The sequence below is a fragment of the Stenella coeruleoalba genome (assembly GCF_951394435.1).
Source record: "Stenella coeruleoalba genome assembly, chromosome: 1".
NCBI classification, from domain to species: Eukaryota; Metazoa; Chordata; class Mammalia; order Artiodactyla; family Delphinidae; genus Stenella; species Stenella coeruleoalba.
Genome location: NC_137169.1, coordinates 31,122,622 through 31,266,457, shown reverse-complemented (window position 1 = coordinate 31,266,457; position 143,836 = coordinate 31,122,622). Strand labels below are relative to the sequence as shown.

The following is a 143,836-nucleotide window of genomic DNA, read 5'->3' as shown; positions in this document are numbered from 1 at the left end:
AAATGAATAATAAAAACAGTAGCCAATATTTATTGAGAGATATTTGGATGCAAGTTTTACATATGTTTACTCTGTTAATGCTCACAATAGCTCTATGAGGTACATTGTATTATTATGCTCTGTGGTAGGCTAAACCATGGCCCCCAAAGATATCCACTCCCTAATCCCTAAACCTATGTATATGGCAAAGGGTAAATATTACCTGTTATATACAAAAGAATTTGCTGGTCTTATCCCTGTGAAGTGAATTATATCTCAAACAAGCTGTTATAAAAACTTATTAATACATGGGATTTCCCTGGCTGTCCAGTGGTTAAGACTCCTTGCTTCCACTTCAGGGATCACGGGTTCGATTCCTGGTCCAGGGAACTAAGATCCCACATGCCAACACGGCATGGCCAAAACAAACAAACAAAAAACTTATTAATACATAGTAGAATTGCTATGGAAGATAATTCTGATTTCACCTTGAAGGTGGATCTGTGGCTGCCAACAGTTCCAGAGTCACATAATCACAGTATTTTAACCAGAAAGGAAAGGAGCATCTTTCTCCCAACTCTGCTTTGAAAAATCTCAGGGAAAATGCTGATTCACCTGTTTTGGGTTATGCTCACATTCCTGTGTCCCAGGGACTCACAGGTCTGTGATCAGAAGTGAGGGAGGAGTCTGGGAGGACAAAAAACAGGATTCCACTGCATTAGGGAATACATGCAGAATTAATTGCAGAAATTGCCTAGAGAAGTTTGGCAGAATCCGAGGGGGAATATTGCAGCTTGAATATCAAGAGTCTGCCACCAAGGAGCAGCAAGCGCACAGTTAGATCAGGCAAGTTTGTTTGCTTTGAGGAGTCTCAGTAGAGACGCACGATTTAAGGAATTAATTAAAGCTGTAGCCATTGTCTTAATAGCTTACAGGGCTGTAAGGTAAATTCAGAACCAACAGTCTGGCCAGCAAAGAACTTGGAACAATGTAGAGGAAGAAGTTCGAAGCTATAAAAACCATACACACGCAGGGATAGATAGATAGATAGATAGATACACAAACTGATTAGAGTAGTTGTTTTTCAGAAATGTGCTTGAGGGACACACTCATTTTTTTGTTTCCATTTTTTGTGTTTTTTAAATATTTTGCAATATTTTATAAGAAGTAAAGTTTTTTTAAAAAAAACAAAAACTGTGTGAAAAAGAAATGGAGCTCTCTTTATTGTCAGACTGTCCTTATCTTCTCCAGGACTCTTCACTCTCACTGGCTATTAAAAGTAGATTAGGACTTCCCTGGTGGCGCACTGGTTAAGAATCCGCCTGCCAGTGCAGGGGATACAGGTTTGAGCCCTGGTCCAGGAAGATCCCACATGCCGCAGAGCAACTAAACCCATGTGCCACAACTGCTGAGCCTGTGCTCTAGAGCCCGTGAGCCACAACTACTGAGCCCATGTGCCACAGCTACTGAAGCGCGCGTGCCTAGAGCCCGTGCTCTGCAACAAGAGAAGCCACCGCAATGAGAAGCCCGCGCACTGCAACGAAGAGTAGCCCCCGCTCGACGCAACCAGAGAAAACCTGTGCACAGCCATAAATAAATAAATAAATAAATTTATTTAAAATTTTAAAAAATTAAAAAAATATAGATTAGAAAAGAAGTGTGTATTTTATACTCCACACTCATAAAACAAAAAGGGAGAGCACAGCAATGAAGACTCAACGCAGCCATAAATAAATAAATAAATAAATTTATTTAAAAATTTAAAAAATTAAAAAAAAGATTAGAAAAAAAGTGTGTATTTTATACTCCACACACGTAAAACAAAAAGGGAGAGGTATACATTCACACACCCTTAGATAATCTTTGGAACGATAAACAGGAAACTGGTAGAAGTCATTGATTCTTGTGAGGAAAACTTCAGGATTGGAGGATAGAGGAGGGTACTTTTCATTGCGTACTGTTGACAATGTTTAAATTGTTTTACTATGTGAATGTATTGCCTATTAAAAGTAATTTTTAGGGACTTCCCTGGTGGTGCAGTGGTTAAGACTCCGTACTCCCAATGCAGGGGGCCCAGGTTCGACTCCTCGTCCAGGAACTAGATCCCACATGCATGCTGCAACTAAGAGTTCACATGCCACAACTATGGAGCCCACCTGCAACCAAATAAAGACCTGATGCAACTAAATAAATATTTTAAAAAATAATAATTTTTATTTTTTAATTGAAGTATAGTTAATTTACAATGTTGTATTAGTTTCAGGTGTACAGCAAAGTAATTCAGCTATTATATGTGTGTGTGTGTGTGTGTTCTTTTTCAGATTCTTTTCCATTATATGTTATTACAAGATACTGAGTAGAGTTCCCTATGCTATACAGTGGGCCCTTATTGTTTACCTATTTTATATACAGTAGTGTGTATATGTTAATCCCAAACTCCTCATTTATCTTCCCCTACCCCCACTAACCATAAGTTTGTTTCCTGTCTGTGATTCTGTTTCTGTGTTGTAATAAGTTCATTTGTATCATTTGTTTTAGATTCCACATATAAGGGATATCAGATGATATTTGTCTTTCTCTGTCTGACTTACTTCCCTTAGTATGATAATATCTAGGTCCATTTATGTAGCTGCAAATGAGATTATTTCATTCTTTTTTATGGCTGAGTAATATTCCATTGTATATATATATACCACATCTTCTTTATCCATTCATCTGTTGATGGACATCTAGGTTACTTCCATGACTTGGCTATTGTAAATAGTGCTTCTGTGAACATAGGGGTGCATGTATCTTTTCGAATCATAGTTTTGTCTGGGTATATGTCCAGGAGTGGGATTGCTGGATCATATGGTAACTCTATTTTTAGTTTTTTTAAGGAATCTCCATACTGTTTTCCACAGTGGCTGCACCAATTTACATTCCCACCAACATTGTAGGAGGGTTCTCTTTTCTCCACACCCCCTCCAGCATTTGTTATTTGTAGACTTTTTAATAATGGCCATTCCAACTGGTGTGAGGTGATATCTCATTGTAGTTTTGATTTGCATTTCTCTAATAATTAGTGATATTAAGCATCTTCTCATAAAATTAATTTTTTAAAAAAGTAGCATTCAGAGATTGAATAAAGGTGGAATGGTACTATCTGAGGCAGAGAGGGTAGATAGCTATCTCCACATATGTGCCAGTCCCCTCCTACCCTGCCTCCCTATACTGCAGAAGCTGGAAAGCTAAAACTACATTTCCAAACCTCCTTGCAGCTGGATGTGTTTTTGTTTTGTTTTGTTTTGTTTTTTGCGGTACGCGGGTCTCTCACTGTTGTGGCCTCTCCCGTTGTGGAGCACAGGCTCCGGACGCGCAGGCTCAGCGGCCATGGCTCACGGGCCCAGCCGCTCCGCAGCATGTGGGATCTTCCCGGACCGGGGCACGAACCCGTGTCCCCTGTGTCGGCAGGCGGACTCTCAACCACTGCGCCACCGGGGAAGCGCTGGATGTGTTTTAAATTCCCTTATGCGTGACTAAGGGGCTTGTTGAATCTGGAACTGAGTTAAGTGGGGGAGAAGTGAGGCAGCATGTGAGGATTTAAGGTGTCATCACTCTGGCAGTGGCTTCCTCTTCCCCAGATCTTGGCTAAGGTGTTGGGTTCTCAGAACCAATAGTTGGGAAAACAACTTCCTAATTCCCCGGTTTTCTGATGTGGCAGAGATAACAGTTTTCTTGGTGAAAACTGTGCCTGACTTAAATCAACCCTCATTCAATAACCAGCTCTGAGCATAGATCATTATAGTTTGTGAGTCTTGTTTGTAGCAGTCTCTGTGAGGTATATGGGGCCAGTCTCAAGTTGATGTCCCTAACAGGGGCGGTCTTGAAGGTTAAGGGTGTAGTGGACACTTGACATTTCTTTAGGGCCCTCAGCATTGGAACCCCCTGTCCTGCATTTGGGGAATTCTCTTGGTTATGAAGCTAATCTATAGGGCCTGTCATCCTCTACAAAAGCTGAAGTGCTAGGAACTTCCTTTCCACATCCCTTGCAGCTAGAGCATCAGCATGTGGACAACGTTCTGCCAGTCCAACACACCTGCCTCAAAGCTGGCTAGAAAAATTTGTTTCAGGAAGATCACTTCCTGGAAAAGCAGTGGCTGCAGAGGTAGTGGTCAGTCCAGTGCTGAACACTGATTGTATCATCGGCACAGTCTTCATGTCCAGAGTTCTGCAGCCATGGCAGTGGTGTCCTTATCACCAGACCAGTTCTGCACCTCAATATTAGCTGTTTCTCATTGTGTGGCCTAGAATATGAGTCTTCTCTTCAGCTCTCCCACTGATTCTATGAGCTATTTAATATCCTTTTAACAAATTTCTTTTCTGCTTAAAACACCCAGAATTCGTTTCTGTTGTTTGAAATTAAGAATCTAGATGGATACAAATAAAGAAGACAAATCCTCCCACTTAGGTAGGGCTTTTGCCAGCAAGATTTGCAGTTTAAGGAACACACTTTGCCTTAACACAAGTATGGTAATAAGTGGTAGTATGTATTCACCTGTGCTGTCATGTATCTTGCTTATATTAGTCAGGCTTCTTTGGAGAAGAATAGATACATCAAATTGGTTCATACAGTTAGGGAGGCTGAGAAGTCCCACAATCTGCTGTCTACAAGCTGGAGACCCAGGAAAGCTGGTGATGGTGATGTAATTCAGTCCAAGTCCAAAGGCCTGAGAACCGGGGGAGCTGATTGTTTAAATCTCAGTCTGAGGGCCAGAGAAGACAAGATGAGATGTCCCAACTCAAGCAAGTAGGAAGCAAAAGAGGATGAATTCCTCCTTCTTCTACTTTTTGTTGCTCTATTCAGGCCGTCAATGGATTGGATGATGCCCATTCACATTTGGGAGGGCAAACCACCTTACTGAGTCCGCGGATACAAATGCTAATCTCATACAGAAAATCCCATCCATTCTTACAGACACATGCAGAAATAATATTTAATCTGGGCACCCCTTAGCCAGTCAAGTTGACACATAAAATTGACCATCACATACTGTATTGATAAGGATTCTTTTGGTTGTAAAAAACCCCGAAAAACTCAATACAAACCATATTAGGCAAAATGGGAAAAATATTTTGGGCTCATCAAATCTGTTGCCTTGAGGAGAGTTAGGAATACAGGTGGGCTGCAGGACTCCGTTCCTATTTTGTTTCTGTTTTTTTGTTTTGTTTTGCTTTTTTTTTTAGCACATTGGCTTCATTTTCTCTCATTGGTAACTGGCTTTCTCTACATGGCAGGAATGTGACTAGCAGGTCCTAATTTTTTCAATGTACAACTTCCACCCCTGGAGAAGGATGAATGTTATCAATTCAAGCCTGAAAAATCCTGGAGAAGGAGTTTAATTGGCCTGACTAGAATGAAATGCCCTCCTCAGACCAATCAACTGTGGCCAGGAGGGATGTGATTATGTATAAATATGTATCTCCCATGGGAGTCATATGAATTGTGAAAAGGGAGGAGTTAGTGTCCAAAACAAAGGAAAAGTGCTAGATGTGCAATACCACAGGTATTTATTATGGTCCACCTGACAATCTCATACACACATATGTATAGGCACACGCACGTGCTCTTTCTTCCCACACATACTTTTCCAAAAATTCCCTATGTAATACAATGCAATTAAACCATATACAACTTCGAGCACATTCACATCCAAAATTACACCTAGTTATTGAATCCATCTCTGAGTACAGAATCTCTAGGTGATGTCTAATCTCAATCAGATTCATATCTTACAACTTATGGCCAAAATGATACATTTAACTATAAGCAATACACTATGTATAAAACAGTACAGGAAAAACAGCATGACCTTGTTGTGGGCTGAATTATAGTCTTCAAAAATTCATATGTTGAAGACCTAATCCTCTGTACTTCAGAATGTGGTTGTATTTGGATAGTGTCTAAAGAGGTAATTAAGTTAGAAGACATTATTGGGGTGGGCCCTAATTCAGTAAGACTGGTGGGCTTACAAGAAGAGGAAATTTGGACACAGACATATACAGAGGGAATATACGGGGAGAAGATGGCCATCTATAAGCCAAGGAGAGAACCTCAGAAAAAAATAACTCTGCCAACACCTTGATCTTGGACTGTAACCTCCACAACTGTGAGAAAATAAACTTGCTGTTCAAGCCATCCAGTCAGTAGTACTTTGTTATGGCAGCCCTGGCAAATTAGTGCAGTCATCAATTAAAACTCTCATTTTAAAAAGGGGAGGGCTTCCCTGGTGGCACAGTGGTTAAGAATCCGCCTGCCAATGCAGGGGACATGGGTTCGAGCTCGAAACTGCATCGCCTGCATTGGCAGGCGGATTCTTAACCACTGCTACAGCATGGAAGTCTGAATTTCCTTAAGCCTTAAATTAGCTGGTTGCCATTTAACTTCATGGAGGGGGCGGATTCTATTATCATCAACTATTTTGTTTGTCCCTTGCTCCATAACAAATGCTCCTAAAATTTGGTGAATTAAAACAACCACCATAGCTATTTATTTCTCACAATTCTGTGAGGTGACTGTGCTCAGCTGGACAGCTCTTCTCTCCTTTATGATATTAGCTGGGGCTTCATTAATGCCAGGTTCAAACGGGCTGGAACATCGGAAGATGGCTCCCTCGTCTCACTGGCAGTTGACTGGGAGCTCAACAATTGGAGCTGTTGACCAGAGTTCCTCCGTCATCCTTCACATGGCCTCTCCACAATCTTGAGAGCATGCCAGCTGGGTTCCAAGAAGTATTCCAAGTACCGGAAGTAGATGTTGGAGATCTCGTAACCCCTGCATCAAAAGTTAAAAGCATCAATCCCCCCACATTATTTTAGTCAAAGCAAATTACAGGGCCAGCCCAAATTCAAGGAGAGAGGAAATAGATTTACCTCTCAATGGAAACAGTGACAAAGAATTTGTAGCCGTCTTTAATCCACCACAGCAACCAATGCTTCTTACGTAAAACATGATCTGAAAACCCTTGATCAATACTTTGCTAAGGAGAAGCAGGATCTGGTGCCAGATTATCTGGATTCTGCCACCCACCAGCTAGAATCACTTAATCTTCTATGTTTTAGGATTTATGAATAAACATATATGTAAAACCTCTTAGGACAGTGTCTGGCACAAAATCTGTACTCTGTAAGTGCTTGGGATTGTTATTAAGGAGGAACCTAAATGATCTTTAAATGAAAGAAACATCAAATAATTAGGCTTATGGTATGGAAAACCTTCTTTTTTTTTTTTTTTCTGTACGCGGGCCTCTCACTGTTGTGGCCTCTCCCGTTGCGGAGCACAGGCTCCGGACGCGCAGGCTCAGCGGCCATGGCTCACGGGCCCAGCCGCTCCGCGGCATGTGGGATCTTCCCGAACCGGGGCACGAACCCGTGTCCCCTGCGTCGGCAGGCGGACTCTCAACCACTGCGCCACCAGGGAAGCCTTGGAAAACCTTCTTTTTCACACTAAATTTCAAGTTTATTCAGATGAGATAAAATCTGTGGAATTAAGGTAATAAGGTGGGTGAGAATCAGAGTAATCAGTCAGAGTAATCTAAATGTTCTGCAACCAAATTGTCCTTAGTTCTTTACTTACCTTTAAATAGTTAAGCAAATGATCTAAATGGGGAAATATTATCAGGTCTCGTCCAGAAAAAATTTATAGTAATCATTGCAATTGACCTTGATCTACACTTGGTTGTTTTTGTTTGTTTGTTTGTTTTTGTTTTTTAACACATTCACAAAATCTCCTACAAGGAAGGATTATTAGGCTTAATTTGCTTGAGGACTCTGAGATGCTGATAAGCTTTAAATTCCTGGGTAGCTGCTTCTTCTTTTTTTTTTTTAATGTATCTTTATTGGAATATAATTGCTTTACAATGTTGTGTTAATTTCTGTTGTACAACGAAGTGAATCAGCTATAAGTATACATATATCCCCATATCCCCTCCCTCTTGAAGCTCCCTCCCATCCTCCCTATCCAACCCCCGTAGGTCTTCACAAAGCATCGAGCTGATCTCCCTGTGCTATGCGGCTGCTTCTCACTAGCCATCCATTTTACATTTGGTAGTGTATATATGTCAGTGCTACTCTCTCACTTTGTCCAGGCTTCCCCTTCCACCCCCTGTGTCCTCAATTCCATTCTCTATATCTCTGTTTTTATTCCAACCCTGCCACTAGGTTCATCAGTACCGTTTTTTTTAGATTCCATATATGTGCATTAGCATATGGTATTTATTTTTCTCTTTCTGAGTTTCTTTACTCTGTATGATAGACTCTAGGTCCATCTACCTCATTACAAATAACTCAATTTCGTTCCTTTTTATGGCCTAGTAATATTCCATTGTATATATGTGCCACATCTTCTTTATCCATTCATTTGTTGATGGACATTTAGGTTACTTCCATGTCCTGGCAATTGTAAACAGTGCTGCGATGAATATTGTGGTATGTGTATCTTTTTGAATTGTGGTTTTCTCAGGGTATGCCCAGTAGTGGGACTGCTGGGTCATATGGTAGTTCTCTTTTTAGTTTTTTAAGGAACCTCCATACTGTTCTCCATAGTGGCTGTATCAATTTATATTCCCACCAACAGTGCAAGCGGGTTCCGTTTTCTCCACCCCCTCTCCAGCATTTATTGTTTATAGATTTTTTGATGATGGCCATTCTGATTGGTGTGAGGTGAGATCTCATTGTGGTTTTGATTTGCATTTCTCTAATGATTAGTGATGTTGAGCATCTTTTCATTTGTTTGTTGGCAATCTGTATGTCTTCTTTGGAGAAATGTCTATTTAGGTCTTCCACCCATTTTTGTATTGGGTTGTTTGTTGTTTTGATATTGAGCTGCATGAGTTGCTTATGTTTTGGAGATTAATCCTTTGTCAGTTGCTTCGTTTGCAAATATTTTCTCGCATTCTGAGGGTTGTCTTTTCAACTTGTTTATGGTTTCCTTTGCTGTGCAAAAGCTTTTAAGTTTCATTAGGTCCCATTTGTTTATTTTTGTTTTTATTTCCATTTCTCTAGGAGGTGGGTCAAAAAGGATCTTGCTGTGATTTATGTCAGAGAGTGTTCTGCCTATGTTTTCCTCTAAGAGTTTGATGGTGTCTGGCCTTACATTTAGGTCTTTAATACATTTTGAGTTTATTTTTGTGTATGGTTTTAGGAAATGTTCTAATTTAATTCTTTTACATGTAGCTTTCCAGTTTTCCCAGCTCCACCTATTGAAGAAGCTGTCTTTTCTCCACTGTATATTCTTGCCTCCTTTGTCAAAGATGGTGACCATAGGTACATGGGTTTATCTCTGGGCTTTCTATCCTGTTCCATTGATCTATATTTCTGTTTTTGTGCCAGTACCATACTGTTTTGATTACTGTAGCTTTGTAGTATAGTCTGAAGTCAGGAAGCCTGATTCCTCCATCTCCTTTTTACTTTCTCCAGGTTACTTTGGCTTCCTGAGATACTCCTACCATGCTTTGTTTTGCATGTAACTTGCATACCATAAGTCTAGTAAAATTATTTTTGTTTTGCTCTGTTTTGGTTTTTATTTCTTCAACCACAAACTTGAAAGACATGGTGCACATTTGCCCAAAGGTAGAATGACAGAACCCATTTTGTTTATGAATAATCTGCTAATAGAAAATGGGAGCAGAGCCTCCCTTCAAGGTACGATCAAGACAGAGTTTCAAGGAATGCTTGAACGATAGTAATTTGTCAAGAAAATTCAACAGACCTTCATTAACTCTCAATATTTTTAATTCTTTCTTTTTTTTTTTGGCTGTGTTGGGTCTTCGTTGCTGTGCGTGGGCTTCCTCTAGCTGCGGTGAGTGGGGGCTGCTCTTCGTTGCAGTGCGCAGGCTTCTCATTGCGGTGGCTTCTCTTGTTGTGGAGCATGGGCTCTAGGTGCCCAGGCTTCAGTAGGTGTGCCACATGGGCTCAGTAGTTGTGGTTCATGGGCTGTAGAGCGCAGGCTCAGTAGTTGTGGTGCACGGGCTTAGTTGCTTCGTGGCATGTGGGATCTTCCTGGACCAGGACTTGGAACCCATGTCCTCTGCATTGGCAGGCAGATTCTTAACCATTGTGCCACCAGGGAAGCCCAGACATATTTTATCATGTAAAAATTAAACTTTTTAAAAAAATAAATTTATTTATTGTATTTATTTATATTTTTTGGCTGCATTGGGTCTTCATTGCTGTGCATGGGCTTTTCTCTAGTTGTGGTGAGTAGGGGCCACTCTTCGTTGTGGTGTGCGGGCTTCTCAGTGTGGTGGCTTCTCTTGTTGCGGAGCACAGGCTATAGGCATGAGGGATTCAGTAGTTGTGGCAATGGGCTCAGTAGTTGTGACTCGCAGGCTCTAGAGCACAGGCTCATTAGTTGTGGCACAAGGGCTTAGCTGCTCCGCGGCATATGGGATCTTCCCGGACCAGGACTCGAAAATGTGTCCCCTGCATTGGCAGGTGGATTCTTAACCACTGCACCACCAAGGAAGCCCTTAAGCTCTTGTATGCTTAAAAAGTTGTAAACAGATTAATTGATGAGAAATAGGTTAGAAAAATACATATTTTCAATTTTGGGCTTATGCATAGGGAATTAATATTTATAATATAAATATCTCACTAACTGATAAGAAAAGAAAAGAATAATCCACTTAAAATGAGCAAAAGACAGGAAGAGATAATTCACAGAGGTGCAAATCTTAATGACCTACAGCCATTTGAAAAGATGTTCAAACTGACATGTTAGAGAAATGTAAATTAAAGTTCAATGAAATACTACTTTAGACCCATTGGACCAGTAAATAGTAAAAAGATCAATAGCACCTATTACTGGAGGGGTTTTGAGGAAAAAGTAACCCTCATATACTGCTGTCGTAAACATAAATTTTTTTAGTTCTTTTTGGAAAGCCGCCTGGCAGCATCTTCTATGATTAAAAATATGCAACCATCGATCCAACTCCTGCAAAATCTATTCTATACCAATAAAAGCACTCATATATAAAGACAAATGTGTAATAATGGGTATGTTCATTTGCTTGGACTGCTATAACGAAATACCACAGACTGGGTGACTTAAACAACAGAAATGTATTTTCTCACAGTTTTGGAGGGTGGAAGTGCCAAGATCAAGGTGCTGGCAGGTTTGGTTTCTCCTGAAGCCTCTCTTTGTTTGGCTTGTATTTGACTACCTTCTAGCTGTGTCCTCACATGGCCTTTCTTGTGCACTGCACCCCTGCTGTCACTTCCTCTACTTGTAAGGACACCAGTCCATTGGATTAGGGCCCCACCCCTATGACCTTGCTTAACCTGAATTACCTCTTTAAAGATCCCATCTACAAATAAAGTCACATTGGGGTTAGGACTTCAACATATGAGTTTTGGGATGGGACACAATTCAGTCCATAACAAGATGTTTACAATGAATTTGTTCATGGTGATAAAATACTAAAAATAAAAAGAATGTTTATCAAGCATAAGAAGTAATATTAAAAGTCTTTTTGTAGCTGCTAATGTGTTTTGTCCCCCCATCCCAACTCTTCCTTCTACATCAGAATGGCCACTATCTTGATTTTTTTCATTTTTTCCTACTTATCTTTATAGTTATTTTTTAAAATTGATTTTTATTGGAGTATAGTTGATTTGTGGTGTCGTGCTAGTTTCTGCTGTACAGCAATGTGAATCAGTTATAAATATACATATATCAACTCTTTTTTAGATTCTTTTCCCATACAGGTCATTACAAGGTATTGAGTAGAGTTCCCTGTGCTATACAGTAGGTTCTTATTAATTATCTATTTTATATCTAATAGTGTGTATATGTCAATCCCAATCTCCCAATTTATCCCTCCTGCTCACCCGCTTCCCACTTGGTAACCATAAGTTTGTTTTCTACATCTGTGACTCTATTTCTGTTTTGTAAATAGGTTCATTTGTACCTTTTTTTTAACTTCTATTTTTAAATTTTATTTATTTATTTATTTATTTATTTATTTGGCTGTGTCGGGTCTTAGCTGTGACACACAGGATCTTTGTTGCGGCCTGCGGGATCTTTCCTTGCAGTGTGCAGGCTTCTCTAGTTGTGGTGTACGGGCTTCTCTTTAGTTGTGGCGTGCGGGCTCCAGAGCGCACGGGCTCAGTAGCTGCAGCATGCAGGCTTAGTTCTCCTGTGGCATGTGGGATCTTAGTTCCCCGGCCAGGGATCAAACCTGCATCCCCTGCATTGGAAGGTGGATTCTTAATCATGGGACCACCAGGGAAGTCCCTGTATCATTTTTTTTTAGATTCCACTTATAAGCAATAGCATATGATTTTAGTCCTTTTCTGTCTGACTTACTTTGCTCAGTATGACAATCTCTAGGGCCATCCATGTCATGTAGTTGTTTTATAAATAAAAATAACTAAAAAATATATATGTATATGAATGTATAGTTGACTCGTGAAAAACTCAGGTTTGAACTTCCAGGATCCACTTACACAGATACGGAAGGCTGACTAAGTTATATGCTGATTAACCCCTTCCTTGTTCAAGAGTCAGCTGTAGATATAGATATTTGTGTATGTATAAATATGTGTGTATATATAAAATCTAAACAGTATTTTGGAAAATATTATTAGATTTGTCCTAGGTACTTTATAGTTTTCAAAAATATAGTTAATGATATATTCTTAAAATATTATAATGATATCATTTAAAGGTCTTTATATTATGTTAATTGCTGGTATGTAGCAACTGAATTGGCTTTTGAATATTGATCATAAAGCTGATACATTTCCTAAATTATTAATTCAAATAAATTGCTTGTAGTTTTTTTTGGGGGGGGGTTTCTATATAAGTAAGCATATTACCTGCATGTAATTTGTTTTGTTTTTTACTTTCCAATTCTTCAAAAAAAAAAAAGAGTTTTCTTTTTTTACTTTTTCTTTTTCTTTGCCCATGCATGCCATGCAGTTTGCAGGATCTTAGTTCCCCAACCAGGGATTGAACCCAGGACCAGCAGTGAAAGCACTGGGTCCTAACCACTGGACCACCAAGGGATTCCCCTTTTTCTTTTTTTAATGTACAGTCTATCACCTCCAGCATAATATTGAGTAGAAATGGTGATGATGGGCATTCTTGCCTTATTTCTGATTCTAAAGAAAAAATTATTTTAATATTCCACTATTTGTAGTAGTGGGCCCCTAAGATGGCCCTCAAGGGTCATTACCACTTAATATTCACACCCTTGAGTAGTTTCCTCCCTCAGTGAATCAGGGCTGGTTTCTATGGTGGTAGAAGTGATGATGTGTGACTTTGACGCTAGATGATAAAGGGCATTGTGGCTTCCACCTAAGTACATTGGATTGTTTGCTTTGGGGTAAGTCAGCCATCATGTTGTATGAACTCAAGCAGACCTGTGCAGGGGTCCACAAGGAGAGGAATGAAGGCTTCCTGCTAACAGCCTGCACCAACTTGCCGACAATATGAGTGAGACACCTTAAAGTTCATCCTCTAGCCCCAGTCAGGCCTTTGGATGACTGCCACCTCATTAGAGTTTCTGAGCCAGGACCATCCAACCAAGATGCTCTTGAATTTCTATCCCACGGAAAGTATGAGATAATAAATGTCTGTTGCTAAAACTAAATCACTAAGTTTGGGGGTAATCATTTATATCGCAATAGATATTTAATGCACTATTTAAATATATTATTTCTCTGTAAGTGCTACTTTTGCTGCATGCCAAAAATTGTGGCCTGTAATAGTTTGGTTTCAAGTGTATTCTTTTTTCTTTAATTTATTTTTTATTGAAGTATAGTCAATTTACAATATTGTGAAGTATTTTCTAATTTCCATGATGATTTCTTTTTGACCATTGGTCATTTGGAAATATGTATTTTAAATTTCCAGATATATTTTTTGTTTTGTTTTTATTTATCTTTTGGGGGTTTTTCTTAAATGTTTTATTCTGGTAAAATATACATACCATGAAATTTGCCATTTGAAGCATTTTTAAATGTACAATTCAGTGGCATTAATTATATTCACAATGTTGTAAAACCATCATCACTATCTATTTCCAAAACTTTTTCATCACCCCAAACAGAAGCTCTATAACCAATAAGCAATAACTCCATGTCTTCCCCACCCCTCAGCCCCACCCCTGGTAACCTCTATTCTATTTTCTGTCTCTATGAATTTTCCTTTTCTAGATATTTCATTTAAGTCGATTTTTTGTTATTAATCTGTAGCTTAGTTATATTGTGGTAAGAAAATGTGATTTGTATGATATGATTTCTCTGAAATGTTTTGAGACTTGCTTTATTACTTAATATAAGTCATTTTTATAAATATTTTTATGTTCCTGGAATGATAGGTACAGTGTTCTATTTAAGTCCATTAGATCAAGCTTGCTAATTATGTTACTTAAGTTGTTTGAATAAGTGTAGGGATATAAGAAGTTAATAAATGTGTTATTATAGTAAGATATTTTAACATACTCCTCACAATCATTAATATGTAAATATTCAATTAAATTTATCAAAACTAATCAAACAGACTTGAAAAGGAATCCAATAAAATGTACAGAAAGAAAAAATGTAATAACCGACATTAGAAATCCATTGTATGGGTTAAATCACAGATTAAAAATGAAAGAAAGATTTAGTGAATTAGAAGTTGTGCGTGAAGAAGTTACGCAGAATACAACACAGAAACCAAGAGAGAGAAAATATAAAACAGAAGTTTAAAGACAACGAGTGGACAGTAAGAAGATCCAATGTCCATCTAATCAGAGTTGCATCCAGAAGGAGATAACAGAGACTGAAGGAGAGATGCTCTTCAAAAAGGTCATTGTAAGAATATTCCAGAACTGATAAATAATATCAACTCATAATCGGGAATCCAAATGAATACAGAGTAAATAAATAGAAAATCATAATAGTGAAACTTTAAAACATCAAAAACGAAGAGAAGACTTAAGAAGCAATGAGAGTCCACTGAGATGTACACTTAAAGATGGTTATAATGGTAAATTTTATGTTATGTATATTTTATCACAAAAAAGTTCTGAGAAACTTACAAAGATCAGCAGCTCTAAATTAAAACCTTCAGCAATCTCTGTAACTCGTGGCATGGTGAACTTCAATACTGTGATCTCAGCCAGGCAGCAGGCCCCATATATTAATCCTTCCATTTACCCTGCTGTTGGTTTTCTGGCAGTTCAAGGGTTCTTAAATTTCTCTAGTGAAATTAAACAAGGGAAAATATCGAGGATTTTTAGAATCTCTTGTTATTTGCCCAGACTTATTGTCATTACTATTTACTTTTTCTTGGTTGTACTTTTCATTCCCTCTTTAATTTATTTCAACATATTAAACATAATAAAATTATAGTTTATAGCTGATAATAGCAGTATCTGTGATTTTTTTTTTTTTTTGCGGTACGTGGGCCTCTCACTGTTGTGGCCTCTCCTGTTGCGGAGCACAGGCTCCGGACGCGCAGGCTCAGCAGCCATGGCTCACAGGCCTAGCCCCTCCGTGGCATGTGGGATCTTCCCAGACCGGGGCACGAACCCGTGTCCCCTGCATCGGCAGGCGGACTCTCAACCACTGTGCCACCAGGGAAGCCCATATCTGTGATCTTTATGGGTATAATTCTCTAGTTGGTTGCTTCTGCTTGTAGGCATTTGTTTCTTTGTGTAGTTAGAGACTTTTTAAAAAAATTGTGAGTCATGCTGAAACTTTGTGGGAAAATGTTTGAGGCTTGGATTTAATGATATTCTTCAAGAGGAAGTTTGGGTTTGCTTCTGCCAGATATCTGTCTGTCCTACCAATCCAGAAACACTTTAAATTTTCATCTTGGAGTGTTTTGGGTCACACAGCTGAAGTGAGTATGTCCCTAGGTAAATATATATGAGTGGAGGTATGGGATAGAGAATTCTTGGGATAGAGAATTCTCAGGAGAGAGAGTTTTTTGTTTGTTTATTTTTTACTTTACGCTGATCCAAGTTAAGATAGACCTGCATCCCCACCACTCCCCGTTTTTGGTTTTTGTTTTTAGTTTACCCACTGCCCACGAGGATATTAGTGGTTAGGGGATTGGAGAGGTTCAGCCTTATCCTCTGATTTTACTTTCTGCTCTCCTTAGACTCAGGCTTCCTTACCTCCATAACCCATGAAAACACAGATGCTGGATCACTAGGAATCTGTATATGCCACTGGGGCAAATACGATTCTCACAATTGCTTACTCCTGTTTTCTCTTAGGGATTCCTCACATCCAGTCAAGGTCAGTCATGCATTAAAAAAGATTTCTTTACATCTTGTCTAGTTTTTGTTTGTTTGTTTATTTTTGTTTTGTTTTGTTTTAAAGTTCTGCTCGATTGGGTTTTCTGTGAATGGTATGTCTTTTTTCATAAACAAATATCTTTTTAACAACTTATTTTTCCTTTAGGCATAGAATGCTAAAAACCATAAGGAAGGGACTTCCCTGGCCGTTCAGTGGTTAAGACTTCGCCTTCTAATGCAGAGGGTGCGGGTTTGATCCCTGGTCTGGGAGCTAAGATCCCACCACATGACTCGTGGCCAAAACACCAAAATGTAAAACAGAAGCAATATTGTAACAAATTCAATAAAGACTTTAAAAATGGTCCACCTCAAGACAAAAACACAAAACAAAACCATAAGGAAAGCTAATTTATTGGGAGGCTTATGTTTGCAGTTCATCTGACACACTGAGGAAAGAACTCAGCATTTGGGGAACATGCTCCACGCAATCTGGAAGAATACAATGAGTAACTTGTTGCAGCCTACTTTTTTTTGTTTGTTTGTTTATTTTTGTTTGTTTGCGGTACACTGGCCTCTCACTGTCGTGGCCTCTCCCGTTGTGGAGCACAGGCTCCGGACGTGCAGGCTCAGCGGCCACGGCTCACGGGCCCAGCCGCTCCGCGGCATGTGGGATCTTCCCGGACCGGGGCACGAACCCGCGTCCCCTGCATCGGCAGGTGGACTCTCAACCACTGAGCCACCAGGGAAGCCCGTGTTGCAGCCTACTTTAAATTGTTTCCTGTTAGAGCTGACACACTAGGGCCTCAGAGCTGTCCAGGTGGTCACTCTGCATACCTCTAGTGACTCTCCTGTACTTTTACCACTCACTATGGATCAGACAAGTAGCTTGGTGGCCAGAAGCCACAGAGACATGTCCTGACACCTGCTAGTGGCTGAGGGAGCCTTCACCTGGAAAAGGTGGGAACCTCATTTATGTTGCCCAGTTTGAAAGTTCAACAAACATTCATTGTTTCATACTTTGTGTCAGATTCGGGGCATAATTGCATGGATACAAAGATGAAACAGTGAAGGTTACTGTTCTTGAAGAACTCATAATCTCAGGGCATGCCCTTTAGCAGGGAAAGAGAAAGACACACACTCAGGTACTTTAAATACATTGTGGTAGGTGTTATGATGTGTGTGAGATAATAGAACGTATGTATTGGTCTCTGCACCCAGTTGCTGGCACAGAGCTGCTAAAACCCTTGTAATTTCCTAAGTGGTAAGAGCATCTTTCTTTCTAATGGGGTGACTCTGAGTGGGCTCCTGGATGGGGACTGGTCACCAGAAGGACTAAGCCATGATTAGAAGCTTGGAATTTTCAGCCCTACCTCCCCACCCCCACTTCTCTAGTAAGGGTAGAGGGATTGCAAATGGAGTTGATAATTGATCATGCCTACATAAGTGAGCCTCTTTAAAATGCCAATAGCACGGTGTTCTGAGAGCTTTCAGGTTGGTGAATACATCCGTGTACTGGGAGAGTATGCACCCTAACTCCATGGAGGCAGAAGCTCCTGCTGATGGGACCCTCCCAGACCTCGTCTTATATGTCCTCACCTGCCTGTTCATCTGTATCCTTTATCATATTTTTTAACAAACTGGTAAATATAAGTGTTTCCCTGAGTTCTGTGATCCACTCTAGCAAATTAATCAAACCCTAGTAGGGGAACGTGGGAACCTCCAATTTGTAACCAAGTGGATAGAAGTTTTGGGTAAAAATGTAAAATGGATGGCTAGTGGGAAGCTGCTGCATAGCACAGGGAGATCAGCTTGAAGCTTTGTGACCACCTAGAGGGGTGGGATAGGGAGGGTGGGAGGGAGACGCAAGAGGGAGGGGATACGGGGATATATGTATACATATAGCTGATTCACTTTGTTGTACAGCAGAAACTAACACAACAATGTAAAGCAATTATCCAATAAATATATATTAAAAAAAAGTTGTGGGTAACCTGGGGACCCACTACTTGGGACTGGCTGATATCTGAAGTGGGGATAGTCTCGTGGGACTGAGCCCTTCACCTGTGAGATCTGACACTCTCTTCAGGGCGATAGTGTCAGAACTGAGTTAAATTGTAGGACACCCAGCTGGTGTCACAGAAAATTGCTTGGTGGTCACACATTTGATGACCAGAAGTGTCAGGAGAGAAGTGTTCTGTATGAGCAGAAAAGGAGACACACAGGGGGAAAGACTGGAATTTTCTACATACACTGTGGCAAGCTCAGAGTTCCAAGAAAATATTTCTTTACCCCGCATCTCCACACAAGGAGCTCTCTGCAGCTCCCAGGTTAACTTCTTTTAGTTACAGCTATAAGAAGAGACAGAGTAGAGTCTCTCTTCCCCTATGGCCAATTTTTAGGAAAAGGAAACGAACTGGCCCAGCCTGAGTCAAATGTCCTCCTTCTGTGGTCCAGTCACTGAGACCAATGCTGGGCATGGATTACATATATGACCGCCAAAGTCTGGAGGGATGGTGTGGGGAGGAGCTGGGTGTGGTGAGCTGGAAAGATACTTGGCCCTTGTCTTCCTGTAGCACCCAAACCCGAATCAGTCCTACCACCCTACTATGTTCCTTGCCAGAGCAGCTAATAGCTGTAGGAGGGGGGAAAAAAGCCACACAAACAGTTGTAGAAATTTCAAATGCAAAATCTAAATGGGAAAAGATACTTTTTTTTTTTTTTTTTTTTGCTGTGAGGCTTGTGGGATCTTAGTTGCCTGTTCAGGGATCAAACCCAGGCCCCTGAAGAGGAAGCACAGAGTCCTAACCACTGTACCGCAAGGGAATTCCCAGGGAAAAGATATTCTAGGTCTCATGATGTTGGTTGGGTGAGGAGGGATGGTGCTAGGTGTGGTGCTTTACAAAGAAGGCTGGTTCACTGACCCCAGAGGGCCATGGTCTTTATATACAATGGAATGCTACTCAGCCATAAAAAATAATGAAATAATGCCATTTGCAGCAACATGACCTACAGATTATCAACTAAGTGTGGTAAGTCAGAAAGAGAAAGACAGGACTTCCCTGGTGGTGCAGTGGTTAAGAATCCGCCTGCCAATGCAGGGGACACGGGTTCGAGCCCTGGTCTGGGAAGATTCCCACATGCTGCGGAGCAACTAAGCCCATGCACCACAACTACTGAGCCTGTGCTCTAGAGCCCGCGAGCCACAACTACTGAGGCCGCATGTCACAACTACTGAAGCCTGCGTGCCTAGAGCCCGTGCTCTGCAACAAGAGAAGCCATTGCAATGAGAATCCCGTTCACCTCAACAAAGAGTAGCCCCTGCTCGCTGCAACTAGAGAAAGTCTGCGCACAGCAACAAAGACCCAACACAGCCAAAAATAAAAATAAAAATAAATAAATAAATTTGTAAAAAAAAGAAAGAAAAAGACAAATACCATATGATATCACTTATATGTGGAATCTAAAATATGACACAAATGAACTTATTTACAAAACAGAAACAGACCCACAGACAAAGAGAACAGACTTGCAGTTGTCAAAGGAGAGGGTGGTGGGGGAGGAATGGGATTGGGAGTTTGGGATTAGCAGATGCAAAGTATTTTATATAGGATGGATAAACAACAAGGTCCTACTGTATAGCACAGGGAACTATATTCAATATCCTGTGATAAACCATAATGGAAAAGAATATGAAAAAGTATAGATGTATAGCCGAATCAGTTTGCTGTACAACAGAAATTAACACAGCATTGTAAGTCAACTATACTTCAATAAAATAAATTTTTAAAAGTGGGGGTACGACCCTGGCGCTCACCACAGTCCAAGGTCAGGCTCTGAATTTTTCAAGCTTGGATACATGACCTTGTCAATATTTCAGAACTGAAGTGATTTGTAGGTACCGATCCACATGAATGAGATCGTAAGCAACCAGTGTACAAACCCTGAATGAGAATTTATTAATTTACAAAATGTATTTAAGGGTATATCAGCCCTCCCCAGATCTGTTTTTCAAATGCTTTTTGGAACCCCAACTCAATGCCGAACCCTGTACTGGCTGCTGGGGACACAGAGATACATTAGATACAGGCTTTGCTCTCTGAGAGCTCCCTAACTTACGTGTGGGTTGGGTGTGGGCAGACACCTTTGCTCTCTGAAATCACACAGGTTGGGAAGCCAAATCACAATCAGGAAGCCGCTTGTTGAGGGTGAAGGAAGAACAAGGGGGGTTGGTTGGAGGGTTGGACTGTTCAGTGAGTGATGTCTTTGGCAGCCTGGGTCCTGCTTTACTTGGTGGGGAGAACTGGGTACTGGAGTTGACCAGGCACAGCCACTGTCCCTGTGCAGTTCTGCGACCCAGCGCTGCCACTGTTGGCCTCAGACGCTCTTTGCACTTTTATGGCTTCCCTCGGTCCTTTTGAGCAGGACCTTCTTTCTATAGACGGTTCCCATCTTATGGGAAAACTCCCTCCAGTCCTGGGAGCCTATGGTGTTGGTGGCATTCCCCATGAGTCTTGTCCATTTCGCAATGATCTTAATGTCCTATCACTCAGGGCAGTATCTGCTTTCCCTGGTTTCTCACTCCCTGAGGGCCCCTCACTCTTGCCTCTTTGTTAATCTGTGTCATTCTGATTGGGTTCTCACCACCCCCTCTGTGAGCCTCTACATTACTTTGGTCATGTTTCCCTCGTCCTAACCGTTTTTTCAAACATTTGACAATTTCCTTCAATCTTTGATTGAACTTCTTTCCCTGTAACTCCGAACGGGTGACCTTGCCACCTACTTTAGTTAGAAAATAGGGATGGGGTGCAACTCCCTTAAGCTCCTGACAAAAGGCTCTAGTGCTTTGAGGCATCTCCAGGTGCCACCCCTCCCCCTTTCAGCCTACTTGCTCTGTTCCTTCCAGTTCTCATCTGCTTTTATGGCCTTCCTGCTCAATCCCTATAGTGGACAGGATGCCTGGTGCTATAGACTGAATTGTGTTCCCTCTCCCTCCACTTCATGTGTTGAAGCCCTAAGCCCCCCGTGTGATGGTGTTTGCCATGGAGCCTCTGGGGGGTAATTAGGTTATGAGAGTGGAGCCCTCATGATGGGATTAGAGCCCTTCTAGGAAGAGACAACAGAGAGCTTGCTTCCTCTCTCTGCTTTCCACCATGTGAGGATATGGCGAGAAGGTGGCCATCTGCAAACCAGGAAGAGGGCTCTCACCAGACACTGATCTGCCAGCACCTTGGTCTTGGTCTTCCCAGCATCCAGAACTGTGAAAAATGAATGTTTGTTGTTTAAGCCACCCAGTCTATAGTATTTTGTTATAGCAGCTCGAACTGACTCAAACCCTTGGTTCTCACTACTGGCCTTTCCTCTTTCTTTCCCCTGCTCCATGCTCTGCATGTCCCTTGGTGTTTCCCAGAGTTCTGTCCTAGATTTCCTTTTCTCCTTTCTCTGGTTTCTCTCCCTGAGTGATCTCACCCAATCCCAGGGCTGCAGTTGCTATTTCTGTGCAACTCCTAAATATCTTTTTTCCAGCTGTTTGCTTCCCCTCTGTGAGATACTAGAAAATACATATATTGGTCTCTGTCCCCGGTTCCTGGCACAGAACTCCTAAAACTCTTGTAATTTCCTAAGTGATAAGAGCGCTGCAAGCATCTTTTTGTTGTAATATTTGGTCTTTGACTCTGTCTCTGACACAGGGCTCTTAAATCGCTTGTAAACTCCTAAGTCCAGATAAGAGCACAAGGAGCATCTTTTGTTGTAACAAGGCCACTCTGTGGGCTCCTGCATGGGGCTGGTCACTAGGAAAACCAAGCCAGTATTAGAATATTGGAATTTTCAACCCGGCTCCCTCCACTCCTTTAGAGAGGATAGAGGGGCTGGAAATGGAGTTAATAATCGATCATGCCTACCTGAGGAAGCCTCCATAAAATTCCAATATCAGGGGGTCCGGGGATCTTCCAGGTTGGTAAACACATCCACCTAGCGGCAGGGTGGTACATCCCAACTCCACGGGGACAGAAACTCCTGTGCTTGGGACCCTCCCAGACCTCGCCCTATATATCTCAGGAAGGGAACACGAGAACCTCTGATTCGTAGCTAAATTGGACAGAAGTTGTGGGTGAGCTGGGGACCTACTTCTTGCAATTGGCTTCTGAAGTGGAGGGCAGTCTGAGCCCTTCATCTGTGGGATCTGACACTCTCTTCAGGTAGGTCATGTCAGAACTGAGATAAATTGTAGGCCACCCAGCTGCTGTCGCAGAATTGTTTGGTGTGGGGAAAACCCACACATCTGGTGTCAGAAGTGTTGTGTGGTAGTCGTATGTGAGTAACGGAGAAACGCAGGAGGGAAGACTTTTTTTTCTCCTTAGTTGCCCTTCCACCATCCATTCTCTCTACCCGGCTCTGCCTTGCTCTGTGTCTTGGGACGCTGACCCCTGTGGATGGCATCAATAAGCTCTCTTGCCCTCCGGCTTCTTGTCGAGTTGAGCCAGTGAGAAGAATTAGGAAATAGGAATGCGGGGAAAAGAAAGAAGCCCTCCTGCTGAGCTCTTTCCCCAGAGAGCTAAGAACGCCGGGCAGGAGACCCAGGAGGGTAGGACTTGGAAGAGGATTGGAGTTCAGGGCCTCGGCCAACAAGAAAGAGCTAAGGGGCGGTCACAGGCTCTCTGGCTCAGACCCAGGCAGGCGGAGCGAGAGGACTCATTCATCCAGGGCCAGCCCAGGGCTGAGACTGCCGAGCTGGCTGGACCGGCCCAGGCCGTCTCAGGGCTGGGAGGGGATTTCCTCGGGCTCCCTCCCCCGGGGGCTGGGCCGGAGGGAACCTGTGCGGAGGATTTTAATTTGGGGAGGAACCTAGGAGTGCCTGGCAGGGCGGGAACTTCAGGGCAGCTGAGGCAGTCCCTTGTCCTGGAACACGGGGGGAGCAGTCTGTCCTGCCTGGAACGGCCCTTGGCCTCCCCGAGGTAAGCTGCGAGAGCTGGTAGCTGGTGGACTGGGTCCCTCTGTCTGGCGGGTGGGGGGAGAGCCCGAGGCCCAGAGCCAAACGTGGGGTGCTCCCTTGGCAGCCTCCTTCCGCAGTAGCCTTCATGAGTGGCCGCTTGGGATCCTGCTACTTTCATTTTAAAAGTTGGCAGCACGGGGCTTCCCTGGTGGCGGAGTGGTTGAGAGTCCGCCTGCCGATGCAGCGGACACGGGTTCGTGCCCCGGTCCGGGAGGATCCCACATGCCGCGGAGCGGCTGGGCCCGTGAGCCATGGCCGCTGAGCCTGCGCTTCCGGAGCCTGTGCTCCGCAACGGGAGAGGCCACAGCGTGAGAGGCCCGCGTACCGCAAAAAAAAAAAAAAAGTTGGCAGCAGGTTGGGCCAGCAGTCAGGGGGCTGGCTCTGACTCATCCCCCTCCCCCATGGCCGGAGGGCCAGGTAATGCCATTGCCCCTCCCAGCGCTGGTCAATCACTGGCCTTCTTTCTCTTCCTTCATCCCATTCTCCTCAGTGACTTGCCTCCCAGTTTTTTCCTCCCTCCGGCTGAGCCAGATCCTAGTCCTGTGCTGCCCGACCTCTGCCCCAGAGACCACAGCCAGGGGAGACATCTCTGGCTTCTTCCTGCACAGCAAGTCTCCAAGGTTATTTGTTTCCTCCTTTCTGGTACAGGTGTCTGAGCGATTCTGTTCACTCCTTCATCTGTTACTATTCATTTGTTTATTCATCGTTCTTTGAGCAAGTGGCTGGATTCTCTCTGGTGGGTAGGGCTGGGGTTGGGTAGGGGTGGGGTTAGTTTGGGGTGGGACACACAATTTCCGCTGTTCCTGGGAATAAGAAAACTGAAATTTATTTCACAAATGTGTAGTGATCATTTATAATCTGGTGGCCAGCGTGGCAGAGTGGAAACTCATTTTGGAGTCACAGACACACTTGGATTTATATCCCACCTCTTCCTGAGCCTCAGTTTCCGTATCTCTAAATAGTATTGTTATGAAGATGACATGAGACATACATGTCAAGCACCAAGCCGAGTGCCAGGCACACAGTGGGGCCTCAAGAAACAGCTCTACTCTTTCCTTCTTCTTTGGCCCCCTGCCTGCCATGCCCCTCCCTAACTGCCACCTTCTCTATCTTGTAAAGATGTGTCGACACCCATGGCCTTGAAGGCACTTGGGCAGACCTGGAAACACTGAGCTGGGAGTGAAGGAGGTGGTGAAGGGAGGGGCTGAATAGGGAAAGCACCTCCTGCGGGGTTTGAGGTAAGAACACCGACCAGGGCTGGAACCTCTAGTTGGAAGGAAAGGAAGGCTCTCCTGCTGTGTTTCTGAATTTGCATACTCACACCGAGCCAAAGATAGGAACTACCAGTTCCTAAAACCAACTCTGCCTGGCCTCAAGTAACAGGCTTTTAAATGCGTAATCTCGTTGAATCATAACCCTGTTACATTATTAACAGCCCCATTTTACAGAGGAGGAAATGGAGATACAAACAGACAAAGGGATTTGCCTAAGGTCACATGGCTAATAAGTAGTGCAACCAGAATTCAAATGTGGCTCAGACTCTAGACTCTATGGGCTTTGTTTAACTCCTTGCTGTCCTTCAAGCTTCTGTGTACCAGAAAGAACAAAAGGGCATCAGCATTCCCCCAACTTCCTAGACACTGGCTTCTCACTTCCTCTACATCTCCTGCTCTGGGCTGCTTCATCCAAGTGGGAAAGAGCACACTCCTTCCCTGATTCGTTTATTAATTCACTCATTCATATTTCATTCATTTAGTCAAGTGCTCTGTTAGTCCCAAGAGGGCAGGGGCCATGTCTGTGTTCACAGTTTATAACAAGCACCCTATGTATCCCTGATAGAGAAATGGTCAATGAATCCTTTGTGAGTAAATGAATTCAACAAACGTTAATTGATGCATTCTGTGGGCTCCATAATAGGGATTCAAAGATGAAGAATCCCTATTAAGAATCTATCTTCAGGGCTTTCACAGCCTTGTGGAGGAGACAGTGATAATGCAAAGAAGACAACTGTAACTTAGACAGGAGCAGAGGTTGCTGAGGGGACCAGGAGGGGCATTTAATTTTACCATGTCTGCTTTGTTCGCTACTGCATCCAGTGCCTAGCACCACGGCATGCGCATGGTAGATGCTTAATAAGGCTTTGCAGAGGAGGTTTAGGACAGTCTTGGAGAGAGCGTTAGGACTTTGCCAGAACAAATTAGAGAGAGAAGATGTTCTAGCAGAGGGAGATGCTCCTGAAAAGGCCTAGTGGAGGGTGGGAGCTGGAATTGCAAGGGGATTAGTAAGGCTGAAACTAGTGGTTACCAGTGGGGAGGGGGAGGGGGAGGGGGAGGGGAGGGGGAGGGGAGGGGAGGGGGAGGGGGAGGGGGAGGGGGAGGGGAGGGGGAGGGGAGGGGGAGGGGAGGGGGAGGGGAAGGGGAGGGGAGGGGGAGGGGAAGGGCAAGATAGGGGTAGGAGATTGAGAGGTTCAGGCTACTCTGAAAAATAAGCTGCAAGGATATATTGTATAGCACAGGGAATATAGCCAATATTTTATAATAACTTTAAATGGATATAATCTATAAAAATTTTGAATCACTATGTTGTACACCTGAAACTAACATAATATTGTAAGTCAGCTATACCTCAATAAAAAATTAATTAATTAAAGGCAACAAGAAAAAAAATGAAGGTGGATTCTCTCATAGACAAAATTATTCTGGTTTGACTCACTGGCTTGACAGTGAGGACTGGTTTTGACAGTTGGATTGTATGGTAGACATTTTCCATAAACTGAACAGGCTAATTCTGTAGCTCCAAGGCTTGGATGAAGGTATATCTAAAGCGTGTCTCTAATAAAGACGATGCCAGAAAATTCTGTCTTGGAACCAATTTTAATTTGTGAGAAATAATTTTAGTTGTTGACTTAAAAATGTATGAGAGTGACATAGCTTGTCCAAAATTCTTATGGGGATTCATGAGCAAAAAACATGAAGACTGCACGTGTATGGCATAAATAACATCACCGGGCCAGGCATGTCATGGTGGGGATCCTGATGAGGTGAGGTGAGTGGCTTGCCTGGAGGTAAGCGGGGGTGGGGGGGGTGGGGGGCAGAAGCGGAGCAAGAACCAGGGTTTTCTGAGTGTGGTAATTGTAGTGCTCTTTCTATGACCCCAAACTTCCTCCTTCCTTCCTTCTTCCACTTACTTGATGGTTTATTCAGCAAACACTTAGTAAGCACCTTTAGATGGAGTAAAAAAAAGAAACATTTCCTACCTTCCTGGAGCTTACAGACAACAAATAAACAAACCAGATATTTTTAGATAGTGGTAAGCACTAGAAGTGAGTTAGCAGCGGGATATGATAGCGAATGTGGGGTGGGCGGAGGTTGGCCTGCCACTTCAGAGAGGCCCGAAAAGGAGCTAGCCTTGAGGCAGGAGAGAGCTTGGTGTGTGCCTGAGACAGGAAGACGCCCCATGGCTGCAGCACAGAGATGTTGGGGGAGTGGTAGAAGGCTACAAAGAAGACAGGAGCTAGGTCACGCAGCATTTATCAGCCATAGTAAGGATCCTGTATTTATCTTGAAGACAATGGGAAACCGCTGAAGGATTTTTTTTTTTTTTTTTCTCGGTACGCGGGCCTCTCACTGTTGCGGCCTCTCCCGTTGCGGAGCACAGGCTCCGGACGCGCAGGCTCAGCGGCCATGGCTCACGGGCCCAGCCGCTCCGTGGCATGTAGGATCTTCCCGGACTGGGGCACGAACCCGCGTCCCCTGCATCGGCAGGCGGACTCTCAACCACTGCGCCACCAGGGAAGCCCCCACTGAAGGATTTTTAAGCAGAGAGTTGATGTACTCTGATTTATGGTTTGGTTTTGTTTTGGAAGGGGGGCAGGAGCAGAGATGGAGACTAACTGGGAGGCTCTTGCAGGTGAGACACCTGCAGTCTACTCTGCTGAGGGGTATGAAGATGAACAGTGTTAACGGGAAGGCAGAATGGTCTGGGATGTCATGTCTTCTAGTTCTCCTGAGGAGTGCTGGTAGCTATTGCTGTATAACAAATCACCATGAAACGTAGCAGCTTCCAACAACAACCATTTGATTTTGTCATGATTCTGTGGGTCTGGAATTTGAGTTCAGCTGAGCAGTTCTGCTGCATGTGGTGTCAGCTGGGGTCATTCCCTTGGCGGCTGAGCTGGGCTGGAAGGTCCAAGAAGGCTTCACTCATAGGTCTGGCACCTTGGTGCTCTTCTATGTGGCCTCTCTCTCCATGTGAGTAGCTTGGGCTTCCTCAAGCATGGTGGCCTCAGTGTAGGTTGACCTTCTTATATGGTGTCAGGCTTCAAAGAGGGAGTATTCTAAGAAGAACAAAAGTGGGACTGCAGATCTCTTTAGGCCTGGCCTTGGGAGGGACCCAGCACTACCTCTGCTGTGCAATATCAGTCAAAACCAGTCACAGGACTGGCCCAGATTCAAAGTGGGGAAACAAACCCACCTTTGAGTGGAGGAATGGCAAGTAATATGCTCCATCTCTAATCTGCCACACTGGGCTTCTGGAAACTGAATAACCACAACTACCCTGATGATGTTGACCCACTTTTAAGTCTAAACCACAGTTTAGTAGTCTCGCCCTCTTACCTGCGGTTTTGCTTTCCCCTGGTTTCACTTATCTGAGGTAACCTTGGTTTGAAAATATTAAATGGAAAATTCCAGAAATGAACAATTCAAAAGTTTTAAATTGTGCATTGTTCTGAACAGCTTGATGAAATCTCGAGCTGTCCTGCTCCATCTGGCCCAGGACGTGAATCATCTCTTTGTCCAGTGTCTCCTGCCTGTTCACCTAGTAGCAGTCTCGGTTATCAGTTGAGGTATCGCAGCGCTTATGCTGAAGTCACCCTTATTTACTTAATAATGGCCCCAAAGCGCAAGAGTAGTAATGCTGACAGTTTGGATATGCCACAGAGAAGCCATAAAGTGCTTCCCTTAAGTGAAAAGGTGAAAGTTCTTGACTTAATAAGGAAAGAAAAATGGGGACTTCCTTGGCAGTCCAGTGGTTAGGACTCTGTGCTTCCATTGCAGGGGCACGAGTTCGATCCCTGGTAGGGGAGCTAAGGTCCCACAGGCTGCGTGGAGTGGCCAAAAAAGTAAATAAGGAAAGAAAAAAAATCGTATGCTGAGGTTGCTAAGATCTATGGTAAAAATGAATCTTCTGTCTGTGAAATTGTGAAGAAGGAAAAAGAACTTCGTGCTAGTTTTGCTGTCTGACCTCAAACTGCAACGGTTATGGCCACAGAGCATGAAAAGGGCTTAATTAAGATGGAAAAGGCATTAAACTTGTACAATAAGGTATTTGGAGAGAGACTGCATTCACATAACTTTTATTACAGTGTATTGTTTTAATTATTCTATTTTATTATTAGTTATTATTGTTAATGTCTAATTTATAAATTAAACTTTATCATAGGTATGTACCTGTAGGAAAAAAAACATTGTATGTCTAGGATTTGGTGCTATCCGCAGTTTCAGGCATCCACTGAGGGTCTTGGAATGTATCTCTGTGGATAAGGGGGGACTACTGTATACTGTGTTGGAACAATTTACAGTCTTTATTCCGCACTGGATAGAGAGGGCCTGGGGAACAGGAAGTGGTTTTGTTTTTGTTTTTTTCTTTGTGTTTCCAAAGCCTAACCTATACAAGGCATTCAGGGTATGTTGTCCAACGAAGTCACACATCACATAAGATTCATTGGTTATCAAACCATAGTGTATATGAGCATCCCTTGGGAAGCTGTTAAAGAGACAGGCAGATTCCTGGGCAAGACCCCAGCCCAGAATCCAAATCTCTAGGGCAGGGGGTTTGAGTCTTGGCTGCACATTAAAAACTCCCAGTGCCCAGGCCCTAGCTCCAGAGGCCCTAATTCCACTAATCGGGGTGAGCTCAGATATCAACACTGTTTTACAGTCTCCTCAGACAGTTCTGATGTGTATCCAGGGTTAAGAACTACTGCCCTAGGATTAGAACCAGCCATCTTCACCTGACTTCTCCAGATGATTCTGAGGTAGATGGTGACCAGCTGTCCTTGGTGTGCCCAGGACTATCCTGATGTTAGCACCCTAAGTCCCATATCCCAAGAAATCCCTAGTCCTGTGCAGATCAGCACAGTTGGTCATTATCAGTGGACCGTTGTAGATGAGGCAGTGAAAGCCTTTTTGAAAAATACCTGGAAATATCTAATGAAAGCAATGATTCTGCCTCCTTACTTAAGGCACTGAAATAGTATCATAATGTTATCAAACAGAGCCAACTCCTTGAATTAAGGAGGGTTGTTGCAGAGCACTGCGCTCTGGTGGGCTAGGACATTAACCTAGTTAAATAGTGTGTCTGTCTTTGGGAATTCTTCCAGACTCTATTCCTTAGTGTACATGAGGCAGCTTTGAAAGCCTGACCACAATCAATAAGGATGATGTGTTGAGGATAGTATGAGATACAAGATGAAGTTTTTGTCTCTACACCAGTTATTATTATATTATATTATTAATAACATGTTATTATTACTATTATTCATATTATAATAGAGTACACAAATATATGTAATATCTTAAATAGCTCTGTGGGGTGGCAGTGGGGTATAGTAGAGCAGATCAGGATCTAGCCTCAGAAGAATGGGATTTTGCTCTGGCTTTGCTATGACTAGGTGTGCAATCATGGGTTCCTCTTTTTGCTTTAGTCGTTCATCTGTAAAATGGGAATAAAATGGCGTCTTCTTCACAAGGCAGCTGGGAGGCTTCATCAAAATAACATGAGTGGGGGCTTCCCTGGTGGCGCAGTGGTTGGGCGTCCGCCTGCCGATGCAGGGGACGCGTGTTCGTGCCCCGGTCCGGGAGGATCCTACATGCTGCGGAGTGGCTAGGCCCGTGAGCCATGGCCGCTGAGCCTGTGCGTCCGGAGCCTGTGCTCCGCAACGAGAGAGGCCACAACAGTGAGAGGCCCGCGTACAGAAAAAAACCAAAAACAAACAGACAAAAAAACATGAGTGGGACTTCCCTGGCGGTCCAGTGGTTAAGACTTCACTTTCCAACGCAGGAGGTACGGGTTCGATCCCTGGTCAGAGAGCTAGGATCCCACATGCCTCGTGGCCAAAAAAACCAAAACATAAAACAGAAGCAATATTGTAACAAATTCGATAAAGACTTTAAAAATGGTCCATATCAAAAAGAAAAATCTTAAAAAACAAACAAACAAACAAGTGATGGGAATTCCCTGGCAGTCCAGTGGTTAGGACTCAGCACTTTCACTGCCGTAGGCCCAAGTTCCATCCCTGGTCGGGGAACTAAGATCCCGCAAGCTGCATGGTATGGCCGAAAATTAAAAAAACAAACAAAAAACAAACCAACCAACAAACAAATCCCCACAAGTGAAAGTGGTTCTGTGGGTTGGGAAGGGGAGGTATCGTGATTGTCTTTGAATGGGAGAGGCACAAAGAAGTTATTCCACTGAGAGGCCTTGTACGTGACCAAGGTCCTGGTGCCCTGCTGCGCGCAGCCGCAGCCACAGCTGTTGGACTGCCTACCTCAGCTGCCCTCACAATTGAGGGCAAGTGTGCTTTGCTTCAGGAAGAAGGAAAACTTCTGGAAAAGGTGGTTTGTGAAGGCATTTTTTTTCTTTTTTTGTTTTAAAATCCTTTGCCTATTTGTTTCAAGTGTATCCTCAGAGATGTAGCAAAAAGAAAACAACCACAACCACAAACCTATAAGTTTGAAAAGCTGGTTCTTAATTTCTGGAGCTAAAAAAGCACTTTTTCAGGCTATAACCACAGAGCGATTGCTGCAGGCCTCTGGGATGGGGCATAATAATGGTTTGCAGTGTGATGAAGGAGGCTGTTAGTTTCTGTGGTCCCTAGGCCAAAGTGGCCTCTCCAATTTCCAGGTTGCCTAGCAACACCACCAAAAGTCTCCCCATTAGGCCCAGCTGGGCAGCAATTGGGTACACCCAGCCTAGTCTGTCGCCCAGCCTCCTGGGCACCCTGGCCACATCAAGGCTGGACTTGTCCTCTGCAAGGGCCTTCCTGGTACCGATGAGTGGGTGGCCAGCTGTTTAAAAAAAACACAATTCAAATGTTTGAACCCTACTTGTTTGAATGCAGCTGGGAAACAGCACAAGTGAATGATCAAAAGCGTCTTCTGCCAAAGAGGAGTTGTCCTAAGATTGGTGCCCTTGGCAGCGCTCTCCTGGGTGAGGTGAAGAAGGGAAGTTGAGCCTAACTTAGTCCTTGGGTTCTCAGAGAATCAAATCCTTTTCCTTTCCTGGATGCCTGTCTCCATCTTGATTCCCTGTGGCAGGAATGGGAGTGGTGGGGATTCCCAGCCCTGCCTGCCAGTTCTTCTGTAGCTCCCATCTGGGAACTCTCAGCGTCTAGTCTGGGCCTGTTTGGGGAGATGGAAGAAGAGGGAGGTTAGGGAAGAGGGAAGGATGGGATGAAAATAATCAAAATAAATATGCACACTTCTTGAACACTTGTTACCTAGAGATCACAGGGCAGAGCAACACACGGGGTCTTTGGAGTCAGACACCTTCAAAGGCTCCTGTCCTAGCCTCCTCCTCACTAGCTGTATGACCTTGAGCAAGTTACTCTGGAAGCCTGAGTTTCCTTATCCATAAAATGGGGATGTTATTATCCCACCTTACAAGGTTGTTGTAAGCAGCAATGAAGAGAGTGCTCGCAAAGTGTTTAGCATAGAACCTGGCACACAGTAGGTGCTCACTATTATGGCAACTCTTTCATTTGATTCTTACAATAATTCTGTAAGATATTGAGCGAAGTAGAACTCGGGTCTTCACAGTGCCAAGCACAAGGACTGGTGCTCCTCAAAGACAGGTGACAGTCCCTTTTGTAACCCCTACGGCATGGTGGCTCTGCAGGTCTCTGACAACTCAGGGATGGCAGAATGATGATGGCGGGGGGGGGGGGGGCATGTGCAGAGGAAAAGTGTGAGGGAAAGTACTTTTCAGTTTAAAGTAACACAAAACTCTTAGTTAACGTGGTGTACGTGGAATTCCTCTCTCCTTCCCTTCTTCCTTCCAGTATTCTTTTAAATAAACTTCATATTTTGTAACAATTTTAGATTTACATAAAAGTTGCAGAGAGTTTGTTTCCCTTTTACTCAGATACTTTTCTGAACACCTGTGCACCAGGAACTTTCTGGGCATGAGGAATACAGCAATAAAACTGTGTCTACCTTCCAAAGATCACAGAGATTGTGAGATGGAGTGGACCTTGGAGAGCCTTGTCTGTGGTTCTCAAAGGTGCTGAGGCCTCCCCTTCACTGGTATAAGTGTCAGAAATTTACTAAATCTATTAAATTAGTTTCTTCAGGACTGGGGCCCAGGAATCTGTATAAAAGCAAATATTGAAAAACAAATGCCTGAGGGGATTCCAAGGCATAGCCAGTGTGGGGAACCGCTGGTCTAGTCCAGAGTGTTCCCTGTGCAGGTGAGAGGACTGTGGCTCAGAGTTGGGAAGGGACTTGCTCCAGGTCACACAGCCAGGAAGTGGCAGAGTGAGACTGAAAAACAGATCCCCTAGTTCTGCGTCTCCCAGACACAGAACAAGAAATGAGTTTAGCTTGCAACAGGAAGACCCCAGATAGAGTTTAGAAGAGTTCCTTGGCTCTTCAGGTGTAGTAGTTAGGGTCTTGGTTGCAAGGGATTCTGATTCTGATTCTGACCAGTAAATGAATTTTATTGAATGCCCATTGGGTAGTAAAATTTAAAAAATCTATTTCGCTCATCGTACTCACACTTCTGGCACCAAATGTGTGGGTTTTCCACACCGTGCAATTCTGACACTGGCTACCCCACAGATTAAGGGCTCAGTCCCATAAGACTGCTCCCTACTTCAGATGCCAACTGCAAGCCTGGGCTTCCAATGCTTCCGACCAAATGGCTATAAATTGGGGGTTTCTGTGACCTCCCCCCGCTTGTGTTCTATAATTTGCCAGAATAGCTCACAGAACTCAGGAGAGGGCATTACCTACTATTATCAGTTTAGTAGAAAGATTACAACGCAGGAGCAGCCAAATGGAAGAGGGGCGTAGGGCAAGGGGAAGGGATGCAAAGCTTCCGCACCCTCTCTGGGTGCAGCACCTTGATCTGTCCTCCAACCTGGAAGCTCTCCAAACCCATTTGTTTAGGGTTTTTATGGAGGTTCCATCACATAGGGATGATTGATTAAATTATTGACCCCAGGTCATTAAACTCAATCTCGAGCCCTTTTCCCTATCCCACAAGTGGGGACTGAAAGTTCCAACCCTCTAAACACATGGTTGTTTCCTCTGGTAACCAGGTCCCACCCTCTAAGAATCACTTCATTAGCATAAACTCAGGTACAGTTGAAAAAAACTTACTATGAATAACAAAAGATACTCCTCTCACCTCTATCACTCAGGAAATTCCAAGGGTTTTAGATCGGTGCCTGGAACCGGGGATGAAGACCAAATATGTATTTCTTAGTATATCATAATATCATGGTAGATTACAAAATCACTGGAAGGAAGCAACGTTTGGGAAATAAGCAGAAACACACGGAGACCAGGCACCTACAAGTACACCAAAATCACAGAGCCAGGTAGGCAAAGACAGCCCCCTTGTCGCTGCTGCATGCTCTTCACTTCAGCCTACATCAAAGACACAGATGGCATTGGATTCTGGGTGCCACACTGACTCCAATGGCAAGGCTGGATGGACACCAGATACCGCTGCCACCGCTTTAACGTACACTGCTGTAAGAATCTTCCCCATCCCCAGCTCCAGTCCCCCAAATTCTAAGCAAATGCAGCTGATTGTTCAAGCCTAGGTCACATACCTGAGCTCTAGCCACCTAAGGACCTGGAAAAGTGAGTACTGAGCATTTTTAGCTTTTGTACTGGGAAGTGGTCCCTGCTGCCCACCCAGATTCATGAGATGAGGAATTCGCCGAGAAAAACCGACAAATGACCATTACATGTGTTATCAAAAGAATACAGTGGAAGCGTTATAGAACCAAACCTGGGTTGACTCGCCTATACGCTAAAGTCAATCTACTGACACCAGGTTTTGGTGAAGGAAAGTGCAGTGTTTACTGCAGGGCACCAAGCAAGGAGTCCAGGGCAGCAAGTGCTCAAAACACCTGAATTCCCCGATGAGTTTCAGCAAAGCATTTTTTTTTTTTTTTTTTTTTTTGCGGTACGCGGGCCTCTCACTGTTGTGGCCTCTCCCGTTGCGGAGCACAGGCTCCGGACGCACAGGCTCAGCGGCCATGGCTCACGGGCCCAGCCGCTCCGCGGCATGTGGGATCTTCCCGGACCGGGGCACGAACTCGTGCCTCGGCAGGCGGTCTCCCAACCACTGCGCCACCAGGGAAGCCCAGCAAAGCATTTTTTAAAGGCAAGGTGAGGGAGGCGTGACCCAAGGTATGTGATCTGCTGGTCTACAATTCTCTGATGGTGAGGTAACAGGGTGGTATCACAGGAGTTAACATTATCAATCCTTAGGCTCCAGTAGGCCTGGGGACTATGCGGTCACGATCGTCAGGTAGTTACGTCTTCCATTTGGTGGATGGTTTAGCATCTGCAAAACAACTCAGGAAATGTGCATCAGATACTATTATCTAGGTACTTCAGAGAGGAGCTAAAGCAGAGGATATGAGGGAGAGGTCTGTCCCGGGAAGGCCCCATAGGGTCCTGTTTGGTTATGGAAGTCATTGACTTAAAATTTTCTGGCTATAATTTATAACAATTTTGGGAGACACTATGTGGTATTGAAACTGCTAGATGGCATTTCAGGGGGCTCTGAGGACCTCCAATCCTTTATGTCTCAGCGCATTAAGAATTCAGCGAGAGGCAAAGTGATAGATAAGAAGTGATTTATTAGAATAGGACGCTTGTGATGCTTACCATCGGGTGGGTGAGAAGGTGCCGGAAGAACTTAGTGAGCTACAGTTTCATAATCAAAGGAAAAGTGGGGAGGGGGAAAAGACCATCTTCCTCATTTTTGAGTAGACGTCACACTTCCATCATCAGCTCCTCCTCTATGTTGGGGCGGGGAGTTTTCTTGTCCCTACGTGGTCAAGCCAGGACTGTCATGGCACTATGGAAAAATTATTTCAGGTCTCAGTACAATGAGGGTCTTTCACTTTGAAATGTCACCCTTCCATAAATTATTGTTTTTTTTATGTGTGCAGAGAGCATGTCCTAAGGGTCGTTAACTTACTGAGCTCACTGGACAGGATGTGGGTCTCATGCCACCATTGTGTTATTGTTTTGGGGCATGTCTCATGCTTCTGTAGCATGGTTTCGCTGCTAAGCAAGCTTGCTTGGTTTTATGGTTAAGCAAACCTGCTTTCTTGAGTGATCATTAACTTACAGGGGTCTCCCATAATTTTTTCTTTACTTACAGTCCTCTGGTGGAAATAACTATTTATCTACTTTGTCCCTTTTCTCTGTCCATATCAGTATATAGTGAATGAGGGCACCTAAAAGGTCTTTGGAAAAATCCCTTGGCAATGTCGAGTCTCCTGGGTAAATCTTTTTTTTGGCCACACCACGTGGCATGCAGGATCTTAGTTCCCCCACGAGGGACCGAACCCACACCCCCTGCGGTGGAAGAGCAGAGTCTTAACCATTGGACTGCCAGGGGAGTCCTAAATCTTCTTATGGAAATCTCTTCTTCTACAGATTTTTCTTTTTTTTTTTTTTTTTCAGATTTTTCTTTTTTAAAGGCAGATGATTGTTCTGGATAAATGAGCACAGCCTGCTCTTTCCAATCCTTGGCCAACACACTGGCTACATGACTCGTAACACGAGCAATGCTTATACCAGGTAGGGTCAGGAAGTAGGAAAGTTCTTTCCACTTTTCCTCTTCTTAAGAATAATTGGTAACTTGAAGGGAAGGTCTTTGGTTCCTGAACATCTCCATTTTTAACCAGAAGGCTATGAGTCTTTTCTACTCTTCCAACATTCTTTTTAACAATCCACCCCCAGTTGTTCCCTAAGGGTAAGATGAGAACATTTCACAGCAGGGCCACCCACTTTTGATCTGAATGTGTGTGTGTGTGTGTGTGTGTGTGTGTGTGTGTGTGTGTGTGTGTACGTGTGTATTTCAACAAAGAGTTGGCAGGCACTTGCTGCAGATAAGAGGTAGGAGGTGAGGCATAATATCAAGTCAACATTAAAGAAAGCTCAAGAAACCTGCATGATCTTTGCTTAATGAGTAGGAAAGCACAGTCAGTGTAGGAAACAATTTCACTCAATGAGTAACACTGTGATGAGAGTGACCAAGTAAATAATTTGATAGCTGTGGAGGTTTTTATATCTCTGTGAGACTGTAATGTGTTGTAATCATTGCTGGCTTGTTTTTGAGGCTCTTGTGCTGTCAGACTGAGCCTCTGAAAATTCTGGTAATCTAGAAAATTCAGATATTCTATCCCAACTATGACCTATAGAACCCATGGAGCATACAGGCCACACCTACACAATTAATGACATGATCTTAGATTAGACTTGCTTTGTGAGGCCCTAGGGAGGGAAACCTTGGACCCAGGAGCAGAAGGGCTGGTGAGCAGATTTCAGCACAGTGTAAGGATGAACTACCTAAGAAGTAGAACTATCAGAAAATACAACAAGCCAATTAAAGTACATTCAGGTTCTTCGTAATTTTTCACTACTCTGAATAGTTCTGCACTGGACATCTTTGAAAGATAGCCTTGAGTACTCGCTCAAATACATTTGTAGCATAGATTTCTAGGAGTAGAAAGGTTCTGTTGAAAGGTATATGCGTTTCATATTTTATAGATACTGCCCAATTGCCTCGTGAAAAGGCTGCATCAATTTATACCTCTTAAACTGCACCCATTTCCACACAGCCTTGTAAGTATGAATCAGTCTATTTCATTGTTGTCAATCTGGTCAGTAATGTTTCCAATGTGGTGAACTGTGCTCAGAAACTCAGGTGTGGATGCAGAAGATAAACAGGAATGGCAGGGACGGGGAATGTCAGACTAGAAGCAGCACCCGTGAGCATCAAGCAAGATGCTGGAGATGAGATGAACCAGAGAGGGGCCTCTGTCCTCAAGGAACAGGCACCCAGACAGGTACAGAAGTCAGAGTGTGACAGTGTCTGACCGAGAAGAGAGGTCAAAACAAAATGCCACCATCACTACCAACATGTTCATCTGTTTCTGGAATCTACAGTAGGTAGGACTAGATGTTGGATCCCTTTACTGCACGTGCCAAGGAAGAAAGCAGACACACAGTGCGTCTTAGCTAAACTGAATGGGTCAGATACCTTTGCAGCACAGGAAACGTATTTCACTAAAATATCTAAAATGATGGCCTTGAAGTTGTAACATTTCTGGAAATTTTGAAATCTGGAAAAAAGAAAAATTGCGGGGAAATGTAATCCTTGTTTCTCTAGCTCCTTTTATAGATATAAAGTTGTGTTATTCACAATGTGGAACTTTCCTCATGAAATGATCATGTATGATATTTAAATTTACAATAGGGCTTATTAACACAATGTTAATCACTCCTAATTGAACTTTTTTTTTTTTTTTTTTTTTGCTGTGCGCGGGCCTCTCACTGTTGTGGCCTCTCCCGTTGTGGAGCACAGGTTCTGGACGCGCAGGCTCAGCGGCCATGGCTCACGGGCCCAGCCGCTCCACGGCATATGGGATCTTCCCGGACCGGGGCACGAACCTGTGTCCCCTGAATCGGCAGGCGGACTCTCAACCACTGCGCCACCAGGGAAGCCCTGAACTTATTTTTTAAAATGCCTTAATATTTGTGTTTAAGAGCTGCTGATCTTAAATCCATACTCGTTTTGCCATTTATGAGACATGAAAGAAACTATAAATAATCATCAATATGCAACGAAAATTAATAAAATAGTTATCTCTACAGACTTAATGTCTGACCCTGGGAGGCTGGGTGAATGGGAGGTAAGAAGCCTTTATTTTCAGCAAAGTTACTGGGGAAAAATAAATAAAAGGGGAATTCTCTTCTTCCCTAAATTTGTTGGATATAACCTATTGTAATGTGGGACCTTGCCTAATGGAATACATTTGAAAATGAATTGTGACCTGATTCCTAGTAACTTGCAGTGTGAAAATAGACCCCAGACTCGGCCCCATCCCTTCCATCTGTCCATCCATCCATCCACATACCCACTCATCCATCCATCCATAACCAGTAATAACTAGTAATTATGCAGTGTTTACCATGTGCCAGAAACTGTTCTCAGTGCTTTACATGCATTGTCTCAAATAATTTCCCCCATAACGCTATGAGGTAAGTGCTATCATGATCCCGACTTTCAAATGGGATCTGAAGATCTTCCAATAAATTAAACATAGAATTACCATATGACCCAGCGATTCCACTCTTAGGTATATACGCAAAAGAATTGAAAACAGGTATTCAAATAAAAACTTGTATGGGAATGTTCATAGCAGCTCTATTCACAGTAGCCAAAAGGTGGAAACGATCCAAATGCCCTTCAACAGATGAATGGATAAACAATATGGTTTTGTTTGTATATCTGTCTATACAATGCAGTATTATTCAGCCATAAAAAGGAATGACGTACTGATACATGCTACAACACAGATGAACCTTGAAGACTTTTCTAAGTAAAAGAAGCCAGACTCAAAAGGCCACGTAGTTTATGATTCCATTTATATGAAATATCTAAAATAGGTAAATCCATAGAGACAGAAAGTACATTAGTGGGTGCCGGTGGCTGGAGGGAGGGGGCAATGGGGAGTGACTGCTCAATGGGTATGGGGGTTTTGTCTGGGGTGATGAAAAAGTTCTGGAACTACATAGTCGTGATGGTTGCACAACACTGCAAATGTATTTAACGTTACCGGATTGTACACTTTTAAATGGTTAATTTTATGTTTATTTTACCACAATTCTTAAAAAATGTAATTTGAGGCTCAGAGAATTTAAGTGACTTACTTAAGGTTACTTTACAGCCGATAGGTTGTAGAGCTGTGTTTTAATCCCAGTCATCTGGCTCTATGGCTCATGACTTTAAAAAAAAAATTCCAGTGAAAAACTTTATTTTGGGCCATGTAGGAAGTTTAGATACACTGGACTGAGCTGAAAATATCAGTAGCATTGGATACCGTTGATTAAGCCCATGCTGGTGACAAACAGTATGTTCTATCTAGTCTTCACAGTGACCTTGAAAAGTTAATATTATTTAGTTTGTGTGTGTTTGTGTGTGTGGTAAAATATACATGACATAAAATTTACCCTTTTTACCGTTTTTAAGTGTACAATTCATGGCATTCACTGCATTTACACTGTTATCCATCTCCAGAAATTTTTCATCTTCCCAAACTGAAACTCTGTATAGTACCGATGAAACATATAACTCCCCATTCCCCCTGTTCCCCCGCCATTCTATGGCTCATGGTCCCAGGTCCAGGGCTATTGTCTGGGGTTGCACATAAAAATAAGACATGACCACTTTCCAGGTCTGTCTAGCCTGTGTACCTGCCCTCTAGTGACCTTGACACTGTGTCTTTCTCCACCACGTTAGAGAAGTCCAGTTGCAGGACGACAGAGTCGTTGAAGTGTGCACAGGATCCTCTGTGGCCTGTGGCTGGGGAGCGGGAGAAGGAAGCCAGGCGATGGAATATGGTTGGGATGAAAGGCAGGGATGAAGGAATTACAACAGGAAGCTCTGTTAGGAAGGGTGAAGATAAGAATTGGGAAGATACTGCTTGTCTTCTTTCTTCCCGGATTGTTCGGAGGAGTACGTGAGAATTTGCATGAGGATGTGCTTTGAAGAGACTGGGGTGCTCTGCACACTTCCTTAGGACTCACGTCATGACTGAAGTGGACCTGTTTTAAGGGCATAACTCAGCAGAGCAGTTTTAGTGGGGGATGCAGATGATAAGATGTTTAGTGGATACAAACTCCTCCTTCAAGACACTAGGCCACAAGGGGAGGGAAGAAATAGTACAGTGCTTGAGACTTTAGGGTCCAGCAAAGGTCTCACAGATATGACTTTGTTTTTATTATATCTTATTTTTTTTAAGTTTAAGGTGTACAGCATAATGATTTGACTTACATACATCACGAAATGATTACCACAGTAGGTTTAGTGAACATCTATCATCTCATATAGACAAAACTTCAAAGAAATAGAAAGAATCGTTTTTCCTTGTGATGAGAACTCTTGGGATTTACCATCTTAACAACTTTCATTTATAATGTACAGCAGTGTTCATTATCTTTATCATGTTGTACATTACACCCCTAGTACTGTTATCTTATAACTAGGAGTTTGTACCCTTTGACTACCTTCATCTAATTCCCCCTCCCACTCACCCCTTTGGTAGCCACAAATCTGATCTCTTTTTTTATGAGTTTGTTTTCGAAGCATAATTGACCTACAACACTGTTAGTTCCTGGTGTACAACACAGTGATTCGTTATTTCTGTACATTTCAAAATGATCACCATGAAAAGTCTAGTTGTCATCTGTCACCATACAAAGCTATTACATAATTATTGACTGTATTCCCCACACTGTACATTTCATATCTGTGACATTTATTTTGTAACGGAAAGTTTGTACCTCTTAATCTCCCACCTTTTTCTCACCTCCTCCCACCACCACCACTCTGGCAACCACCTGTTTGTTCTCTGTATCTATGACTCTGTTTCTGTTTGGTTGTGTTGTTCATTTGTTTTGTTTTTTATTTTACTTTTTAATTTTTATTTATTTATTTTGCTTGTGCTGGGTCTTAGTTGTGGCATGAGGGATCTTTAGTTGCGGCATGTGGACTCTTAGCTGTGGCATGCATGTGGGATCTAGTTCCCCAACCAGGGACTGAACCTGGGTCTGCTGCACTGGGAGCTTGGAGTCTTACCCACTGGACCACCAGGGAAGTCCCTGTTTTGATTTTTAGATTACACATATAAGTGAGATCATACAGTATTTGTCTTTCTCTGTCTGATTCATTTCTTTTAGCATAATACCCTCTAGGTCCATCCATGTTGCTGCAAATGGCAAGATTTCATTCTTTTTCATGGCTGAGAAATATTCCTCTGTGTGTGTGTATGCACACACACACACCACACCTTCTCTATCCATTCATCTACTGATGGGCACTTAGGTTGCTTCCATATCTTGGCTGTTGTATATGATGCTGCAACAAACATAGGGGGGCATATATCTGTTCTAGTGTTTTCGTTCTCTCTGGATAAATGCCCAGAAGTGGAATTGCTGGTTCATATGGTAGTTCTATGTTTAATTTTTTGAGGAACCTCCATACTGTTTTCCATAGTGGCTGCACCAATTTACATTTCTACCAACAGTGCATGAGGGTTCTCTTCTCCACATTCTGGCCAACACTTGTTATGTTGACTTTTTGATAACAGCCATTCTGAAAGGTATGAAGTGATTTGCAATTGTGGTTTTCTTGGTGGGTGGGGGGGCGCACCTCACGGTTTGTGGGATCTTAGTTCCCATACCAGGGATTGAACCCTCGGCCACGTCAGTGAAAGTGTGGAGTCCTAACCACTGGACTGCCAGGAAATTTTCCTCATTGTGGTTTTGATTGCCTTTCCCTGATGATTAGTGGTGTTGAGCATCTTTTCATGTGCCTGTTGACCATCTGTATGTCTTCTTTGGAAAAATGTCTATTCAGGTCCTCTGGCCATTTATCTTTTCTTTTCTTTTCTTTTTTGAATTTTATTTTATTTATTTTTTTATACAGCACATTCTTATTAGTCATCCATTTTATACACATTAGTGTATATACGTCAATCCCAGTCTCCCAATTCATCCCACCACCACCACCCCCAGCCCCGCTTTACCCCCTTGGTGTCCATATGTTTGTTCTCTACATCTGTGTTTCTATTTCTGCCCTGCAAACCAGTTCATCTGTACCATTTTTCTAGGTTCCATGTATATGAGTTAATATACGATATTTGTTTTTCTCTTTCTGACTTACTTCACGCTGTATGACAGTCTCTAGATCCATCCACGTCTCTACAAATGACCCAATTTCATTCCTTTTTATGGCTGAGTAATATTCCATTGCATATATGTACCACATCTTCTTTATCCATTCATCTGTTGATGGGCATTTAGGTTGTTTCCATGACCTGGCTATTGTAAATAGTGCTGAAATGAACATTGGGGTGCATGTGTCTTTTTGAATTATGGTTTTACCTGGGTATATGCCCAGTAGTGGGATTGCTGGGTCATATGGTAATTCTGTTTTTAGTTTAAGGATCCTCCATACTGTTCTCCATAGTGGCTGTATCAATTTACATTCCCACCAACAGCGCAAGAGGGTTCCCTTTTCTCCACACCCTCTCCATCATTTGTTGTTTGTAGATTTTCTTATGATGCCCATTCTAACTGGTGTGAGGTGATACCTCATCATAGTTTTGATTTGCATTTCTCTAATGATTAGTGATGTTGAGCATTTCTTCATGTGTTTGTTGGCCATCTGTATGTCTTCTTTGGAGAAATGTCTATTTAGGTCTTCTGCCCATTTTTGGATTGGGTTTTTGTTTTTGTAATATTGAGCTGCATGAGCTGTTTATATATTTTGGAGATTAATCCTTTGTTGATTTTGTTTGCAAATATTTTCTCCCATTTGAGGGTTGTCTTTTCATCTTGTTTATGGTTTCCTTTGCTGTGCAAAAGCTTTTAATTTTCATTAGGTCCCATTTGTTTATACTTCCATTTCTCTAGGAGGTGGATCAAAAAGGATCTTGCTGTGATTTATGTTATAGAGTGTTCTTCCTATGTTTTCCTCTAAGAGTTTTATAGTGTCCGGTCTTACATTTAGGTCTCTAATCCATATTGAGTTTATTTTTGTATATGGTGTTAGGTAGTGTTCTAATTTCATTCTTTTACATGTAACTGTCCAGTTTTCCCAGCACCACTTATTGAAGAGATTGTCTTTTCTCCATTGTATATCCTTGCCTCCTTTGTCACAGATTAGTTGATCATAGGTGCATGGGTTTATCTCTGGGCTTTCTATCCTGTTACATTGATCTATATTTCTGTTTTTATGCCAGTACCATATTATCTTGATTACTGTAGCTTTGTAGTATAGTCTGAAGTCAGGGAGTCTGATTCCTCCAGCTCCATTTTTTTCCCTCAAGGCTGCTTTGGCTATTCGGGGTCTTTTGTGTCCCCATACAAATTTTAAGGTTTTTTGTTCTAGTTCTGTAAAAACTGCCATTGGTAATTTGACAGAGATTGCATTGAATCTGTAGATTTCTTTGGGTAGTACAGTCATTTTCACAATATTGATTCTTCTAATCCAAGAAAATGGTATATCTCTCCATCTGTTTGTATCATCTTTACTTTCTTTCTTCAGTGTCTTATAGTTTTCTGCATACAGGTCTTTTGTCTCCCTAGGTAGGTTTATTCCTAGGTATTTTATTCTTTTTGTTGCAATAGTAAATGGGAATGGTTCCTTAATTTCTCTTTCAAATTTTTCATCATTAGTGTATTAGAATGCAAGAGATTTATTTGCATTAATTTTGTATCCTGCTACTTTACCAAATTCATTGATTAGCTCTAGTAGTTTTCTGGTAGCATCTTTAGGATTCTCTATATATAGTATCATGTCATCTGCAAACAGTGACAGTTTTACTTCTTCTTTTCCAATTTGTATTCCTTTTATTTCTTTTTATTCTCTGATTTCCATGGCTAGGACTTCCAAAACTATGTTGAATAATAGTGGTGAGAGTGGACATCCTTGTCTTGTTCCTGATTTTAGAGGAAATGCTTTCCGTTTTTCACCATTGAGAATGATGTTTGCTGTGGGTTTGTTGTTTATGGCCTTTATTATGTTGAGGTAGGTTCCCTCTATGCCCACTTTCTGGAGAATTTTTATCATAAATGGCTGTTGAATTTTGTCAAAAGCTTTTTCTGCATCTATTGAGATGATCATATGGTTTTTCTTCTTCAATTTGCTAATATGGTGTATCACATTGTTTGATTTGTGTATATATATTGAAGAATCCTTGCATCCCTGGGATAAATCCCACTTGATCATGGTGTATGCTCCTTTTAATGTGTTGTTGGATTCTGTTTGCTGGTATTTGTTGAGGATTTTTGCAGCTATATTCATGAGTGATATTGGTCTGTAATTTTCTTTTTTTGTAGTATCTTTGTCTGGTTTTGGTATCAGGGTGATTGTGGCCTCATAGAATGAGTTTGGGAGTGCTCCTTCCTCTGCAATTTTTTGGAAGAGTTTGAGAAGGATGGTGTTAGCTCTTCTCTAAATGTTTGATAGAATTTGCCTGTGAAGCCATCTCATCCTGGGCTTCTGTTTGTTGGAAGATTTTTTTCATCACAGTTTCAATTTCATTACTTGTGATTGGTCTGTTCATATTTTCTGTTGCTTCCTGGTTCAGTCTTGGAAGTTTATACCTTGCTAAGAATTTGTCCATTTCTTCCAGGTTGTCCAATTTAGTGACATAGAGTTGTTTGTAGTAGTCTCTTAGGATGCTTTGTATTTCTGCGGTGTCTGTTGTAACTTCTCCGTTTTCATTTCTAATTTTATTTTTATTTATTTATTTATTTATTTATTTATTTATTTATTTATTTATTTTGCAGTATGCGGGCCTCTCACTGCTGTGGCCCCTTCCGCTGCGGAGCACAGGCTCCAGCCGCGTAGGCCCAGCGGCCATGGCTCATGGGCCCAGCTGCTCCGCGGCACGCGGGATCCTCCCGGACTGGGGCATGAACCCACGTCCCCCACATCGGCAGGTGGACTCCCAACCACCGTGCCACCAGGGAAGCCCTCTAATTTTATTGATTTGAGTCCGCTCCCTGCTTTTCTTGATGAGTTTGGCTAATGGTTTATCAATTTTGTTTATCTTCTCAAAGAAACAGCTTTTAGTTTTATTGATCTTTGTTATTGTTTTCTTTGTTTTTATTTCATTTCTTTCTGCTCTGATCTTTATGATTTCTTTCCTTCTGCTAACTTTGGGTTTTGTTTGTTCTTCTTTCTCTAGTTCCTTTAGGTGTAGGGTTAGATTGTTTTTTTGAGATTTTTCTTGTTTCTTGAGGTAGGCTTGTATTGCTGTAGACTTCCCTCTTAGAACTGCTTTTGTTGCATCCCTTAGGTTTTGGATCATCGTGTTTTTATTGTCATTTGTCTCTAGGTATTTTTGATTTCCTCTTTGATTTCTTCAGTGATCTCTTGGTTATTTAGTAACATATTGTTTAGCCTCCACATATTTGTGTTTTTTACGTTTTTTTCCCCTGTAATTGATTTCTAATCTCATAGTGTTGTGGTCGGAAAAGATGGTTGATATGATTTCAAGTCTCTTAAACTTACTGAGGCTTGATTTTTGACCCAGGATGTGATCTATCCTGGAGAATGTTCCATCTGCACTTGAGAAGAAAGTGTAATCTGCTGTTTTTGGATGGAATGTCCTATAAATATCAATTAAATCTATCTGGCCTATTGTGTCATTTAAAGCTTGTGTTTCCTTATTAATTTTCTGTTTGGATGATCTGTCCACTGGTGTAAGTGAGGTGTTAAAGCCCCTCACTATTATTGTGTTACTGTCAATTTCCTCTTTTATAGCTGTTAGCAGTTGACTTATGTATTGAGGTGCTCCTATGTTGGATGCTTATATATTTATAATTGTTATATCTTCTTCTTGGATTGGTCCCTTGACCATTACGTAGTGTCCTTCCTTGTCTCTTGTAACATTCTTTATTTTAAAGTCCATTTTATCTGACATGAATATTGCTACTCCAGCTTTCTTTTGATTTCCATTTGCATGGAATATCTTTTTCCATCCCCTCATTTTCAGTCTGTATGTGTCCCTAGGTCTGAAGTGGGTCTCTTGTAGGCAGCATATATATGGGTCTTGTTTTTGTATCCATTCAGTGAGCCTGTGTCTTTTGGTTGGTGCATTTAATCCATTCACGTTTAAGGTAATTGTCAATATGTATGTTCCTATTACCATTTTCTTAATTGTTTTGGGTTTGTTTTTGTAGGTCCTTTTCTTCTCTTGTGTTTCCCACTTAGAGAAGTTCCTTTAGCAGTTGTTGTAGAGCTGGTTTGGTGGTGCTGAATTCTCTTAGCTTTTGCTTGTCTGTAAAGCTTTTGATTTCTCCATCAAATCTGAATGAGATCCTAGCTGGGTAGAGTAATCTTGGTTGTAGATTCCTCCTTTTCATCACTTTAAGTATATCATGCCACTCCCTTCTGGCTTGTAGAGTTTCTGCTGAGAAATCAGCTGTTAACCTTATGGGAGTTCCCTTGTATGTTATTTGTCATTTTTCCCTTGCTGCTTTCAATAAGTTTTCTTTGTCTTTAATTTTTGCCAGTTTGATTACTATGTGTCTCGGTGTGTTTCTCCTTAGGTTTATCCTGTATGGGACTCTCTGCACTTCCTGGACTTGGGTGGCTATTTCCTTTCCCATGTTAGAGAAGTTTTCGACTATAATCTCTTCAAGTATTTTCTTGGTCCTTTCTCTCTTTCCTCTCCTTCTGGGACCCCTATAATGCAAATGTTGTTTAGTTTAATGTTGTTCCAGAGGTCTCCTAGGCTGTCTTCATTTTTTTTCAGTCTTTTTTCTTTATTTTGTTCCACAGCAGTGAATTCCACCATTCTGTCTTCCAGGTCACTTATCCGTTCTTCTGCCTCAGTTATTCTGCTATTGATTCCTTCTAGTGTATTTTTCATTTCAGTTATTGTATTGTTCATCTCTGTTTGTTTGATCTTTAATTCTTCTAGGTGTTTGTTCTTTAATTCTTCTAGGTCTTTGTTAAACATTTCTTGCATCTTCTTGATCTTTGCCTCTATTCTTTTTCTGAGGTCCTGGATCATCTTCACTATCATTATTCTAAATTCTTTTTCTGGAAGGTTGCCTATCTCCACTTCATTTAGTTGTTTTTCTGGGGTTTTATCTTGTTCCTTCATCTGGTACATAGTCCTGTGCCTTTTCATCTTGTCTGTCTTTCTGTGAATGTGGTTTTTGTTCCACAGGCTGCAGGACTGTCCTTCTTCTTGCTTCTGCTATCTGCCCTCTGGTGGTTGAGGCTATCTAAGAGGCTTGTGAAAGCTTCCTGATGGGAGGGACTGGTGGTGGGTAGAGCTGGGTGTTACTCTGGTGGGCAGAACTCAGTAAAACTTTAATCTGCTTGTCTGCTGATGGGTGGGGCAGGGTTCCCTCCCTGTTGGTTGTTTGGCCTGAGGCAACCCAGCACTGGATCACACCAGACTCTTTTGTTGGGCTAATGGCGGACTCTGGGAGGGCTCATGCCAAGGAGTACTTCCCAGAACTTCTGATGCCAGTGTCCTTGTCCTCACGGTGAGACATAGCCACCCGCTGCCTCTGCAGGAGACCCTCCAACACTAGCAGGTAGGTCTGGTTCAGTCTCCTATGGGGTCACTGCTCCTTCCCCTGGGTCCCGATATGCACACTACTTTGTGTGTGCCCTCCAAGAGTGGAATCTCTGTTTCCCCCATCCTGTCGAAGTCCTGTAATCAAATCCTGCTAGGCTTCATAGTCTGATTCTATAGGAATTCCTCCTCCCGTTGCTGGACCCCCAGGTTGGAAGCCTGATGTGGGGCTCAGAACCTTCACTCCATTGGGTGGACTTCTGTTGTGTAAGTGTTCTCCAGTTTGTAAGTCACCCACCCAGCAGTTATGGAATTTGATTTTTTTGTGATTGTGCCCCTCCTACCATCTCATTGTGGCTTCTCCTTTGTCTTTGGATGTGGGGTATCTTCTTTGGTGAGTTCCAGTGTCTTCCTGTCAATGATTGTTCAGCAGTCAGTTTTGATTCCCGTGCTCTCGCAAGAGGGAGTGAGAGCATGTCCTTCTACTCTGCCATCTTGAACCAGTCTCTCCCTATGGCCGTTTTTCAATTGGCTTGTTTGTTTTCTTGATGTTGAATTGTATGAGTTCTTCATATATTTTGGATATCAACCCCTTGTTGGATATATCATTTGAAAACATCTTTTTCCATTCAGTAGGTGGCCTTTTCCTTTGTTGATAGTTTTCTTTGCTGTGCAAAAGCTTTTTAGTTCGATGTAGTCTCGTTTGTTTATTTTTGCTTTTGTTTACCTTGCCTGAGGAGACATATCCAAAAAAATATTGCGAAGACTGATATTAAATAGCAGACTGCCTGTGTTTTCTTCTAGAAGTTTTATGGTTTCAGGTCTTACATTTTAGTCTTTAGTCCATTTTGAGTTTATGTTTGTATGTGGTGTGAGGACATCTTTTCCCCATTGTATATTCTTGCCTCCTTTGTTGTAGATTAATTGCCTGTTTAAGTATGAGTTCATTTCTGGGCTCTCTATTCAGTTCCATTGATCTATGTGTCTGTTTCTGTGCCTGTACCATACTGTTTTGATTAATGTGGCTTTTTATATAGTTTGAAATCAGAGAATGTGATACCTCCTGTTTTGTTTTTCTTTTTTAGGATTGTTTTGGCTGGATTACTTGTGAAACTAATAAAGCGTAAGCTTCAGACTTCTACTTGCATGGGCTCCTTCTAAAGCAGTGTATGTACATTTATAATTTTTTATTTTGTAATTTTAATTTTATATTATTTTTTCCAAAGAACCCCCCTCCCTAATTGTTTAAGCTTCAGGGTACACAAAATCTGTACCTACTCCTGCATAGAGGGCAAAAATGTAGTGAAATCCTATCATGTAGATATAATCATGGTTAATTCTCCAGATGTTTTCCTGTGTAACAATATATTACTTTTTACAAAAATTGGATTGTACTCTATGTAGTATCTGGCAACATTATTTTTTCCCCTTAGTATATTTGAGCCTCCCCCACCCCTTTTTTTGACCTGAAAACATTTGATTGAAAGATTTAAATAGTTCAAGCGGAAGTGAAATATAACAGAAGTAAACCAAAAGGAGAAGGACAGTACAGCTAGCACCATGACACAGGGAGAGGAAAGAGTATGGAGAGCAGGCCTCACTGTTACAGACATGCTGCCTCAGTAACCTATGTATCTGCTTGGTATCACCTAGCACAGCTGTAACTGTACAATTATTTGTGTAATTTTTATTGACCTCAGCCTCCTGCATGACATTTTAAACACTTTGGGATAGGGATGGTGGCCTGATACAGAGTAGGTGTTCAACAGGTATCTGTTGAATAAATCCTTGAGTGTTTGGATGTTGAGGATTGAGTTCAAGGGAATACTGGATGTGGAAATTAGTAGGAACTCAGCCAAGAGTGTCAGATGTCAGAGAATTGTTGGAAGGATGTGTTTTAGCGAGGGTGTTAATGTTGTATCTGGAGAACCAGTAAGGAAGGGTCTACTTAATTCCCAAGTGCTACAGAATGGGCAAGGTGGCATTTTAGAAGGAGATAAATAAATAAATAAATTCTGATAATTTAGAAGGAGAAGATGTGGGTTTAAATCATTTTTGAGGGGGGAATGGGAAGCGAAAATTTTAACCTATAATGGGGCCCCTAGCATAGTACCTGATATATAGTCAATGCTCAGTAAATCATTTTTGATTCTGAATCAGAAACTAGAGATCTGTGTTTGGCCTGGGAGCAGAAGCAAGATGAAACTAAGAAGGGAGAGAAGATTATTTACTTAAGCTGGACAAAACTGAGTTCAGTTATGCAGTGGTCTGGGCTCTGAGATACTTCACCTCGTGGCAAAGCTACTTCTTACACTAGCGGTTGCTTTGAGAGTCAGTGGCAGAGGGGAAGGAATCGGTATATGAGGTAGAGTTGCCATCCCAAATTTCCAGTCCATCCTTTGGGTGGTGTCAATAGGTGAATTCATAAATGACTTCTGGGGAGTCCTCTCCCTCCACTGGGGAGACTCTAGTGCTTTTTCACCATTGCACACTGGTGACGAGGGTATGGATATTATGTATGTTTGGGCACCAGATCTTCAGCTGCCTTCTATTAACACACAGGAAAGGCATTGGAAACCAATGGTTATGCCAGAGAGCCCAGGAAAGAGCCATGGCCTGAACACTATAGGGTCATCTGTTTTTCCCTGACATTCATGTCCCTTTCAGGTGGAGGGTGGACCCAGGATAATGGCTGCTGCTCATAATTTGGAAATGGAAGAAGACGTGAATCTAAATAGGGATAGAGAGATGAAAGAAATGCTGGAAGAGGAGAAACTGAGAGCGGACAGGGCAGGTAAAGATCCCTTCAGGCTTAAAAAGGTCCACAGGATTGTCTCAAAATGGATGCTTCCTGAACCGGTGCGAAGAACATACCTGGAAAGAGCTAACTGCCTCCCACCCCCTGTGTTCATCATCTCCATCAGCATTGCTGAGGTAAGCATTCGGGGTGGTGGGCACTGGTGCAAGGACCTCTGGGGGGTTGCACACACACTGCGGCTTTAGATCAGGTCTAGATAAAGACTGAAAAACGTAAGAGGAGAGCTTGGCGATGGCAAGTACAGCACACACAGAACTCGACCTCACCCTCTCCAGAGTTCCCTTCCCAGGTTTTTCTTATGTTCCCAGTCACTTTTAGGCAAGGGTTGAGTTTTATTTTTCAAACAACTCCCCTGCCCAGCAGTGACCACAGTCTTAGTGGTTTCGTTTCATTTTAGTTTGTGGGGACTTTAGAAATCAAATGATTTTGGGGTTGCAAATTGGTTTGATCTCATGAACCAACTTTGATTGATTGGTAAGGTCTATCAGGAGCCATATGTTTAGAAGAATTATAAGTTGCCTCCAGATTTCAGTAGGAAAAAAATGGGATCCTGTAATGATGTCTACTATGGGCAGCATGTAGTGGGTTTCAGACTCTGGTCTAGTGAGCCCTTTTGTTTTCCAGAAAAGAGTGCAAGGCCCAGAGACATGGGGCGATTTGCCCAAGGCCACATACTTAGTTACTTGGCCAGGACTGGGCTTCTCCTGAGCCTTATCTCACCCAGCTTTTTCTCCCACACCATGATGCCTCATAAAGGAATTGACAGAGGATGGCTGCCTGTGGGGTGTGACTTTAGGGCCATTAGGAAGTCATCCTCTTAATTCCCACTGATGCCTCAACTTCCTTATCAGGGACTGTATTAGTCAGGATTCTTTAAAGAAGCAGAACCAATAGGATGTATACACCCGCACACACACACACATTATCTATCTATGTATCTATCATCTATCTACCTACACATGTATATGGAGAGAGAGAGATTGATTTATTTTAAGGAATTGGCTCATGTAATTGTGGAGGCTTGGCAAGTTTAAAATCTACAGGGTAGGGGCTTCCCTGGTGGCGCAGTGGTTGAGAGTCCGCCTGCCGATGCAGGGGACACAGGTTCGTGCCCCGGTCCGGGAGGATCCCACGTGCCGTGGAGCGGCTGGGTCCGTCAGCCATGGCCGCTGAGCCTGAGCGTCCGGAGCCTGTGCTCCGCAATGGGAGAGGCCGCAACAGTGAGAGGCCCGCGTGCCGCAGAAAAAAAAAAAAAAAAAAAAAAAAAAAAAATCTACAGAGTAGGCCAGGACTGGAGACCTGGGGGTAAGACTTATAGTTGAAGGCCAAAGGCCATTTTTAAAAAAAAATTATTTTATTTATTTAATTAATTTTTTTGGTTGCGTTGGGTCTTAGTTGCGGCATGCAAGGTCTTTTTTTTGTTGCACCTTGCGGGCTTCTCTCTAGTTGTGGCGCACAGGCTTAGTTGCTCCATGGCATGTGGGATCTTAGTTCCCCAACCAGGGATCAAACCCGCGTCCCCTGCATTGGAAGGTGGATTCTTTACCACTGGACCACCAGAGAATTTCCTAATTAAAAATTTTTAAACACATTTGGGAATTCCCTCGCAGTCCAGTGGTTAGGACTCAACGCTTTCACTGCCAGGGGCCCGGGTTTGATCCCTGGTTGGGGAACTAAGATCCGACAAGCCATGTGGCATGGCCAAAAAAAAAGAAAAAATCTTTTTTAAAACAAATTTTTTATTTTGGAATAATTTTAGCTTTACAGAAAATTTGCAGAGATAGTACAGAGAGTTCCTGTATACCCCTGACACAATTTCTCCCATTGCTAATATCTTATATTTCCATAGTACATTTGTCAAAACTAAGAAACTCATATTAGTATATTAGTATTAACTAAACACAGGCTTAATTTGGCCTTTTCCAATTTTTCCATTAGTGTCCTCTTTCTGTCCCTCTTGTACCCTCGAACCCAGGGTATCATGCTGCATTTAATTTTCACATTCCCCCCAGTTTACTCTGATCTGTGACAGTGTCTCAGTCCTTTTTTTGTTTTTTTTTGCTTTAAAATATACTGTTTATTTTTTCTCCAATTATAAAAATAATACATTGTCCAAACAGATAGTTTAGAAAACACAAAAATCCACCCAGGAAAATGACAACAAAAGCCCTTTCATTCCACCAGCCAGAGATGAGCACTGCTGGTGTCTGTACAAAGGCACATCTGAGGCCATGTGCCCGGTCCTGGGCTCCGCAGAACTGAGGTTGGGACTGCAGGCCATGAACTTACAGCGAGACACACATAAGAAAGCCAAGCAGGATAAAGGCGGAGTCTTGTCCTCCAACAACTAGAAGCCGTTTCTTCCTCCTCGGCACATGGTGAGGGCCAGCGTCCCAGGCCCCGCAGAGGCCCCCCAGCAGCTGCCAGGGGAGCACAGTCTACCCAGACGCTCTGGAATGATTTTGAAATCTGGAGCAGATTCACGGCTACCCGCGTGCTAATTTCACTCACGGCTTCCAAATCTGCTCCCTGGGCCAGTAGCGGGTGGGGAGAGGGCTCTGGCCGGGGTGCCCGAGGGGCCTGGACATGGGCCATCACTTGCAGAGAAATGCCCGGGAGCCACGCATCTCATGGGGGACTGACCTGCCAGGACCTCACCACGTATAGACGATGCCTTTAAGTCCGGGCAGAAGACAGAGAACTCACACTAAAAGGAAGGCTGCAGTAAGGCTCCAAAGTTTCTGCACGTAGAGCGGTGGCCTTAAAATCCCCTCCCCTTGACCATTTTTGATGCTGCAGAGCCCCATCCACCCGGGGACACAGGAAGAGCATGTCCCGGCTCCCTGGGGACAGGGCTGGCCTTTCCTCCTCTCAGCCAGACGCCCACGTCCATGGCCACAGGCGACGCCCCAGGGTCCACGGGGCACAGCGGGGATCTGCGGGCAGGGACCCCGAGCCTGTGGGTGCGACCGCGGGTTCCAGAGCGGGCACCAGGAGATGGGGTTTGGATTCCCAACTCTGCCGCCCACTGCCCTTGGACCAGGCAGTCTCTTGGGCCTCCGTTTCCTCGACTATAAAACAGGAATAACGCCCACCTCATGGGCTACTGAAGGGACTAAATAAAACATGAGAAGCAGGTCACAGCACTGGCCCATCTCAAGGGTCAATAAATGTCACAGTACCCATCACTCTTTCCCATTAACCTGCTTCGTGTCAACCCTGTGGCTCTCATTTTTTAAAAAACTGTCCCTCTGAGCACTGACCAAAGCCTGGGGGGGGGGTTAAATGGGAGGTTTATCCTATCCAGAGCCAACCTGAGTCTATATCCAGCCAGGCCTGCCAGGTGGCGAGAACCCATGAGCCAACGGCCTGGATCCTGGATCAGAGACAGCAGCCCAGCGAGGGCTCTGCCAGGGCTGCGTTCAGACTGGAGAGCAGACAGGACCCAACAAAGGATAGGCTTGTGTGGAGGGGCCCTGTGGGGGGCACCGAGGTGATGCAGGCAGACCTCAGGGGAAGGAAGCCCTTTCACTGGCCAAGCTGGAACCCTCCCTGCAAAACAATGAATCCCCCATCATTGTTTTGCCTTTAATCATATTTTAAACACTTAACATACGAACATCTGTTCCTTGATGTTTTGTCTGTTCGTCTGTCATCAAAATGAAAGTCCAGAACCTTCTGTGCTAATTTTAAAGTTGGGCTGAACGTTTAATAATGAACAAAGCTGCTTAAATTTCCCTCTAGTTTTGTCTAAGTCTTCGTGAAGTTTATCATAAGTAGGGTCATCATAAGGGAATTTCTGAATCATTGCAATCAACGATTCTAAGACCTTCATCTATTTGCTGTCTTTCTCAGTGGAGCAACCGTGCAGGAGACATCTCCAAGCAAAAGCGAAACCTTGGTAGCACCTGATCTCAGATCCGATTTTAGCGCCATGAAACGTGCCATGCTGCCTTCCTTCAATCATACCCAAACTACTTCCTTTTTCATAGCCTTCCTGATACCCTTCCCCGTGAAACCTCTCATCCGCCATCACGATGGCGTCGAATGCGTCCTGACTCCTGACCGTGGCGGCAGCCGTCTCGCCCCTGCCCCTGCCCCTGCCCTTACCCCTCACCCCTCGTAAGGGCAGACCTTACGAGGTCTGCCGCCGCAGACCCGCGAGGCTCGTGCACGGACGCACCACTCCTGGGGAGGCGAAGTCCACTTCCCAGTTTCAGTCTCTGCTTTCCATGACTTTGATAGTCTTGAGGAGTACTGGCCGGGTATCCTGTAGAATGTCCCCCAGTGTGGGATGTCTGATGTTTTTCTCGTGATTAGACTGAAGTTATGGGTTTGAGGGAGGAAGACCACAGAAGTGAAGTACCCTTCTCATCAGATCACGTCAGGTAGCAGAGGACAGGGGACATCCACACGACATCCCTGTGACGTTCACCTTCATCACTTGGCTAAGGTCATATTTGCCAGGCTTCTCCACTGCAAAGTTACTATTTTTCCCTTTCCCTCCTCTGTTCTTCAGAAGCCAGCAGTGACTTAATTTCACATTAAGTTGTAAATGAACGACCAAATAGTGAGTGTGGGAAGATGAGGGCAGTGGGTATTTAAGAGGGGAAAGTGGGTTCGAAAGATTCTTCTTTGCAGTTTGGTCTACAACTGCTCCTGATCGCTGGAGGAAGCGCCCACAGTTGTAGGGTCAGATATATGGCAGGGAATTGAATTCCTGTCATCTTCTGAGCACATGCTAGAGAGTGGCCCTCTTGAGAGCTAATTGTTTGAAACAGAGGTAGTGCCCCTGCGCTTTAACGGGGCCTCTCTCTGCAGAAGGTGTGGTTAACGTCTGTGTCTGCCCCTCCCTGTCAGCTGGCAGTGTTTATTTACTATGCTGTGTGGAAGCCGCAGAAACAGTGGATCACCTTGGACTCAGGCATCTTGGAGAGTCCCTTTATCTACAGTCCTGAGAAGAGGGAGGAAGCCTGGAGGTTTATCTCATACATGCTGGTGCATGCTGGGTAAGGACTGACAGTTAAGTCACTGATATCAGAGGTGACTATAAGTCATTGTAACCCCGAGCATTTGTTCGGTGCTTTATTATTATTATTTTTTAAATTTTTTATTTATTATTATTTTTTTTCTTTTGCGGTATGCGGCCCTCTCACTGTTGTGGCCTCTCCCGCCGCGGAGCACAGGCTCAGCGGCCATGGCTCACAGGCCCAGCCGCTCCGCGGCATGTGAGATCTTCCCGGACCGGGGCACGAACCCGTGTCCCCTGCATCGGCAGGCGGACTCTCAACCACTGCGCCAACAGGGAAGCCCGGTGCTTTATTATTGATCAGGCACTTTCACGTCCATAATCTTGTTTGAGCCTCATGGCAACCCTAGGAGGCATGTATTACTCCTGCTGTTTCGTGTCTGAGGCTTATGGGATGTAGACTCTTGCTCCGTGTCCCACAGCTAAGTTGTAGAGTGAGGATCTCAACCCATTAGTGCTAACTCTAGGTCCAGTGTACTTTGTATTGCATTGTAACTGCTTAATATTGGTATGTATGTAGGAATATTAATGAAAAGAGAAATCGTTACCAAACCAGAAGTGTGTCCCTCAAGCTGTGTGATGTTGTTAAATGTTCCTTTGAAAATGTGAATCATCAGTGCCATCCTCCACACCTCTGCCAAACACTTAAAAAATTAATTCCTGAGCCTTTCGATGAGTGTATAATAATGTTCATTTAGAATAATACAAGCAATAGGTGATGTGGAGCCTGCCATTTTTGGCAGGTACAGTTTTTTAAAAAAAATTATTTATTTGTTTTTGGCTGCGTTGGGTCTTTGTTGCTGCGTGCGGGCTTTCTCTAGTTGCGGTGAGCAGGGGCTACTCTTCGTTGTGGTGTGTGGGCTTCTCATTGCTGTGGCTTCTCTTGTTGAGGAGCACAGGCTCTAGGTGCTCAGGCTTCAGTAGTTGTGGCTCACAGGCTCAGTAGTTGTGGCTTGCGGGCTCTAGAGCGCAGGCTCAGTAGTTGTGGTGCATGGGCTTAGTTGCTCCGTGGCATGTGGGATCTTCGCGGACCAGGGCTCGAACCCATATCCCCTGCATTGGCAGACAGATTCTTAACCACTGCACCACCAGAGAAGTCCCTGCTTACAGTTTCTTAAATGCTAATAGCCTTCTGACCTTGCTCAGAATCCGTGATTCACCATGCGCACTGCAGACAGTGAGCAGCTCGCTGCTGGCCCCTCCTCTCTGGTGGGCTCCTGGGGTTTCAGATGAGGCCAACTTCATGTATGCAACCTACCCAGCCCTGGACCTTGAAAGATAACTCTGGCCAGTGGCTAAATAGGGATCCATGGCAGGACACAGGGCTCAGAGGCATGACAAGTTAGGGACAAAATCACCAATTGCCCCATTTCTGTGGATACTTCCACACTTTAGTTTTCCATTTAACAAGTATGTTTGAAGCGAATGTGGCTTCTGCACTCAAAGACTTTAAAATTATAAGGGGGAGCAGTCAGTTAAATAGTAATGCAAGGCAGTATAGTATTACAGTATACTGTAGTTATTTAACCTCTTTGTGCCTCAGTTTCCACATCTCTAAAATGGGGTAATAGTACCTACCTCATAAGGTTGCTGTGATTAAATGAGACAACGGTTTTAACAATTTTTACAGCGTCTGACACATATAGTAAGGTGCTCAAAAAGAATTCGCAAGGCTGTGTAGGACATGTCACATATGGGGTTGTATAAATTAGGGATGCTTTTGGATGCAAGTGACAAGAAAATGTAACAGGGGCCTAAACAAATGTAGGTAAATCTTTTGCCCATATAAGAAGCCCAGCGGTAGCTGGTTGGTTCATCTGTTTAATGAAGCCAGGACTCTTGATCCTGTGCTGACATCTCTGCTTTTCCCTTCGTCTTTCTGTCATGGTTGCAAGTTGGCTGCTGTAGCTCTGCATTCAAAGCAGGAAGGGGGAAGAGGTAGTACCAGGTACTGGTGACATCCATCCCTTTTGTTTAGATAGAGGCTCTCTTAAAAGTCTCCTAGCAGTGTTCTTACCTGCGTCTCATTGGCCAGGACTACATGACCTGGCTACCCCTAGCTAAGAGAGATTGGGAAAATCAATACCAGCTCTTCTACCCTCACTAGAGGAGGTAGACAAGGGATAAAGAAATGGATGTTGGATTAACTACATAAATATAAACAGAAAAAGGGGATGATCAGGATGGGGATGGCTTCACAGATGACATGGATTCAAGCTGGACCTTGAATGGTGCATAGAATTTGGATGAAAAAAATTAGTATTTCTCTTCTGGGTATATGACAGGATCTCAGCATTATGCCACTTCTACTCTAGCTGTTGAGCAGCGGAAAGAGTGCTTGGGGTGATTCTTTGGGGTTTTGTGCTATTAGTCACTTTGTCCTCACACTGTTCCCAGAGGACAGGACGGGATAGCTTTCTTTGAACTTCTTGTTCTAATTCACAAGGTGCACATATTTCAAAAACCTGTTTATGTCTGAGGTCTCGATAAGGTTGGTGTAACTGTCCTGGCTAGGCTGTTCTGTGCTGAATTATGTGTTACGTCTCACGTCTTTGAAGATGGCTTGTACAGTGATAGTTGTGGCTGGATGCACATGTGGCCTAAATGTAAGTAATCTGTTCTGTAGGGTTTGCCCAGAGAACCTTTTCAGTGGTCTGCTGGATATCTTTTAAGTAAATTAGAATTCAAAAACACAATCCCTAAAACTAATATGAAAGCGGCTGCACTTTGTGGAAGATTCAACACCTGTGTTATTTTTTAACTTTTTGGTTTAACCCAAAATCTCTTAAAAAAAATAAAGCATTGTGCTACATGGCAAGTAAATTAAGGATTACTGTAATGTGGTAATTTGCTAAATTACATTCAGAGATTCTCCAGAGATGCTTGTGGGGTTTGACAAGTAAAATAATGTGAATTTCACTTAAAAATATTTTTCCCTATTTAAAAAGTATAATAAAAAGCATCTGTACTCAAAAATGTTATATGCCAAATTATGGTACATGGGAGATACCAACTTAACTATTGTTACTAGGTAACTTCTTTTTTTTTTATTCTGGTAAACTTAAAAAGAAAAACCCTTTTTAATGTAGAACTGGGAATGAAGTTTCTCTTCCCATCTCTGTTTCATTAAAGACTATCCTGAACTTGCAAGACAGGTTGTTTAAAAATCTATTGAAATTTTGGGGCTTCCCTGGTGGCGCAGTGGTTAAGAATCCGCTTGCAAACGCAGGGGACACGGGTTCGAGCCCTGGTCCAGGAAGATGCCGCGGAGCAACTAAGGCCATGCACCACAACTACTGAGCCTGTGAGCCACAATTACTGAGCCCGCGTGCCACAACTACTGAAGCCCGCACACCTAGAGCCCGTGCTCCACAACAAGAGAAGCCACCACAATGAGAAGTTCACGCACTGCAAGGAAGAGTAGCCCCCGCTCCCCGCAACTAGAGGAAGCCCGCGCTCAGCAACAAAGACCCAATGCAGCCAAAAAAAAAAAAATCTATTAAAATAGACTCAACATGAGTGAATTAGTATTTTCTCAGTACTACTATGCAACCAAAACAAAAGCATATGCCGAAGCTGACATATCATGGCAGTTGTCATCTAAACCCCGTAACTGCAAGCTTATTTTCCTTAAAGAAGCCTCATTGCTCTTTGTTTGACATTATCAGTAATTGTTGTAAAACAGAGCTGATAAAATAAATGTATACTTCTGGGACTTCCCTGGCGGTGCAGTGGTTGAGACTCCACACTTGCGCTGCAGGGGGCACGGGTTCGATCCCTAATCCGGAAACTAAGATCCCACATGCCTCACAGTGCGGCCATAACAAAAAATAAGTGTACTTCTAAAATGTCCTTTTATCTGCTTTACATATTGAGGCTTCGTGTAAGATTTTATTTTGTTAAAAAGTCGCCTAAAAAAATTGGAAAGTGGAATTCAAGTTAAGCAAGTTCTTAACTAGAAACAACACATCAATGCCTGTTAATCTCCCAAGGAAATAACTGCCTGGGCTAGTCATAATATTTGACAACTGTGTTTGTCTCTGCAGAGTTCAGCACATCCTGGGGAATCTTGTTATGCAGCTCGTTTTGGGTATCCCCTTGGAAATGGTCCACAAAGGCCTCCGCGTGGGGCTGGTGTACCTGGCAGGAGTGATTGCAGGTTAGTGTTCTGAATGCAACACAGAATCAACACCTCTGGACTCTTAGGAGGTAATAAACAAAGGTAATAAACATTTTTTTAAAAATAAATTTTATTTATTTATTTTGGCTGCGTTGGATCTTCGTTGCTGCCCACGGGCTTTCTATAGTTGCGGGAGCAGGGGCTCCTCACCGCGGTGGCTTCTCTTGTTGTGGAGCACGGGCTCTAGGCACAACGGCTCAGTAGTTGTTTCTCACGGGCTTAGTTGCTCCGTGGTATGTGGGATCTTCCCGGATCAGGGCTTGAACCCATGTCCCCGGCATTGGCAGGCAGATTCTTAACCACTGCGCCACCAGGGAAGCCCAGTAATAAACATTTAAATCAAGATTTATTGCATTCCTCATATGTGCTAGGGTACTTGATAAGTTTAGAAATACGTTAATTAGAGATAAGATAAGCGTATAGAGAGGTCTTTGTGCTCATTCTCAGGTACCTCACAGTCAGACAGGGTTTTGTGCCATTGGAAACTGAGTAGTTTGGTGTTCAGGTGTATATATTGGATAAAGGACTAAAGCCAGAAGGTCCTTATTTGTCAAGACTAATGATTTGGGGAAATAAGGTGATCAAGATTGCATTTAAGGAAGATAACTTCAAGAGAATGTTGAGAATAGCTAAAGGGACCCAAAGACTGGGTAGGGACTATCACCCTGGGACTAGCGGCGTATGCCAATGATCTCTCATACTGGGTGTGCCAAAGATGATTCATTAGGGTGTGGGCAGAAAATATTAGAACTCCTATCTATCCATTTATTTCTTAGAAACTTTAAAAAATTAAGCTTTTTATTTTGAGATAATTATAGATTTACACTGTAAGAAATTAAGTACCTAGAGGTTCCATGTACCCTTTAACCAGTTACCCACAATGGTAACAGCTTGCAAAACTATAGTACAGTATCCTAATCAGGACATTTACACTGATACAAAGTAAAATATTTCCAACACCATAAAGATTCCTCACAGTTGCATTTTTACAGCCATACCCTCTTCTCTCCCACCCCTTACATGTTCCTTTACCCCTAGCAACCACTAATCTGTTGTGTCTATCATTTTCTCACTTCAAGAATGTTATATAAATAGAATAATACAGTATATAGCCATTCAGGATTAGCCTTCTTCACTCAGCATAAGTCTCTGGAAATTCATGTAGGTTGTTGCATGTTTCAATAGTTCATTTTTATTGCTGAGTAGTATTCCATGGTGTGGATGGAAAAGCACCACAAGTTTAATCCTTCACTCATTGGAGGACATTCCAGTTTTGGGCTATTACAAATAAAGTTGCTATAAACATTTGTGTACAGGTTTTTGCAAACATAAGTACAGTTTTGTGAACATGAGTTTTCATTTCTCTAGGATAAATGTCCAAGAGCAAGTTGGTTGGGTTGTATGGTAGTTGTATATTCAGTTTTTTAAGAACCAGCCAAAGTGTTTTTCAGAATGGCTGTTTCATTTTACTTTCCTCCCAGGTTTGTATAAGTGATTCAGTTTTCTGCATCCTCACCAGCATTTGTGACTATTTTTAATTAATTAATTAGTTAATATTTTTGGCTATGTTGGGTCTTCGTTGCTGCTCGTGGGCTTTCTCTAGTTGCCGTGAGCAGGGGCTACTCTTTGTTGTGGTGTGCAGGCTTCTCATTGCATTGGCTTGTCTTGTTGCGGAGCACGGGCTCTAGGCACGTGGGCTTCAGTAGTTGTGGCACACGGACTCAGTAGTTGTGGTGCATGGGCTTAGATGTTCTGCAGCATGTGGGATCTTCCCAGACCATAGCTCGAACCCATGTCCCCTGCATTGGCAGGCAGATTCTTAACCACTGCACCACCAGGGAAGTCCCAGTCACTATTTTTAATTTTAGCTGTGCTCACACATGTGTGATCTCATCATGGTCTTAATTTGCATTTCTCTAATGGCTAATGATGTTGAACATCTCTTCATGGGCTTATTCGCCATCTGTGTATCCTCTTCAGTGAAATGTCTGTTCATGTCTTTTGCCCACTTTCTAAATAATTAGATTTTTTTTAACTGTTGAATTTTGAGAGTTCTTCATATATTCCAGATCCCAGTCCTTTATCAAATATGTAGTTTACAGATATTCTCTTTAATCTGTAGCTTGTGTTTTCATTGTCTTAACAGGGTCTTTCACAGAGCAAATGTTTTTAATTTTGATGAATTCCAGTTTATCAATTTTTCCTTTTATGAATCGAGCTTTTGGTGTCATGTCTAAGAACCCTTCACCGAGCCCTGTTTTGAATATTTTCTCCTATGTTATCTTCTAAAGTTATGTTTTGCACTTTACATTTAAGTATGTGATCCGTTTGAGTTGGTTAGTTTTTGTATAAAGTGTGATGTTTAGATTTTCTTTTTGTTTGTTTATTTGCCTATGGATATCCAAATACTCTGGAATAATCTGTTGAAAAGACTATTCTTCCTTCACCGAGTTGCTTTTATACCTTTGTCAAAAATCAGTTGGCTGTAGTTTTTTTTGTTTTTTTTTAAATAAATGTATTTATTTATTTTTGGCTGTGTTGGGTCCTCATTGCTGTGCGCAGGCTTTCTTTAGTCGTGGCGAGCAGGGGGCTACTCTTTGTTGCGGTGCATGGGCTTCTCATTGTGGTGGCTTCTCTTGTTGCGGAGCACGGGCTCTAGGTGCACGGGCTTCAGTAGTTGTGGCTCATGGGCTCTAGAGTGCAGGCTCAGTAGTTGTGGCGCATGGGCTTAGATGCTCCGTGGCACGTGGGATCTTCCCGGACCAGGGCTCGAATCTGTGTCCCCTGCATTGGCAGGCGGATTCTTAACCACTGCGCCACCAGGGAAGTCCTGGCTGTAGTTTTGTGGAACAATTTCTGGGTTCTCCTTTTTGTTTCATTGATCAATGTGTCTACCCCTCCACCAATACCACATAGTCAGTACCACTGTAGCTATATTTTAAGTCCTGGAATCAGTGAGAGGGATTCCTCTGATTTTTTGCTCATTTTAAAGATTACTTTATGCATTTTTCTTTTACATAAAGATGGGTGTCTAATTTTCTTTTTTTCTGTGATAACAAAAAGCTTTCAGTAGTAAGCTACTTAACAGATGTTGCTGAAAAGACAAACACAAAATATGTCTCTTCAAAGACATAATAGTATATTTCTCTTAAGGAGTGATAATGTAACTACTTTTCCAAAGATACTCATGCTATGAAAGGGGCATTTTGAAAACTGGTCAATGGGAATCATTCCATAATTATGTGATTTTGCTCCTGAAGAAGATGCAATAACTCTCACAAGTTCACACTTAAAAAGCCAGGAAACAATTTTCTCAACTGATTTACAATTTCTCAGTGAAGAGTTTTAGCGGGTTTTAAACTTATTGACTGTAACACTTTCTGATTAGTTTGCAAGAACACATGACTGATGTTAGGGAAGGTGGGAATTAATAGCCACGTGACAACAAAATTTTTGCATAATTGGAATAAGTGTAGGTAATGATGCAGTTCTTCCATTTGAAACTGGACATTGTTTTTAAATTTTATATTTTGGTAATGACAGTGATTAAGAGAAAACTTCCGTGGAAAATAATTGAACTTAGAAGTATGTCTTTGCATTTCTGTGTCATGATATTTAACCAGGATTTTTAAAAATAATGAAGTTTATTTAATAACACTGCTCATTGAAAGATTTTCTTTTTAAAGAATATTTTTTAGAGCAGTTTGGGGTTCACAGCAAAACTGAGAGGATGCTACCGAGATTTCCCATTCATCCCCTGCCCCCACACAGGCACAGCCTCCTCCATTATCGACAGAATGGTACACTCGTTACAACTGATTAACCTGCATTGATGTATCACAATCAACCAAAGTCCATGAAAACTAGGGTTCACCCTTGGTATTGTACAGTCTATGGTTTGGACAAATGTATACTGACATGTATCCATCATCACAGTATCATACAGAGTAACTTCACTGTCCTAAAAATCCTCTATGATCCACCCATTCATCCTTCCCCATCCCCCAACCCCTGGCAACCACTGATCTTTTTACTGTTTCCATCGTTTTCCTTTTCCAGAATGTCATACAATTGGAATGTCATATAATTGGAATCATACAGTATGTAGCCTTTTCAGATTGGTTTCACTTAGTAATATGCATTTAAGCTTCCTCCATGTCTTCTTATTGCTTGATAAGAATTTTTTATATCATTAATGAAGTAAAAATAATTTAAAAATGTTGTGTAACCAATATAGCCCATCCTTTAAAATTCTGTTTTTGTGTTTTTAAACACATATACATGTAGTGGTACATATACATGTAATTTATAAGTGAATATACCTATACTGCAGCGGTACCTATACATGTCATTTGTAAGTGAATTTACCTATACTGCAGTGGGTAGTTGTATTAGTTTCCTAGGGCTGCCACAGACTGGATGGCTTAAAACGGTAGAACTGCATTGTCTCCCAGTTCTGGAGGCTAGAAGTCTGAATCCAGGTGTCAAGGGCCATGCTCCCTCCGGAACCTATGTGGGAGAACCTGTCCTTGCCTCTGCCCGGCTTCTGGTGGTGGCCATCAGTCTTTGGGGTTCCTTGCCTTGCAGCTGCAGGATTTCAACCTCTGCCTCCATTGTCATATGGCGTTCTCCCTTCATGTGTCCCTGTCTCCTCCGCTTATAAGGACACAGTCATGTTGGTTTAGGGGCCCACCATACTCCAATATGACCTCGTCTTAACCAGTCACATCTGCAACAATCCTATTTCTACATAAGGTCACATTCCGAGGTGCTGGGGGGTTAGGAGTTCAACATATTTGGCGGGGGTGGGTGGGTGGGACACACCATCTGACCCATGGTGGTGCTCAAAATTTTGCCCATCACAACTGTGCCTGCTTCCCAGAGCAGAGGGGACAGAGAGCAGGAAACCATCATGAGACATGGTAAAGAGATGGGCTTGGCCAGGCTTAGTGATGCAGCTCCCCATTCTACCTCCCTCCTACCTCTGTGGATCCTGTTCTCCCACCTCCTCCTTCTGTCCCTGCACACACCCGTATTTCCTGGCTCCAGCTCCTATACCTGCTTCTCCCACAGCTTGATTTCAGCCTGTGGAATCAGCTCTGCCCCAGTTTCAGAGTAGAGAGAGAGGAGAGAACGTGAATAACCTGTTCACATCCTCGGCCCATTTTTGCAATAACTTTTGGCAGCCATCTCTTTGCCATGCGAGTCTCTCCTTCATGCTGCTGCTTGTCACCTTCCTCAAACACAGATTAGATCATATTACACCCTTGCGAAAACATTTACAGTGGCCGATAGAAAGCTGAAATGTCCAAGATTGCTCTGCGTTACCCTCCACTGTCTGGCCCCACTGCCTTTCATTCTTTTCTTCTTCTCCTCCTTCTCCTTCTTTTTTAAGGAAGAATAAACTTCTTTATTATGTTTTAAAAAAAGAAATTATATATGAAGAGGTTAGAGGGAGACGAGGTAAAATGTTTTTAAAATCCCTTTTGAGGTGTGATTGACATACAAAATTTTGTACGTATTTAATGTATACAACTTGATGCATTTGGACATAAGTATACACCCGTGAACTCATCACCACATTCTATGCTGCAAACATATCTATCACCTCTGGAAGTTTCTTCCTGCTCAGTGTCTTTCTTGCTTTGCTTTTTTTTTTTTTAAATGAGGGAAGCAGTAATACTTTATTTTTACCTTTTGACCCCTATCATCCATTTCTCCCATTGCTTTGCTTTTTTCCCAGATTCCTTCATATGTAACATCATTTTAGTTTCCCTGCCCTTGCTCCTGGCAAAGTGTGGTCTTGAATTAGCAGTATTGGTATCAACTGGGACCTTGTTAAAATGCAGAATTTTGAGCCCCAGGCCAGACCTACTAACTTGCATTTGAACAAATCCACACGTGATTAGTAAAGATTGAGGAGCGCCGGCCTGCACTCCGCTCAGGGTCCCCCAACCTGACTGACGGTCAGAAGCACCTGGAGAGCTTGTTACAACTAAAGTTATTCAGATTCCACCCAGATCTACTGAATCAGAATCTTTGAGAACATGGCCCTAGGATCTGTGTTCTTTTGTTTTTCTGTTTAGTGAGGTATAATTGACATATAATAACTGCTGATGTTTTGATATGTGTATATAACCATGAAACTATCACCACAGTCAAGGTAGTGATTGTTACTCTCCGCCACATTTTCCGGTAACCTGTTGGAATCTCACCTTCCTGCCTCTCCCTGTCCTTCCCTCACCTTCCCCGGGCAACCACTGATTATCATAGGTTCAGCTGTATTTTCTAGAATTTTATATAAATGGAATCATGGAGTATTCTTTTTTTTTTTTTGTCACTTCTGTTATTCAGCATAATTGTTCTGAGGTTTGTCTATGTTGTTGTGTGTATGAATAGTTGATTCCTTTTTGTTGCTGAGTAGTATTTCATGGTGGGAATATACAGCAATTTGTTTATCCATTCTCCTGTTGATGGACATTTGGGTTGTTTCCAGTTTGGGGCTATTACAGATGAAGCTACTATGAACACTGGTGTACAGTCTTCGTGTGGACAAATGTTTTCAGTTCTCTTGGGTAAATACCTAGGAATAGAATGGCTGGATTCTATCATGGGGTTACATTTAACTTTTAAGAAACTACCAAACTTTTAAAATAGCTTTACTGTGATATAATTCATATACCATACAGTTCACCCATTTAAACTGTATAATTCAATGTTTTAAAATTAATTTACAGGGTTATGCACTCTTTATCACAATCTAAATGTAGAATATTTTTGTGCCCCAAAGAAACCCTGTGCCCATTAGCAGTCACTCCCCACTCCTCACCCCAGATCCCTTCCCCAGCCTTAGACAACCACTAATCTACTTTCTGTCTCTTTAGGTTTACCCATTCTGCACATTTCATAGAAATGGAATCATAAAGTTTGATCTTTTTTGACTCTTTTTTCCACTTAGCATAATGTTTTCATCCTTCATCCATGTTGGAACATGTATAAGTACTTCATTCCTTTTTATTGCTGGATACATTCCATTGTATGGATATACCACATTTTCTTTATCCATTCACCATTTGCTGGACATTTGGGTTGTTTTCACTTTTTGGCTATTATGAATAATACTGCTATAAACACTTGTGTACAAGTTTTTGTGTGGATCTCTTGTGTATATACCTATGAGTGGAATTACTAGGTCACATGGTAACAAAGTGGTACCATTTTACATCCCCACCATAAGTTCCAGTTCCTCCATATACTCATCAACACTTGGTATGGTCAGTCTTTTAATTTTAGCCAATCTGTTGGGTATATAAAGGTATCTCATTGGGTTTAAATTTGCATTTCCTAATGAGAATGATGGTGAACATCTTTTAATGTGCTCGGTTGCTATCCATATATCTTCTTCAGTAAAGTATCTGTTTAAATCTTTTGCCCATTTAAAAATTGAATTACGAGGACTTCCTGGTGGTGCAGTGGTTAAGACTCTGCACTCCCAATGCAGGGGGCCTGGGTTCGATCCCTGGTCAGAGAATTAGGTCCCACATGCATGCCGCAACTAAGGGTTTGCCTGCCACAGCTAAGGAAGCCCACATGCTGCAACTAAGGAGCCTGCCTGCTGCAACTAAGACCCAGCGCAACCAAATAAAAAAAAAATTGAATTGCATTCCTTTACATTCCTTATTATATATTATTATCACAATTTCTTTTTTTTTTTGGCTGCATTGGGTCTTCATTGCTGCATGTGGGCTTTCTCTAGTTGTGGCGAGCAGGGGGATTCTCTTCATTGCAGTACACGGGCTTCTCATTGTGGTAGCTTCTCTTCTTGCAGAGCATGGACTCTAGGCACTTGGTCTTCAGTAGTTGCAGCATGTGGGCTCAGTAGTTGTGGCATGCAGGCCCTAGAGTACGTGGGCTTCAGTAGTTGTGGCACGTGGGCTCATGGGCTCTAGAGCACAGGCTCAGTAGTTGTGGCACACGGGCTTAGTTGCTTTGCGGCATGTGGGATCTTCCCGGACCAGGGATTGAACCCTTGTCCCCTGCATTGTCAGGTGGATTCTTAGCCACTGTGCCACCAGGGAAGTCCCTATTAAAAGTTCTTTATCACATATGTGACTTACAAATATTGCCTTCTAGTTTGCTGCTTGTCTTTTCATTCTCTTAACAGTATCTTCTGAAGAGTCAAATTTTTGAATTTTGATTAAGTATAATTTATCAGTTTTTAAATTTTAGGAATTATGCTTTTAGTGTCATATTTAAGAAATTTTGCCTAGCCCAAGGTCACAAAGATTTTCTCTGTGTTTTGTTCTAGAAGTTTTAAAATCTTAGGCTTTACATCTAGGTATACGATCCATTTTTATACATGGTGCAAGGTATGGATTGAAGTGTCACTTTTTTGAATGTAAATGTCTAACTGTTCCAGCATCATTGGTTGAGAAGACAATCCTTTCTTTACTGAATTGCCTTTGCGTCTTGTCAGAATCAATTGTCCATATATATGTGGGTTTATTTCTGGACTTTCTGTTGTGTTTCCCTCATATATTTGTATATATTTACACCAATACCATACTGTCTTGATTACTGTAGTTTTCTATTAAGTCTTGAAATTGGGATGTGTCAGTGCTCCAACTCTGCTCTTTTTCAAAGTTGGTTTGGTTATTCTAGGTCCTTTGCATTTCCATGTGAACTTTAGAATCAGTTTGTCAATTTCTACAAAAAAGTCTACTGGGATTTTGATTTGGATTGCAATGAATCTTTAGATCAACTTGGGGAGAATTGACATTTTAACAATATCGGAGTCTTCCAACCCATGAACAAGGTATAGATTTCTATTTATTTAGGTCTTTCAAAATTCCTTTCAACATCTTTTTTAGTTTTCAGTGTTTAGGTCTTGCACATTTTTGGGGTCAGATTTATTTCTATATTTCATATTTTTGATGTACTGTAAATGGTACTATTTTTAAAATTTCTATGTCTGATTTTTCATTGCTATTACATAGAAATACAGTTGAGTTTTCGTATATTGATCTTGTATCCTCCAACCTTGATAAGTTCGCTTATTATTCCTAGTAGTTAGTCTAATAGTTTAACTGTTAAACAATGAACTTCTAAAGAGATTTAAATAATAACAAAATCTTGTATATTTGCCCACATCCTTACCATTTCTAATGCTCTTCATTCCTTTGTGTAGCTCCATATTTCCATCTGATATCTTTTTTTGTCTTCTTGAGAATTTCCTTTAACATTTCTTTTAGCATGGGTCTGTTAGTCATCAATTCTTCCAGCCTCTGTATGTCTGAAAAAAAAATCTTCATTTTGCCTTCATTGTTGTAATATATTTTATTAGGTTTGGAATTATAGCTTGACAGTATTTTTCTTTCAGTACCTTAAAATGTTGTTTTCTCATTTGCATTGTTTCCAATGAGAAATCTGTTGTCATCCTTACCTTTGTTCCTCAGTATGAAGCATGTCTTTTTGTTCTGGATGCTTTTAAGAATTTTAACTGTTTTGAGAATGTGATTTTGTTATGCCTTGGTGTGCTTTTCTTCACGTCTCTTGTGTTTGGGATTTGTTGAGGTTCGTGGATCTGTGGGTTTATAGTTTTCATAAAACTTTGGAAAAGCTTTGGTCATAATTTCTTCAAGTATTTTTTTCTGTATCTGCTTTCATTCCTCTTTTCTGGGGACTCCAATTATGTATTTATTATTATACATATCAGAAGACTGCTTGAAATTGACCTATAGCTCATTAATGCTGTATGCATTTTAAAAAATATTCTTCTCTGTGTGTTTTATTTTGGATAGTTTTATTGCCATGTCTTCATGTTCACTAATCTATTCTTCTGCAATGTCTAATTAGCCAATCAACTGAACAAGTTTATGTTTTCATTTTAGACATTGTAGTTTTCATCTTTAGAAGTTTGATTTGAGCCTGTTTCATTTCTTATATAGTGCTATTTAACTTTTGAACATAGAGAATATAGTTGTAATAATTATTTATTGCCCTTACTTGCTAAATCTTACACCTGTGTCAGTTTTGGTAGGTTTTTATTTTTTTTAATTGAGGTATAGTTGATTTACAATATTGTGTTAGTTTCAGGTGTACAGCAAAGTGATTCAGATATATACATATATATATATATATTTTTTTTTTCCAGATTCTTTTCCCTTATAGGTTACTACTAGATATTGAGTATATTTCCCTGTGCTATACAGTAGGTCCTTGTTGGTTATCTATTTTATATATAATAGTGTGTATATGTTAATCTCAAACTCCTAATTTATCCCTCCCCCCCTTCCCTTTTGATAACCATAAATTTGTTTTCTATGCCCGTGCATCTATTTCTCTATTGAAAATAAGTTCATTTGTATCATTTTTTAAAGATTCCATATAAAGCAGAAACTAACACACCATTGTAAAGCAATTATACTCCAATAAAGATGTTAAAAAAAGATTCTACATATAAGTGATATATTTGTCTTTCTGTCTAGCTTACTTCATGTAGTATGATAATCTCTATGTCCATCCATGTTGCTGCAAATGGCATTGTTTTCATTCTTTTTTTATGGCTGAGTACTATTCCATTGTGTATGTATACCACTTCTTTTTTTTTTTTTTTTAACCTCATCTTCTTTATCCGTTCATCTGTCGATGGACATTTAGGTTGCTTCCATGTCTTGGCTATTGTAACTAGTACTGCAGTGAACATTGCCGTGCATATATGTTTTCAAGTTATAGTTTTCTCCAGATATTTGCCTAGGAATGGGATTGCTGGATCATATATGGTAACTCTTCTTTTAGTTTTGATAGGTTTTTTTGTCTGTTTGTTTTTGTTTTTTGTTTTCTGGCTGTGCCACGTGGCTTGTGGGATCTTAGTTGCCCAACCAGGGATTGAACCAAGGCCCTCAGCAGTGAGAGCTTGGAGTTCTAACCACTGGACCGCTAGGGAATTCCCAGGTTTGTTAGGTTTTAATTGATTTTTTTCACTTCATTATGGGTCATACTTTCCTGCTTCTTTGCATGTCTGACAATTTTTGTCTGGATGCTAGACATTTTATCTTTGGATGGTGGATATTATTATATTCCTATAAACATTCCTTAGATTTGTTCTGTAACTCAGTTAAGTTACTTGGAAGCAGTCTGAACTCTATAGCTGCCTGGATCTATATGGACCTAGACTCTAGACTCTATCTCATCAACTTAAAGTTTACTGTGATCTGCCTAGGTTCCCCCTTCATGTACTGCAGCCTACAGTCTCTCTCAAGGCAGTAAGCTGGGCAATTAGTCAACTCATCTTATTTATTTCTTGTTTCTCAGGATTCACTGTCCTTTGTTATCTGATGTCCAGTATCTTGAAGACCATTGTTTCGTGTATTTTGTCCACTACTTTCAGCTGTTTCAAGCAGGAGGAAAAATTTTATCCTTGGCACTTCTCTGTGGCCAGAAGTGGACATCTGTATTTTAAAAATAAATTTCTCATGATTAAGACACAACCACGTCAGCCCTAGTTTGTAGGTTAACATTTGAAAACCACTGCTTTAATCCTAATGGACTACTTCTCACTGATCTTCAGTCATCCATATAACTTTGTTTCTATGTCTTTGCTATTCCAGATCCCCAAGTCCTGACCTTCTTCCCCCTTGTTTTCCCTGTCCAATCTTAAAGGGTCTTCAGAGTTTAATCAAAATGCTGTCTCCCTCCTCTCAGAGTAGCAGGGCTTCCACCTCTCTGCTGAGAAAGTCGTTCTTCCCTAAATGCTTCCATAGCAAATTTATTACATTAAAAAAAATCATAGTAGTTGTTATATTCTGCATTTTATGATAACCGTTTGCTCATCCATTTGTAAGATTCCTAAGGTCAGACACTTTGTCTTTTTTGCATAAAGTAGGTATTGTATTGTGTTGTATCCTAAGGAATGAAGGAGGGCCTTGAAGGCAAGAGAATGAGTAATAGAACTAAGCAGTACAGAGAGAACACCTCAGAGTTTCATAAGGTGGTTCTAAAGTCTTGTTTTGGTTCAGGCAATATAAGATTGGGTTAGCAATAGGTTTCATCTTGCCTGGTGAATGTGGCTGAATAGTATGTTAAGAAGGATTCTGAGACCACATCTTGACTCCATGAGAAAGCTAGCCTTTAGATAATAAAATGTCGGAATGTCTCAGGTGTTTTGATAGTTTTGGCTGAACATGTAGGATATTTTGAAACAATGGCTAACAAGTATAAAATACATGTCACAGAGTGTTCTAAGCATGATGCACATATAAACTCATTTACTTCTCCTGACAACCCATTGAGGTAAGTTCTATTAATACCCCCATTTTGTAAACAGGGAAACTAAGGCACAGAGACGTTAAGAAACTTGCTCAAGTCACAGTTGGTTATTCTGGCTCCAGAGCCTGTGTTTTTATCACCATTATACTGTCTTCATATTGAACATTTAATGTTTCATAAAAATTGAGGGAGTTAGCCCACATAGCTATACTTTTCTAGTATGGAAGGGACAAGGTGAATTTGTTGTTTGTTAATATAATTGTCCAAGCTTCCCCAACTTTTACCTTAGATTAGAAAGATTTATCCTTCATGATTTTTATAGTCATATCTAATTCTTTGTGTTTTTTTTCTTTAGGATCTCTAGCCAGCTCCATCTTTGACCCACTCAAATCTCTTGTGGGTGCTTCAGGAGGAGTCTATGCTCTGATGGGAGGCTATTTCATGAATGTTCTAGTGGTAAGAACTTTGGGAGTGGAATCTATGGACCTTATATATGTTTTTTTAAAACAATTACTGGTATTTGGTTCAGGGCATCTTCATTTATCAATATTTACTAAGAATACATCTTCCATTTGGCCACAAGAGTTTTCCTTTCATATTTTATCTTTATTTTTTTCTCCTGATCTCAAAAATAATGAATATTAAATAAAATTCAAAATTGAAAAATAGGAAGTCAAAGTTCCCAATTTAGTATCTGTTAACAGTTTGATATACATCCTTTCAGACATTTTCTATGTGTATTCAAAATTCTACCAATAGTAATGCTACAAAAATGGAACTACTCTTATATTGTTCTGCATCTTAACATAAAGTATCCTATCTACTCATGGCAATACACAGAAATCCAGCTCAGTCTTTTCAGGCGCTCCACATCACGCTCTATATAGCTGTATCCCGACATTTAATCCTTAATTGAAAAGAAATCTCGGGTGATTACAGCTTTTCACATTTCAAAATAATGCTGTAAGGAATGTTCTTTCACACCTATCTTTTTGCATTTGTGTGATTCTTTTTGCAGGTAAATTCCTAGAAGTGGATTTACTGGGTGAAGGCTTTACATTTTCATTGATAAATGCCTCCAAAGTTGCATACCATTTTACACGCCCATGATATAGTATGTGAGATGCCAACCACTTTTTAAAACAGGCTAAAATCCTGACTAAATTAACCCTTTAACCACATAGGTGTGCTTTAAAGATACTCTAGGAGGAAGAAATATGAATCAATTAAAAAACTGTTCAAAAAATAGAAGTCATTTAGAAAAATGTTTTTCAAACTTTGGATTGCAACCCATTAGTGGTTGTGAACGCAGCTGAAGGGATTGTGAAAATCCCTTTACAAACAAAAATTTCAGTACACATCACGTGTATAAGGATAAGTACTATTTATTTATGTGTGTTATGTAAATTATTTGTTACTGTAGGTCATGGTCACAACAATTTGAAAATAATTGATTTAGAATAAACACAGCTATTTCAGCATCTCTGGGAAGGGAGTTAACTTGAAAGGGAAGGGAGAGGTAACTCGGGCTGAAGTGGGAGTATCTTTCTGAGTCTGCTCTGTCCTCTAGTAACACACGAGGGTACTGCAAGCTGGTGGTGTGAGATTTTTCAAAGCTAAAATCCAACTGGGTTGTTTTTGGACCGACTGACATTTAAAATTTTTTGAAATTATCTAAAAAAATAAAGGTAATACTCAAATTTTAGTTGTCTTTGCTAACTCCTACTTAGAAAGAGGGTAAAGATGTATCAAATGAATATTAACCAAAAAACTTGGAAATATTTCATCAGATTTAGTTTGACAACATGCATTAACTATCTATGACATAATAAGTGTTGATTTGTTATTACTTATATTTAGATTATTTCCTGCTAATAAAATTGTGTCTACTTTATATCAAGGAATTTAATATCATGTTTCATTTTCACTCCAAAATGCACCAGCATTGTGCTTCCCAAATACATTTGAAAACTGGGCTGTTACACCGATGCTTTGTTTTGCAAATATTTGACACTCACACTTTATTTTAAATGATAAAGCAGATGAAGGGGGAGGACAGTTGAAGTTTTGTTTGCCAATAGATAGCTTATATTATTATTTATTTCTTTGTAAGAATTTTCGAGAAATGATTCCTGCCTTTGGAATTATCAGACTACTCATCATCGTCCTTATAAGTAAGTGTGTTTTGCGAACACTTCACACCTTCAATTTTATGGGTTCAACCTTCAGAAGACCTTCTCACATTTCCCAAACACTAACGAGTAGGATGACCATCAGCCTAGAGTCAGAAAGAATGGTTTGTCTTCATAGCCCTAAGCAGACAGCTGTGAATGGAGTTTTCACAGACCCTGGTGGGTGGTTCTTAGAGGTGGCTCTGTTTCTTTCTGGAGTGCGGGGGAGTCAAGAGAGTAGGGCTCGAGGCACTCCGTCCACTTCAACCACAATACCATCGTTTATGGATTTTTAAAAAAATATATATATATTTAAAAATATTTATTTAATTTATTTATCTTTGGCTGCGTTGGGTCTTCGTTGCTGCACGCAGGTTTTTCTCTAGTTGCGGCGAGGGCTACTCTTTGTTGCAGTGTGCGGGCTTCTCATTGCGGTGGCTTCTCTTGTTGTGGAGCACGAGCTCTAGGCACGCGGGCTTCAGTAGTTGTGGCGCATAGGCTTAGTTGCTCTGCGGCGTGTGGGATCTTCCCGGACCAGGGCTCGAACCCGTGTCCCTGCATTGGCAGGGAGATTCTTAACCACTGCGGCTCCAGGGAAGCCCCTGGATTTTTAAAATTTTTTTATTTAAAAAAATTTTTTATTGGAGTATAGTTGATTTAAAATGTTATGTTACTTTCTGCTGTCATTTATGTTTTATATACTAGATTTTTCTTGTTCATACATTAGATTCTGCGTATGATTTTGTCAGAAAGGCAAAGCTTGAAAACCATTCATATAATCCATTTTCTTCCTCAATTTCAGATTAAAAAAAAACTGCTCTAGGATATAAGCATGGAGTGGTGGCTGAGGATTGAAAATGAGAGCAGAGGTGAAGGAAGAGAGGGGTCAGGGAAGTAGGAGCATGACTGATGTGGCTTTGGAAATCTCCAGGAATGATAGTCTAGAATTACATGCTGAAAGAATTTAGGAAGTACGTTCAGTCTGGAGAAGAGGTGGAATTTTCGGCGTGTCTGAAAGTCAGGATTTTGGACGGGTGGCAGGCCATACAGAGTAGAAGCAAACAAGAGTGAAGGCAGAGCTGGTAACTTGTATTTCTGGATCTGCACCTGCTGAAGCTGTATCTGCGTGGAGGGTGCGGGGAGAAGGCTGACCCTGGGGCCAGACTGTTGGCTCAGACTTGAAGGCCAAGACAGAAGTGACACTTGATACAGGCTAAGCTTTTGGCTGTCCACATAGTAGGAAAAAATGAGTCTGCAAATTGGTATCAAGAGGTCAAAAAAGAGACTAAATTACGTTCATGAACGGTTTAACTGTAAAAACAATATTTCATCCCGAGAGAAAAGAAGTGACTTGTTTCTAGTTTATACCATACCATATATACTGTTTTTCTCCATAAGAAATCCAAAAAGTGAGGGAAACTAGTCAGCACAGAAAGGAGGACGGATGTCTAGGAGTTAGTTAGGAGAGTTGCTGTGCAGGCAGAGCCGTCTGAGTCACAACCAGAACCAAGGGACAAGTCCTTAGACAGAAAAATATTCTTACACAAGTTATCTGGGTCATCAGTCAATCTGTTTCTTTCAGGTAATTATGAATGACTTTTGTAAAATAAGCCTCAAACCCTCAGTGAGGAAAAGGTTTTAATACTCTAATACCCTTTAATGTTGGAGTAAAAGCCCTTTCCTCATGCACAGGGTTATCTCCAAATATAGTTTATGTAACATTCTGTCATTCTTTCTTTTCTTTTTTTAATTGGGGTATAGTTGCTTTAAACATTTTGTCATTCTTGAGGTAAGTCATACAATCACTGAATGATGTGCTTTTATTATATCCTACAAACATAGGTAGGACACACTAACATCAACCTTCCCCACAGGCCATTTCTAAAAGTTCTTTGGCCTGGTTTACCTACTATTGTAAATGAGAGAAGTTAGAACAAACTCTGGATTAATGAAATACAAGTACATTTTAATTTTAAACATGTTTCCTTGGGAAAATGTATAGTTTTTTGTTTTTTTTTAAATGGTAAATATTATTCCTAATTGTGAAGGACAATTGGCCCTAGGACCTTCCTTCATTAAGCATTATTTGTTGGATCTGTTTTCTAACAAAGCAACTGACCTTCCCCGGAAAAAGTTCAGGAAATCTCACATTTTCATCCTTCAAAAAAATCCGTATAAAGGCAGCTCCCTTAAAATGAGTGTCAAATTTTATTGAAGACAGTGATTTGGTTTATTGGAATGAGGGCTTCTTTTCAGGTGGGAAGACAGGTCTCAGTTTAGAGACTGCAGCAGCTTAGAAGTAAACTCCCCTGGGAAGCAGAAAGGGCCAGGCAGGTGTAAGTCAGAAGTGGCCAAAACAAGAGAGAAATTGAACGGAGAAATTGACATGCTAAGGGTTACAAAGAGTTTTTGAAAGGAGGTCTCCTACTGTGGAAAACTGGACCAAACTGTTTCCAGTAAGTCAACCCTGTTTTCCAGCCGTGGAAACAGGCTGTTTTCCAGCCTGTTTTCTTATACTTTCCTAGTCCTATCTCTGTTATTTACCCTGGATCAGGAATTGCAAATGATCGAAAAAACAATATAGCCACATTTATCCAGCATTTTGTGTGATAGTCATTTACAATTAAATTAACATTGAGTACTTCTCCTCGACCTCAATTTCTATCCAGTGACTTCAGTGTCAATACTGTATTGAAAGGGAAACTAGCCAGAACACATGGTCCTGATGCTGTTTTCCCAAAGGCAAGGACTAGGTCTTTCTGTCTCCTAGGACATTCACTAAGTAGAGCACAGGGAATTGGGGGATGGATGTGGAATGTGACAGCTGTAGGAGATGTTTCCAAGTGCACATGTAGGGCAGAGTTCTTCTAAGCCAAGAAACCTGGAAGCTCTTTTAGCATCAGAGGTCTGACTTATTTGAGGAATGTCTAAGTTCTGGCTCTCAGTGTTCCATTAGAAAATGTGGACTCATTTCCTTTTTGGGCCCATCTTCTGTTCTCCTGATGGCAATCAGAGGCGATTAGTGTGGTGGGTGAGAGTGAAGCCTCCCAAATCCCACTACTGCCTCTGAGATGGGCAGCCTTGGGCAAGTCCTTAACCTCTGTGTTTTGGTTTCTTTATGTATAAAACGCCACCGTCATTCCTCACGGGTTGCTGCAGTCGTAGTAAGTAGCTTGTCTGCTTGCTCCTGTCTTTGCTTCCTTAGAATATGTTTCCTACACAGCAGCCAGAATCATCTTTTAAAAACATAAGTCGGACATGTCACTCCTGTGCTCAAAAGCTTCACAGCGTAAAAGTCAAAGTCCTTACAGTGGTCATAAGGGCCCTACACGATCTACATCTGCTTCTGTTTGATCTCATCACCTACTACTTTATCCCTAACTTTAGTCCAGAATCACCCGAAGGTCTTGTTAAAAAACACAGACTGCCGAGCCCTACCTTTAGAGTTTCTGGTTCAGTAAGTCTGGGGTGGGCCTGAGAATTTTCATTTCTAGTAAGTTCCCAGTGATGCTGGGATCCCAGTGGGGCAGGGAACCATCCTTTGAAAACCACCTATGCGACCAGATCAACTGCTTTGGTATTCCTCAAACACACCAGGCGGATGGTCCTGCCTTAGGGACTTTGCACTTCCCTCTGCCTAGAGGACTCTTACTTCAAAGGTCAGCATGGCTTGCTCCCTTATCTCTATCAAATGCCATATTCTCCTTGAGATCCTCCCTGACTCTCCAGTTAAAAATCATACCCTAGGGCTTCCCTGGTGGCACAGTGGTTGAGAGTCCGCCTGCCCATGCAGGGGACACGGGTTCGTGCCCCGGTCCGGGAAGATCCCACATGCCATGGAGCGGCTAGGCCCATGAGCCATGGCCACTGAGCCTGCACGTCTGCAGCCTGTGCTCCGCAAGGGGAGAGGCCACCACAGTGAGAGGCCTGCGTACCGCAAAAAAAAAAAAAAAAAAAAAATCACACCCTACTCCCAGCATTCCCAATTCTCCTTCTTCTCTTTGTGTGTTCTCCATAGCACTAAGCACCATTTGACAATACTGTATGTTTTACTTATTCATTTGCTTTCCCCAACTAGACTTTCAGTTCCATGAGGCAGTCTGATCTGTTCACGGCAGTATCTCCACCATCTAGAGTAGTGCCTGGCACATGGGAGATAATCAATAAATACTTCTTGGATCAATACATCTGCAAAATGGGATAATGATAGTACCTATTTCATGGGGTTGTTGTGAGGATTAATAATGCAGGTTAGTACATGTAAAACTCTTAGAACAGTACCTAGCACAGAGTAAGTCTCAATAAACGTTGCTACCGTTGCTAGAGGGGAACCAAAAATAACTGGTGCACTATTTTGGAGATCGTGGGGCTTCACTGGGCTGTTTTCCCTTCTAGTTGTGTCGGACATGGGATTTGCTCTCTACAGAAGGTTCTTTGTCCCTGCAAATGGGTCCCCGGTGAGTTCAGTTTATTATTTTTTAAATTACCTATCATATCAATAGCTAAAAAGGGTCACCAAATAGGGGCAACAATTCTGAGATTTAGGACAGTCAGTTTTACACTTGGAAGTTAAGAAAATTCCTGAGGAAATCAGCCTTTTAGATTGTCCTTTTCACTTCTCTCTCTCATAGCCCTGACAACTGGCTCTAGTTCTCTGCACCTGCTATACTGGTAGCTATTCCAAAAAACAGGAGTGAAGGGACTTCACAGAGAATAAAATGCAGATTGGAAAGCAGCAATAATTTGGGTCCAGATGAATTTACAATAAAAAGAAAACTGACAAAGATTTCCAGTTTTATTGAAATTGGTCTTTGAATTTGGTAGTTTCTGTTTGACTATCTGTGTGTATTTTTTAATTTAGACATGCCATTTATGTGGGATCAGATTATGCTCCTATAGAGATCCCTCGTGGCACCTCAACTCTTACTCTCTTGGTTGGCCTTATACAGAACCATCCTAAACACAATGATGACCAAGAATAAAGAGAAATGATGGTTCTGTCTTGTGTACTCAGAGCCAGTGAACTGATATTTTTTTAGCTTTGCATGATTTGGAATATCTCCTCTCTGTGCACATGGAGTTTTTTTGTCTCTTTTGTCTCACCACCTTGCTGTTCAGACTTTTAAGACTCTTTGACTGGGATGGTATTTGTTTCTTAAACAGCTGAAATATGCAATTAACATTTTCTTCACTTATTCCCATTTTTTCCCCTTTTTTCTCAAGGTGTCTTTTGCAGCTCACATTGCAGGTGGATTTGCTGGGATGTCCATTGGTTATACCGTGTTCAGCTGCTTTGATAAGGCACTGCTGAAAGATCCAAGGTTTTGGATAGCAATTGCAGCTTATTTAGCTTGCGTCTTATTTGCTGTGTTTTTCAACATTTTCCTGTCCCCAGCGAACTGACCTACCCCTAACACAAACCAATTAATAAAAAGAGCCATCTGGGAAAAAACTGGAGAACTCTCTATGAAGAAAGAGAAGTCCCAGCAAATGCTAACAATTTTATAAAGAGGACAAAACACCCTTGAAGTCGCCAGTTTCAAAGACTGCTTACAAAAGGAGTCAGGGTTTAAGGAAGGGGCTCGCCTGTGCATAAGGGGGAAGAGGAAGAAAGAAAAGGGAAGGGAAGTGAGAACCAAAGATTGGCTCTTTCCCAGGCGTGCTGCATGAGGGTACGTATCCTCTAAAAGAGACTTACTCTCCCAGGAGGGTATACTACAGAGATTGCTTGATAGAATCCACAAATAATGTTCTATGCTGAAAATAAAAACTTTTCACATCTGTCAGACTATTGATTATCACTTTCCATCACCGTTCGAGTAGATAAGTCACTGTTTGGGGTGCTTTATATGCATTATTGCTCATCTTTTTAACAACCCAGAAAGGCAGCTATTACTCTGTGTCTTAGAGAGGAGGATATGGGAACTCTTACAAAAAATCAAGTAACTTGTCTAAGAGGGGGCAGGATTTAAAGGTTGGTAATGACTTGACAGCCCATATTCTCCTGCCCTCCTGGTCTATCAGTGCTGTGTTCCCCAAATACCAAAAGTTTATTGTACCATGGCAGGGTTTCCCTGGTGGCGCAGTGGTTAAGAACCTGCCTGCCAATGCAGGGGACATGGGTTCGAGCCCTGGTCCAGGAAGATCCCACATGCTGCAGAGCAACTAAGCCCGTGCGCCACAATTACTGAGCCTGCTCTCTAGAGCCTGCGAGCCACAACTACTGAGTCCACGCACCACAACTACTGAAGCCTGCACGCCTAGAGCCCGTGCTCTGCAACAAAAGAAGCCACCGCAATGAGAAGCCCGCGCACTGCAATGAAGAGTAGCCCCCGCTCCCCGCAACTAGAGAAAGCCCGCGCACAGCAACAAAGACCCAACACAGCCAAATAAATAAATAAATAAATTTATTAAAAAAAATAGTATCATGGGAGTATGGGAAGAAACCTTTCTGAGGGTGTACCAAGAATGGTAGAAATACCTTATAGAAGAATTCTCTGGATTGCTAGTTTAAGATTCAAATAGTGTGGGCAACTAAGCCCGTGTGCCACAACTACTGAGCCCGCGTGCTGCAACTACTGAAACCCACTTGCCTAGAGCCCGTGCTCCGCAACGAGAAGCCACTGCAATGAGTAGTGTCACTCGCTGCAACTAGAGAAAGCCCATGTGCAGCAACAAAGACCCAACGCAGCCAAACAAAACAAAACAAAACAAAAAGATTTGAATAGTGAGTCTAGGATCCCAAGGAACCTGGAACTACCTTTCTCGTGCACACTATGTACCTGGACTAGGAACCTGGAACTATCTTTCTCGTGCACACTATGTACCTGGACTTTTTTTGGAGTCTCATCTATGATAAGATTCTCATCCTTTACGTGGCTAGTGGTTCTTCTATGAGTGGGTATCTACAAAAGGTAAAATGTCATATCTGAAAGCTGGGATGCCTGTGTCCTTTTCTTGTATGGAACCCAGATTGCTGGCCATTCTTTTTCCAAAATAGTAGTTTTAGGTCACCTGAACGCAGGAAATACAATTTTTTCTTCTTTTATCATAAGCATGTTTTATTTAAAACCCATCTAAACATGTTGCTGTATTCTGAAAGGAGGATACATGCTTAATTATAGTGAGAAAAGTAGTATTTTAGCATTTTGAGAAAAGCTGATCTGGGATTTGTTTCAGAATTCTTTAAAATTTGAGTATGAGAATACAGTTATGTTCTTGGTTAAACAAAGAACTTAGAAACTCTTTTACCTTTCCACCCCAAACCTGCTCTTTTCCCTTGTGATGACCATTGTCAACAGTTGGGTGTATATTCTCCTAGACCTTTTTCGACTCAGGATGAGCAGAAAGGGAAATGGCTTTCAGTTGATGGCTGACTCACTCATTGCATTGAACTGCACTGAATCTGCTCTATGCCCCCCAAGGGATAAATTCAGAGAACAAGTTGAAGATGACTTTGGTATAACTTCTCAAAGCATGATTTGCTTCTCAGATTTACCTAAACTAAGAAAGGTTTGGGTTAATCTCGCTGTTTTAGCTATTTAAATGTACATATGAAATGAAGTGTTTTTTGTTTTTTTTTGTTTTTGTTTTTTTTTGCGGTACGCGGGCCTTTCACTGCTGTGGCCTCTCCCGTTGCGGAGCACAGGCTCCGGACGCGCAGGCTCAGCAGCCATGGCTCACAGGCCCAGCCGCTCCGCGGCATGTGGGATCCTCCCGGACCGGGGCACGAACCGGTGTCCCCTGCATCGGCAGGCGGGCTCTCAACCACTGCGCCACCAGGGAAGCCCTGAAATGAAGGTTTTTAACAAGATAAATGAGATCACACTACATGTATTGTTCTGTAGCTTGTTTTATAATATGACTTAGGGATCTTTCTGTTAGTTCCTAGAGATCTTTATTCTCTGAATTGCTAATGATAAAGATGTAATAGTTTATTTAACCATTCCTCTATTGAACACTTAAGTTGTTGCTGATTTTGTACTATTACCAACAGTGCTATGTGAACATCCTAGTACGTGCAGTGTGTCTTTGAGAATGAATGAATGAATGAATGAATGGATATTTCAAGCATCCAGAAGCAGAAATGCTATGTTAATTCTGATAGATTTAAACTAACTTTTTTTTTTTTTTGGCCGTGCCACGTGGCTTGTGGGATCTTAGTTCCCTGACCAAGGATTGAACGCGGGCCCTGGCAGTGAAAGCTCCAAGTCCTAACCACTGGACCACCAGGGAATTCCCTAAATTACCTTTTTTTTTTTTTTTTTTTTTGCGGTATGTGGGCCTCTCCCTGTTGTGGCCTCTCCCATCGCGGAGCACAGGCTCCGGACGCGCAGGCCCAACGGCCATGGCTCACAGGCCCAGCCGCTCCACGGCATGTGGGATCCTCCCAGACTGGGGCACGAACCCGCGTCACCTGCATCGGCAGGCGGACTCTCAACCACTGCGCCACCAGGGAAGCCCTCTAAATTACCTTTTTAAAAATTAATTAATTAATTTTTGGCTCAGTTGAGTCTTTGTTGCTGGGGCTTTCTCTAGTTGTGGCGAGAGGGGGCTACTCTTCGTTGCGGTGTGCTGGCTTCTCATTGCGGTGGCGTCTCCTGTTGCGGAGCACGGGCTCTAGGCATGCAGGCTTCAGTAGTTGTGGCATGCGGGCTCAGTAGTTGTGGCTCACGGGCTCTAGAGCGCAGGCTCAGTAGTTGTGGTGCACGAGCTTAGTTGCTCTGCGGCATGTGGGATCTTCCCAGACCAGAGCTTGAACCGTGTCCTCTGCATTGGTAGGCGGATTCTTAACCACTGCGCCACCAGGGAAGCCCCTGAATTACCTTTTAATCAGCTGTATACATTTATATTCTTACTGATAGCATATGAGAGTAACAGCTTCCTCATACTTTTGCCAAAAGCAGGTATTATAAAACTTGAAAAAATTTACATTTTGATAGTTAAAAATAATACTTTATTTTTTTTTTTTTTTTTTTTTTTTAATACTTTATTTTAATTTGTATTTCTCTGACTACTAATGAAGCTTAGTGTTTTTTAAGTTTACTAACAATTTATATATTACACATAATATATAATTTATATAATACATAATATACAAATATGAATATATATATATATTTTCCTGATGAAAGGGTTGCATTTAATTTGAAAATTAGCTATAGTTGGCAAAGAAGCCCAGGGAAGAAATATTTATCTGCCATTGCCAACCCACTAGGTCACCAGCTCTGAAGAGAGATCGTTAATGACCTAAAGTGCAATGTAATTGTTAATAATAGAAAACTAGACAGAGAAACAGGATTCATCTAACTATGAAATCGGACATGACCCATTGATTATTAAGACTGATGACTAAGAAGTTATTATCTAGTTAGATTATTTTGGTACTAGAAACATCGTTCACATTACCAAAAACTGATGTCTTTCTGGGTTCCCCGGGGGGCAAAGTTACCATTAAAAAAGCACACAAACATCTGGTGTTTTAAATGTGACATCTCTGAATTATAGAGGAGCCATTTATTCAGCTTAATTTAGGGCTTATAATTTTAGTCTCCTAAACTGTGCTGTAGTATTAGAAATGTTGGAAATATTCTTTATGTGTGCTGCCCAATAAGGTAGCCACTAAGCACATGTAGCTATTTACATTTAATTAAAATTAAATAAAATTTAAAACTCAGTGCCTCTGTTACACAAGCCACGTTGCAAGTGCTCAATAGCTATGTGTTTCTAGTGGCCATCTTATTGGACAGTGCAGATAGAGTCTATTCCAACATTGCTGCAAAAAGTTCCACCGGATTAAAAAAAAAAAACTTCCATTGGGTAGCGCTATTTTAGAAGCAGGAATGAAGACAGGGAGATGGATTTTAGCTGCTGCCTGACTCACTCACTGCACTGAACCAAACTGAATCTGCTCTACATCTGCAAAGGGACACATTCAGAGATTAAGCTGAAGATGGCTGTGGTATAACTTTTAAGCATGATCTGCTTCAGATTTACCTAAACTGAGAAAGGTCTGTGTTAATCTCTCTGTCTTAGCTAATTAAGAGTCATTTGAAATTTTTTTGTTTTCTTTTGAACTCTATAGTACTGTATATGTGTATATTAGTATTTGTGTCATTTGCTATGAAAGCTTTAGGACCTAAGATTTGAAGCTAAATAATAGTACTTCTTCTTTCAGGAAATACCATGCACTTGTCCTTTAAGGAAAAAAAAAAACCTTTAATTTCCTTTGGTGGTTTTAACAGTAAAGTGCTCATGGTAAAAGAAAAAATTAAAATATATATAATTATAAAAAAATTAAGTCAGTTGTAATCACACTACCCAGAGATAATCATAGTTAATATTTTGATGAATATCCTAGGCTTTATTGGACGCATCTCTACATATAAATAAATTTACAATAATGGGGCCATATTATTCTATATTTTATAATGTGAATGTTACTGAAATGATATATCAATGTCTTTTTATGTTAGTATATATTTATTACTTCTATTGGTTGCATAGTACCACACTGTGGATGTACTATTATTTATATGAACAATACAGTCTTTCTTGTATTGATAATTATTTTGGATATTTTCAAGTTATGATTATTATAAACAACAAGAATAATATCTTTGCTTACACTTTAAAATGCTTTGGATTGTTGGGTCAAAGAGTATAGTACTATTAACATAATAAAGTCAAATAGAAATTTTCTCTATCTCAGGAATACAACTCAATTTTAGAAGTTTGATGCTTCTGCAAGTCTTCTGAACTATATAAAGCTTTCAAAAAGGAACTAAAGACTCTAGAACCTGTTATTTAAAAAGTCAAAACTTTCACTATTTGACATACCTAATGTAAATAATTAAACTTGTAAGAGAAAACAGATGATTTCTTAATATCTCTTTCATGAAAATTTCAAGTGTGCTTAGAGAGGAAAAATAACAGTTTAGTAAAACAGTTAAGAGCTGACTTTAGAGCCACAGTGACTGAGTTTGAATACCAGTTCTAGCTGTGTAATCTTGGGTAATTTAAGGTGTGCCTCAGTTTCCTGATCTGTAAAATGGGGGAACAACATACCTACTTCATAGGATTTTTGTGATGCACATATCTTGTAGCTATAATATCCCAGTATGTTGTTTGATTGTGTATCATTTCCCTTTCTATAAGAGATATAGGACATACATTTATATGTTAAATGAAAGTGAATGAAAACATTCACTCTTTTTTTCTTTCCTTTGGGATATACTTTCTCTTAGATATCCTAGGGTATCAACTCTAATACGGAACCTACTGGCTCATAATCCAAGCATCTGTATTATAACTCGCCCCACTGCTCCCTCCACAAAGCAAGCTACATGTCTTAAAAAGGTCAAATACTGTTATAATGAAAATTTCTATAATACTACCACCATACCAATGATCCATTTATTTCAAGCAATATCTAATAACATCCTGGTAGTACAAAATAGTTGAGAATTTTTGGAAAATTTTCACAGCAAAGTTAGTAATAATTCCATAAATATTCATAAATATATTACTGAAATGATTTCTGAAAATGCTCAAAAACTGCCAGAAAGAAACTAGAATTTAGACATTTAAATGTGGATTAAAAAACGAATCTACATTCTTATAGTGAGAGCCAGATTTGTTTCTTTTGGTTTCTTTAAATGCTGTATCTTACTGGATTATGAAATGAAACATGCCTTTTCCTTTGTGCATAAATGAGATTTAAAAATCATTGACTTTGGTTATAGTTTTTATATAAAATAATCTTAATAGGTTTGTAATATCAAGTCAGTAGTTTTAGGAACCTCTCCAAAAGTTCTCAGTTAAAAAAAATAAAACTACAAACTTCAGCTGAGTAAGAAGACTCTTTTCTTACAGGAATTCCTATAATTCTATTCTTCATAGGAGGGAATATATACACCCCTCCTCCAGTTATCTTTTTTTTCCCCATTGCATTGTAAGGTCTAAACATAAATTATTTTATATTCCTGACATCTTAAACATATTCTTGGTAACAGATTATTACAACTTTCTAGGGAAAAAAGTAGAGCAACCAGCATGCTGAAAGAGTGATGCTTTGTTCATATTTTGGCCATAGGTTTGCCTTAAGAAATAGCACACCCCTCAGAATGGAAGAATTTATCTGCCTCCTATTTGATGGGGTTCAGAGCTAAGATGGCTGACTAAATAAACATGGGGGACTGGAATTTCCTTGGAGGCATTCTGGAGGAAGTTCACATCCACTCCACCATGATTGGAAAGATGTGGCTCACCGTCCTGTTCATATTTCGAATGCTTGTTCTGGGTGTAGCTGCTGAAGATGTCTGGAATGATGAGCAGTCTGGCTTCATCTGTAATACAGAACAACCCGGCTGCAGAAATGTATGCTATGATCAGGCCTTTCCTATCTCCCTCATTAGATACTGGGTTTTGCAGGTGATATTTGTGTCTTCACCATCCCTGGTCTACATGGGCCATGCTTTGTACCAACTGAGAGTTCTGGAGAAGGAGAGGCAGATGAAGAAAGCTCAACTGAGGGGTGAACTGGAGGAGGTAGAGCTTGAAATGCCTGGGGATCGGAAGAGATTGGAGCAAGAACTGCGTCAGCTTGAGCAAAGGAAACTAAATAAAGCTCCACTCAGGGGAACCTTGCTTTGCACTTATGTGATACACATTCTCACTCGCTCTGTGGTTGAAGTTGGGTTCATGATTGGACAGTATCTTTTATATGGATTTCACTTAGCGCCTCTATTTAAATGCCACGGCCACCCGTGTCCAAATATAATTGATTGTTTTGTCTCAAGACCCACAGAAAAGACGATATTCCTGTTATTTATGCAATCCATAGCTACTGTTTCACTTTTCTTAAATGTTCTAGAAATATTCCATCTAGGTTTTAAAAAGATTAAAAGAGGGCTTTGGGGACAATATAAATTGAAGGATGAACATAATGAATTTTGTACCAACAAGTCAAAACAAAACCTTGCCAGATATCAAAACACATCTGCAAATTCACTGAAACGATTCTCTTCTGCACCTGATTACAGTCTGTTAGTGGAAAAGCAAACACACACAGCAGCGTACCCTGGTTTAAATCCACCTGCATTTCAGACAGATCCAGATAATCACAGTGGAAATGATGACAAAGGTATTTTGGATGAACAGGAAATGCTACTTTCTGAGAGGTGTATGCTTAGTACTACCTGTGGTCATCTTCAAAACATCAACTCAAGTAATAAAGGAGACACTCATAAAATATCTGGAAAAGAAGTTAATGGTAACCAGTTGAGGGGAAAAAGAGAAATTGATGGCAAAGACAGCAAAAGGAACCACTACTCTAAAGGTCACTGTTCTCTTCCAGGTGATGCTATAGATCTGAACAACCACACGGGGCAGTCACCCCAAACAGCTTTCTCTCTGCCAGCTAACTACACCTGGAAACCGAAATGGCTTCGTGCTACTTGGGGTCCCTCTGCAGAAAACGAAAAGCAGGCATCACCTCCTAAAGGTAACCTCAAGGGCCAGCTCAGAGAGAGCACAATCAGAACGCTTCCTCCTTCACAGGGAGACTTCCATCCACTTGACATTCCAGACACTCCTGATTCTTTGGGAGGGTTGTCCTTTGAATCCGAGTTGGTCAAAACCTGCAGTAACCCTACTGCTTGTCCTCCAAATCATTTAGTGTCGCTGACAAACAACCTCATTGGTAGGCGGGCTCCCACAGACCTTCAGATCTGAACAGCTGTTGGCTTTTAGACATTCTGTGTATTACATTATCAAAGAAGTAGCTTAATGATGGTTGAGCACAGAAAAAACAGATAGGGCAGCTCTACAGACCAGCTGTTTAGACAGACAACTGCAAACCCATTTAAAAAAGGGAAAATGGCTCTAATTCTGAATTGGGAAGGACTAGTTTCAAGTTCAAAGACATAGAGTTACCAAATCAGGACTACTTTTCTACAGGCTCCCTTCAGAATAACACTGATTTTGGGAAAATCACATGTCAGAATCGAAGCTAAATGGAACCAGGTTTTTCCTTGAAGGGAGCACAGCCTTCAGAGATTGTTCTTAATCTATGTAATTCCCTCTTTTGGTTATTCATCTTTTACTTCTGGACACTGATTATACTTTGTTTGCCCCTGGGACTTAACGCAGTTTCTTTATAGACTGCAACCTGATCTGTCTTGAATATAATCATAATGTTGCTATCTAGGTAAATAAAATCCTAAAAAGACTGGTCGCTTTCTTTCACCAGTTTATAGATAGCATCGTGATTCAGTGCCAGGATCGGAGTCTTGGCTCTACTACTCACTGGTTATCTATACTTGACCGTTTACTAACAGTACCTACCTTACAGGGATGGTGTGAGAATTGAAATAAGAAACATATGTGTTTAATGCACTGCCAGGCACACAGTAAGCGCTCAAAAGTGCTAGCTATTATTAGCACATTACTGCTCACCCTCCGGAGGCCCACATCAAGTTGGCCACAAAACAAGGAGACTCCAAATATAAGAGCTGGAGCCCAAACAGACGATTCTAAGCAGTCCTCTAGCCATTGGAAATCCAAGGGTTGCCCTCGTTAGTGCGCCCTTTTTCAAGATGGGGGTCGACAAGCCAGCACACACACGCTGCCAGAGCTCCGGAGGTCCTAGTTGAGACAGGTCCGCCCACTCCCGGTGTCAGGAGATCCCAGTCTCTAGAATGAGTTCTAGTGCTCCAGGCTCAGTAGGCCCCGCCCCCTGGAGCCCCGCCCACCTTTGGCCCCACTGGACACTTGTCCGGAGTTACCAAAACCCAGCCTCCTACTAAGTAACCGAAACTCTGCGAGAACCGGAAGAGGAAGGAGGAGTGCTGCTTTGCTAGACAGAGGGGCGGGCGTACGCAGCCTCCTTGGGCTCAGCTCCCTATGGGGCATTCAGAGCGTCCTGGTCGCCATGAAAACGGGCCACACCCCGGCGGTCCCGAACGGTGGTTCGCAAGTGCGCAGGCGCGTGCGCCCTTCCGCGCATGAGCAGTGCTGCTCCGAGCCCTCCCGCCACGGTCTCCGGCGCCAGCTACGCCGCTGCCGCTGTCACTATGGCCCATTACAAAGTGAGGGGGGCGCGGCGTGGCTGGGGGCGTGCGGGCGGTAGCCAGCCGCTGGTCGGCTTGGGTGGGAGTGGGGGCGCGCGCGCAGGTCTGGGGGGCTTGAGGTGGCGAGGCGGAGGCGGCGTTGCCGAACTCCCAGCGCCTTCTTCCTGCTCCGGCCCCCGGGCTTCGGCCACTGACCCGCCGTGTCTCCTCAGGCCGCCGACTCGAAGCGCGAGCAGTTCCGGAGGTACTTGGAGAAGTCGGGGGTGCTGGACACGCTGACCAAGGGTGAGCATGGGCCAGGAGAGGGTTTCTCGTGACCTCGTCGTGCTCCTCGGCGCAGCGCCCCAGACGGGCCGTGGCGTGGGGCAGGAGGGGAACAGGTGGAACTCGTCCCGGGTTCAGCGAGGTGGGCCTCGGGGTTCAGCGGGGACCGGCTCACGCCTGGCTGCCGGCCGCCGCCGGGGTTGGGTAGCCTCGCACTCGCTACCGCTCTCGCCGCAGGGAGTGAAACTCTTGCAGCTGTTGTGAAGTCCCTCCAACTTCCGTTGCTTTGCCTTGAGCAGCCGCAGTGAGCATGTTTGCTAAAGACCTTGAGAGCCCAACTCCTCCCTCCTGACACTTTTTTCGGAGCCCTCAAAATCCTGTACAGAAACACTTTCCTTTGAACAAAGGTCAAGTGGGGAAATGACCAGGTTTGAAAGCGGGCTATAAAGTAGCTAAGTGAACCTAATCCCCGAAGTAGCGGTTTGGCTGTGGCTTTTCAACGGAACCCAGTTTCGTAGTCTATATCAATTGCTACTTTGTGCAGATTTCACAATTAAAGTAGAATCACAGTTTAAAGAGCTTGAGGGCACATCAAAACGGTTATATTGTTTTCACTTTTAAAAATGGAAGCTGTTACACTGTATCTCTTACTCTGGGGTTCAAGATCTAAGTAGACGAATAAGGTGCTTGAAACTGGAGGGTTGCAAGAGGTAGTGTGGGTACTGCTTATTTCATTAGCTAAGCCGTAAGGCGAATGCCTGTTATGTATCATTCAACTCACTGGCTGGAACTTTCAAGGGTGCAGAACAGAGGAGTTGGCAGGGATGATGATCTGGGTCCCTACGAGAAGTACGGTAAATATCTGGGAAATAATTTGGTAACTGCTCTTTGGCCAGAAGCAAAAGTTAGGAGAAAATTCTGGGAGAATAACAACTCTGGGTCTTAGCAGAATGCAGGGCTTTTAATTCCCAAGCATGGGCTGGCAATTTTGAGTTGCTACCTTAGGTTCAGGTTTCAGTTTCCTATCTCTTTGCAAATAAGTTTCAGTAAACATTTAAGGGACTACGCGAAAGCACTTGTGCTGTCATCTGGGGAGGTATCACAGACTCTTGGAATTTCATCGACCTCCCCCACCCCTCAAAAAACTCCACAAGCGCACTTCTTTCATTTATTTAACCATTTTATTCAGGTGTCTGTTCTAGGCACCGGGGATAAAACAATGGGGGAAAAAAAAGTCCCTGCTCTAAATGAACTTATATCCTAGTTGGGGGAGACAGATAAACCATAGTGTCAACCAGCGGTAAGTGTTATGAAAAAAACATAGCAAAGTAAGGGCATAAGGAGGATGGGCGTGCCATTTTATATAGGGTGGTGAGGCAAGGCCTCTCTTAAGACATTTGAGCAGAGACATGAGTGAAGTGTGATGTTGAGTTTCAGGAGGTATAAGGAGGCCAGAGTGGCTGGATGGAGTGAATGAAACATACACTGGTAAGGACAGAGAAGTGATGATAGTGGGAGGTAAATGAAGATATTCAGCCTTGTGGCCATACATGGATTTTCCTTCATGAGAGACTGGAAACCACGAGAGGCTTCTTTTCCCTTACTGACATCTACTGGTATTCCCTCTCAACTTTCCTAGATTTCCAGTCTCCTAAGTAATATCAGACAACAGAGTATCTACTGATATGATCTATTTAAAGTTTGATTTTGTGTACTTTACACAGATTTAACTTATAATTTTTATCCAGCTTATTTCCACGTTAAAACGCTAACATTAAAACGCGATAAGGGGCTTCCCTGGTGGCGCAGTGGTTGAGAGTCTGCCTGTAGATGCAGCGGACACGGGTTCGTGCCGCGGTCCGGGAGGATCCCACATGCCGCGGAGCGGCTGGGCCCGTGAACCATGGCTGCTGAGCCTGCGCGTTTGGAGCCTGTGCACCGCAACGGGAGAGGCCACAACAGTGAGAGGCCCGCGTACCGCAAAAAAACAAAACAAAACAAAAAAACAAACGCTATAGGGATGGCTAAAGAGAAAGATAAGTCATTTGAAAGAAGAGGCATTTTAGTTATTTTGAGCACTGTATCAACCTCTAAAAATCCTGGCTGCTAAGGCAAAAAGGGAAACACTGGGTATAGAGTTCTTGTCTGTTTAAAAGGAAGTATATTTCATCTATAGAAAAGCACAGGAAACTTGACATTTACATTATGTTCTGTAATTATCAACCTTGTAACTACCACTGACAGAAACTTAGAAGCTTAAAAGAAAGGGTAGGGGAAGAAAGGGTAAGAGTATTCATGTCTTATAAAGTTAGAATTTGGTAGAGATCAGTGTAAATTAATGGAAGAAGAAACAGAGGCTTGAGTACATAGTTTCAAGAAAAAGGTAATTAAGTAGAGGAATTAAAGTGTACTGTAACACTGAAAGAAGAGGGAAGGAGAGGAGAGGGTAGTGATGATGTAAATATGCCAATTTCTCAAAAAACAGTGCTGTAAGTACGTTTAGAAGAGTATCAGAACTTAACATAAGTTGTTAGTATTAGTTGCCCATTTGATTTTTTTTAATACTGTCTATATTTGAAGGGTTATTACAACTCTAAAAAAATAAAAGGGGAGCATGTAAGTTGGTTTATGAGGTGTTCCTAAACTGGGGTCTAGATATGCACTTTTTTGTGTGTGTAGATAGAGTTTTTTGTCTTTGATCAGATTTTTCAAAGAGTTCTGTGCACAAAAAAATTAACCACTGGTTTAGAGAGATTTTTACTCGAGTAGTATATCCTAGAAGGAATGTGTTCAATAATAAGATGGAAAAGGTAGTGCTGACGTGAACTATTGGATATGAAACCACTAAAGTATATATTTTAATACTGATTTGAGCATGTTGATTACTGGTAAAGTTTTTGGTTGGTAGTTGTTTAGCATGTTGTGTGTGAAACTTCATTCTTGAAGAACATTTTGAATTCAGACCTTCTTCCTTCCAACAGTTAACCATAGCCCTGTTGATTCTCTACAGAGTTTTTCTCAAACATATCTACCTTGTTTTCATCCCTCTATCACTCTAGTGCAGGTCACTCTCTCCCTTTTTTTTTTTTGGCTGCGCCACGAGGCACGCGGGATCTTAGTTCCCCGACCAGGGATTGAACCCGTGCCCCCTGCAGTGGAAGCCCAGAGTCCTAACTACTGGACTGCCAGGGAATTCCCAGGTCACTCTCTTTAAACTGGATTACCGTATCAGCCTCTTAATTGCTCTTCCTGCCTTTAAATCCTTGTCCCACTTGTCTGTCTTCCACACAGGAGTCAAGAGTGATCCTGTCACTCCCCTGCTTATAACTGTTTAATTATATGCCATTTTGTTCTTAGGACCAAGGCCTGACTGAACTTGCAGGATCCTCTAGTCTCCTCCCTAACCACCTTTCCAGCTTCCTTTCCTGCCCCCCTTTTCACAACTCCATCTAGACACACTTGAATTTTCAGTTCCTCAATATGTTGTTCTTTTGCCCCTGGCCTTCCCTTTTTATCTGAAACCACTGCCTAGGTCTCAGGTCTTATTTCTCTTTCTTGGGGACGCCTTCCCTGGTGCCCTGGGCTGAGTTAGGTGTTCTTCCAATATGCTTCTATAACCCATTACCCTATATTGCTGCTTGATAGTCTTTTTTTGGCTAGTTCCTTGTTTATCTTTTGCACTAGACTGTAAATTCATTGAGAGCAGCGACCTTGTCTGTCTTCTTCACCATGGTATGGACAGTCCTAGCAATGTGCGTGGTGTATAATAGACACTCAGTATTTATGGGGGTATGGAATATAATTTCAGCCATTTTAATTTAAGACTTTAATTGTTGTTTTTTCTGCTTTTTGATTTGCAGTTTTGGTAGCCTTATATGAAGAACCAGAGAAACCTAATAGTGCTTTGGAGTATCCTTTTCATTTTTCAAGTCAGAAAAAGGCCTTTATTTTTTTGAACTCCTATATTTTCACATAGATAATAACCTTTAAAATACTTTTGATTACTGAAAAAATTACTTTCTTTGAGTATTTGGATTTTGATCTCTGGGTAAATATTTGTGGTAGGGTGGGGTAACTCTCATCAGAGAATTATTTCAAAAGGCTATTTCATTAGTTTCATTGAGCTCAAGTAAATTCTTAACTTTTACATTAGTTTTTTAAAGCATCACTTAGGAGCTGCCACCCCAGAAAATCCAGAAATAGAGCTGCTTCGCCTAGAATTGGCAGAAATGAAAGAGAAATATGAAGCTATTGTAGAAGAAAATAAAAAACTGAAAACAAAGGTAAAATTTTTGAAAGAATTCATATTAAAAATAATGTCACCTTTAATGATTATATGACCAAAACCTCACTAAAATGGACAGTAGGGGAGGGAGGCAGGTGAATATCAATCTCAGTTAACTGCAAGGCCAAGCTGATGCCCTGTCTAGAAAACCACAAGCAAACTGTAACTAGGATGAGCAAAGTGTGGTCAAGAAGAGGTTCTTGGGAACCTTCATCGACAAAAAGATGAAAATATTGGTTAATGATTAGTGGTTTATAAGTAAATGGAGATTTCTTAGTCTTAGGCAGTTGACTTAATAGGTCGATACAGGGCCACTGCTTTGCTAATGGAACCCCTTAGATTGTGCAGTGCACAATCTGCATAGTCACGTGGTGGCCCTGTAACGTGTTAACTCTGTAAACTTGTTTGCACTTAACCTCGGTCCATTTGCTTGCCCTTAATTTTGTCTATTGCTGAAGTTTTTTCTTTGTTTAGGCTTCCGAGAATTTTCATAAAGCTCAAACTAGTCAACTCTTAAGTCTTTGAGGTTTTACCACATCTGAATCACATAATGCATTTCACGTGACTCTAGGCATTTCTCATGATGTGTTTTATCTTCTCAGCCTTGTGAGATAAGTCACACAGGTGCACAGACCATTTTGTAGGTGAGGAAACTAAAGCACAGTGAAGTCTAATTAGCTTCTCAAATCTGACAGCTAACTGGAACAACTCAAATCTTAGCACAGTGTTGCAGCAGACCCCAGCTCGGCATAACAGCAAATTCAGTGTCTGAAATTATCCAAGATCCCACAGTGTGTAGATGCCACACAACTTTTTGGCACCTTTTAAGTCAAAAGCGTTAGCTGCTCCTCATTGACTGGCTAGATTAATGTATGTCACATAATTCTTTTTTTCTGCTTTTTAGGAGAAAGTTCAGTAAACTTATGGTGGAGAGAAAGAATATGGTGGCTTATACCTTACTCGAAGCCACAACATCTTTGGGAAGATATATATTATTGCATATCAAGTATTTGTGTAGTGCAGTCATGAATGGGAATTAAGTTTTAGTTTCCCAGTAATTTTAAAGGTTTATTTAAAAAGAACTTTCACTAGGTTTGATTATATTAAATATTAAGATCACTGAGTGGTTTAAAAAGGATAGGATTTTAATATAAACTTACTGATTCAGTAATTAAATTGAATAGTTAACTCGTTTTGTTACTATTAAGTTTTTTACCCAATTTAGAATCAAATTCACCTAAACTCCTCTGTCTTTGCCCCATAGCTTGCTCAGTATGAACCACCTCAGGAGGAGAAGCGTGCTGAATAGGATTCTTCTCAGTTGAAAAGACACTGAAAAATGGTTTTGTATGACTTGAATAGTTTGTATAGTATATAATCTTTTCTGAACAGATGCTATAGTACTCTTTTAATATGTTAAATTCACCTATCACACTTTAACTGTTATAAACACATATACTTAGAATCACCAATAAAAACTCAATATAACTTTCTTTGGGTCTTAAAAGCAGGAGAATCAAAAGGGAATCCTGAAAAAACATCTAAACACAGCCATCTAATTCATTACCTTAAAAGACATTCTGTTTATTAGTCTGACTAGGAATGATGGTACTGGTTGTATTTTAGCCAAGGAAGTTTAGCATGGAGCTATTCCTTGGTTTAGTTCAGGATATGAACACAGGTACAGTCATTCTTTAAAATGAAGATGACACTGTTGTTTATATTCTCTGTAGGCAGCTGGAGAGATCTGTGTGACATAAGATACTGTTGCATGGGGTCTCATGAATCTTCTGCTCTTGTTTATATAATGTGGAACAAATGACTCTTCTTTGCCACCACTTTGCCTTAGATAACTGTGTGTGTGCCAGTGTGAACTCTGACACCACAATTCCTTCTATGCAATCATGCCCTATCTGATAATGTTGCCTTGCTTTACTGTGTGCTTCCGTGGGTCCCAGTTGCACATTGGCCTTTCTGTGTTGTTTTTCAACTTGCTATAATAGCAGTTATCCTGATTGTAATTTATATAACTTTAAAGAGAATCACACTGTTCCCCTGCCTTACTTGTTGCTTAGCGGAACACAGAACAGAGGCAATATAAAATTCTGGGTTCACGCACAAGCTGGGACAAGAAGGGGAATGAGCCATATATCGTGGAAAATTATAGTTTGCGGGTATAATTATATAGTGCTTTTTTCCCTCAAAGTATTTTTCTAGCCTTGAATTCATTTTATCTTCATTATCCCTGTGAAGTAGGTAGGCAAGTATGAGGGGAGGTGGGGTGCTGAATTTTTAGGCCAAAGACTGATATAAATACAAATTATTTACTAATTGTAGAACCTTGGGCACATCAGTTAATTGCTCTGAGATTCACTTTCCTCATCTGTTAAATGGGAGTAATATCTGTGCTGCCTACCTCACAGGGTTGTTGTGAGGGTCAAATGGAATGTATGTGAAAGATTTGTAAATGGTAAAGCACTATATTCTTGTTTGTTAGTCCTTTTTCCTTTCTTGGAACACCTACAGTCAGATGTTTTGTGTTACTGATCCCTTATTTTCCTTATTGACTGACTAGCATTATTAAGAAGTAGTCCTGGGCTTCCCTGGTGGTGCAGTGGTTGAGAGTCCCCCTGCCGATGCAGGGGACACGGGTTCGTGCCCCGGTCTGGGAGGATCCCACATGCCGTGGAGCGGCTGGGCCCGTGAGCCATGGCCGCTGAGCCTGTGCGTCCGGAGCCTGTGCTCCGCAATGGGAGAGGCCACAACAGTGAGAGGCCCACGTACCGCAAAAAAAAAAAAAAAAAAAAAAAAAGAAGTAGTCCTACTTCATGTATTCTGTCCCTATTGTTAGAGAAATGTCTTTATTTTTTGGTGAAAACACAGATAGAAAACAAAATCCAATGAAAGCTGGTTTAACTAGCAAAAGCCTCAGCACCTTCTGGAAACTGTGACCAAGCCAATCATAAGGGCATTTTAATCAGTCATGTTGGCAGGAATGTGGCAATTGTCTGTGCCTCTTCTAGTCACAAGTTTGTTTTTGGAGGGGAGTCAGATACAGTTGGAAGAACATTTACTTGAATTGGTTTATGTTTTACCGGTTCGAGTGCCTCTTACATGGACAGCAGTGGGCTGAGTGCTAGGTGTTATAAAGGTGAATGACTTGAAGTTAGCTTTAAGCCACGTATATAACCAACTACAATGTGGGACAGGATGTGCTAAGAACCATAAATAATAATAAAACATGGCCCCATGGGAGTTTTGGAAGAGAGGGAGACTTGGCTTCCTTAAGCAATTGGTATGACAGTCCCTTTGTGGACAGGCAAGTAGAAATTTTTTCTGGCAGCCAACCCTCATTTGCTTTTTTCCCAATGGGACTGGTATTAATATTTATGTAAGTCAAATGACTGTCTCTTGTACCATCCTTTTGAACAGAATGGCAACCTGTGGGTTGGATAATCAGACCTTTTGGGGGAACTGACCTGCTTAAACTGCTGTATCAGTCAGTGCTATGAATTCAGGGTCAGCCTGGCCTCTGGAGGTCCTCTTCAACATTTCTAGCAAGGATCTGAATGAAGACAGTATACAAGAAGATGCTCACTGGAGTAAAAAAGGATCCAATCTATTTAGTTCCTGTTTGTTTCAGCTGCCTTATCTATAAAATGTAGATTTCATTATCTTGCCTACCTCACAAGGTATTGTAAGGATCAAATTAAACATAATGGATGTAAAAGTACCTTGCAAATTGTAAAGGACTACATATGGGTCAGATGGTAGTAATGCTAATTCTCTAAGCGCCACAAAGTTGGAAGGGCTGGTTGGTAGACTATATTGAAATGAGCTCGAAAATGATCAACAACTTGAAGTACCTAAACTTCACAGCCTAAGCCAAAAAGTTGAAATATCAAGTCTTATATTTAGGTTAAAAAATGTAGCTATACAAGTTTAGTCACTAGGATTGCTGACAAAGTACTAGTTCCAGTGACTATCAGTGTGAAACACTTATACTCCATGTATATTAAAAAAAAAAATCCATTCTGGAAAGCATTAATAGAAATATTGTCCAGGTGCTAAACAGTCACCCTGAAGGCTGTATTGGTCAGTATTGCATTGTAGTTGTCAGACATTTGATGGATGTTGACAAGCTCAGTTGCATATAAAGGAGAGCGCATTTGAAACTATCAGGCTGTGCTGTCCAATACGGTAGCCACTAGCCACATCTGGCAATTAAAATTAAACAAAATTAAAAATTCAGTTCCTCAGTCACACTAGCAACAATTGAGCAGTGTAGATGTAGAACATTTCTGTCATCACAGGAAGTGCTATTGGACATTACTGTAGAAGGAATGGCTGAAGGAACTGAGTATGTTTAATGTGGAACAGAGAAGACAGTGGGTAATGAAGACTGTAATCTAATATGTGAGGTGCTGTCGTGAAAAAGATGATGACCACTGCTTTTAGACTCTGGTATATAAGCTCCAGGGAGTGTGATTTTTGGCCTGAATAAGAGACTTTTAAACAAAGTTTTACCACAGTGGAATTGGATGCCTGTTGAGATAGTGAGCTCTCTTCCCTGGCATCTATTGAAGTGTATGCTGCATGTCTATCAGTCAGAGACACTGTAGAGTGGATTCTCTTTAGGTGAGAGGTTGTACTAGATGACCTCTAAGTATGTGTCCTACCTTTAACTTCGACGTTCAGACAGAACCAAGTCCCAGATTTGCATACATGCTTTCCCTTCACAATCAAGAAGTTAGTTTCCTTGGAAGATCAGTACCACCACCCATGCCCCCTTCAGGAAGAGGATCCTCTTTTCTCAAATTTCCAATTCTAAAGCCTGACTGAAGAGTAAAAATTCCTCTAGCTTTCCCAAACATTGGGGATAAGCATTTGCTTTGGTTTGCTTTCTTTATTCATTCCTTTGGTTTCTGATCTGAAGGAGGTCATAGAAGATGCAATGTTCTATGGGTGGACAGGATTACTGAAGAAGTAGACTTTGGGTGGGGAGGAGAGGGGGAATCTGGTCCTGATGAGTGTGAAGTGGCAGGAGTATTCACTGTCAGTGATTTGCTGAAGAAAGAGGATAAGACATTCTCCCTTGCTTGCACTTGCTTTCCTATCAGGGTCCAGTTACCTGCTAGAACGAACTATCTCACCCATGACTCTGCCTAGGTTGAGGCTTTGCCCTCACTCTGGCTGGCTCCTCCTCCATACCTTTGCACATCCCAACCATATCCATCCTTCTAGAACTATTCAGACGCCAGCTCCTTAGAGATGCGTCCACCCAACTCTCGAGCATTTTTATCTACCTTTCACCTTACGATTTGGTATCTCGTACGGAAGCTACTTACGCAGAGGTCCGATCCCCATTAATCTTGGAGCAACTTGAGGGCAGGCAGGGTCCAAGGCGGTTCCAGTTCTGTGCCCCTTGTGCCCCAGGACTTCGCGGGCATCAATAAATACTGGTTGGGCGAGCACAATAGTAGTAGGAGGACAGTCAATTCTCCCAAGTGCCCAGAGAGCATCTCCTATTGCGATGGCCTCCGGAGCCCGGAAGAAAGTAGGAGAGCGGTGAGGAGCAAGGTACGTGGCTGGGCAGGGCCGAAGTGCGGGCTGGGGCGGAGGGCAGAGGGCTCAGGGCTCAGTCGGGCCGGGCCACCCTCCTCGTGACTCCTCCTCCCCCCTCCACGGCTCCGAGTCAGGTGATTCCGAGCACGTGACGGGCACCACCTACCTTGCTGCTCCCGAGTGGCAGCTCGGGCGGCCAATGAGGGGCCGGGTCCGGGCGCCGAGCCTATGAGAGCCGGGCTCCGGGGGGCGGGCTGCATGGCGGTGGCGGCTGCCGGGGGCGGTGGCGGCGGCGGCCTGGGGAGGCGGCGGCCTGGCTCGGCCTGGCGTGGCCTGTCAGGGCGCGGGCGGCAGCTGCTCCAGCACCATGTCCCTGCAGTACGGGGCGGAGGAGACGCCCCTCGCCGGCAGTTACGGCCCGGCGGACTCGTTCCCAAAGGACTTCGGCTACGGCGTGGAGGAGGAAGAAGAGGAGGCGGCAGCGGCGGGCGGCGGGGTTGGGGCGGGGGCCGGCGGAGGCTGTGGCCCGGGGGGCGCTGACAGCTCCAAGCCTAGGATTCTGCTCATGGGGCTCAGGCGCAGCGGCAAGTCCTCCATCCAGAAGGTGAGTGGGGCCTCGCCGGCCCCTCTGCCCCTCCCCCTCCCTCCTCTACCCGGGGGCGCGGGTGGCCGCCGGGGGGGAGGCCCCGAGGAGGGCGGCGGCCGGGCTGTCCCAGCGCACTTTCTCTTCTCCTCCGGTGAGCAGAGCCCGGGCGCGGCCCTCGTCGGGACCCCGATCTTGGAGTCCACGCCCAGGTCAGCCGAGGCCGACTGGGTCCCCGCGCTCCCCGAGTGGCCGGAGCGAGGCAGGTGTCCGTGGCACCGCCCGGGACCTCGCCTCTGGGACCCAGCCCCTGTGCCATTCACGAAACTGAGACTTGCTCCCCGGTTCTAACTTGGAGAACTTCCCACACTCCCTCCCCGGACCCGGTTGTGTTTGTGCCTCTCACTTCAGGTGATCTGAGTTTTCAGGGCTTCCCAGGTGAGCCCCAGGGAGCAGCGTCAGAAAGAGTAGTGACTAACTCTTTGGCCTTTGTAATGCCTCCTCTTGTTACTAGTACGAAGGAGACTTCACTGTGACATTTGTGGGATTTGGGGGCTGTTCTTCCACCTATTTTAGTACTTGTGGCCCGGTGAGTATAATTACTAGTGATTGTCCCCCGTTTGTGAGTGGCTACAAAAATTTTGAGACCTGGAGAATATTTGCAGACCTTTGTCAGTCCATGTGCTTTCACTTGGGGAATGTCGGGAACGGATGGAGGGTTCCTCACTTTTTAATAAGGGGGAAATAGAGGCAGAGTTGACCTCCTTCATCAGCCATGGCTCTTACACACAAAGTGAGCTGGCGATAAAATGCTAGATACCTGGCCTTTTGCCCTTTCCACTCTGTTGCAGAGGTCTCTCCAAAATAAATCTCTGCATGATATTCTGTAGACATGATGTTTTTAAGAAGTAGTCTTCTTCCACGTGTAATGGATTACTGTGTTTTATTTATCTTTTACCTTTACAGCAAAATCTGAGTATATTTATGGTAGGTTTTTAGCAAACTGATTTTAATTCTTTTCACTTGTTACTCACTATCTAAGCCTTGGGAGTAATTATCCATTTTCCTCATCTAGAAAGTAACAGAGAGGCAAATTAGTTTTGTGTTAGAATTGTATAGATTGTGATAATTTTGATTCTTAACAATTGCCTTTACCATTTATTTGGGAGCTGTCTTTTCCCTGTCAACTCCCATTCTTTCCCCTCCCCACATATATTCCTTCTCCCTCAATATGTCACTTTCTGCTTGGTGTAATTTGCCTTTGTTTCATTTCTTCCACAAGACTGCAAACCCATTGAGGGCAGGGTCCAGTCAGTTTCATTTCTGATTATTTCTCAGAGCCTGATAAGTTTTCAGTGAACAAAACTGCTTAAACTTTATAAGTTTTCATAATCTTAAAGCAGATTTTGGCAGAATTGATAGTTTTACAGAAAAAAAAATCAAACTGAAATGAGAGACATTGCTACTGCTAGTATTGAATACAGACAGAAAATAGCAGAAAAGTTTCAGCTTTTCTGGTGATATGGTTTCAATAATTTGGTGTCTTCTGTTAGAAGTTAAAGGATAGTGGATACCAGTGGATACACCGTTCACTTTTTACCTCTTTTAAAATTTTTGGTATAGGATCAAGTTCTTTAAATTATGTTAATTCAGGGTGGAGTTCTGTATTTTAAATAAAAATTGGAGTAGTCATTAAATTGTTTTCTTTCTTTTGACAGGTGGTGTTTCATAAAATGTCACCCAACGAGACCCTCTTTTTGGAAAGTACCAACAAGATTTACAAAGATGACATTTCAAATAGCTCCTTTGTGAATTTCCAAATATGGGATTTTCCTGGGCAAATGGACTTTTTCGACCCTACTTTTGACTACGAGATGATCTTCAGGGGAACAGGAGCTTTGATATATGTCATTGATGCACAGGTAGTTAGAAATGATAATGTTTACTTTTCTTCTTTGGTGATGGAAGATGTAGGAACAAAGGAAAGTTGTTTATTTGTCATGTGCTTCTTGCAGCTTATTTCTTTGCCAGTAGATTCCCTAACAGTGCGAGAGATGTACCTGCAGAGGTGCTTTGGGAACAGACATGCCATTGTACAAGTACAGAATATCAGATGACTAGGAGATATGGTTTATATCCCTGAGTTCTAGTTAGTGAGCAGCGTTCCGTTTTTGTTAATAGTAGATATTGCTGTACTCTATTAACTATTACAGTAGTGATGTCACTCACTGAAAAGGTCTCATCAGTGCCCATAATATAAGGAGGAATGTGAGAACTGAGTCAGTAAATATTAAAGTGAATAGTTTCTTTAGTTGACCAAGTAGGGTTTAGCCCAAGGAGCACTTATTGAGGGCCTAGCATGTGGCGGGCACTCAGACTGATGGGATGTGTCTCCATCCTTAAGAATCTTACTTTTTCTAAGCTTAAGCATTAGAAAAAGTAAGATTAGGAATGCCTTCTGAGTGACAGGATCTGTAATGGCTGCTTTCATATACATGACCTAATTAATGTCTTCACAAAACTGGGAGGTAGGTACTGTAATTCCGATTTTATGTCTAAGTAAACTGAGATCACAGAGTTTAAGCAACCTGCTTAAAGTCACACATCTAATAAATGGCAGAGCTGGGATTACTTTAAAAATTCTATTGGGAAGAAGTGTCCATTTCCCATTTCTTTTCCTTATATTATCAGTATTAAAAATTACAAGCATTAACTTGGTAGTTGAATTCTTTATCTTGAGCGATTGGAGATCTGTTTAGTGGTATAAGTTAATGTATTTGGATGTTTGAATATTTATGAATAATTAGGATAATATATTTTCTGTGGTTGGGGAAAGAGGTAGTTTGAGGCTTTCTTAACTTAAGATTTCTTTTTAAAAAATATTTTGTTCTGACTTACAGGATGACTACATGGAGGCTTTAACAAGACTTCACATTACTGTTTCTAAAGCCTACAAAGTTAACCCAGACATGAATTTTGAGGTTTTTATTCACAAAGTTGATGGTCTGTCTGATGATCACAAAATAGAAACACAGAGGGACATTCATCAAAGGGCCAATGATGACCTTGCAGATGCTGGGCTAGAAAAACTCCACCTTAGGTAACAACCTGTGTGTTTGATATGAGAGCCCTGAAAAGTGTGTAAATGTATTCCCATCTCTGTCATTACAAACACGTAGCTCTCTGTTACTGGTATACCCTTCCCAAATCTGTAATGTTTTTGATCTCTTTGTTGTTGAATTCAAGCAGGTTTGGGAGCCTAATGTTATTGAGACGTTACTTTCCCCCTTTTTTGCATTTTCCCAGAGGTGGAAGTCATGTGAAGTGTGTTTCTGTAGGTGTGTTTACAAATTCATCTCGAGAGACTGGAGTCAGGCTGTTTCCTCATGGCATAAATCTGCTTTGGGGCTCCCCTCTCTTGGTTTCATTATTATTATTATTTTTTCCTTCTTGCCTCAGTTCAGGGAATCTCTGTCGCATTTGTTGTAAAAGTCTGTAGCTTGAGCTTTCACAGTGTCTGTTTCAGTAGGAAGAGCTTTTTAAAGAGGGTGCACTTTAATGTCTGGACTGTAATGTATCTTGTTTATGTTTTTTAAAACACTTACGCTTTTATGAATCTCTAAAAATTGGGTTAAGTGAGTGTATCTTACCAAGTTTAAAGAGCTCTCAAGTTTAAAGAACTGCCGATTCATAATTAAATATTAAGAAATTATTAAAGAACACCTATTAGGATTGATGACTTGTGTACTTGTGTTCTGAAAGTGTATAAGAAATATTTCCTACATCTTATTTATTTATTTTTTTATGGTTTAGGTAGAAATGACTAATAAAAAGTACCCAAGAAAATGTTCTTTTGATGATATAAACAGCTTAAAGGGGAAGCAGGCGAGAGACAAACCATAGCTATTTCCTTATCCCTGGTCTGTTATAATGACTTCTCTATAGGCTCAAGCCAACCCCCATTTTTCAACCCCTAATATTCTCTAGGGCCTCTGGCTCCAAGATCCTTCTGTTATTCTCCTAGGAAACCACATAGAAAAGTCTCATTGACCTCTAGCCTGGATTAAAATATGTGCAAGTAATTCAGGCTTTAAAAAAATTCAGCAGTATTTGTAGGAGAAAGTGAAAGTATCTTCCCATAAAATTCTTCAGTCTTACTCTTCCACCATGAATGATGGATTTTAAGCCATGATTGTCCTGTGTTCTCCAGTGCCCATGGGAACCCTTCTGGTCCTCTTAACACCACGTCTGTGTCCCTTTCCAGGGCATCCCGCCTCATTGGTACGCACCATCCCTTTTTCCAGTTCTCTTTGGGGCCCTAGGCCTTGTTAACAGCATTAAGCTTTATTAATAACTAGCAGGCCTATGGATGAGGCTGTATTTGATTTCCAATTTCCGAAACTTAGCTTACTATAAAGTGCCCTGTGGCTTGGAGGTTCTTCCCTGCCCCCATCCACCTCCAAGCCTCATAGTTCCTGCAGGACCTTCTCACGTTGCCAAAATATTCCTTTGACCCTAGTGCCTGTGGGGGGATCATCTTGGTCTCACCTGTGCCATTGTTCTGACATCTAGATTAGAGCCCCATCTAGGTTAGCTTCTTAGGTGAGCTCTTTGAAAGTGTCTTTAAATTAGGTACAAAGTGTGATATAAACAGTTATGTGTCTCTGACTTTGTAATTTGTGTTTATAATTATATAATGGATACAACTTTGTAACGAAGAGTATATTCCCGGAGTGAGAAAGTAGGTACAATTGACCACACTGTTATTGTTAAAGGTCTCTCGCAAATACGTGTTTTGTTAAATCTACAAATTTACTTCACTGTGCATCCTCTCAGGCCTCCAGATAGCTGTTCCATTCTCTCTAGAGCCCCTGCTCTCATCCTCCATAATATGTTATTTACATAAATTCTAAGCTCCAGTTTTATTCATTCATTTATTCACCAAATGTTTATGAGCACTCTTCAGGGTAGTGGGCCTGCAGCTGTGAGCAAGGCTGACAGAGTCTCTGTCCTCATGGAGCTTATATTCTGATGAATGAGACAGCTCAGAAGCATTTATAAATAAATGTCTAGTATAATTTTAAGTGCTTACCAGTGCTGTGAAGAAAAACAAATTGGGGAAAGGGGTTGAAAGTAATGGGTACAGGGGTACTATTTTAGGTAGGGGAGTCAGGAGGGAACTTTCTGAAGCGGTAACATTTTAGTAGAGACCTGTATTGTATTCTTATTTAATGAATGTCACCTATCTCCTATGAGCTTTCTCTTGGTTTTAATCTTGGTTTTTGTCAGTTATGGGCTTAAGAAACCAAGGTTTTTGGATCAGATTGCAAAGACTTAGGTGAATATTCAGGTTTCTGCATCTGAAAATGCTTTCCTGTGTACTGCCTCAATTGCCCTCTGTGTAAATGCAATAAAGGGACGGAGAGCTACAAGCCAGGTGGGGAAACTGCATTTGTCATCTTTCATGATGGGTATGGTACACAAGATAAAGAGGCTGTATTTGAACTTACGGAAATCAAATGTTAAGAAACTTAAAATTCTATGTATCATGATAATTGTCACTGGACTTAAGATTTTTCAAATTAATCAAACTATGTTGTGTTTTTCAGCTTTTATTTGACTAGTATCTATGACCATTCAATATTTGAAGCCTTTAGTAAGGTGGTGCAGAAACTTATCCCACAACTACCGACCTTGGAAAATCTATTAAATATCTTTATATCAGTAAGTGAGCTATTTAATTCATTGTAGTTTCTGGTTCCGTTTTTGTTGAATATATTTGTGTTATCAAGTTCTCCAAAAAATTGCTGGAATTAGTCTGAATCAAGCTTAAAGACTAATAATACAATTAAGTGTAAAGTAAGTAATAAAAACATTTAAAAAATGGCTTGAGGGCTTCCCTGGTGGCGCAGTGGTTAAGAGTCCGCCTGCCGATGCAGGGGACACGGGTTCGTGCCCCAGTCCGGGAAGATCCCACGTGCCGCGGAGCGGCTGGGCCCGTGAGCCATGGCTGCTAAGCCTGCACGTCCGGAGCCTGTGCTCCGCAGCAGGGGAGGCCACAACAGTGAGAGGTCTGCGTACCGCAAAAAAAAAAAAAAAAAAAAAAAAAAGGCTTGAGTTATTTTCTGAATTTTTTTCCTTAATACTCACTTTTTCTTGTTTTAAAATGCCCTGATGAGATATTTTCTCATGCTTTCTGAATTAATATCTTCATGGTATCTGTTTCCTGAAGGAAGAGTAGAAAGTAGGGTAGATTGGGTTTTGGGAATTGGACTTAATCTCTGCCTTATTGGAGGTCACATTGAAAAATTGATCCTTTCCTTGCTAACTGTAATCTGTGTCATATTTCACATTACTTATTTTGAGGATTCAGCTTAATAAAAAAGGATATTCTTCCAATAAATTTAGCATTCAGCCACTATATTTCCCAAACATTTCTTTGAAGGACTCAATGTATAGTGATCCCCAGTTCTTTGGGCTTTTTGGGTTATGCTAGATGTTGACGTGAAACATTCTTTGCCACATCAAACCTTTCTGGTAGCAAGGTCATTTGAATCAGAGATTGATTATTGCCCCAAAAAGGACTATTGAAAATGTAGCATGGCTTGATTTTTGGAGATTTTTTTGGGTGTGTGTGTGGCATCTTAGGAAATAATTCATTTAAGTAAAGAGGATGAAGAAAAAACAAATTGGACTGGTGCGATTATGTCAGTAAATCAGAGCAGAGAAATAATTCCACTTTTATTCTTTGGATAAGAGACGTGTCTCCTAAGCAAGTACTATTTGCTCTTTTGGTTTTAGGTTGTATAATTAAAAATGCTCTTGGATGTTAATCAGTGATTCAAGATCTTTGATAAGTTTACAAATTGTGATTCTTAAAAAATGAACATTTAATTTTGTTTTTTCAAGAATTCAGGTATTGAAAAAGCTTTTCTCTTCGATGTTGTCAGCAAAATCTACATTGCAACAGACAGTTCTCCTGTGGATATGCAGTCATATGAACTTTGCTGTGACATGATTGATGTTGTAATTGATGTGTCTTGTATATATGGGTAAGTCGTACATATATATTTCTGCAAGATCTCAGATACGGGGAAGACTACCAGCTTGATTTGTCAGGGGGATTAATTTCTGAGGCGTCTAGCGAGTAGTGTATGAAGTAGAATTGTTCTGACCATAGTGCTTCAACTTGGAGCATGATTTCTGTGTGGGTGGGCTGCTGGGTCTTACTCCTTCAGCATAGGTGGATAAGACCGGTGTGACTAGTGCCAGACTCACTATCACTGAAAGTTTCACCTGCTATTATTTGGGGGATTTGTACTGTGTCTTCTCACTACTGCAACTTAGCTAGATCAATAAATAAGATTAATTTATTTAAAACACTCTGAATAACAAAGTATGTACTGGTTCCTAATTTAATCTCAGGTTTTGTGTAACTGAGGGATCCTTAATCTTTCAGAGAGCTCAGAAACAAGGAAATCAGAATTCTGGATGTCAGAAGAACTTATAAACATTTGACCTATACATCTAAGTTTCCAAAATAAGTCTCTAAAATATAAACTCTTGTTTTATGCATATTTACCACACTCTATACAGAAATTTGTAAAAGCTGGCAAAGAAGTGATTTTGTAGAATAACCCAGAGGATAGGTGAAAACTTTGGTGAACTTACTGGTGTTTCAAAAGCCAGTAACCTCTGCAGCCTCTAATAGCCCTGATTCATCTCATGTATTAATGTCAGTCCTCACAATGCACTTTCTCGATGCTCTGACATTACCTTTGCTTTCTGATACCTGTGTCCTTTATCTGTTGTTCCTCTCTGCTCCACCTAGTCTAAATTCCTCTTTCATCTCTCTGTCCCTACCCTTTACCTTGCTCTCTCCGCCTAACCTTGTCAGTGTCTTTGTCCAGCTGCCTCTGGGTAGGAGAATGCATTTGTGTTACCTCTTCTTTACCTGTCTATTCTTGTCTTGCATTCCTGTCTCTTTTTCAGTTTTGTGATTATATGCTCTCCTTTGTTTTTATTCTTTCCACAGTGAAAATGAGATTTTGTCCGTAGGTTATGCAGAAGAGTTTCATGTTCCTATTCCTAATTTTAAAAATGGATGAATAGAACATTCGCTATTTCTTTAAAATAAATCAGATTTTCATAAATCAAATTAGTTATAAAGTTTATTTTCTGTATAAGGTACACTGTAAACTACATTATATATGATAAAGTGCATTATAAAAAAGAAGAGAAATAGCCATTACTTCGTATTCTTAACACAATACATGTGTGCAATTCGGTATGCTTTATTGAAGTTCAGTTTGCTGCTTATTTGATATATATATATATTTTTTTGGCTGCATTGGGTTTTCATTGCGCACGGGCTTTCTCTAGTTGCGGCGAGCAGGGCTACTGTTTGTTGCAGTGCGCGGGCTTCTCACTGCAGTGGCTTCTCTTATTGTGGAGCACGGGCTCTAGGTACACGGGCTTCAGTAGTTGTGGCACGCAGGCTCAGTAGTTGTGGCTTGCGGGCTCTAGAGTGCAGGCTCAGTAGTGTGGTGCACAGGCTTAGTTGCTCTGTGGCATGTGGGATCTTTCTGGACCAGGAATCGAACCCGTGTCCCCTGCGTTGTCAGGCAGTTTCTTAACCACTGTGCCACCAGGAAGTCCTGCTTACTTGACTCTTGATTTATGTTTTTTGAACGGGACCGTATTTATTGATTTTAGTTTTTGTATTTACTCCTTTTTCACTGATGGCAGTTTTCATATTTCAGGTCCTTCTTTATTTGTAGAGGGTGTCAGCGCCAGTTAGTGTGAGGGAATGTTGGAAACCTGCTGTGTTCCATGCATCCTAGGTGAAGAAGGTGATGTGAGCGCATGGAATGAATACTGCAGCATGGGCTGGGCACCCATAGCTAAACACAGCTTCTGTTCCAATAAGGGAGAGCGGGCATTCTCCTTTCTCAAAAGACGGTCAGGAAACTGGGTGGAAACCCTTATTGTTGTGCAAATGTGACAAAATGCTGAGTTGGGAAACCTCTAATGGATGATACTTTGTTTTAAAACAGGTTAAAGGAAGATGGAAGTGGAAGTGCTTACGACAAAGAATCTATGGCCATCATCAAGCTGAATAACACAACGGTCCTGTATTTAAAGGAGGTGACTAAATTTTTGGCACTGGTCTGCATCCTTAGGGAAGAAAGTTTTGAACGAAAAGGTAATGCATTTTAAAAAGATTTCTTTAAGTTCTTTGTCATAATTTCTTAGGTTCTTGAAAGCAAGAAAAAACAATATTGCAGTGTTAGAGGATTTACCAGCTCAAACTCCTTTTGTGCCTTCCCGTCCACGTACAGTGCAGACTTTCTCCTGCCTTCTTTTGGTCTTTTATTTTAAATCAAGTTTTTTATTCTAGCCTCTCTCATTTTACATCCTTCCATTACCTGTCTTAACTGCCTACGGTTTGGCTTCCACCTGAACCAGTCTGCTGAAGCTGTTTGGGAGGTTACTAGGTCTTTTTCTTGCTGCATTCAGTGGCCTTTTCTCATTCTGTGGCCTCTTCAGGCTTCTGAAGCATGTGCTGTCAATCCCTCCTCCCTCAAGCTTTCTTCTCTCTGCTTCCCTAAAGCAGAACTCTCCGGGTTCTTCTATGTGTTTGTTTCTCTGACCACCTGTCCTGTTTCTTCTGTTTTTCTTTTTCTGAGTGTTCTTCAGAGCCAGGTCTCCTGCTCGCTTCTTCACTTAATTCTCCTGGTCAGCGCATCTCATCCATGCCTTCAGTTAATCTTCTCTGTGTAGTTGATTGAAAAATTCACCTCTCCAACTCTGGCTTGGGCCTGTGTTTCCATCCTGTGTTTGGAGCTATTAGTAAGACATCTTCACTTAAATATTTTATGTTGTCCATGGTGTCAAAAACTGATGAATATTTTCCCCTTTGTTTCACGACCATCCCGGCTACTCTACTTCTGTTACTCGTTACGCCGTTTTTCTGGTGTCCAAGCTTAGCTATGTGCAGTCAGGTAATCGTATGGTGTAATTGCCCATGAGGCTCTTGCAGATCATCTCACAGAGAGCATTCTGTGTTTTCCTTTTTCTATTCTTTTCCTGTGTTTACATTCAGTTTTCACCAAATCTTACCATTTGTTTCTTGGAACTGTTTCTCGGGTGTCCTTTCCATTTACACTGTTGGTGACTCCAATCCAGGTCCTCATTCCTCCAGCCTGTGGTGCTGCATTCAACATATATATTAATGGTTCAGCATGTATCATCTTTTATTCTAAAGGCAGACTAGGTTTCAGAAAATTCCTTTTATCATGTTATTTAACTACTCAAGGATCTATAGTAACTCTTATTCACTGCAACAAGTCCCTGCTTTTCTGCTTGGGTTTTGTGATATTAATTAATATTGAATGAATTAATATTATTTCACTGATGTTGATATTAATGAAATATTTTAGATATACAGAGTGTTTTGGGTACAACAAAAATGTGAGTATTCACCTTTGAGCTTAAGAACTGAAACATGACAAATACATATTTGTCTTCTGTGTGTTTCTCAGTTGAAACCCCCTCTTGCGCTCTGTTGAATGTAGTGTTTTCTTTTTCCTGTGCATGATTTAGTCTTTCACTTCATATCTATCCTTAAACAATATAGGGTATTGTGTATCTTTGTGTAAATGATGTCCAAATGTAAGTTGTCTTCTGCAAGTTGCTTGTTTCTTTTCATTCAAGATTGTTTTTGAGAATTATCCGTATCGATAGGTGTAGCTCCAGTTCGTCCATTCAGTTGTCGCTGCCGCACAGTAGTCTATGGATTGCATGTACCACAATTTATATTCTTCTTGCTGGACATCTAGATGATTTTTAAGATTACAAATAGTTTTGCAAGAAATGCTCATGAACAAGTTTGCCTTTGCACATATGGAGAATTTCTCAAGAGTAATAAGTATTTAGGAGTGGAATTTATAGAGGACATATGTCTTCAGCTTTATTAGGCATTATTGAATTGCTCTCCAAAGTGGCTTTATTTTCACCCCAGACAGTGCTTTGTGGGAGTTCTTGTCACTTCATGTCCTTGATAATGTTTGATATTGTTAGACTGTTTAGTTATTGTCAGTCTGGTAGGTGTGAAATGGTATCTCATTTGGCTCTGGTTTTTATTTCTTTAATTACGGGTTAGAGCAAGCATCTTTTTCACTGCAGGTACCCTTTTATGTCTGTTCAGGTGTCTTCTCTGGTAATTTATCTGTTCATATACTTTTATCTTTTTTGTACTGTGTCTTTTTTGTACTTAGGAGTTCTTTATTTTTCTCCATTCTAATCTTTTTTTTTTTTTTTGCGGTATGCGGGCCTCTCACTGTTGTGGCCTCTCCCGTTGCGGAGCACAGGCTCCGGACGTGCAGACTCAGCGGCCATGGTTCACAGGCCCAGCCGCTCCGCGGCATGTGGGATCTTCCCGGACCGGGGCACGAACCAGTGTCCCCTGCATCGGCAGGCGGACTCTCAACCACTGCGCCACCAGGGAAGCCCTCTCCATTCTAATCTTTAAAAATTTAAAAAACTTTTGGCTATGGAAATTTTCAGATATACACAAAAGTAGACTAGCACAGCGATTCCATGTACCCATCTCCCTGCTTTCACAGTCATCAAGACATGGTCAGTCTTATTTGCTGTATATCCTCCTCACAACTAAATTATTATCTTTTGCTCTTTTGTTGTGGAAACTATCAAACATAAAAAAGTAGAGAAAATAATGTGAGGGAACCCCTTTTTATCTATCACCCAGATTCAACAGTTATCAAAATCATAGCCATTCTTATTTGCTTGCTATACCTTTTTCCCTACTGGGTTATTTTGTTTTTGTTTTTTTTGTTTTGCGGTACGTGGGCCTCTCACTGCTGTGGCCCCTCCTGTTGCGGAGCACAGGCTCCGGAAGCGCAGGCTCAGCGGCCATGGCTCACGGGCCCAGCCACTCCGCGGCTTGTGGGATCCTCCCAGACTGGGGCACGAACCCGTGTCCCCTGCATCGGCAGGCGGACTCCCAACCACTGCACCACCAGGGAAGCCCCCTACTGGGTTATTTTGAAGCAAATCTCTAACATCAAATCATTTTGTCTATACAGATTTCAGCAGGTGTCTGTAAGAGGCAGTGAGTGTGCTTTTTAAAGCATAGCAGTATTACCATCAGTAGTTGTGTAAAAAGAACCCAAAAAAACAGTGATTTCATATCATCAAATATCCAGCCAGTGTTCACATTTCCTTGATTGTCAGTTTAATTTTACCATTTGCATAGAAGTCAGTTTTAATGTAGTTGAACTTACTAAAACTTTTATTTTTTTCCTGAATCTGAAGAACCTCCGTAATTTGACTCTAACCTGCTTATTCAGACTCCATTCTCAGTACTTTTCCCCAAAATTCTCTGCCCCTATCTCCAGCCAGACCAGTTTGTTTCCTGTTTTCCACCTGTGTGCTGTGTTCCCTCATTGCCAGCTCCCTGCTGTTGTCTTGTGATTCTGCTCTCCCTTCCTGCCTGATTAAATCCTGCCCGTATCCTCAGAGCTCTGCCTCACATCTGGAGCTTTCATTGCTGCTTTTGCCCTGCACTTGGCTCTCCCACCTTTGGACTTCTTTCACAGTAGTCATTTTGACATCAGATTGTTGTGATTTCTTTCTTGTGTGCTGTCTTTACGTCCCAGTATCCTCGAGGACGTAAGTCCTCTCTTTCTGCTCTGCCCTTCTCAGCACTGGCTTCTATTCTCAAGTTCTCCTCGTGATCTGGAATGGCTCCTGGAGCTCCAGCAATCTTATCCATATTCTGGACATTAAGGAGGAATGGGGAGGAATAGGGAAGTCTTCCTTTTAAGGAGACTTCACAGAAGTCTCACACACTTGCATTTATCTCAGTGGCCAGAATTGGTCATATGTCCATACGTACCTGTAGGGAGCCCTTTGTTTGACCGAAATCTTATTTGGAAGCCAGTTCATAGAGCAGACGAGGACGGAGCTGCCTTACCTCCCGTATAGGGGAAGCAGGTTTCCTGAGACTCTGCCTGATGGGCCTCTCTGACACCTCCCAACCCCATGGCTCTACTAAGCAGTTTGCAAAACTGTTCCAACTGTTCACTTCAGCTTTTCTTTGGCTGCCTCAGAGACTTGTAAAAGGAAAAACTTGATAAATCAAAAAGTATTTTACTTTGACTTTAGATTTCATTGTAAATTTTCTTAGCAAATTTGTCTTCCTGATTGCTTTTTTATTTACCCTGTTCACTTCCAGGCCCCAGAGGTAACCAGTGTTAACACTTGGGCATACGCTTCATCATGTTTCCAGTGTGAAGAATTCCTCAATTGGATATATGTTTTTAAATACATATCAATTATTTTTTTCCGTCACCAAATGTTTCCTAGTAGATAGTCTCACAGTTGACATTCAGGAGGCCTAATCTCCTTTTTCTCTCCTGCAGGTTTAATAGACTACAACTTCCATTGTTTCCGAAAAGCTATTCATGAGGTTTTTGAGGTGGGTGTGACTTCTCACAGGAGCTGTGGTCACCAGACCAGTGCCCCCAGCCTGAAAGCGTTGACACACAACGGCACGCCGCGAAATGCCATCTAGCCTGAATGCCGGTGGTCGGGGTCTGTGCCAGCTTATTCCTCACTCCAGGGTCAGATGCCATGTGCTACAGGACATGGAAGTTGCCGCTTGTGGGAGTCTGGTGCCTGTTGCACTAGAGACAAGGGGTAGAGTTTCTCATTTGGATGAAAACCCCTTCAACCAGTGGTGTGCAACTGAAGCTACTATTTCTTTTTTTTAAAAAAATGGCAAAAAAGAATTCTATAGACCACAGACCTCAAGTGTCTTTCTCCTCTTGGGGGTCCTACTTTAAGTAGTTGGGATATTTTGGACCTGGAGATAACATCACTTACCCATCCTTACCAGAGAATGTTGCTGTCAATTACCAGTTGAAAATAATAGAAAGAACTGAGTTTTTATATGCTTCGCTTAGATTTTCATTTGAGTAGTCTCTGAAAATCCTGCCTCGCTTAAGTTCTAACACTGCCTCTCAGATTTCAATTTTGGACCTTGCACACCTCAGACCTAAATGCATTTGCTTGCTAACTCAGAAGACACATGGTCTGACTGCAGCAAAGGACATTTCTGTATTTGTTTCTGAGGAAATGAGAAAATTTTATGCTGCATCAAGTCAAGAGCAAGGCTCAACAGTGGCCGCTGCATTAGTTCCCTCGGAAGTGTTGAAGAACAAACTTTAAAACAGAAGAAAATTCTTGCACCTGTGTTTTGGGTCCCAGATATCTGGGTTCTTGCTCCCACGTTAGATAAATGATTCTGATCACTGTAACAAAGGGAATTAAAAAAAATTTTGTTTTCCCCGCAATCTCCTCCTCTTAGGAGGGAAATGCATTATGTCACTGAATTATGTAGCTCACTTTTCTTTAAACTTGATACCAGCCCCCACATTCCTTTTATTCTAAGCTATCGAGATCCTTTAAGAATTGCTGTTTTGTTGACCCTGAATGACCCTCAGGCGCTGGTGGACTGTCCACTGGGACTGAGGAGAGCACATTGGCACCACGACATGTCGTTAAACATACTTCGTCTTCAGTATTCTGACGCCAAGTGTCAACTGTGGTACTTTCTTCACCTAGGATATTAATTCATAATTGTTTCTTTTTGTTGAAGGTTGATACCCTTTTCCATCGACTTAAACTTACACGTTATTTTTACTCCACATGCCCAGTAGTCATGTATTCCAAAGCCACTGGACCACTTGAGTACATAAGTGCCACTGTTTAATGAAATATGTATATTCAGGTCTGTAAACCTAACAGTGTGACTTGGAGTGCTTCCTGCAGACGATTCTGACTGTTGAGTATTTACATGGACCATGGTGATATCCAAAAAAAAAAAAATGCTTTTATATTTATAGATTATTTCATTGAACTATATAAAATGGGTATCAATAAATGTATTTACTCCAGAATAAGTTTTTTATTTGCCTAAGGTAATAGAAGGTTGGGGTGATGGAACATTGGCTTGTCCCGCTCTGTCATCCATTTCTTCTTTTGCTGCCTCATATGGTTAAAATGCCTTATGTTTCAAGACTTCAAGTTCTGTCCTGTTGCAGGAATTTCATGCCTTGTGTCCAGATACCATCTCCTGGCCCGTTTCTGTTTAGGGTAGGAGGTCTAGGTAAAAATGGTGTTTCATACCAACAGATCTCACTCATGGTGGGGAGTATCCAGGGCCTGGCATAATTAATGTATGATATCCAAACCAGGAAGTGGTTCAGGGGATGAGATGAATAGAATACACTATACAAAATTTGCACTGATTCCAGCTCATTTTTCATCAGTTTCTGAGATACTCATTATTGACCCTTCAGTGTTAAGTTCTGCTTACATAGTTAGGTTGGGTCTCAACTGGTTGGAGTAAAGTATACATCAGTTTATAGAAAGGAGGGAAGTAGAGGTTGAAAGATCTTTAATTTCATGACTGGATTACTTTAATTTTAAAACAATTGGAAATCACAAAAATAGATTTAAAAGAAAGCTTAAAATACTATCTAATCCTGTATCCTTTTTCAAATTATGGGAACTGAGGTCCAGAGGAGTAAAGAACATTGTCTAGGGTAATAGACGGGATGAACATGTTAAACTCCGAATCAGGATACTGTTGAGAGTGGAAGGGATGCCATTAATAATTATGCCAGAGCAATGGGTGTAAACTACGCTGTTCTGGGTAAACCAGGGGGCAACCCAGTCATAGATCTAGTTAGTAGTGAAGTGGGGGCCTGTGCTGCAGACCTGGCAGCCCAGTGCTGCCTGCCTTCATCTCCAGCCTCAGGCTCCCATTGGCTCAATGGAGATGATGCCTCACGATGAGTGTACCATGGCATATAGGTGCCCAAGAAATATTTTTTCGTACTACTGTGGAAAATTATAAATTCAGGGAGTGATTAAGGAGAACAGGTGAAAAGTGATGGAATAGAAATAAAGTGAATGAAGAAAGGGGACAACTCAGGAAAAGGAAATGGAAAAATCAGAAAACTATCAAGGAGGGTTTGCCTGAAATGTTTTGCATCTCAATGGGTGTTTGTCTTCAACTGGCTACCTCAGAGAGCTGGGAGAGATGGTGAAATAAAACGTTTTAAATCTTTTGCAGCAGGGTGTTTGAGCTGTTCTACATACCACTACCTCTCCTGTTCACACACATTCATACATACACACATTCACACGTGCACGTGTGTACACACACAGACACGTATGTAATGATATCCCAATACAGAATGCTCAAGGTATTTGGAATTGTATTAATTTACCTCCTACGTTTAGAATTCTGTGTGTACACAGAGAAACAAGCAATTTTAAAGATAAAATTATGATTGTCACAAGTTTAATGTGTGTGATTCGTGGGCTTTGTTAAGATTCTCTATCTGTCCTGTTTTGTTTTGCAAATGCTGAAAGCTCTTCCAGTTATATCCAGAAGAGGTTAGTGAATATCATTGTTTTTCACCTAAGCTAGCAAAGTAACTTTAAACACTCCCCTTCTTTCCCCCAGAAACCCTGAAGGAACACCGTCTTCCAAGGGACTATAGGTGGCAGCTGGGCATAGCTGGAGTGTATTTCTGTTAATAGCATCTTCCTTGAACTGCTCCTACAGAGTTGGGAGTCTGGACGTGTAAAGAGCACGCAGGAGGGACATGAAGGGACAGCACCTACTACAGATTATTTCAGGTGGTTTCTATGTGTATTACCTCATGTAATCTTCACAGTACCTGGTGAGGTAGGTCCTCTATTCTATTTGCAGATGGGGAAACAGGCCTGGAGAGGCCTAATAGTGGTGGAGCTAGAATTGGAATCCATGCGGTTTGATTCTAGAACCTGCATCCTTAAATCACCACTTGACCTTGCTTCCCTAGTAGGGAGGGAGGATTTACTCATGGGGTGTTTTGCAGAACATGAATTCTATAGTTAAACTTTGGAAACAGCCTTCTGTAGTCTCTTGGAGATGTACTATGTACAGTCAAATATTCTCTGAAAAGACCTGCAATAGAGAAATCTGTTTACCTTGGTTTATATCCCACGTTCCTAAGTTTGACTGTTTTAAGAAATGCCTATTCAAGCAGCATATAATAAATATACCAAAGGACACTTTACTGGAATATTTTCAGTGGGATTGGAAATAGGATTTTTATTCCATTTCCCAAGTGTCTTAATACAACCTTTAGTGGACTGTTGGTAAAATAAGAGGAAATTTTGTGCATTTTCACAATTGAGATTAGTAGCTCAAGCTGCTCCTTCAGCCTGGAATCTGTTTCCCTTGGCTTATAGAAATTCTGTTCATCCTACCAGGGTCAGCTTAAATGCCATATCTTCTACAAAAGCCCTCTAACCACTCCCCCTCCCCCGCACCTTGACATGGGTGGGTCTGTTCTCTGCTTCCTTGGTGACTTGCTCATCACCTGTATTTTCTACTCTGTAGTTTCTCCAATATCCCGTATGCTGAAGAAAAACCCGTGCTCATTTAAATGTTCCTCATTGTAGCTTTTTTTTTTCTTTTTTTTTGCGGTACGCGGGTCTCTCACTGTTGTGGCCTCTCCTGTTGCGGAGCACAGGCTCCGGCTGCCCAGGCTCAGCGGCCATGGCTCAGCGGCCACGGCTTACGGGCCCAGCCGCTCCACGGCATGTGGGATCCTCCCGGACCCGGGCACGAACTCGTGTCCCCTGCATCGGCAGGCGGACTCTCAACCACTGCGCCACTAGGGAAGCCCCCCCCCTCATTGCAGCTTTCATGTGAAGGCAGTGATGCTTTTCTGGTGTGGGCAGTAGCTTGTCTAGCTTTTTACCCGGTCTGGCTGCAGTGTCCATTTCCTTAGTGCTTGACCTCTAGGTGGCGGTGTTGTATTATTTAAACTCAAGCTTTCCGGCTCCTCCTCGTTGGCTCTGTTCTGAAAGTTTAAATTACCTGTATCACCCAAGTGTACACTTAACTTAGAGATCCAAAGGATTGCTTAAGTTATTTCTCCTGAAATCATATTCAGTGATGACTTGAGACACTGTATTGGAAGTGAAGCAGTTTGTGATTTTCACTTTTTCTATTCAGTATCAGCTTTTTAACAAGGGGTTGGAGAGGATGAAGGTCATAACATTCTTTGTTTCATGGATTACGGGTTACAAAGGGGCTTTAAGAAGACCACACCATCCTCATGCCTATAGCAGGCAGAACGACTTGTTCCCTAAGCCATCTGCTGTAGATGTGTATGCTCTTAAAGACTCCCAAGGAAGGAAATGCCACATATTTGAATGATAATATCTGCTTTCATCACTTTCTTTTGCCTCAGATGAGGTTTGTTGTAATTGTTTCACACTTGAGAGCTAAAACACTGCAAAGGAAAGGCTTTAGCACATTATCCTTCCACGGGCATATCATCTCTCCACAAGCCCCAGCTGTGACTTTGTTCTACAAAGACAAATTTTAATGTAAAAAGAACTAGATACATCAGTGCATCTTCAGAACTGTTTAAAATGTAATTGAGAAAATTGCAAAAGGACAGTTATAATGAGGAACTTAGTGGAAGGAAACTAGTAACCCCCTGACCCCTCCAAGTACCCGTCACTACCAACGTGTCTCTGGAAAAGTGCTGCAACTTCCACTGTAAGATCCTTATACGTTAAAAAGCAACTTTCTGTTCAACATTGCTAATTATTAGAGAAATGCAAATCAAAGCTACAATGAGGTATCACCTCATGCTGGTTAGAATGGTCTACAAATAATAATAATGTACAAATAATAAATGTGTACAAATACTAAATGGTGGAGAGGGTGTGGAGAAAAGGCAACCCTCTTAGACTGTTGCAGCCACTGTGGAAAACCTTTTTAAGGAGGTTCCTTAAAAAACTAAAAGCAGGGCTTCCCTGGTGGCGCAGTGGTTGGGAGTCCGCCTGCCAATGCAGGGGACATGGGTTCGTGCCCTGGTCCGGGAAGATCCCACATTCCGCGGAGCGGCTGGGCCCGTGAGCCATGGCTGCTGAGGCTGTGCATCCGGAGCCTATGCTCCGCAACGGGAGAGGCCACAACAGTGAGAGGCCTGCATACCACACACACAAAACAACAAAAAACTAAAAGTAGAGCTACCATATGATCCAGCAATCCCACTCCAGGGCATATATTCAGAAAAGATGAAAACTCTAATTCAAAAAGATGCATGCACCCCAATGTTCATAGCAGCACTACTTACAGTAGCCAAGACATGGAAGCAACCTAAAGTCCCTCGACAAAGGAATGGATAAAGATATGGTACATATATACAATGGAATATTACTCAGCCACAAAAAAGGAATGAAATAATGCCATTTGCAGCAAACATGAATGGACCTAAATATTACCGTACTAAGTGAAGTAAGTCAGAGAAAGACAAATATCGTGTGATATCACTTATATGTAGAATCGAAAAAATGATACAAATGAACTTATTTACAAAACAGAAACAGACTCACAGGCATAGAAAACAATCTTATGGTTAACAAAGGGGAAGGGGGGAGAGGGATAAATTAGGAGTTTGGGATTAACAGATACACACTACTATATATATAATAAACAACAAGGATGTACTGTATAGCACAGGGAACTATATTCAATATCTTGTAATAACCTATAATGGAAAAGAATCTGAAAAACATACATGTATGTGTATATATATACATATATATAGTTATATAGTTATATATATATATATATAACTGAATCACTTTACCGTGTACCTTAAACAAATACAACATTGTAAATCTATACTTCAATTAAGAAAAGCATCTTTTGAGCTAAAGTGATGAAATATCAGGAGACATGTGACAATTAATTTGGTTTAATACAGCATAGCCTGCAGAACAGACAGAAGCTTGGTCTGTAAAAATGGAATATTAATCTTCTACAATGTTCTTTTTACTGTTTTTCTTTTTTTTTGCCTGCATGGCATGCAGGATCTTAGTTCCCCAACCAGGGATCAAACCTGTGCCCCTTGCAGTGGGAGCACAAGTATTAACCACTGGACCACCAGGGAAGTCCCTTGTTTTTGTTTTTTAAGAGAGGTGCTGGTACACTCATTTTGATAAGTTGTATACACTCTTTCCTTTGTTCTCTCCCCTGTCTCTATTCAAATAGGCATGCAAACTTCCCGTTCCAGGTAATGAGTCAGCTGAGAAGGGAATGTTAATTTATTTGAGCCTATCTTATTCTGAAAAGCAATGGTGGAACTCTCTGTACTGGGGCCTTGTCCCAGCAAGGCATTGGCTTTACAGTTTTTCAAGATGAGCTAAGAAGTAGACCTAGAGCCCTAACCATTTCCCAATAGCTGTGTTTGGAAATTGGAGCTGCCTGCCGTTTCTGTGCTTGGAGGATGCTTTATTGCTGCATTGTAGTTCTTCCTGGTTAGAAGAGAAGATTCTAGGACTGAAGGTTCCTTGGGCTCTGTTTCCTCACTACATGACCCCTGTGGCAGGGTATTGATGGAAATGGGATCATTGAAAAAGGCCGGCCATTTGGCAAAAAGGAACTCATTTAAGTGTCAGGGGTCATAGGATCTTAGTGGAAATGTTCTCTGGACAACTCACGTGGTGAGGCTGGAAGGAGGGGAAGGGGGCTGAGCTGAGGGTTGAGAGAGGACACTGAGCTGGTGGGGGCAGGACTAAGCAAAGGCCACGGTAGATCAGTGGAAGGAGGATCGCTGGGGAAGAAGTCAGAATGATCCTTGCAGTGAGAGGAAAACCAGGTGGACTGAAATGTGAAATGCAGTGAGAGACCTGATGGGTGGGAACAAACAGACCTAAATTTTGCCTAGGAGTATTGGAGACTTGGGAAAAACCCCTGAACTGGACAGCAGGACCATTTTCAACTCTATAGGTCCTTTACTCTCTTCTCCCAATGTATTATTAAATACTGAAATTATTTATTCTTGATTTCTTTCAGATTCAAGATAATGGTTATAAAAGTACTTGTTGAACACTGGTATTCTTTTTTATTTTACCCCAGGCCAGACCTGTGTCACATTTTATCTCAATTCTTACAGAAGCCTCGGCTTGTCTCTTAGATTCTTCCTTTTCAAAATCTGGACTATGATTATAGTCCTATGATAATAATAGCATTATTTTTGTTATAATTATTATTAGCAGTAGCATTGGTATTAGACTGTTTGACTGCTTACAACTTGCCAGCTATCGTGCTGAGAGCTTTACTTGTGCCTTCTCATGCAATCTGCCAATGTCGTGAGGTTGGAGCTGCTGTTGTGGTCCATTTTACAGGTAAGAAAACTGAGGCCCAGAGAGGAACTTCCAAGAACCTATTGCTAGTTACTGGCAGAACGTGAACTTGAAGTCCCATCTATCTGATGCCTGAGCAAAGGCCTGCCTTCTTGGTAGTAACAGAGCTCCTTAGAGGCTGAGTCTACAAAAGGAGGAAGGAAAATGGCTAATGGGGACTCTGAACAGCTTGCCCAAGAGCAATTTGAGAGTAGCTGTAGTCATCCATTGTGGCAGAGGCAGGATACATGCTCACCAAACAAGCTTTCTCTTCTTGGGCACAGGAATAACATTTCCAGCTTCCCTTGCAATTATGGGCTGTTATGATTGAATTCTGGCCATAAGAATGTGAGTCAAGTGGTGTACAGCACTCCAAGCCTAGCCCATAAAATCCTCTCATGCACGATCCTTCATGCAAGATCCTTTCTTTCCACCAGATGGCTGCCAATGAGCACAGCAACACTGCTGAAAATGCAGAGCCTTGATGTGGAAGGAGCCTGGATCCCCCGGACACATTGTGCAAGGCTTATCTGCTAACAAGAAACAGTTGCATTGGAATGTTACATAAACTGTGAATAAATGTCTCTGATGTGAAGTCTTTGAGATTATGGACTTGATTTGTTATAGCAGTTGATATTATCCTAACTTATATACCTACACACTATGTGGGTTGTGATTCTTACCTAGGAACTCAGGCAGGTAGTGAGTGAGAAAGGAAATCATCTCTGGAAAGGAGTGAACCAGAAAGATTCAGATTTTGTGGCCAGTTGCACTATGCCAAAAATAATGTTCTTCAGGCCAAGGAGATTATAATAATTACAGAATTTGAAGCCTGGGGTTTGCTGGATACTCTTCAGGAGCAACTTCTGATGCAAGGAGTTCACTGTATGACTCTAGGAGTCATTGGATGGGCTACCAGGGGTTCGAGGGCTCCTGCATTTGTGTGCAAAATTACATGTACCAACTGGACAGAAGGAACCTGGTTTTTCTTCTCATTCTTTAATGGGTCTGCACTCAAAAAGGTGAAGAACAGTTGTGAGTCTGAACACAAACCACTTAGGAGGCTGATTTAGAACAGAAATGAAAACCTGACTAGGCTGAATGTTCTGGATTTCACATTTTTTCCCTGGGTTTCCAATTCTAAGTGGAAAAGGAGAGCTTTTCTTGAAACCAGTACGTGAGCAGATGGTGTGAGTACCAATGAGCGAGTAAAATAGTCCCGGTGAGTGAAATCATGAATATAAAATGTAATTGTCTTGTGGTCAAGTAGCACATTAGGCCAATAGTCTTAGGAAAAAAAGCAAGCCTGGATCATGGTTTACCACCTGGCCTTACCAGCCTTCTCATCTCTGTATGTCAGAAGTGTCTTCATCCTTCAAATCCCTTGCTGGGGACCTCCTCCTTTAACAAGATTTCCCTGGTCCTGCTTTTCCCTTTTTTTTTTGGCGGTACGCGGGCCTCTCACTGTTGCGGCCTCTCCTGTTGCGGAGCACAGGCTCCAGACGCGCAGGCTCAGCGGCCATGGCTCACGGGGCCAGCCGCTCCGCGGCATGTGGGATCCTCCCGGACTGGGGCATGAACCCGTGTCCCCTGCATCGGCAGGTGGACTCCCAACCACTGCGCCACCAGGGAAGCCCTGCTTTTCCCTTCTTGATCTCACTTCTCAGTAAGACTCCTGGCCCACATTCTGGCCCATCTCATCTCCTCTTTTAATTATTCTATATGTGTAACGAAATCCTACAAGAGCCATCACTAAGTTAAGGGCAGAGTCTGTGCAGTAGCCCTCTTTCGTATCCACCAGGGGTGCTCAAAACAGGCCCGTCCTTAGACTATGTACTCAATACATACATTACTGGGCTGGGGAATAATGGAAAAAGTGTAAACGGCAGGACTAGGTGATACAAATTCTGACCCGTTCAAGACAGTGATGTCTGGGCTTGCTGTGGGTGACCACTATGTACCGATTGCCTGCCCTGGGTCAGGGTCCAGGCCAGATGCTTTCCGCTCATTTAACAAATATTTACTGAGTGCCTACTGAGTACAAGGCTCTGTTCTAGGTCCTGAGGATGTATCAGTGAACGGGATAGCAGAGTTCTTGCCATTAGAGTGGTGGCTGAATTTCATTCTGACAAAAGTTGGGATGCAGGTGAAGGAAAACAGAGCCTCAGAGAGAAGTGAAGTCAGGTGCCCTAAATTGCACAGCTGGTAAGGGAATGTTGATCTTCTAATTCCAAGTCCCAGGGGCTTGTCAACTTCAAAGAGGGTATGGAGGAGAAATAAGAAAGATATTAGACAGAAACAAACACACCATTGTAAAGCAATTATACTCCAATAAAGATGTAAAAATAAATAAATAAAAGAAAGATATCAGAGAACTCCATTAACAAGGAGTTCTGTTATTTTTTTCCCCCCCCATAAGAATGGAAAGCTTCTTTATGTCGAAATGTACTATAAACAAAACAGGATTAAACCAGAAAAAATGTTTGCCAATGTGTAATAGACAAACTTTATATATATATAGATATAGATATAATATATAGAGAGAGATAGATATAATATATATATAGATATAGATATAGATTTTGGCCTCACTGAGCAACTTGTGGAATCTCAGTTCCATGACCAGGGATTGAACCCAGGCCACGGCAGTGAAAGCACCGAATCCTAACCACTAGGCCACCAGGGAACTCTCAACAAAGTTAATATTCTTCATATAATTTTACAAATCAGTAAGAAACACATTGCAGAATAAAACAAGGAAAAAATATTAGTGTGTGGCATGCACACACAAAGTAGAAGAGGCCTGAAACATGACAAACCACAAAACCTCACAAGTAATAGAAGAAATGCAAATTAAAAGAAACAATGGGCTTCCCTTTCTCTTTATCAAATGGACATTTTTTTCGAGGGGTGATGCTGGATGAGAGTGTAAGGACAGAATCTTCCATACATGCTTTAGCAGTCAATTTTAGGATGGTTTAAAATTAATTGATTGATCCTTGTACATCTTTAAAATAACAGATTTTAAAAGTCTCTTCTTTTTTTTACCTTTTTAACAGTGTTTTCCAATTTTTCTACAATGAATATGTATCCTTTTTATAATTAACCATATATATTAATATACGCATTTAAAAATATCCTATAATTATTGAAGGGAAGATGAGGAAGAGAGGTTTAGTGGTTTTTAACACGCAGTAGAGCATGGTCCTAGACTCAGAGTAGGGGGACTAAATTGGTTGTCTGCAGTTTCCAGTGCATCAAATTGCTCCTCTTTTGTGCTTCCTCACCTGGCCCACGTGTGGCTCTCTTCCTTTTCCCTCCTAGTCAGAGCCTGATCATCAAGTCCTCCAACTTAGTGTGGTCTGAGCAGTCTCTGTTGTTGTTATGTTGTATGCCTTTTAAGCAGTGGTTCTGAACCCCAGCTGCACGCTAGAATCACTTGAGGCTGATTTAAAAACATAGCGATACCAGGTCCATCCCAAACCAATTAAATAAGGCTGTCCCCTTGTGACTCACTGTCCGTTAGTGTTGTTGAGACCCACTGGATCCAACCACATGTAGTTACCTTGGGTGCCCAGGCTTACGTCATGACCATAATATAAGCTTGTTGAATCGAGTTAAATAGGTTTGGTCTCCCAGCTCCTCCGTCACAAAGAATCTGATTTTGCCAATCTTTATTATTATTTTTTGATGCTAACCAAAAGTGTCAATAGAGACACATGAGAGGTGTCAGATGTATATCTGCTAGTCGGTACACTGTTCTTTTTTCTTTTAAATTCCTGGGTTGCGATAGCTCAAAGTATCTGCCGTTAGTACCAGGTTTATTGCAAAACTTTCAAAGCAAGATGAATTTTAATTCACTTGGTTAAACAAAGAAATATGTTGCATTGCACTGTTTGACAGAAGCAATCATTGGCCCCCATAGGGAAGTGACTGTATTTATCCATCTCTAGCACTTGGTAGGTGCCCAGTAAATATAGGCAGAATGAATGAATGTATGACAAAATTGAAACCATGGTAGTACAGGGTCTCTAACTTTATACTTGTCTCTTACAAGGGTCTCTAGCTCCTTCAACTCCCCCCAGACTACCTTGAACCACTAACTTATTATTTCAGACTTAAGTTGAATATCTGTTTTACCCCAAACAACTTCCAAGCACTAAACACTCTTCAAAGTAAACCAGTTCATGGGCTGGGACAAGGCCCAAGAACATTTTCTCCAGAACTGGGGCTCCTGTAGACGGCCTGTCATGTTCTCAAACTCCAGCATTTGCTCTCATACAAAATTTCCCCTTCCTCTCTCCTCTGACTAAAGACTCTGTAACACAGGTAGGAGCCTCATCAAACTTCTCTTGTTGCATCTGCTCTGTCGGCAGACGTGGTACTGTGAAAACAAATGTCACTGCAACAGCCATAATTTAAGATGTCCTTTTAAAAAATTCCAATTTCATCATTTCACAGAAGAATAGATCAATATTTCTACAGTTAAGAGTTTAGTTAAAAACCCTGCTGTGCAATGAAATAATGCATCTGCTATTGGCGTAGAGCGACTGGGATGTTAATTCCCTGGTTTTGTGTCAGTTAAGGGCAAATTAGCCTTCCAGCACCAGTCATGACTCATTATGTCATTATGTAGAAGGCACTTACTGTACCTCCACTACTATGCAATTTAGATCCAATAAAAATTGTGACAGCGTTTTTATCCACTTCATTAAGCTACTAATTTCTTGTAAAAAAATGTACATTAATCTTTTTATAGCTTCATGCAGAGTGGCATATTTTTAGACTCTAACATTGATTAGGTCCTGGTTAAGAATAATTTTCACAGTACTTTTAAGAAATGTAAATAAAGTTACAATAATTTAATTTTTCAACATAGTTATGACAGTATTGATCTTAAAATGAACATGTTGGCTGAATTAAATGTGGAGCCCAAATGAAATACAGACTGAATATTTAAACATGCAACAAATTACAAAGCATGGCGTAACAATACCCTGCAAACAGAATGAAGAGAGGGAGCGTGAACCTCCGTGGAAAATATTAATTGCTCGTATTTTAAAAGATGTAAATGGGGATTTTTTTTTGACATCTGACTTTTCTTACCCAAATGTTTAAAAGATACAGTAAAAAATTGTCTTCCTCCTTTGATTTTTCATTCTTTGTGAAGTATTAATGACTTTTCTGCCTGAATGCATTAGGGAAAAGTAGAAAAGGAAAAAGTTCCCTCTCCCAGGGTTGCAGTATTAGGTTGGAGTCAAAGAAGATGTGCCCAAGGCTTTCAGAGGGTCCAGTGAGTGGTCAAGATCAGGGTGTTGGCACCTGGGTACTTGGTGGCAGGAACTGCTCCTATTCACTCCAAGCACCCATCCTACCCAGGTCTTTTTTGAACAGGGCTGACCAAGCCACGAGTCACGTCCTCATTGGCTGTAAAGGTGAGCTCTAAATGCTGGCTGGCGTTTGGTGCAATTACACAGATTTCCCATTAGATCCTGACCTGCCGCGCTGGATGTGTCTCTTTGCTTCGGAGTCTGAGTTGCATTCTGACTTTGCTCGCCTCTGGCAGTGGTGTCTTCTGCTCTCCCAGGCCAGGGAACCCCAGCCCTGTCCTGGCCTCCAAACTTACGCCATCCTTGGCACGAGTCCACCATGCTGGCCCCAAGAGGCATGCAGGGAATGAGAGGGGATATGGGATGATTCGACTTTATCACAGGAGCTACATAGAGTGGGAACAGTACTGTGTTGGTGTCAAAGACTTCGATTCTTCCAGAAAATAGCTGTGTCTCCTCTCCAAGTCTGTCCCTGTCTCCCATATGAAGACTCTGTGCTGGGTGATTACAAAGGGTGGCTATAGAACTACATTTCTGGGACTGAAGACCTCCCTCTCAATGAAGGCTGTCCCTCCCTGGGACAGCCCTGGTGGGCTGTGCATGGATGCTTCCAATGTTGGGAAGCTCACTTCTTTTTGTTTTGTCTTTTGATTTTATTGAGTCCTGTATCTCTTGCAAAAGGATTTACAAGTGGGGTTAGAGAAGAGCTTCCTGTCTTGTGATCCATTTTTCACTTTCCCTGAGACAGTACATGTCAGAGCAGTTCTAAATGCTGCTGCCAGCCAGTCATGTCTCAGTATGAAAGGTGCTACGGCTGCTGCTAAGGGCAATTATGTTCCCGTTCCCGCTGTCCAGGCCCCTGGTTCTGGGAGTGCATTGTCCCCAGATAGGCTTTTGAGGGGCCAAAGGCCTGTCCTTCGCCTGTGGCCCAATTCACATCTCCCTGGCCCTTGTCTGCTCTTTAGAGAGCCCAAAGTGGCTGGAAACGGTCATTCTGCTTTCTGGCTGCCTCAGACACTGGGCTCAAACAGAGCGTCCTTCCCTGGTGCTTCCCCTTTGCACTCCTCTTTGCAGCTGCTCCACTGCTCCCCAGCTGTTTCCTGCTGGTCCACGCTGCTCTCCTAGGAGCGAGGCTTGTCGTGGCTGCTCTTTTCATCTGTGCAGTGCTTTACCCATTAGGGTAAAGTCTCAGACCTCATCTCCTAAGAGCATCACAGCCACTCAGTGAGGCAGGCAGATAAACTGTGACCTAGAGAGGCAAAGTGACAAACCCAAGGTCACACGGCTAGGAATCGGTGGAGCCAGGACTGGAACCCTGGCCTTCTCACTCAAGATCCTGTGCTCAGTATATCAGAGCTTACAAAATGCTTTTGGGAGGGGGGCAGAATAGTGGTCAAGTGCTTGGACACTAGAGCTGGGTAGATTTGGTCTCAAACTCCAGCTCTCTTACTTACTAGGTTATTTAGCTAGAGTAAGTTTAGGTAGCTTACCTAACTTCTCTGAACCTCTGTTTCATCTTGTATACAATGGAGATCAGTTCTTTTTAACCTCACATGATTGTGGTGAGGATTAAATGACATAAAACATGAAGCCCTCAGCCTTGTACCTGGCACGTACTAAACTCAATAAACGGTAGCCATCAACATCATCACTATCATCACCAGCTTCTACTACTGCTTCACTCAAAATCTCACCATAACCCTGTGCAGCAGGTGTGCACTGATTCATTTACAGGTATTTATAATCATAATAGATACAGTTGACAGAGGGAAAAATGAGGTTCAGCACGGTTTGCGAGGATCTCCTTGAAGCCTGCTCCTATATTTCTTTCTGCCTGTGCTCAGCACCACTTTGACAAGCCCACACCTACAAGGCTCCCTCCTTCTCCCTTGCCTTCACATGCCCACGCTCAAGGATGATGGCCTCATGACCCGCTGGTCCCTGGTTCTCAGAAGGCCACACAGTGATACGGATGCAGTGGCTGGGGAAACAGGATCCAGCCCAGAGGAGGAGCTGAGCTGTGCCCGAAGCACCCAGCCTCCCTCTCCAGGAAGAACTTGTGTTCTGGGGTCACCTCATTACTCCCTGCAGAAAGCTCTTTCAACTTCAGTATGGGGTTCTGGATGTGAAGGCCACCCCGAGGGCTGGCGGGCGGTTAAGTTCTGTTTGTCTTCCAAACAATGATCCCTTCAAGGTTTGTATAAATACTCAGTCAGCTTCCTATTATGACAATGTGAAGGAGAAACTGGTGGCATCTTCATAATGAAGACTTGAAGAAAAGTCAATGGCAGTGAATAAATTAGATGTTTTTACCCTTCCTGTCCTGCTCTTCCTTGAATACCTCAGTCCCCTCCTGGGATCAGCTTGTTGGCCGGGCCCTGGATTCCCAGGCAGGCCCGTCCTGAGCATCAGGCCATGGAGGAGGAGGGCTGTGGGTCGCCCTCACCCCACCAGGCTGCAAAGTCCTAGAGTAGGAGGGGTTTAGGTTTGCAGGCTCCTTTGCCAGATGGCATTTGATATGAATATTGACATTAATGGTGTTTGGATAATGATGCTGTCTGTGGCAGGGGCTTTATTACTGTTATGAACAGCGTGGTCCTGGAGGGAACCATTCCGATTAGTTACCTTTGTGTGTGAGTTGCAAATGTTTAACAGACAATTATCAGGAGACGGTGTTCTAGGGGATTCGGGTTATTCCTGGATTCCCAGGCAGGTTCTGAAATCAGTCTGCACCTTGGAGGAGTCGGTCGGGGCTGCCTGAGATCATTGCCTTCCGTGCAGAGCCGGTCACCCCAGTCTTTCCTGTTCGTCCCCCAACAAGGCTTTCCCATTCTCGGGGGTTCTGCTTTGTTGCAACCTCTCCACATCAGATACATCAAAACCCTACCTTTTACACTTCCTGAGGGAGTTTGAGCCTCTTCCTATTAAAAATGAATAATAAAATCCTCCGCTTTCATCCTAATGGGGTTAGTAGGAGGTGTTTAGCTTTTTATAGCTACCTAGATGATGGAAGGAGGCAGATGAAGCCATCACAAAATTAAGGAAGAGGTCATCATTAGAAGCCAGGGACCCAAGTCTTTTAAAAGCATTTCTGGTCTTAATTCAAAGCGTCTCTCGGTAGAGCTTCAGTGAGCAGAGGCCGAGGGTTTCCTCCGCCGGAACCAAAGCTTTGGCAAGGTGGAGACTGTGTGTGTGGCAGGTTTCTCTACAAGTCCTGTGGAAGGACCAGTACCTTCAGAGCGAATAGGACCCTTTCAAGATGGATTATCTGGTGGAGGGTTACGCCTGTTTCCCTACATCAGGCAAAAGCCTTCTGCCCTTTTGAGAAATGAATGAACGAATGAATGAATGGGACCTTAGTGTTTGGCGGGGTCCTGGAATGGCTTCAGAGGCCAGGCTGGCCATTGCTATGGACCAGATGGTCCTGGGATTTTAGCTATCAGGTAAAGCGGGAAGTCAGGAGGCTGAACTGAACTTCTGGAAACAGCATAAAAATGGATTGCTGTGTGTGCTCCCAGTGCCGCTCTAAATCTGAATACAAAATAGAGAAGATGCTCTTTTGCTCCTTTCAGACTAATGATTTTGTCCTTTTTCCCTCTCCTCCTCGTTTTATTTCTTCATCTATAACATCTGCAAGAGGCCAGTCAGAGTAATAAAACTGTGCTAAGCTCGCCTAATGCCAGCCATTGATCCAAGGGTGGGACACGATTAATCAATGGGATTTTAGCGGTGTTCGTGTCCCCAAGGGCCATCATGCCCAAAGGCAGCTCTTGCCTCCGCCAAGGGGAGGCATCTGAGAACTGACGGTGCCGTGATTCTCTAGGTGTGGACTCAGGGAAGTGGTGAGAGATGGGGTGCCCACCCCGCAGGCACAGCCTTTGTGGCAGTTTCAGACAGTCACTTTGGGTGTTTGATGGCCTTGCTTTTAGGATGTACACTCACCACTCACTTCCTCTGCAATGTGACGTCACTGTGGGATTTGCTTGGCTCCAGGGTACGGGTCCCATGGGAGATGGAAGGGGGTTTCTAGAACAAAGAAAACCTCATCCAACATACTAGGTACCTCTCACATAACTACAGGCCTGGGGAAATCATGTCCTCTAACTCCCTCATTGTGCACTCGAGGAAACTGAGGCCCAGAGAGGAAAGGGACTTGCCCAGGGTCACACGGTGAATTAGTAACACGTCAGAACTAGAAGTCAAGTCTCCTGGGCTGAGCTCTTCCCCATCTCTGTATCTATAAAGCTGAGTCAGGATTAGACCTTGTTGCAGTCACATGAGGGAATCAAACAGAAGGTTGATACCGCAGTTATAGAGAATTCAGGCAGGGTAGAGACACCCAAACTGAAGAATTCAGTTTGAAAAAATTATAACACATTTAAAAAATAGGCTGGACATTCCTTTTCTTCCTTTTCCTTGAATGTGTTTTTTATTGTGAGCTATCACACATATATAGAAAAGTGAATAAAACACAGACACGATTTGACAATAATTTATAAAGCAAATACTATTGCAGCCACAATCCAGGTTAAGAACTAGAGTATTACCCACTCCCTCAAAGCCCACTGTATGTCCCTTCCTTATCCCAACCCCCTCCCTCCTAGAACTAATCCTACCTTGACCATTTCCTTGCCTTTTTGCATAATGTTCCCACCTAAATAGCTTATTGCTGTTTGTTCTTAAACTTTGGATAGATGGAATCATCTTGTATGTATGTGTTCTTTTGTGTCTTGTTTCTTGGCTCCAACATTATGAGATTCATCCATGTTGTTTCCTGTACTTGAATTTCGTTCATTTTCGTTGCTTGTACTTTTTTTTTTACATGGAAATTGTCTTAAAGAAACCTATTAGAACCCAGCCCTGTGAAATAAGCGTGATATAGCTCAGCCTAGAGGGTGGGAGTTGGAACAAGGATGCCCCAGAGAGGTTGTCTTTTGGGCTTTGGTTCTGGCTCTCCTGATTATATGCCATAATTTTTTTTTTTTAAAGCATTAGGGACCTGATTGTTTTATTTTTATTTATTTACTTTTTTACATCTTTATTGGAGTATAATTGTTTTACAATGGTGTGTTAGTTTCTGCTTTATAACAAAGTGAATCAGTTATACATATACATATGTTCCCATATCTCTTCCCTCTTGTGTCTCCCTCCCTCCCACCCTCCCTATCCCACCCCTCCAGGCTGTCACAAAGCACCGAGCTGATCTCCCTGTGCTATGCGGCTGCTTCCCACTAGCTATCTACCTTAAGTTTGGTAGTGAACATGCACTAATTTAAAGGACACAGGTTTGTGCTGGGGCCCGATCTCCACACGGCCAGGCCAGGGAAGGGAATCCCAGAATTCCTTGCTTTGCAAAGGAAGAGCCTGACACAGACTGCGAGCCCCCTAGGGGCAGGAGCTGTTTTATCTGTCTTACATTTCCAGGATCCAGTATAGAGTCAGTCCACAGCAGGATATCAATAACATTTGTCCACTGAAGGGAAGAATAAAGGTTCTTTAGAGCAGCCCTCTGCAGGATGCCTGAATTTCCTCTACAAAATGGTCTCCAGTGACCAGTCATGAAGGAACTGTTTCCTTGGTGGGCTGATGGAGGTCTCCCAAATGCAAAAACCAGCTTAGTGACGGAGGCAGGAATTTTGATCATCCTTAGTAACGTTTGTGTCTTATATTCAAAAAGACCTTAGAAAGGTCAGTGTTAACTGGAAACTCACCATTTCTCAAGAAATTACATAAAAGGGAATGTGGGGAAGAGAGGTCTTCTTAAAAATAAACACAGCCTGCGATGTGCTTTTGCAGAGAGCTCTGGAGAGCTGAGTGGGGCTGCTCCAGGTCTCCTGCTCTGAGTTGTAGGGTTTGTAGCCACCGAAGCTTCTCCGGCTGGCTCTGAGCCTCCTGCTTTGGTGGGAGAAGCAGCTGAAAGTGAGGCTGTCTGCGCTGCTTCGTGGGTTGGGCTGGCTGGACAGCAGTCTGATGGGCTCAGTGACCCCAACCTTACCCAGCCAGGTCAGGCATCACGACGGCTACCATGGCAGCAGCAGATGTATATGCATCTTGCTGAATTATTTTTGTTTGTTTGTTCATTTGTTTTAAAGCCCATCCGTTGAAGAAATACCTTAAAATATTTAGGACCCTCAAGGCGCATTATAGGATCAACCCCCAGCCCCACCCCCCAGAGCCCCTGGAAGCTTCCAGAACTTTTATGGAATCCATCCTGGAAGTTAAAAATCTATGCTTTTCTTTCTTTCTTTCTTTTCTTTTCTTTTTTTTTTGAGGCACTTACTGTAATTTGCATGGAGTTATTTCTGGGATCATTTATTAAGTCAAACTTCCCCAACCAGATGTGAATTCTACGTCTGTTTTGACCACCAGGATTCAGCTAAGGGCTTGGTAGGGACTTGGTGATGGGCGAATATTTGTTGAATGAATGATGAGCGTGTGCTGAGGGGGACTGACTCAGTTGTAGACCGAAGGAAGAAGACCAGTCCTCCTCTAACCCCATCCAGTTCTCAGTCAAGGGCAGTTCAGAGCTTTCCGCAGAGAACTACTGCCGGTTAAGCCCCCGGAGAGCCCTGGAAGGCGCCGCGGGGAGGCCCGCCTTCCTGGAAAGTTTCCCTTGGAATTGTCTTCAAAAGCTGCGACGCAGCCCCCGGAGTTTGAGCACGAATAAATCATTAGCATTTTATTTACAATTCTGGGTTTACAATTCCTAGAAAAGGATCCTGCTGTTCAGTGTGGATTCCTGCTTTGCTGGCTTTCCGTGGCGCCGCCTTCTTCTACCGTCTTGGGGGACTGGGTTTGCTCAAGACTCATTTGGGCAGGAGTGGGGTGTGAAGCGGACATGTGAAGCGGACGCGCGGAGGACTGGCCTGGAGGAAGGGGGATGCGCCTCTCTCCCCGTCCCGTGTTTCCCGACGACCCTGAGCGGAGAAGTCGTACCCTCTCCGTTTTACCAGGAAAGCAGGTTTGATTCAGGAAGGGTCGGGGACTTGTCCAAGGTCACACAACTCGTGCTTAAGTTTGCTCCGAATGCTTGGCTTCCAAACCCGTCCGGGCTGCAGTGGACCCTGGGAGCCCTCCGCGCCCCGGCCCGGCTCGGGTCCCTCACGGCGCCCACCCGCCGCGCCCGCTAGATGGCAGCCTTGGTCTCCGCCGCGCCCCGCGGCCGGCGGGGGCTCAGCGGAGGCCGCCGCCAAGCTCAGGAGGGTCCGGCCGGAGGCCCCGCGGGCTGCTCCGTGGGAGGCGCTGCTGTGGGCACGCAAGCCCGGGGTGACAGAGTCCAAGTGACCAAAGGAAGAGGGTTGCTGGAAGCAGTCCAGGCTCCCCTGCCTGGAATGAGCGGGGTCTTGTTCCGGGCTCTCCCGGCGCGGGGTCCGAGGGCGCGGCGGCCCGGGCTCCAGGACCTCCGCGGGGTGGCGGCGCTTTCAGCTCTGGCAGCCGGGGATGCGCGTGCAGGGCCCGCAGCGGGGCCCACCGGATCTATGCCGATCCGGTCTCTTAAGAAGTTGCCCACGGTTAAGCCTTCTCCCTTCTCTGGGCCCCGGACGGGCGTTCTGAGCCTCGCACTAGTGACCCTGGGTCAGTCACTGACGGCCTTTTAGCCACGGCGACGCTCCCCCACCCAAGACGCACAGTGGCTGGCTGAGTCACCCCTCCTTTCCCCATCCCCACGGCCGCACCTCTGGGGAGAAGCGATTGGCTGGCACACCTCGGGACCTGGGCCCAGCCACTGGATAGAGAGGTTTGTTGTATAGAGGAGGTGGACGTGGTGATGGTGATGGGACAAACACTGTCCTTCCCAGAGTAGGGGGGAGGTGGGACCCAGGGGGCTGGGGTCAGTCCTGGTGTCTCTGGAGTGTATGGTACGAATTCATGGATTTGTTTCATTGGCCTCTTTCTTTGGGGATCCAAGTCCTAGTCCTAGGGGCTCTGCCCTCAGGGTCCTGTGTTACTCTTTTGGGAGCTGCCTCCTGGGTAGGTGAGGTTTACAAACACCCTCTCCCCTCCCTTCTGCAGTCAAGTTCCTTCTCTCCAGGTGGCTTCTCTGCTTTCTAGGAGGAAGGGGGCTCCACCTGAATTTGTCTTGACTTAGCGGCCATCTTTACGCCCTGGTCAGGGACAGACGTGATCTGCTTCAGGTTCCGGGAAATTGGGCCTTATCATGGCACTTGAGGTGGGGACACTGAGGATCCAGGGGGAAGGTCTTTGTCAAGGTCACTCCCAGGCATCCAGGTGTCCCACACCAGGACTCTTGCTGCCGTAAGACCTGTTCAAATGTTTTTCTACTTTAGATCCGACAGTCCTTGCAAAGTTCTGCAGTTTGCATTGATTTTGAGAGGCATCTGAGGCTTCTGGGTAGAATGCATGGGTCATTAGGTCCTAGGAGTTGGGTCAGGCATTGAAGGGGCATTGTTTTTCCTTGCTGTGGGTCTCCAGGCCATGCCTTCCCCAATCCAGCCCCTGCAGGTCAGGTCTGATGTGGAGTTAGAGAATGGTGATGAGAACATCCCCTGATCGCATCAGTCAGGCAGGGAAAGGGGCCTGCCAGGCAGTGTAGATTGGTGCGAATAATTGGTATCCACCACATACCCCTCTGTTAAGACCACAGTTTCCATGACAGAGCCGCTCTCTAATGGAGCCTGTCAACTCGGCTTAGGCCACAATGGCTCAGAGCACACCTGCCCCAGAACCCTTGTGAAAGTGGGATCCTGGGCGTTAACCGTGCCTTGCCCACGCCGGATGCAGAAGGCGGCGGAATTCGATTTCGAAGGGGACTTGGACCTGGCACCTATCAGACCCGCCATCGAATTACTCGGTAATTATTCCGCACAGCCGCCCAATCGGCCCGGGTCCCCGGCGTGGCCGCCAGCAGACAGAGGGGGAAGGTGAGTATCCCCGGAGGCCCCAGCGCACGCCCAGGGCGGAGAGGGCCTCTCCGAACCCGCTGGATAAGACCCTCTTTGACCGCGTGCCTGGGTTTAGAGCCGCCGTCTTTACTGGCAGCCGGAGAGGCTGTTTGAGGAAATGGAAAAACTTGTGTCGGCGGCGTCAGTCTTGCAAAGGGGTAGCCAAGCAGTTTGCAGCGCGTTCTGTTCCTCGCGCTGCCGCCACCGCCTCGGCTCCTCGGAGGCTGCTGGGGAGGGGAGAGGGGGAGGAGGTGACCGAGTTCACGTCCCCAACGCTGCCTCTCCCGGAGTGATGGATGGCTGTCTACTCGGGCGGGGGAGCGCCAGCACAGCTCCCTCTGCAGGGAGCTGCTCTCAGCCTCCCACACCGGGCGCTGCGGCTTTTGGCAAACTCTTTCCCCAAATGCTCGGGGAATATGGACTCTGGGTCAGTTAATTTGGCCGATTACTTCGCGTTAATGAGACCATCCTTTTCGGTTTCGTCCGGATCTGTGGCAGCCTTGCGCAAACTTCCATCGCCCCCTCCGGGCTCCGCTGACACCCCCCAACCCCGCCATTTACAACTAACCCACGTGGGTCTTCCTTCCAGGACTCACCTGAGTTTCCTTGATGTGGCACTTTGCGCTTGGGCTAGGGAACAACTTACCTCTGGGAAGACAGATCAGAGATGGTGGGTATCCATTCCTCTCTTCTTTAAAATATTCGATTAATTGTTGAAAGCTCTAGTTAAGCAGTTAATTACAGGAATAGATTCAGTTTTGTCTTTCTTTGCTCCCTACCCCCAAATGTCCTTAGTAAATCTTCAGTAGCTGGGAATTCTGAGATCAAAACCAGGGGGGTGGGGGTGAGGGCTGAGGAGGAGAAACTCTTCCTGTTGGAAGGGGTCTTTATTTTGCAGTTGCTTGGGTCTAGTTCATGATGCAAAACCAAATCCCAGCTGTTGGCTTCAGGGCAGGATGTATGGATGCTACTGCATCTGGGGGCCAATGTACTTCAAAACCGACCTCACCAACGATAATGATGGTGAAAATAATAATATGAGGCAGCTAACATTTCTTGGGCACCTAGTATGTGCCAGGTGCTGTGTACTCTATCTCCCTTATCTTATTTAATCCTCAGAGCAGACCTATAAAGTAGGTGCTATTGTCATTCCCCACTTGGCAGGGGAGGAAACTGAGGCTCAGAGAGGTTAATTATGGTGACACAGCTGGAGAGGAACAGAGACAGAACTCAGCCTAGGTCCTCCCGATTTTAAAGCCCTGGACTTAATCACTCTGCTCTATTGTTACAGAAACTTGCAGTTATTTTGCTGCAAAGCACATTTGTATGTTGGGAAATACCCTTTGAAATTATTTTACAGTTTTGCAATGAGTGGCTGTTTGGTTTTGCTGTTTCTCTTTTTTTCAAAATAGAGTGAAAAACAAAAACAAAAAAACCCCATCTCCACTTTCCAATGGGTCAGCCAGATCAGAGGAGGAAGAAACCACTGAGTTTCATTGCTGGCTTATATAAAAGAGAAGTTGCCTTAGAATTATTTGTCTTAAAAAAGGATCCATTAATTTAACTCACATTTAATGCACTTACTGTGAATGCACTTCCTTTTGCCACTGTGCCCTCTTTCCAGTGTGCCCAAATGGAGCTGGACAAATCTGTCCTCCCTGGGTACCCACTGTACTTGCCCTTCACCCTCTGTGAGGATGGAGAGGGCCACCCAATGAGAAACCTTCGTACAAGCTGCTCAACTGAGTTGGCTGTGAGTTGGCCAGAGCCAGGGAGAGTGAGAAACTTACAAATTTCAAAACTGCCCTGGGCCAATTTAATCAAATTCTGCCACCTCCATCCTCTCCACATTTTTGAATTCTCAAAAATTCACTCCCATCTAAGATGCGTACAAGAGTGGAAGGATTTTGGAATGTTAATAATGCACACTTTTGCAGCACAGCAAGGTGAATTCTCAAGGGGTAACGGTTAACATCTGCTTTTTCTTTCCCAAGATAACAATGGGGAAGGCTGGGCTCTGCATGCACACACACCAAGCCAGGACTGTAAGAGCCGAGTTTTTTTCTCTCAGCAAAGAGGTAAATTGCGCCCAGATCCAGCACTAGGAACGGTAACCAGAAAACTTGGATGTAGCAAGAGTGACAGTGATAGAAAACAACAACAACAACAACAACAACAACAAAAAACAAAGCCAAATCTCCCATGAGGCTGTGAACAAGACCCTATCTTGCAGGGGGTTTGAACGATGGCAAGAAGCTCTCTGCTTCCTCCCAGTGGGGCAATTCTTAGCAATCAGCGTCAGAGCCCATGGTCCTGACATGTCCCCTGGGAAGCAGCAGGATGCTTTGTATCAGGAGACAGAGAGCTCAGCCTCTGGTTCTAGATACAGGCTCTGCGGCATTCCAGGGGTTGACGGCGGGGGTGGGGTGGGGGTGGGGGACTTGTGCTTGTCTTCTTTGAGGGTTTCTATGCTTCTGCCATCATCTCTGCCCCCCACGGTAAAGGGTAGTGACTGCCAGTGAGCTCTGGAAACAGAGGAACCTGGGTCCCAATCCCAGATATGCCCATGTGAATGTAAGTGAACTCTCTGAGCCTCAGTCTTCTCATTTGTAAAATGGGGATAATAAAACTGACCTGGTGGGTTGTGGGTTGCTTAGCACAGAGTATGGCTCAGTACGTGGTAACTATTTTTAAAAAAGCGCACATAAATATCTATAGTCCACACTTGTTTTCTAAGACCCATTGCACACCTTTTGAGCTGCTCATTTTGGGGAATAAAATGCTCTGTAACTTGGAGGAAACTAGGTGACCCAGAATACAATTTCTGATCTAGCCTTGCCCTATAGATTCACTTGAATGGTTCTGTGGAAATGATCCAGAGTCAGATCTAGAAGCAGTGCAGACATCCTTCTAAAGGGAATCTCTTGGTTAGTTTTATCAGTAAAAAAATGACCTAGAAGCTATTTTTTAAAATGAAGGGTGCCAACCTTGTGTTTGCAGCTACCTAGGGATTTTTATCATGGGATTTTGGGGCTGAAACGAATGCTCTTATATGTTGCAGCAACATCTTGCAGCTCAGAGAAATGTGAAGAAATGGTCAGGCTTCATTGTACAGATGCCATCCTAGCCGCATATTGGAAGTCCTGAGCTGGTGCACTGGCTTCTTGGTTTCTATCTTTCGCTTGCATAATGCAATTTAAATCCCTTGTTAATTTCCAGGTCGAGTTTCATTCATGAGGATAATCTTTAATAGATGTTAAATATAGGGATCAAGTTAAGTGCATTATTTCTTTTTTACAAAGTGCTAATTGTTCATGTTCTCATAAATTATTTTCTCTTCTCATGTAGCAGGTTTTATGAAAGAACTTTTCAGCCAGTGCTTTTAACCCCATTGTGTGAATATTATCCTGTAATCAGCAGGTCGTTCAGAGCCTTCCTGTGCTGATGATCTCTATGTCACCCTTCAGAGCAGGAAGGAGAAGAAAAATGAGCTCGTTTGGAGCATATGTATATATGAGTGGCTCACAGACATTAAAACAGATTTTATACCCAAACATTTTGAACTTTAAGCGCATCTTTTCAGCTGCTCTGTTCCTACTGAGACTCTTGAGGGATTCAGCCTAAATCTACTTTTTTTTTTTTTTGCTGTACGCGGGCCGCTCGCTGTTGTGGCCTCTCCCATTGCGGAGCACAGGCTCCAGACGCGCAGGCTCAGCGGCCATGGCTCACGGGCCCAGCCGCTCCGCGGCATGTGGGATCCTCCCGGACCGGGTCACGAACCCGTGTCCCCTGCATCGGCAGGCGGACTCTCAACCACTGCGCCACCAGGGAAGCCCCTACTATTTTTTAAAGGTCTGAACAAGTTATTGATTTTATCTTATTTAGTTTTAATTGTGATAAAATACACATAACATAAAATTTAGCATCTTAACCATTTTTAAGTGTACAGTTCAATAATGTTAAGTACATTCACAATGTTTTGCCACCAATTTCTGGAATGCTCTCTGTCTTGCAAAATGGAAACTCTGTATCCATTAAACAACAACTTCCCATTCCTCCCTCCCCTCCTCCCTGGATACCACGATTCCATCTTTCATTTTTATGAATTTGACTACTCTAGGTACCTTGTATAAGTGGAATCGTGTAGTTATTTTTTTTGTGACTGTCTTATTACACTTAGCATGATGGCCTCAAGGTTCATCCATCCATATGTCAGAATTTCCTACCATTTTAAGGCTGAGTAATATTCTATTTTATGTAAATACCACATTTTGTTTATCCATTTATCTATTGATGGACACTTGGGTTGCTTCCACCTTTTGGCTGTTGTGAATAATGCTACTATGAACATAGGTGTACAGCCTGAAACTACTTCTGATTGTTTCACTTATTCTAAAAATGTTTAACCACATTCAGGAAGGACCCTGTGCTGAGCTCTAAGGAGAAGAGAAAGATGCTATGTCTGCCCTCAAGGAGCTTGCATCAAGAGAAAGACAAGACAATAGTAATGCCAGCTATTTATTGAGCTCTTACGTGCATCACTTTATTTAACCCTCACCATGACCCTCTGAGGGAGATGCTGCGTTATTGCTATTTTACTTGTGAGGAAAGTAAAATTCAGCACCATCAAGTCACTTGCCCAAGATTATAACACTCTGGGGAACTGGCATTTGAACCTAGGTCTGTTAGACTCAAAACCTGCATCTTTTTTCTTTTTTTTCTTGGCTGCCCCACAGCTTTCGGGATCTTAGTTCCTCCACCAGGGACTGAACCAGGGCCCCCTGCAGCGGAAGCACGGAGTCCTAACCACTGGACTGCCAGGGAAGTCCCGAAACCTGCATCCTTGACCCAAACAATATTGTACCTCTTGCCATGGCATAAAACCCCATAAAAAGAAGGGAGAGCCACAGACATTGTGCTGGGAGAGTTCAGAGGGGATGCTTCCCCTGGGGATCGGAGCAGGCTTCTTGGGGGGAGAGACGTTAGGGCTGGAGCTAACAAGGAGGGTTTGGGTGGGCAGAGATGGGAAGGAAGAAGATTTTACGGGAAGGGTCATCATAAACAAAGACCCAGGGGAGAGAAGGCATGAGGATTCCAGGGCAAGGGAAGTGCTTTGGTTAAAATGCAAAGGGACTTTCTGGGAGATGAGGCTTCTGAGATACACATGGAGTCAAGCCGTTTGAGCTGGAAGGGCCGAGGGATGCGGATGCTCATTTCACAGAGGAGGAAGCCAGGATCCCAGGAAGAAAACAAAGCTCATATCGCCAGACTCCAGACCAGTGCTTGTTCCACAGCAGATTGGAAAAGGCCGAGGGGTCTGGTTGCGGGGGTGATGGGAAAGCCTTGAAGATGTTTGAGCGGAAGTATGACATGCTTTGCACTACCTGGGCATTTGGTCTTGTATTCTGAGCCCCAGAACCACAGGGCAGTCGAGACGTGAGGGCCAGTATCGCATACGTAAGGGCTGTGGTGACTCAGCCCCCTACTGGTTCTCTGTGGGCCAGTGCTCTGTGGGTCAGTGCTGAGTGACCCTCTCCCCAGACTCCTGCTAGAAGCTGCTGAATTTGCTTCTCCCATCATGGGTACATTTCCAGACTTTTAAAAAACAACTGGAGGTAGTATGTGTGAGGGAGGTTAGGAACACAGCCTCTGGAGTCAGACAGTTGCAGGTTGAACCCACCTCTTGGTGCTCTAGCTTTCTCAGTGCCAACAGAGGAGTGCAGTAGGACTCTCCTGCAGATTAAGTGAAATATCGTCTCGAAGGGAGGAGGGTGCCTGGCATTTGGAAGCATTAGTTCAATGTTAGGATGGTTGTGGGTGTTCCCAGGATGGCTCAGCAAGATGTTTTCTCCTGAGTGGCAGCCCATTTGGGGCAGTCAGCACTGGCTCTCAGGCTGAAGATCCTGCCCCTGATCTAGAACAACAGAGAAACCAAAGAGAGCCCAAAGGCCGATGTTGGGTGTCAAGAGCCTGATTTTTGGATTTTTGAAGTTTGAAGATTGCACTTAACACCTGTCACACTTCATCTGAGTTGCACAGCCCTGGGAGGGAAGTGGGCAGGCACTGACGACCCTGTGACAGGTGAGTATGCGTGCTCTAAGAGGGCAGCACAAGCTCACGCAGCCAGGAGGTGGGGGAACCAGGGTTCCTTCTGCGGTGACTATGATGCTTCAGTGTAGGGCTTTGCTTGTGCCTAGAGATGTTTTCCAGGGACCCAGGGGAATGTAGACGGACGGCTTTCAGCTGAAGTCATTCTTTCACCTTCCATTTGTTCACTCGTTCAATACAGATACAGAGCACTTCCTATACCTAGGGACAGTGCTGGCTGAATATTTCATTGTACTGATAACCCACATTTTATTTTTCCATTCATCAGTTGATGAACATTTGGGTTTTAATACATTTTAGCTATTACGAATAATGCTGCTGTGAACATTCATATACAAGTTTTTGTGTGGACATATGTTTTCAGTTCTCTTGGGTATATACCTAGGAGTAGAATTGCTGAGTCATTCTATGTTGAACTCTTTTCCAATCCCTGCACCATTTTGCATTCCCACCAGTAGTGTATGAGGGCTCCAATTTCTCCACATCCTGCCTTTTTGGCTATAACCATTCTAGTGGGTGTGAGGTGGTCGCTTATTGTATTTTTGATTTGCATGTCCCTAACGAATGATGCCGAGCGTCTTTTCATGTGCTTATTTGCCATTTGTATATCTCTTTTGGAGAAATGTCTAGTCAAATCTTTCCCCATTAAAAAATATCAGGTATGTGTCTTTTTATTATTGAGTTGTGAGAGTTCTTTATATATTCTAGCTATAAGTCCCTTACTAGATATATGATTTGCAAATATTTTCTCCTGTTTTGGGGATCGTCTTTTCTTTTTCTTTTTTTAGGTCAAATGTTTTAAATTTTGATGTAGCTCAATTTTTCTTGGTGTGTGCATGCACACACACTTTTGGTGTCATATCTAAGAAACCATGGCTTAACATGAGGCTACAAAGATTTACTCCTATGTTTTCTTCTAAGAATACTATAGTTTCAGCTCTTACATTTAGGCCTATGATCTATTTTCAGTTCATTTTTGTGTATGATGATGTGGCTATCCAGTTGTACCAGCACCATTTGTTGAAAGGACTAGTCTTTCCCCATTGAATTATCTTGACACCTTTGTCAAAAATCAATGGACCATAAATGTAAAGATGTGTTTCTGAACTCTCATTCTAGTCCATTGATCTATGTCTAGCCTTATGCCAGTGCCATGCTGTCTTGATTACTGTAGCTTTGTAGTAGGTTTTGCACCCCCCCAACCCCCAATCCCTTTCCCCAGGCTAATGGCGGGTGCTCAGCATATACTTGGTGCATGAATGGTGGAAAGAGGCAGCAGCGCTTTTTGACTGATGCTGGGGCAGCAGGTGCATGCACACTTACATCTGAACCACAGGGCTTCTTAGCCCCTTCTTAAAAAATGCCACCCCAAGCACAGCCTTCTTCTCCACTCTCCTCCTTTGAACTCATTTGTTCCTGATCTGCTTCCTAGGCCAGAAAACTTTAGTGGCAAAGTGCACGCCTCGGTCTACCTCAGAGACAAATACTCCTGCTCTTGGCTGCTTCCTCCAGCAGTGCGGTAGCTCCCCAGCTGTCAAGACCTCTGCCACTTCACCCCTCTGAGCCCCATTTACTTTGACAGTATTAATACCCACCTCTCAGGATTGTTGAAGAATAAATTAGATAACGTGTCAAGCACGAAGATAAGTGCTTTACGAGCATTTACTCCGATGAGATAGGTACCCAGCTTCATTTTTAAAGGTGGGGAAATCGAGGCACACAGAGATAAGATTGTAGACCAGGGCTCCATATCATTCCATGGCAGAGTCAGGACCCAAGCCCACTCCAGTCGGGCTCCGGAGCCTGTGCACCCCGGCCGGAGTTGCAGAGACGATGGCAGGGAGATTTCCAGGGAGAAGACCCAGCTCAGGGCATATTCTGGGGCAAAGCCTGCGCCCCTTCCCGGTTCCCTTCCCAGCCTCTCCTTCCCTGGCGGGCCTCCCCAAGGTGGTCTGGCCGGGCAGGGCAGGAGGCACGGGTGCTCCGGAGGCTGCCGGGCCCGCGGCCGGCTTGGCTTCCCAAAACCTGGGCAGCCGCGTTCTGCCTCGGTGGCCCCGCTGCTAAGGACACGGCCCGGGATGTGCCGAGCATTCGGGATGGAAAATGAGCACAAAAGAACAAACAGGAAGGCCTCGAAAATGCTAATACGGGGCCCGCGCGGCTGGCGGCGGCGCAGCCCAGGGCCGCGGTCACGGCGCTCTGCCTCATTATTGCTGCCGGGGGCCCGCGGCCGCGAGCAGCGGGGGACGCGGGGCCGCACGCGGCGCAGGTGATGGCGGCGCTGATGGCACGGCAGCGAGGCCCCCGGGCTCAGCGTGTGTCTGGCCTGCCCGGGCTGCGCGCTCCGGGGCCCCGCG

The 143,836-nt window shown here is 42.7% G+C and overlaps 4 protein-coding genes and 1 pseudogene across 6 annotated transcripts; 4 read left to right on the top strand and 1 right to left on the bottom strand.

Moving 5' to 3' along the window:
* The first annotated feature begins 22,991 nt into the window (after positions 1-22,991).
* RHBDL2 (rhomboid like 2) lies at positions 22,992-79,962 on the top strand. Of its 2 annotated transcripts, XM_079938904.1 has the most exons (9): positions 22,992-23,206; positions 48,697-48,778; positions 50,279-50,545; positions 55,290-55,438; positions 59,505-59,617; positions 72,261-72,361; positions 74,019-74,079; positions 78,472-78,533; positions 79,300-79,962. In XM_079938904.1, exons 3-9 carry the CDS (start codon positions 50,300-50,302, stop codon positions 79,477-79,479), a joined length of 912 nt encoding a protein of 303 aa, XP_079795030.1. In that variant the 5' UTR covers positions 22,992-23,206; positions 48,697-48,778; positions 50,279-50,299; the 3' UTR covers positions 79,480-79,962. The 2 variants fall into 2 exon arrangements, with proteins under 2 accessions (XP_079795030.1, XP_079795031.1); XM_079938905.1 differs by lacking the exon at positions 74,019-74,079.
* On the bottom strand, positions 52,622-54,849 carry LOC307192322 (protein LTO1 homolog; annotated as a pseudogene). Its single transcript has 2 exons — positions 54,843-54,849; positions 52,622-54,548 (listed from the first exon to the last, which is right to left on the bottom strand). The product of its transcript is annotated as a protein LTO1 homolog (transcript).
* Positions 79,963-85,926: 5,964 nt separating the features above from the next.
* Positions 85,927-87,810, top strand: GJA9 (gap junction protein alpha 9; the record flags this gene model as incomplete). Its single annotated transcript, XM_079938878.1, has 1 exon — positions 85,927-87,810. The coding sequence occupies exon 1, from the start codon at positions 86,266-86,268 to the stop codon at positions 87,808-87,810; it is 1,545 nt and encodes a 514-aa protein (XP_079795004.1). The 5' UTR covers positions 85,927-86,265.
* Positions 87,811-89,043: 1,233 nt separating this feature from the next.
* MYCBP (MYC binding protein) lies at positions 89,044-96,505 on the top strand. The gene is made up of 5 exons (XM_079932780.1): positions 89,044-89,165; positions 89,360-89,432; positions 93,272-93,320; positions 93,565-93,694; positions 94,961-96,505. The coding sequence occupies exons 1-5, from the start codon at positions 89,082-89,084 to the stop codon at positions 95,003-95,005; spliced, it is 381 nt and encodes a 126-aa protein (XP_079788906.1). The 5' UTR covers positions 89,044-89,081; the 3' UTR covers positions 95,006-96,505.
* A 3,079-nt stretch (positions 96,506-99,584) lies between these two features.
* RRAGC (Ras related GTP binding C) lies at positions 99,585-116,231 on the top strand. The gene is made up of 7 exons (XM_079942164.1): positions 99,585-99,865; positions 101,563-101,766; positions 102,745-102,944; positions 105,454-105,568; positions 106,754-106,896; positions 108,901-109,049; positions 113,290-116,231. The coding sequence occupies exons 1-7, from the start codon at positions 99,629-99,631 to the stop codon at positions 113,439-113,441; spliced, it is 1,200 nt and encodes a 399-aa protein (XP_079798290.1). The 5' UTR covers positions 99,585-99,628; the 3' UTR covers positions 113,442-116,231.
* Positions 116,232-143,836: the final 27,605 nt, after the last annotated feature.

Excerpts from the sequence above, each read along its gene's own strand:
- RHBDL2 (XM_079938904.1), top strand. The coding sequence starts at position 50,300 with ATGGCTGCTGCTCATAATTTGGAAATGGAAGAAGACGTGAATCTAAAT. Across the intron at positions 55,439-59,504 it reads TACATGCTGGTGCATGCTGG|AGTTCAGCACATCCTGGGGA; the intron begins GTAAGGACTGAC and ends TTGTCTCTGCAG. Across the intron at positions 74,080-78,471 it reads ACTCATCATCGTCCTTATAA|TTGTGTCGGACATGGGATTT; the intron begins GTAAGTGTGTTT and ends TTTCCCTTCTAG.
- MYCBP (XM_079932780.1), top strand. The coding sequence starts at position 89,082 with ATGAGCAGTGCTGCTCCGAGCCCTCCCGCCACGGTCTCCGGCGCCAGC. Across the intron at positions 89,433-93,271 it reads GCTGGACACGCTGACCAAGG|TTTTGGTAGCCTTATATGAA; the intron begins GTGAGCATGGGC and ends TTTGATTTGCAG. Across the intron at positions 93,695-94,960 it reads ATAAAAAACTGAAAACAAAG|CTTGCTCAGTATGAACCACC; the intron begins GTAAAATTTTTG and ends TTTGCCCCATAG.
- RRAGC (XM_079942164.1), top strand. The coding sequence starts at position 99,629 with ATGTCCCTGCAGTACGGGGCGGAGGAGACGCCCCTCGCCGGCAGTTAC. Across the intron at positions 99,866-101,562 it reads GCAAGTCCTCCATCCAGAAG|GTGGTGTTTCATAAAATGTC; the intron begins GTGAGTGGGGCC and ends TTCTTTTGACAG. Across the intron at positions 105,569-106,753 it reads TATTAAATATCTTTATATCA|AATTCAGGTATTGAAAAAGC; the intron begins GTAAGTGAGCTA and ends TGTTTTTTCAAG.